The sequence below is a fragment of the Vombatus ursinus genome, unplaced genomic scaffold (assembly GCF_900497805.2).
Source record: "Vombatus ursinus unplaced genomic scaffold, bare-nosed wombat genome assembly UNPS02014935.1, whole genome shotgun sequence".
Lineage (NCBI taxonomy): Eukaryota > Metazoa > Chordata > Mammalia > Diprotodontia > Vombatidae > Vombatus > Vombatus ursinus.
The window spans coordinates 2,564,929-2,686,955 of NW_020954713.1; the positions used below are offsets into that span (position 1 = coordinate 2,564,929).

The 122,027-nt window shown below is 45.1% G+C and overlaps 3 protein-coding genes across 4 annotated transcripts; 2 read left to right on the forward strand and 1 right to left on the reverse strand.

Moving 5' to 3' along the window:
• Window positions 1-28,904: 28,904 nt before the first annotated feature.
• Window positions 28,905-36,080, forward strand: P2RX2 (purinergic receptor P2X 2). The gene is made up of 12 exons (XM_027844188.1): window positions 28,905-29,129; window positions 30,046-30,181; window positions 30,419-30,490; window positions 30,895-30,970; window positions 31,087-31,183; window positions 31,924-32,004; window positions 32,239-32,377; window positions 33,702-33,832; window positions 35,193-35,283; window positions 35,386-35,451; window positions 35,533-35,610; window positions 35,850-36,080. Exons 1-12 carry the CDS (start codon window positions 28,945-28,947, stop codon window positions 35,952-35,954), a joined length of 1,257 nt encoding a protein of 418 aa, XP_027699989.1. The 5' UTR covers window positions 28,905-28,944; the 3' UTR covers window positions 35,955-36,080.
• A 2,905-nt stretch (window positions 36,081-38,985) lies between these two features.
• POLE (DNA polymerase epsilon, catalytic subunit) lies at window positions 38,986-105,884 on the reverse strand. Of its 2 annotated transcripts, none has more exons than XM_027844177.1 (49): window positions 105,774-105,884; window positions 99,154-99,298; window positions 98,014-98,094; window positions 96,367-96,411; window positions 96,090-96,182; window positions 95,688-95,842; window positions 94,540-94,681; window positions 94,308-94,388; window positions 93,712-93,819; window positions 93,317-93,427; window positions 92,369-92,454; window positions 91,301-91,420; window positions 90,713-90,845; window positions 90,285-90,398; window positions 88,725-88,937; window positions 87,786-87,893; window positions 84,776-84,904; window positions 84,583-84,685; window positions 84,341-84,487; window positions 83,772-83,917; window positions 82,169-82,317; window positions 80,390-80,482; window positions 75,801-75,945; window positions 68,091-68,248; window positions 67,292-67,487; window positions 65,579-65,793; window positions 65,218-65,320; window positions 64,648-64,728; window positions 64,435-64,557; window positions 63,446-63,658; window positions 62,946-63,146; window positions 62,301-62,444; window positions 61,124-61,264; window positions 58,179-58,332; window positions 57,989-58,095; window positions 56,619-56,795; window positions 56,278-56,501; window positions 54,608-54,828; window positions 54,055-54,259; window positions 50,821-50,994; window positions 49,981-50,106; window positions 49,361-49,493; window positions 47,180-47,366; window positions 42,728-42,859; window positions 42,365-42,558; window positions 41,275-41,475; window positions 40,722-40,847; window positions 39,709-39,798; window positions 38,986-39,551 (listed from the first exon to the last, which is right to left on the reverse strand). In XM_027844177.1, exons 1-49 carry the CDS (start codon window positions 105,833-105,835, stop codon window positions 39,438-39,440), a joined length of 6,849 nt encoding a protein of 2,282 aa, XP_027699978.1. In that variant the 5' UTR covers window positions 105,836-105,884; the 3' UTR covers window positions 38,986-39,437. The 2 variants fall into 2 exon arrangements, with proteins under 2 accessions (XP_027699978.1, XP_027699976.1); XM_027844175.1 differs by having other exon boundaries at window positions 62,937-63,146.
• Window positions 105,885-106,219: 335 nt separating this feature from the next.
• On the forward strand, window positions 106,220-119,451 carry PXMP2 (peroxisomal membrane protein 2). The gene is made up of 5 exons (XM_027844172.1): window positions 106,220-106,359; window positions 111,074-111,190; window positions 114,429-114,591; window positions 116,358-116,477; window positions 119,051-119,451. Exons 1-5 carry the CDS (start codon window positions 106,220-106,222, stop codon window positions 119,117-119,119), a joined length of 609 nt encoding a protein of 202 aa, XP_027699973.1. The 3' UTR covers window positions 119,120-119,451.
• Window positions 119,452-122,027: the final 2,576 nt, after the last annotated feature.

Below are 122,027 nucleotides of genomic sequence, written 5' to 3' on the forward strand. Positions count from 1 at the left end.
GGAAAAGGGAAGGGAAGGGAAGGGAGGGGAAGGGAAAGGAAGGGAAAGGAGGAGAGGGGAAGGGAGGGGAAGGGAAAGAAAGGAAAGGAAAGGAAAGGAAGAAAGATAGTATGCTTCAGACTCCATCAGTTCTTTCTGTGGAGGTGAATATCATAACCCTTTGGGATTGTCTTGGATCATTGTATTGCTAAAAATAGTTAAGTCATTCACAATTATTCATCTTATAATATTGCTGTGTCTGTGTACAATGTTCTCCTGGTTCTGCTCACTTCACTTTGCATCAGTTTGTGTAAGTCTTACCAGTTTTTTCTGAAATCATCATGCTCATCATTTCTTACAAGCACAATAGTGATGTGTGTGTGTCTATGAATATATATGTGTGTTATACACAAATATATATATTTCCATTATAATTATATACCACAAGTTGTTTAGCCATTCTCCAGTTGATGGGCATCCCCTTAATTTCCAATTCTTTGCTACCACAAAAAGAGCTGCTATAAATATTTTTGCACAAACAGGTTCTTTTCCCTTTTTTTAAAAAAAATCTCTTTGGGATATAGACCTGGTAATGGTATTGCTGGGTCAAAGGGCATGCACAATTTTGTAGCCCTTTGAGCATAGTTCCAAATTGCTCTCCAGAATGGCTGAATCAGTTTACAACTCCATCAACAATGTATTGGTGTCTCAGTTTTCCCACATCCCTTCCAACATTTATCATTTTCCTTTTCTGTCATGTTGATCAGTCTGATAGGTGTAGGGTGGTACCTCAGAGCTGTTTTAATTTGCATTTCTCTACTCAATAGTGATTTAGAGAATTTTTTCATATGACTAGTGAAAGCTCTGATTTCTTCCCCTGAAAATTGCCTGTTCATGTCCTTGGACCATTTATCAATCGGGGAATGACTTGTATTTTTATAAATTTGACTCAGTTCTCTATACTTGAGAAAGAGATCTTTATCAGAGATCCTTGCTGTAAAAATTTCCCCCAGCTTTCTGCTTTCTTTCTAATATTGTTGTTATTTCTTAAAAATTATTTTGTTATTCTGAACGAGAAAACATCAAACATGAACATTAACATTTTCATCTACACAGAACAGAAAAAAGGATTGTTCATGAAATTATGAATTTCTATTACCTACACTCACTTTTTATATATTCAGCATGTTACTCTTCTTGTCACTTAATAGTATTTTATTTTTTCCAATTACAGGTGAAGATAGTTTTCACCATTCACTTTTATAAGATTTTGAGTTCTAAATATTTTTCTCCCTCCCTCCCCTGCCCTCTCCCCAAGATGGCAAGGAATCTGATATAGGCTATACATGTACAATCATATTAAACATATTTCCACATTTCGTCATGTTGTGAAAGAAGAATCAGAACAAAAGGGGAAAAACCATGAGAAAGAAAAAAAGAGAAAACAGTATACTTTGATCTGCATTCAGATCTGCATGGTTCCTTCTCTGGATGTGGATAGCATTTTCCATCATGAGTCTTTTAGAATTGTCTTAGATCATTGCATTGCTGAGAAGAACTAAGTCTACCAAATCAACATGTTACTTTCAAATCTGTCCTTTTTAATCTGTTTCTTTCTGAACCTCCTTCTGTTTTCTTCTGTGTATTTCTTTTAAAAATGCTACAATAACACTCTTCTCTTTCTTTTGTAACCAAGATGTATCACTGTGGAGCTCGAGATCTCCGTGTCCTCTTCACTCTCCCTTCCAATCAGGAGGGGGGTGTGGTTGAAATCCTCTCAGACCACTTTTATCCCTGCCTACAGGGCTGGCTCCTCTAGACCCTTCCTACCCTTCTCCTGGGCAAAGAAGTCAAAGAAGAGGCATAGCTTCCAGAATGTACTTTCCCTGTCCACCAGCAGTTACATTGATGATGGAAGTTAAAGGATCCTTTAGTCATAAGGGAAGTATGGAATTTATCCAGTTGTTAGTAAAAATGAAATAAATACCCACTCAGTCACCTCTCTAGGTAATTCCTTTGACCACCAAGCTAAGCATGGGGTCCTAGCTTATATTCTGGGAGACATTAAACCTCCTCAGAACTGCCTTCTTTACACACTCAGCCACGGGTTAAAGTTATATTTAAGCAAGACAAAGGAGAATGAATTTTTTATCTGAATGAGTTGAGCTTAGCAAAAATATGACTGCAACAGTAAAATAGACATAAAGAAGAGGTCCAAGTGTCCATCTGGATGCATGGGGTGGGATGAACAGGAAGAAGAAAGATGTCTCTCAGCTCCTTGGCTTCACAGTCCATGGAGAAAAGTCCACTCAGTGTAGGCTTTTATTCTACTCTCTTGGTTGCTATCCCTGTTGTCTGGTGGACAATGTCCCTGGCTGCTCCTTTGGGGCAGCCTTTATCTGTTTTGGCCAATTTTCTTGGACATTTCTTGATGTTACTTAATCAGCAGTTTCAATTTTTGCCTTGGTCTAAGAGGGAAGGGGAAAAAGAAAACTACATCTCCCAAGGTGCTTTGCCATCAATTTACAACATTTGTCAAAGCCCACTATCGGGTACCACTGCCTACCCAAGGCTTTAGCTGGTCATCCTAGTAATTAGCACCCTCCCTTTCTTGAAATTACTTTATATTACCCTGAATCTACTTGGTACATCCTTACTTGTGTATACATCTAACTTTCTCTGCATTCCCTCCAATAGAAAGTAAGCTTCTTGAGGGCAGGCACAGTGCCTGGACACAATAGAATTAATATGTATTTGTTTGATCAAATTGAATTGTGTGTAATTACACTAATGGCAGTAAATAGTAAGAGTGGGGCTGCTTCCTAGTGAAATGCTGGTGTCATAGGGCTCACTGGCATTCCTTATTTGATTTCCCATTAGAATGTCAAGCTCCTGGAAAGCAGAGACCATGCTTTTTCTTTTCTTTCTATCTCCTGTACTGTACTTAGTAAGTGCTTAATAAATGCTTATTGTTTTTTTTAATAAGCTCTATTTCCTTTCAAGAACCTGAAGAAGGGTGAACTTGTTACCAAGATATCTGGGTAGAAAAGTTAAGAACCCAAGTCTCTTTGCATAGGAGGGGATATGAAAAGGAATAGAAGAAAGGAAGGAAGGGAGAGAGGGAGGGAGGGAGGAAGGGAAAGAGGGAAGAAGGAAGGAAAGGAGAGAGAGAGGGAAGGAGGGAGAGAGGAAGGAAGGAAAGGAGAGAGAGAGAGGGAAGAAGGAAAGAAGAAAGGATGGAAGGAAGGGAGAGAGGGAGGAAGAAAGGAAAGAAGGAAGGGAGGGAGGGAGGGAAGGAGGAGAAAGGGAAGTGAAGGAAGAGAAGAGAGAAAGAAAGCATTATGTGCCAGGTACTGTGCTAAGCACTTTACAAATATTATCTCACTTGATCCTCACAACAACCCTGGGAAGTAGGTACTGTAATTATTTCCATTTTATAAGAAACTGAGGCACCCAGAGGTTAAGTGACTTGCCCAGGGTTACACAGCTAATAAGCGTCTGAGGCTGAATTTAAATCCAGGTCTTCCGACTCCAGACCCAGCAATCTAGAGGGGAGCTAGGCAGAAGAGTAAGTGCCGGCCGCATGCCTGCCAGATTCCTTCAGGTATTTAAAAAGGCTCTCCTATGGAAGAAGGGTTAGATTGTTTGCTCTGCTTGGTTGAAAAGAGCAGAGCCAGTAGAGATGGCTAGGAGTTGAGAAGAAGCCAATTTAGGCTTGGGAAGGTGAAGGGAAACTTCCTAACAATGGGAGCTGTCCCAAGGAGGAATGGGTTGCCTCACGAGGGAGTGGGTTCTAAGGAGACTTGGATGATGACTTTGGGGGTACGTTGTAGAGGAGATACCTTTTTTGGTACGGCTGCAATTTGAGGATTCTAATAGACTATCCAAGCCCTAGGGGTTAATGGGAGAAAGGTGGAAGAGTTCTAGCAGGAAGCTGACCCAGGACCCATATGGGCTCCTAGATTTAAAACTGGAGGAGAACTTAGAAGTCCTTTATTCCAATCCCCTCACTTTACAGGGGAGAAAACTGAGACCCAGAAAGATAAAGTGATTTGCCCAAGGCCATTTAGTAGCAAGTATCACAGCCAGAATTTGAACTCAAGTCCACTGTGCCTCTGAAGTCTCCAGGTCTATTCCTGAATCAGCGCTGTGGATGCTGGATGTTCATGGATATGCCTTGGTTTTTGGTGGTGAAGATGAGCCTCCTATTTTGGAAAAACAGAGCCCCCTCATCCCAGAGTGTCCTGGCTTTGGATGGACGCCTGCTCCATGGAGGAAGTAAAACCTCCAACCCAATACTGCTCTCCCTGTTGCCCCTTTGGCCTTGTCCATGACACGCTCCCACATGCTCTGGGATCATAGGGAAGTCCCGTCCTTTCACCTCCAATTCTGGTTTCTGTTTACTTGCTCCGGTTCTATTCTTCATCCTGGGGTTCGAGAGAAGAAACAGAGGCTTCAAACAGCAGAATCTCAAACTGCTTTAAGTGATTTTTAAATTCTTAGTAAGTTGTGATGACCCACCAGATGTAAACATTTTGTGAGCATTCCTGTCTTTGGGATACAACGGAAAACATCTTCATATGTGCTGAGGCAGCATTCACTTTGGCACTCTTCATGACTAGAGCAGACGTCTCCTTCCCTCTACAAAAACACATGGATTGGATTCTTCTCCCATAGAGGAACCCTGCTCCCTCCTCCTCTGTTCTTAAAATTCTCTCCCCACCCCACAGTCCCCAAAGACTAGAGAAAGTGGCAAGATGAAGGGTTGAGGTGAACCAATGGGTTGCCCTTCTTTCCAAGTAGCTCCCCTAAGCGAGATGTTTCAGACCTACCTTTCTCCAAGGTATACACTGCAGGAAAATTGTCTTTGGGACACAAAATGTCTGGGGACTAGTGCTGGTAGGAACGCAACAGTTGCTCTGGCACTCAGAGTGGTGATGGCAGAAATATCCATTAGGCTAAAGGAATAGGTAGGTTATGTGTTCACACACACCCCAACTTTGACTGTCCCAGTCAAGTCAGGACCCCCAAACAATTTAGGCCTAAGCAAGGAAAATGACTTAGCTGTTCAGTCCCTTGACCCAGCACTTCCACCACTAGTTATAAGTCTCATAAGATCAAAAAAGACCATAGAGAAGAATTGGCATAGATAAAAGAAAGCTGGGTCAGTAGCACAACACAGACAGTATTTGTGCCAAACATTCGTGCTGGGTTATTGCATTCTATAAGAGAATCAGGTCACATAAACAAACAGTTAAAAACCATCCATCAGCAAGTCAATCAATCAATCAGCAAGCTTTCATTAAGATCTGTTATTATGCACCAGGTACTGTGCTAAGCCATGGAGATAAATGTCAAAAGCACAGTCCGGGACCTCAAGGAGCTTATATTCCAAAGGCGAAGATAACATGAAAATAACTGTGTACATACAAGATAGAGAAATGGAAGGCGATCTCAGGAGGAAACCATGAGAGGTTTCCAGGTAAAGAATATCAAGCAATTATACATTACCAGTTGCTCTGCAGCACCAAAGTAGTGTTTCTTTTCTGCCAGACCTCGTGTCTCTGCACCGGGAAGATGAACCTCTCCCTTTCTACTCCGCCTCAAATTGTTCAGACATATACCCTCCCCATCTCCTCTTTCATAACATCAATCATGAGAAGGTGTCCCTTCTCTCCACCAAGGCAAGCCCTTCTATATTGATTCCATCCTCTCCCATCTTCTCCAAACAGATTGTCCCCACTATCACCCTCACTTTCTCCATAGTCTTCAATATCTCCGAATCTACTAGCTGTTTCCCTACTAGCTATAACCATGCCCAGGTATCCCTCATCCTAAAAATAAAACAAAAAAAAACCCAAACAAAAATCCTGACTTGATTCTTTTACCCCCAGTAACTCTATATCTCTGCTCCCTTTTGTGACTAACTTCCTTGAGAAGGCCATCTCCAAACCATCTCCTTTCCTCTCACTCTCTTCTTAACTCTCTGCAGTCTGACTTCTGACCTCCTCATTCAATCAGAACTTCTCTCTCCAAAATTGCAATGATTTCATAATTACAAATCAAATGTCCTTTTCTTAATCCTCATCCTTCTTGATTGCTCTGCTATCTTTGACACTGTTTCTTCACCCTCTTCTCCTGTATACTCTCTTTTCTCTAGGTTTTCACGACATGGCACTCTCCTGGTTCTCTTCCTCCCTATCTGACCCCTCCTCAGTCTCCGGCTGCATATTCATCCGTGTCACTTGAACCCACTGTTGGTGTCCCCCAAGGCTTTGTTCTGAGGCTCTCTTCTCTTCTCCATCCAAACTATCTTATTTGAAGATAATACCCAGATGTATATTCTAGCCTTAATCTTCCTTCAGCTCCACTCTTTCATCACCAGCTACCTTTGGGGTAAGTTGAATTGGACATCCCAGAAACATCTCAAACTTAACATATCAAAAATAGAATTCATTCTCTTTCCCTCCCCCCAAACCCCTCCATCTTCCCACCTTCTCTGTTCTGTCAAGGGCACCGCCATTCTCTCAGTCATCCAGGCTTGAAACTTAGAAGTCATCCTCAATCCCTGACTCACATCGGTCCCATGTATCCCATCTGTTGTCGTCTTGTCATTTCTGCCTTCCCAACATCTCTTCCATGTGTCCCCTTCTGTCCTCTCAGACAGCCACTACTCTGGCACAGTTGTCTGCATCCTCACTCAGACATCTTCTCTCCCCTGAATTATTACAGCAGCTTCCCATTGTTCTGCCTCATCCCTACTGCAATCCATCCACCCCGCTCAGCTGCCAAAGGGATCTTCTTAATGTGCAGGTCTGACAAGGTCACCTTCTCTATTCAATAAACTCCAGTGGGCCCCCACACCCCCTTACTTGAAAATACTCAAGCCAAGGACATCAGATGATGCTGGCATCATCAGAGAATAAGTGGGGGAGATTTGGTTCCTCCCCTTCTCCACTCCCCAACACAGATAATGAGGAAACATCTTATTCATATCAGATTTGTGACTTTGGCAGTAGGGAGTTGGGGGGGGAGGGGAAGAGGGAGAACTTTTTCATTGAAGATTCTCTGTAATTCCGGCCCTGGAGTCAAGAGGACCTGAGTTCAAATCCGGCCTCAGACCAAACACTTGACACTTACTAGCTGTGTGACCCTGGGCAAGTCACTTAACCCCAGTTCCCTCACCAAAAAGCAAAACAAACAAAAAACAATTTTCTGTAACTGATGGTGTTACATAGAGTGGGAGAAGGTAAATGCCAGGATGTGGCTGAAATGCTCTTCATAACTCTGAGGCCAGCCCCTCTACCCACTACCCCACTGCCTCACCTCCTTTGTCAGCAAATGGTCAACTCCCGAAGCAGCATCGGCTAGTGGGAGTATTCTCACCTGTCTCACTCAGTTGTCTTCAGGGGAAGGTACTTTCGTGGTTGGGAAGGGTCTGACACAGTGTGGTGGGCTGGCAAAGACACTGAGCTTGAAGTCAGGAGAGATTTGGGTTCAAATCCTGGCTTCTGAAACTTACACATTGTGATCCTGGGCCTATCACTTAACCTTGCTAAGCCCAACATCCTCATCTGTAAAATGGGGATTTTAAGACCTATAATGCTCAACTCACTGGGCCCTGTGAGAATCATATGAGTTTGTAAAGGGGTTTTGCAATCCTCAAGCACTCAATCAACATCATTCGTCATTATCAATGGGGGAGGACATCCATTGATGTAGGCAGGTCCCACCCATTGATGAATTTCTTCTATCAATGCAGAGAGGTTAGAGCTTTCACCACAAACTACTGCCTTAAGATGGTGGCCTGGGGCAGAGATGTCAATGGAAGGCATACCCCCAAGCACAACAGAACCAAATTAAAATGTAATTGGGAAGGGTAGCTAAGTGGAACAGTGGATAGAGTACCAGCCCTGGAATCAAAAGGACCTGAGCTCAGATCTGATCTTCAGACACTTACTAGCTGTGTGGCCCTGGACAAGTCACTTAACCCCAATTGCCTCCCCCCAAAAATGTAATTGGGAAATATTTAACAAAATAAATAAAACACAATAGAACATAGATAATGGTAATCTGTGTTCTCTAAGCACAGGGATCCTTAGTTTAATGGCCCTGGTTTCTATCTGAATTTGACACCACTGTTTTAGACACTGACAAGTTAAGTGATTTACATTGCCAGTATGGGTCAGAATCAGGATTTGAACTCAGGTCTCCCTGGCTCCAAAGCTAACTCTCTATCCACTATAGCCGTGCTGTCTCTCCATTATGAATAATCAATAACTCTTTTGCACATGTATTACCTATATTGGGTTGCTTACTGTCTCAGGGAGGGGGGAGGGGAGGGATAGAATTTTGGAACTCAAAACTTTTAAAAAAATGTTAAGAATTGTTTTAACATGTAATTTGGAGGAAATGAAATATTTAAAATAATCAATAACTTTTTTTAAAAAAAAGGAGAAAGCAATTAAAAATAAAATAAAGCAATTTAAAATTTAAAATTTTTAAAAAGCAATTAAAAAAACAGAAGAAGCAATCTGGGTTCCCCCTCCTTGTCCTCCACTTTGTTCTCTAGGTAACGGAGAGAGCAATAGAATGGGCTGATGCGGGAAGATGGCGCCCTCTCTCCTTCCCCTTCCCCCGCCAGCTGCGGTCCCTCCAACCGACCCAGGGACAAAGCCACGACTCGCCTTCCTCCACCTATTGCACTGCATGAAAAGCGTCCTCCTGCTGCAAAGCTTCTGCATTTTCTCATTGTGGATGCAACACTCGCTGAAGCATTCCAGGTGTACCCTGCACGTCTCCCCGATTTTCTGCAGAGACAAAGGAACGTGGATTCTGACTGGCTGGCACAGACCTTGATGTGGATGAGTGGATGCCAGTGAGCATCTTGAGGATGGAGCTAGGAAGAGATGGATGGAACTGTTCTATCACACAAGGACCAGTGCTGCTAAGATCAGATTGGCCCGTCATCCCAGTGAAGTCCATTCCTTGTTTCCCCAGCACTGCCTCTCTTCTCTATAAGTCATTTCCACTTTGGTACTCGCTGAGCTGTGGTGGTCCCAACATATTGGGGGGTGAGGGAGAGAGGGGGGGTTTGACCCATGTTAATATGGGTTTTCACCACATTTTGTTTCTTGGGGGGGGGGAGGGGAAGCTAGACAATTGGGTTAAGTGACTTGCCCAGGGTCAAATAGCTAGTGAATATCATGTGTCTCAGGCCGAATTTGAACTCAGGTCCTCCTAATTCCAGGGCCAGTGCTCTATCCACTGCACCACCTAGCTGCCCACCCCCCCATGTTAATATAGGGCTCAGTGTCTATAATGTCATCAGCATGCCTTGACTCAATTCCTCTGTTTCTATAATGATGTGATATTCTGACAGAGTAAATTTTTTTTCCCATAATTGTATAGTAAATCTGTGGGCCAGTCATTTTCCTGCACCAAAATCTTACTGAAATGTAAGCTTTCTCATTGTCCTTCTTTAGCTTGGCCCACAGAGACCAAGTCATAAAAATCTCCACAAGTATTTAACTTCTAACCAAAGGAGATTGGAACTAATGATGTGACCTGTTGTGTAGTCTCTCTTACTTGCTCTAATGCATATCATTATTTGGCCCCACTTAAAGTAACTTAATGTTCTCTTTACCTCATAAATTGGGGCTAACAGCATACCTAAATGGGGAATATGGCTTCTCCAGAAGCCAAATAATCCTACTGACTTTTGTACCTCTTTGATCTCTTGGGGGATTTAGAGCTAAAATTTTGTCCACTACTGGTTGAGGAATCAATATTCCCTTCAAAATCCATTTAACTGGTAATTGCCCTTTCTGTAGTTTCTGCGGGGCTAGTGACCATTTCATCTTGGGTAGTTAATGTTCTATAATTCCCCCCACTTCCTATTTATCATTTTCAAAATATTGAGAAGGGCTCCATTAATGGGTTCAGTCTTGGCATGAAATTTCTGTAGGCCACTGTAAATTCTCCATTTGCTTGCCTTTTAAAAAAATTAATTATTTTATTTTTAGTTTTCAACAATCACTTCCATAAGCTTTTGAGTTTTAAACTTTCTCGCCCTCCTTCCCCACCTCCCTCCCCAAGACGACATGCGATCTGATATAGGCTCTACATACACATTTCTGTTAAATACATTTTCACATTAGTCATGTTATAAAGAAGAATTAGAATCAATAGGAGGAACCACAAGAAAAAAGAAACAAAACAAAACCGAAGGGGGGAAAAAAAGAGCAAATAGTGTGCTTCAATATGCATTCAGACTCCATAGTTCTTTCTCTGGCTGAGGATAGCATTTTCTGTCATGAAACTTTTGGGGATGTCTTAGATCCTTGTATTGCTGAGAGAAGTCACTTGCCTTTTTTTCTGACTCAGAGGGGAATCATATGAATTAATTGTTTTCTGAATTATCCCTTCCTATTCCAAGTCCTTCAAGAATTCGTTAATCTCCTTATCTCTTCCTTCAATTCTCTACCAAGAGGTATTAACAACTTTGGGGCAGAGAGACAAGACTACCAGATCCCATCAGACTTTTTCTACCAATAATTAAATGCTAATTTTCAGATTCTGACATAGGGCAAAGTTTTTACTTCATCCATCCATGCCAATGATTGCTTCTGCCTGTAATGCTGACTACTCTACAGATCTCCTTGGACCACTCTGTGATCTTTAACTTTCTGTGTACTATGGTGCCACCTAGCTGCCCTATTTCCTAGCCCGGGGTTTTTAAGTCTCTGAAATCATTTATCCAAGACTGGTTCAGAGATTTGTTTTGTTTCTTTGGTTTTTTGCATTTTCTCTTACTGAGTCTAGTATTAAGGTCATTTATGAACCAGTATCTAATAGTTTAGATGGTTTTTTAGCTTCTCTACCATCTCTCCCCACACCTTCCCCTCCCCAAGTCTTTCAGCTTTCTTTTGTGGGTTGTTTTCCCTCATTAGACTGTAAGCTCCCTGAGGCAGCAAATGTCTATCTATTTCATACTTCTATCCCCAGTGCACAGCACAGTGCCTGGCTCATAGTGTTTCATAAATGTTTATTGACTATTGCTGAATAGTGCCCCATGGGCAGCTAGGTGGTGCGGTGGATAGAGTGACTGGCTGGGAGTCAGAAAGACTCATTTTCCTGAGTTCAAATCCAGTCTCAGACACTCACTAGCTGTACAACCTTGGCCAAATCACTTATTTCTGTTTGCCTCAGTTTCCTCATCTGTAAAATGAGCTGGAGAAGAAAATAGCAAACCACTCTAGTATCTTTGCCAAGAAAACCCCAAACGGGGTCACGACGAGTTGGACACAATTGAAATGACTGAACAATAGTGCCAGCATGTACTGGTCTCTACCTTTCTTATGCCAAATAACCAGTTCCAGAAAGAGGTGATTGTCCACCTGTCAGAACTTAACAAGGGGACCACCAAACCTCTATGAAAAGTTTAGATCTTTTCCCAGTAAAGCTAAGGTACTAGTTTCATCTCAATTGACCTATACTCGAGACCAAAAGAATAAAAAATTTCTACTGTTTCTTTGATTTGAGGGAGAGGTCAGGTTTTTTTTCTCTCTCACTATCTCCTAATTCTGACAGTGATTTGCCACTAATAGATCTCTGCCTTGGTTTAAACCATTGTTGTTTTTCATGATACTATTTGGGGTTTTCTTGGCAAAGACACTGGAGTACTTTGTCATTTCCTTCTCCAGCTCATTTTACAGATGAGGAAACTGAGGCAAACAGGGTTAAGTGACTTGCCCAGGGTCACACAACTAGTAAGTGTCTGAAGCCAGATTTGAACTCAGAAGAGGAGTCTTCCTGACTCCAGGCTCAGCCCTCTGTGTACTATGGTGCCACCTAGCTGCCCTATTTAAACCACAGCTCTCCTCTTATATGGCCTCATTCATTGTCGGACTTATCTTGTCCCTGGCCATAATTCCCAGGATTGCCTTGGTTCCTATTGTTTTGACCCTGAAAGGCATTATTACCCTCATTTGGTTTCCTATTCTACAGAGAAAGAACATATTTCATTTCTGAACTAGCACCCTCACTTGGTCTCAGAGCTGTCGTGGATGTGTTCCACAGTCTTGGGTCCCCCCCTCCAAGAAGGAAAAGAGTGCAGTTAGAGGGGCAGCTAGGTGGTATAGTAGATAGAGCACTGGCCCTGGAGTCAGGAGGACCTGAGTTCAAATCCAGCCTCAGACCAAACACTTGACACTTACTAGCTGTGTAAGTCTCTTACAATTCCTGGACAAGTCACTTAACCCCAACTGCCTAAAAATTAAAAAAAAAAAAAGAGTGCAGTTAGGTTACTGTTCCAAGATGCTCTAAACAACATTCTCCTCTTATTCTCAATGCCTTCTATTAGTCCTAGCCTTTCTCTATCCTGGGTCAAGTCCAAATATATCCATTTCACCAGAATTTCCCAAGGCTTCACTGTGTATTCATTAGTATGGGGAACAGGCTATCGCCTCCTCCAAACACAAAAAATCCAGTGTAGGAGAATCTTTTCCACTAATCCTCTACCTTCTATTACCATAGTTTTAATGGTTTGGACCAGTCCTTCATCTGTACTAATCATCTTTAAAAAATCACTGTGATCTAACCTAATGAACTCGGGACCTGATTGATAGACTCAGTAACCAGGTGTCATCTGGTTCTTCATTTTTTTTTCTTTCTTCTTCATTTTTTTAAACAAAGTCTTCACAGATTTGGCCCAGCTCAGTTCTATTAGAGACTCTAGATTCTGATCTAGTAATTATTTCCTCTTCATTCTTAAAAATACTTCAGGTTGATAAAGGACATGAGACCCACCATGGGTCATGCATATTCTAGTACCCCCCCCCCCAGGCAGTGCATCACTTGACCTACCATCAAATCACTACAATTTCTTTGCCTTTTCCTTGCTGTCCTGGCTTCCCATTGCCTGTAGGTTATTTGACATAATGCCTCTAATAAAAACCAAACCATCTGCTCTTTACTTTTAAAATTTCTTAGCTTATTTTCTATTTTCATAGGGAGAGATATACTTTTCCTATAAAATTTGGTCTATTCTTTTCTCATTTTTGAGGTAGGAAATCTTCAACACTTTGCAAGGGAGGATTTTTAAATTTTCGTTTTTGTAGTTTTGACTTTATCAGTTATAAGACCTCTGAATCCTTATCTTTGTCACCCTCGCTTCTTGGAGTACTCCCTCAGATCTGCCTTACACACTGCAGTTACTTACAAGGTTCTGCTTTATCTCTATTCTGCCCACGGACATGGGTTCACTAGGACATTTTCACTAAAAAAAAAAAAAAACAACAACTTTTTCTTAAGATTGAATGATTCTATTCTGAGTTCAAAATAAGGCTTCATTCATCCCCCTTATGAATATTCCTTAACAGGATCCCATCTCAAGGATGGAGAAGTACAGGTGTCATGATGACCCTGGTTAAGAGGAAAATAACAAAATCAATCTTAAGCCTACTTCTCTCTTTCCTTTCTGTCCTAACAGGCCTTTTTTGTTTTTTCTTTTGTTTTGTTTCGTCAGAATTCCATCCTCAACACCAAATGAAACTCACAGTGTGTGAGGAACTGGCTTACCATTCTATATGCTGAGTAGAGAGAAAATAACATTCAATCAGACTTGTACTCACCTGTGCCTGAAATCACTCTATTAATCATGCAATTATCTACTCCACAATACAAACATCAACCCCTCTAAGAACAACAAAATGGAAGACGAGGTATTTTCTCTGATCCCCAAGACTTCTCAGATCTCTCTAAAATAGAAATTATGAACCAAAGATAAAGCTACTTTAACTATCTTTATGGACCATCTGCAATCCAAAAGAAAATACACTGCACATATTTTTTAGACTTTTTCCAATGTATGGACCACTTTTGCTGATTTTTCTCATTTTTATTTTAAAATATTTTTTGTTATATGAGATGACTTTTTGGAAAGAGGAGAGCAGGTATACTAGGGGAAACATTGGTGAAATAAAAAACAACAACAAAAGCAAAAGATATCCATAATTTTTTAAAGAGTTTGTGGTATCATGGAGACTGAATTTTTTATAAATGGGAAACACCAGTGGGGACTCAGTGGTAAGCAGTAGAAGTATACTCACAGAGAGAATTTTTGTCATGGTTATGTGGTTGTGGCCATGGCTTGCCCCCTGACTCCTGAAGGATGCCAAATATGCATTGGTGGGGGCAGGGTGAGTGGGATGAGTGAGCCAGAAAGGGAGTGTGGGTGTCATATCACTGCCCATATAGGTGAGCCAGTACCATCACCTGGGATTCATGGAGGTGCCCTTTGCATTAACAGGGACCTACTGAAGAAATTTTCTACTTGGGAATCTTTGGCTATCTTAGAAAAATTTTTAAATTTTAAAAGCATTCTAAAAATTTTAAATATTTTTCCAAAAATTTAACATTTTTTAAAGATTTCAAAAACATTTAAAAATTTTAAACAGGTTTCCTGTGTGTTTTTCCTTTATAAGTCTGAATAGTTCTTGTTATATAAATTTGATCATTTGAATATTTAAATATTAATGTCTATTGATTTACTTGTACCTATTATTAAGTATGGGAACTTAAGTATGAGTAATGGTGATTTTGTATGTCTAGAGTACTGGTGCTTTGCAATAAAAGTAGACCCCCACAGAAACTTAGTTAAGGGAATACCAGTTGACCTGAGAAATAAAGATACTGAGGTCATTTTCTAAGATGGGAGCCTCAGGAGAAAGAGCAAAGGATATTTCCATTCCAATATATCCATTGTTCTTCCTGAGCATCCCGTTTTGGGAGCTGGACCCAGAGGAAGGAGAAGGAGGCTCCATCCAGGGCATTCCCCACCTCAATTATGAGTTTCAGGGAGAAATGGGGCAATTTTGGGATGGGAAGAAACCCATTAAAGGAGTTCAGGAACAGTAACATTCTCACCTTGTGAAATTTCATGGAACCTTGGGATAGGAGGAGGGAGGTCAATAGCAGCTTCAAGATGCCCACCTTTGTGAATGGACCCAGAAGCATCCCTGAAAGAAAATAAGTATTACAGCTCTTCTGTTAGGGGATAGGTCAGCTAATACATTCATTTCTCTCCCACTACTCAATATTGGATAAGTTTGTTTTTCAAATTTATATAAAAATTCCCTTTCATTTCCTAAAATCCTTTCCCATGCTTTGGTTATCTCCCACGAAATTCCTTCCAAGTCCTCAGAGCTTTCAGGACATAACTTTCCTCCATTCTGGATCATTTGCTGTGTCTTTGATTAAACCAGTTCCTGGTGGTCACCATCTTCTCATCTGGCCTCATTTTCTTACTTTTGTTTTCTGGGCTGAGAATGTAAGCTCCCTGAGGACAGAGACTTTTTTTTGTCTTTGTGTCTACAGTGCCTGGCACATGATAGACACTAAATAACAACAATAAGCATTTAAGTGCCAAGTTCTGTGCTAGGTCCTGCAGACACAAAATCCCAAAATGAAATATCCCCTGCCCTCCACAAATTTACATTCTATGGGGGAAGAGGGGAATCCTGTAAACAAAGAAGTCAATATAAATAACATGGAAAGAAAATCAGGAGGTGAGAAGGCAGGCTTAAAAACTGGGGCCACTTGAGCTGAGCTTTGAAGGAAGCCAGAGACTCTAAGAGCCAGATGGGAAGAGAGAGGATGTTCTGGTCATGGAAGACAGCGCGCAAAGACTTGGTGATGGGAGAGAGAGTGGAGTGTATGAAGACCAGAGGGTAGACCACTTTGGCTAGTGCATAGAGTGCATGAAGGAGAATAATATGTAATCTGCTCGAAAGAGTAGACTGGAGCCAGTCTATGAGGGGCTTCAAATACCAAGAAGAGGTCCTAGTTTATCCTAGAGGCATGAGGAAGCCACTGGAACTTTTTAAGCAGGAAAATGACATGATCAGAATGATCCATTAGGAATATTACTTTGGTTGTTGTGGGGGGATTGAATGAATTGAAGTGAGCTGAATTATTCCTCTATTTCAGGTTCTGTAAATCTCTACCCACCACCTTTGTTCACTACTGCTCATCCAAAGCAAATGTGTGCACACACAGAGGGACTCAGGATGAAAACAAGTCACAAAGCATTCTCTCAACTTGGAGGGTAAGGTGGAGGCAGATTCTAGGACATGGCAATGTTTCTTTCTTAATTTTTTTTGTTGCTTTCCAGAGCCTTCTGGGCCATATGAGCAACAAGACAGACCACTAGACATTTTCTCTGATTTCCATAACCTCTCAGACCTCTCTAAAACCAAAATTATGTGCCAAGTAGAAAGCAAGCAACTTCAGCTGTGTCCATGGTCCAGGATGCCCAGAATCCAAAAGAAGGCAGAAAAAGAAATCCTAATGTTTTTATTTATAAAGTTCTTTCTCTTGGCTAAAAAGTCTAGTTGCATAGGGATGCTCCAAAGTCACATGCTTGTTGCTTTAAACAGCAACAACAAATGCCAACTCAGTTTGGAAAGTTACAGACGCTGTTGGAGGAGTCAGATTCTGAAATTAAGAGCATTTGAAATGCCAGTTAGGTGGCATCATAGTGCATAGGGCACCAGGCCTGAAGTCAGGAAAACCTGAGCTCAAATCTGACCTCAGACACTTACTAGCTGGGTGACTCTGGGCAAGTTTGCCTCAGTTTCTTCATCTGTAAAATGAACTGAAGAAGGAAATGGCAAACCACTTCATTATTTTTGCCGAGAAAACCCCAAATAGAGGGCAGCTAGGTGATGCAGTGGATAGAGCACTGGCCCTGGAGTCAGGAGGACCTGAGTTCAAATCCAGCCTCAGACACATGATATTCACTAGCTGTGTGAACCTCTGGGCAAGTCACTTAACCCCAATTGCCTCACACTTCTCCCCCCCCCCAAAAAAAGAAAATCCTAAATAGTCACAAAGAGTCAGACACAATTGAAACAACTGAACAACACCAAAATGTCACCCATGGAATAGTCAATGTTGGAGGGCCTGTTGGATTCAGAAACTTAACTTACAACTACTATTATAATCTACCTGATGGCTAATGTCTCAACCTCATCAGAATGTAAAGCAAGGCTACTAATGAGGCATCTCACATTTTGCCTCTGCACAGACAGTTCAACCAACCACTCCTGAGACTGTCTGTTAGTAAAATGGGAAGGTTTGGGCTGGTTCCTCTCTTGTTGGTGACCATCTTGTCTAAAGACGCCGGCATCGTTGCCCCTTACCCACTCCTTTCCATACACCCATTTTATAGATGAGTTCATCTCATTCACAGTCACAGTTAGGATTGTTAATTGGGTACTTTCCTCCTTCGTGTCCTCAGACTTCTTCCTCTCTGTGACCTCCCCTTCACAAAGAAGAAGGAATGTGATCAAAGCTAGTGATCTGTAATTAAAGCCATCTGCTTCCACTCCACTGTCCCTCCTACCTCCCTCTCTGGCCCCATTCACTGGTTCTTACACTTCCTTATATTTGAATCCTCTCTTTACCATCCAGTTGAAATTTGTTTTGCTTCTGACCATTCCCTCCCCAACTCCATCCTTCCTCTGAAATCTGTTTCCTTTCCCTATTATCCTCACTTTTTTTTCTTTGTTGAGTTTAATGTATTACTGTTCCAGACTGTACAAACACACACACACACATGCAGGCGCACACACAAGAATATGTTCAATTCTCCTTTGTCTGTTTCAGATAAGGGTGAGGTTCATGTGATACCTGCTTCCCTTCCTAATCTTCAGCAAGCAAGCATTCTGGGAGGGAACTACCTAGGCAACCAATAAAACTGGAAGAACCATCAAAGCCATGAGACATCCAAGCAGTAACCAGAGCCAGCAGCAGCTGCAGCCAGACCCCAGAAGGAGCCATAGCAGCCAAATGACCTGTGCGACCTGGCAACAGACTGATCCATCAGCCAAGACATCACATCCCTCAAGGATCCAGCCCAGCAGAGGAAGGGGAGTGACTCATCCACTGCCTACGCCTTGTACCGAAGCAAACTTGGTGCAGCCTTTGCAGTACTCCTTCTGGAGTTCCCCAGGGAACAACCCTCCCAAAGATGTGGCGTTGCAGTCTTGAAACAAGAGCTCATAAACTCCCACTGATGTGTTTACCTTTAATAGTCTGCCAGAAGACACAATTAGCTCAAAGCAAAGGCATTTGTTGAGATGGTATCACAAGAACAGTAGCTACAAAATATCCATCCCCATAAACTTGGGACACACTTTCCCACAAATACATACAGTGTCAGTATGAAAAATGGACAACGTTAGAGTACTTTAGTAGAAAGGCACACACACATTACACACACACACACACACACACACACAACACATGTGATTGAGACAACCCATTTCCCTAGCACCGCAAGGACCTGAGGTGCTTTCTCTTCTCGATGTTCTCAAGGAGCTCCCTTGGATGCTGATATCTCTACTGGGCAGGTCACTCAGCTGGGTTACTTTGTACTGTTTTTCTCCTCTTCAAAACTCAACTAGTGGGGTGGCTAGGTGGCGCAGTGGATAGTGCACCGGCCCTGAAGTCAGGAGGACCTGAGTTCAGATTTGGCCTCAGACCAAACACTTGACACTTACTAGCTGTGTGACCCTGGGCAAGTCATTTAACCCCAATTGCCCCCCCCCAAAAAAAACTCAACTAGACTCCTCAGGGCTGGGCTCAGTTTTCTCTCAACTCTAAAAATGGAATTCTAAAGCCAGCCATCTCTTTATTTCCCACCCAGCTATACTGCTTTCAACTTTGCCATTATGCCCCCACTCCAGATACTTTCCCCCTCCTTCTCTTTTTACCTTTCTTTTGCATGTTGTCATTCCTCCATTAGATTATAAGCAACTTGAGGGCAGGAGCTTAGGACAGCGTCAGGCACATGGTAGGTGTTTAATAAATGTTTTTTGACCCACCAAATGACTGTGAGAATCTGCATGAGTCGCTCCACTGCTAGGTGTCATTACCAATGGAGTGGGGAGGAGAAAAAAAAATCCTTTCCCCATTTACTAGGTGTAGAAGAGGTACAAGGCAGAAGGTAAAAATCAATTCCTTCTCAAGAGCTGGGTTCATCCCTTGTAACTGACTGTTTTTTGTACTGCCAGAGAGAACACTTTTTAAGGGTCATCCAGTGACTAGCTAGCTGCTCTATAATTCCATCAAGCTGGATAAAGGAACTTCTTCCTTCCTTAAAAACATGAACATTTCTTCCTATTTCCTCTAAAGCCTTCACACTTCATAGTATCTATCTGTGTCCTTCCCTTTATATCCTATAATTTTATCAGTTGGGCTAAAAGAAATTCGGTTCACCAGGAGTTCGTCAATCAACCCTTCCTCTACGTTCACACATTGTTTCCTCTAGCTAGATTATAATGTCTTCAAGGGCAAGGACTGTTTCATTCTTGCCACAGTATCCACAGTGTCTAGGATAGCACCCGGTACATAGTGAGTAACTAATAACAAATGTTTGATTGGTACCTACACTCATGAAAAGGCGTTGAATAGTTACCTCCATAGTTTCATCTGTTATAGAACCCTGCATAACTTTAGCAAATGCATAGTCAATAAACTTGCTGGAGAAGAATCTTCAAAGCTGAATTTTCTTTTCTTTTTTTTTTTTAAGTGAGGAAATCAGGGTTAAGTGACTTGCCCAAGGTCACATAGCTAGTATGTGTCAAGTGTTTGGTCTGATGCCGGATTTGAACTCAGGTCCTCCTGACTTCAGGGCCGGTGCTCTATCCACTGTGCCATCTAGCTGCCCTTGAATTTTCTATTAAAGAGAAAATACTTTTTAAATGTAATGCCTGTTTCCAACCTTTCTAAAAAAAAAATCAAGATAGACTTCCAAATCATGTGACCTACAAGTTGAAGGATTAGTCCCCTTTTCCTGATACTTTAAACTCTCTAAACAGAGAGGAGGAGGAGGAGGAAGAGAAGAGTTATGTACCACATTGCACAGCTGAATCTACAAGACAAAAAAGAGAAGATGCCAAGAAGATAAAATACTTATGAAATAGCAGTGGAAAACTCAGATCCTCAAAACACTCATTCAGCACACCTCTCCCCAACCAGCCTCCAGCCAATGGGACACAAGCTAATCTCAGCCTTACACCTAGGACCCATTTTAGGATCCCCTCCTCTTGTTTCTGATTCAAAGACTCTACTGGAACCCCTGTCCCTGGAACCCCTGCCCAGTCAAATGTAGCAAGAGGGGACAGGTTCAAAATGTGCTGTCTTCTGATAGAAGCTCAGTCCTAGGTTAGAGATGCCAAAGGTTTCAGAGGCTGTGCCCAGTTTATTCTTTTTCCCTTTCTTCTACCCCACAAAAGGCAACAGATGCTTATTTAGATGGCAGGAAGAAAAGGAGGGGGATCAAGAGAGGAATTGGGGCAGGGAGCCAGTATACATCCATAGCTGTGTCAGGTCTGAAGGAAAAGAGACTGAAACCTTGTTGGAGTTATTCCTTTCCCCATTCCACCACAGCACTGAAGGCATGGACAGGGCCAGGGAACACTATATCCTTCAGCAAAAAGGTTGAGGCAGTCTGGCAGGCCAGCATTGGCAGTGTTCCCACCAGTAATGGCAGAGAAGCCAGAAAGTGAGTAACACGAGATATGAAAAAAAAATTCAAGCTAAAACACCAAAAATGTCGAGGGAAAAGTGCTCAATAAAAGCCCAGAGCACAAGTAAATAAAGCAACAGAGAAGAATCTAAAACCAGAAGCACAGATAAGTAGTGAATTTTCAAAAAAGATTATCAAGCTTTCTTAATAAATACTATAAGACAAAGGAAAGCAAGCCAATACCTGATAATACACAGAATCCTAGGGGCTCTCCAAAGAGAGAGAATATGGAACAACAACAAGGAACCCTAGAATTGTTTAAAGGAGAGATGAAATCAATAAAATAAGAAATTAGGGCAGCTGGGTGACACAGTGCATAGTGCTGGGCCTGGAGTGAGAAAGTCTCATATTCCTGAAATCAAATCTGGCCTCAGATACTTACTAGCTGGGTGACCCTGGGCAAGTCACTTAACCCTGTTTGCCTCAGGTCCTCATCTGTAAAATGAGCAGGTGAAGGAAATGGCAAACCACTCCAGTATCTTTGCCAAGAAAACCCCAAATGGGGTCACAAAGAGTCGGATATGACTGGAAATGATTGAACAACGAACAACAATAACAAAAGCAAGGAATTAGGGGTGAATATAGGTCAGAACCTAGATTTCCCAACACAGAATTTGAAAACTCAGTTAGGAGATAAGAAAAATGTGAATCTACAACAAAGAATTTCTTCAAAGACATGAAATGAATAAATTTAGGAAACAAAAATACAGAAATGGAGAAAAATCTGGAGTAAGAAAAAGCCAATTTGAAGAAGGAGGAAAGGAGAGAAGGAAGAAAGGAAAGAAGGAAGGAAGGAAGGAAGGAAGGAAGGAAGGAAGAAGGAAAGAAGGGAGGGAGGGAGGGAGGGAAGGAGGGAGGAAAGGAGAGGAGAGAAGAGGAAAAGTGAAGTAAACAAGATTCTTTAGTCTCTTTCTTGAGGCCAAACTGGGTGGCCATTAGAATTGTTCAATCTCTTTTCTTCTGTTTCTTTTTGTTTGTTTGTTTGTTTGTTTTTAGGCAATTGAGGTTAAGTGACTTGCCCAGGGTCACACAGCTAGTAAGTGTCAAGTGTTTGGTCTGAGGCTGGATTTGAACTCAGGTACTCCTGACTTCAGGGTCGGTGTTCTAACCACTGCACCACCTAGCTGCTCCTTTTCTTTTGTTTCTGACGTTCTTTCCATGAACTTTGCTGTAGTTGTGGTGTGTACTGTTTTCCTGGTTCTGCTTATCTTGCCCTGCATGAGTTCCTATAAGTCCTCCCACACTTCTTTGTAGTCTTTGTACCTACCATTTCTTACAGTTCAATAATATTCTATTACATTCATGTACCACAATTTGTTTAGCTGTTCACCAATCAATGGGCATTGATCTCAGAGCCTTTGAGTTTTGCGTCTTAGGTCTAACTCCTTCATAATAGCTGGCATTCATATCAGGCTTTAAGGTTTACAAAGCACTTTCCGTAAGTTATCTCATTTGGTCCTCACAACAACCCTGGGATGTAGGTGCTACTATTATCCCCATTTACAGATGAAGAAAATGAGACCAAAGGAAATTTCAGTGACTTGCCCAGGATATAAGGTCTTCCAGGACATCCAATCCAGTACTCTATATACCACACCATCTAATTGCCATGAAAGGCTTTGTCCTCTGAAAAAAGGAACTTCTCTGAGTAGATGGACGGGGAAGATATTTTGAACAGGTGCTCTTCCCAGACCCTTTAATGTCATGCTTTGTAAGTAGTTGCCAACAGGTATGAGTAGTTTGGAGGAGATTGGCATGCATGTGAATAAGCAGATCAGAAGCAAGGACCTGAAACCTTTGCTCTGGTTCCTGCTGGCATGAGAGGTGTATGCACCAGTTGAGAGACATGGACCATCTGACATAAGTGTATATGGTCACTACAGGGAGCAAGAGAGAATTGACCACCTTTAGAGGAGGAAAGAGAGAGATATGTGTGAGCCAGAAGGAGTTATTTCTTGAGAAAGCTGGATTTGTGTAGGTGTAACCTGCACCTATGATATGCTCCAACTTGTACCATGCTCTCTTATCTTTTCTGGAGTATTGTTCACTTTGGGGCTGGGTGGGGATGGGGAGGGAGATGATCATCTAGGGACACACAGAGAGAGGACTGGGAGGGGATTGCTGATGCCTGGCATGCCTTAACCCCTTTGTGCAGTTCCTAGGGATCATGCTCTTACAGTAGGCAAGAAGATGCCTACAAGAAGAAGATGCAGGAGGGGAAGGACATCTGGATCCTGGCACCCCGAAAGGGTTTTCTCCCTTGCTTTTCCTGGTCCTTGATAAAGACTTCAAGTCTGCCCACTTAGTGTACATAGACCAGAGCACAACTATAGCCAAACTGGAGTTCTCTGCCCATTGTTTGGGCAAGAGCAGTGGAATTTTTTTTAAGTAATATTTTATTTTCCCCCAATTACATGTAAAAACAGTTTTTATCATCCATTTTTTAAAAGTTTTGAGTTCCAAATTCTATCCCTCCCTCCCTTCCCTCCTCCCTCCCTGAGATGGTAAGCAATATGATACAGGTTTTACATGGGCAATCATGTAAAACATTTCTATATGAGTCACTTTGTGCAAGAAGATGAAGAAAGAAAAAAAGAAGAAGAAAGAAAGAAAAAGAAAGAATAAAGGAAGAAGGGAAAGAAGAAGGAAGGAAGGAGAAAGAGAGAGAGAGAGAGAGAGAGAGAGAGAGAGAGAGAACAGTATGCTTCAGTCTATATTCAGACATCAGTTCTTTCTCTGGAGGTGGATAGGACAGTCTTGGATCATTGTATTGCTGAGAATAGCTAAGCCACTCACAATTCTTCATCATACAATGTTGCTGTTACTGTATATAATGTCCTCCTGGTTCTATTCACTTCACTTTGTATCAATCTTTCCAGGTTTTTCTGAAATTATCCTACTTATCATTTCTCATAGCACAATAATATTCTATTATAATCATATACCACGATTTGTTGAGCCATTTCCCAATTGATGGGCATCTCCTCAATTTCCAATTTTTAGCCACCACAAAAAGAGCTGCTATAAATATTTTTTGTACAAATAAGTCCTTCTCCCCTTTTTATCTTTTTGGGGCACAGACTTAACAGTGATCAAAGGGTATGCACAGTTTTATAGCTCTTTGGGCATAGTTCCAAATTGGAGAGCAGTGGACTTTTGAGAATCAGACTCCTGCATCAACAGGTCCCACAACCCCTACTTGCAATGAATGGGACAGGCATCAGGAGAGCTTACATCAGACTGGGCACCACCGAAGGCCTTGGCCCAAGTTTTTATCTGTTGTGACTGAATCAGTGCCAGTCCTTCAAAAGTGACCTGACTAGAAGCAGAAACAGGGACCAGAATGAGAGAAGGCCCTGAGTGCCAGATACAATCAGTTAACTTGAATCCCCATGGAATGATGTACCAAAAGTAGAAACACCAACCTCACTCCATATTTCTGTTTAAATTCAGAAATCCAGACCTGGGGTCACACACACACACACACACACACACACACACACACACACACACATGTACGCACACAGGCATGCATCCTTCCTTTTTCCTCCCTCTCAATGATCTGTAAATACTTCAGGACTTTTTCCTAGCCTCCCAGGAGCAGGAAGGGTAGTCAGGAGGAGTTACAGGAGATGACCGGGCATAGGGTTCTATGTAGGGAGCACTAAGTTTTCCTTGCTTTTTCACTATGTCTAATAAACTATATGGCCACAGTCATATTATGTTGATTATTCCAGTCTTATGAATGTGAAGGGTTACAACTAAAGGAGGTCCAGAAATGAATGGGGGCTTTGGAACTACAGGTTTCCTACTTAAACAAAAATTTTGGAACCATAATTCTTTGTCATCCCTTATTGTAAAGTCAGAATCCAACCAACAGCAGTTTTTAACTTGCCTCTTCATTTGGAACCTCACTACACAATGATGTGAGTGTATTCTGGCACATTCATGTCACAGACTCTGGTGAGACCTCCAAGTTGTGTCACCTAGCCAGACAGGGTGGCCCATTCCCATAATCTTGACTACCTGTGAATCACTAGGAATTATGGGCCAAAGATGGTCAAGCATCCAAATGTCTCTCTCTTCCTTCCCCTCCCTCTCTTTCCCCCTTCCCTTCTTTCCCTTTCCATCCCACCCTTCCTCTCCCCTCTCCATCACTATCATTCCTTTTCACTCTCTGTCTCCCTCTCATCTGTCACTGTGGACAAAGCCCCAGTCTGATTCTCACAAGAACCACACCAGACTTTGAAAATCCTCCATACCAGTCATTGGGGCAGAATTTCTCCTAGGACCCACAGGATCATTTTGGCTTCTTTAATCAGACAGAAAACTCTCTGGGGGAAACTGTACTCAGGGGCACAGAATGATCACCCTCCCTCTCTGCCTCACGGTTGAGCAACTGTGACTTTCTCAAGCAGTACCCTTTGGAGAGTGAGAGGGGAGCTGGCTTATTGGGAGGGTTCAGAGGTCCCTGCAGTGATCAAGGTTGTCTGGCAGGAGCAGAGCAGGGATGGAGCTATATCATTCAAATCTCTCAGAAGAGATTTCCTAGAGTTCCAAGCTATTAATGAGGATTTAAGCTTTTGTTTGTTTGTTTTAAGGCAGTTGTAGTAATAGGAATGACACAGATATAATAGAACCCAAAAGGGGAGAACAAAGAGGGAGAGAAAGAAAGAAGAAGGAAAGAGACATGAAGAAAAAGGGAGGAGAGAAGGGGGGAAGGGAAAGGGAAAGGGAAAGGGAAAGGAAGAGGGATAGAATGGAAGCTCATTTTACAAGTATGGATTGTTTCATTCTTTGTCCTTGCTTCTCCAGTGCCTAGAACAGTTCCTGACACCTCCTTAATAAAGACTTGTTGATAGGGAGGAAGGAAGAAAAGGGAGGAGGGAGGAAAGGAAAGGGAGAGAGATCTGGAGAGGAGGGAAAGAAGTGGGGGGGAGGGGTAAAGAGAGAGAGGAGAGAGAGGTTATAATTCAATCAAGACTTGCAAGTCTGAGGAAATCCAAGAGATCTGGAGAGACCTTTATGAAATAATGCAAAACGTGAAAAAGCAAAACCAGAGGAATGGAGGAAGGGTGAATTATAAACAACAGAAAAGCAAATGAGAATGAAGAATTCTGATGGGGACTAGAAGGAGGCACAGAAATTGTGTCATGACACTTCATGCATTGAAAATGATTGATTTGACAGTTGTTCACAACAGGACTATTTGGAAGTGTTTTGCATGACTACAATATATCCAATTGCTTGCCCTCTCAATAAGGGAGGGAGGAAGGGAGAGAAGTTGGAACTCATAGTTTTAAAAACGAATGTTACATGCAACTGAAAAATAAGATATATAGGCAACAGGATATAGAAATCTATCCTGCCCTATAGGAAAATAGAAGGGGAAGGGGATAAGAGGAAGGGGGAGGTGATAAAAGGGAGGGCAGATTGGGGGATGGGGTATTCAGAATGCTCCCCATCTTGGGGTGGGGGAGAGGAGAGATGGGGAGAAAAATTGGAATTCAAAATCTTGTGGAAGTGAATGTTGAAAACTAAAAATAAATAAATTAATAAAAAATTAAAAAAAAAACCCTGGAGGGAAAGAAAGATACTGAAGAAAAGATTTCTTTCTTCCCTCTTGGAAAATGTCTATTTTTTGTTAACAGGAGGACTGAAGCCAGTATAGACAGATAATGAGCCATCAGAGAGATAGAAAGAGAACTGGGTGAATGAAATGCCATGGAAGGGAAGGGAAAGGTTTAAAGAAGTTAATATGTGAGGATTCTTGAGTCATGAGCGATTTAGGATAAAGCATTTTAATGGAAAGGATGGGAGTAGAAGCCATATTGCAAGAAGTCAAGGAATGAATGGGGTTTGAGAGAGTATATTTTTTTTTCTAAAAACCAAAGAAAAACCCTGAACTTTGAATTTGAATGAATAAAATTTTGTCATTCTGAATCCACAAAACTGATGAACCAAATAATCCAGTGGTTTTACTTCATCAGATAAATTAAATCATTTTAAAATACTCATTTTGGCTAAGTTAAAATAAAAAAATTTTTTTAATGATTTGAACATAAATAGATACCAAGGCAAATTTAGTTGTTTGTACAATGGTACGAAAGGTTTTAAATAAAATGTTTAATTTTTTTAAAGCAAGAGAGACCAAAAGGGAGAAGCAGAGAGGGGAGTATCAGGGAGAAAAGAAGAAAAAAAGAAAGGGGAGAGAAAGGGAAACTGAAAGAGAGAAAGAGATGGTTTGAGAAAGGGTAGAAAGTGGCAAAAGGTAGGGAAAGAAAAAGAATTTTAAAAAAAGGAAAGAAAGTCTCTCTTCTAGCTCTCCATTGCCTTGGGAATTTCATGAAATCTGCCACAGGGATTGAAAGTATTTTATCATCCTTGTCTTCCAATGGAAAGTAGGTATTCTGTGGGATGGCCTATTTTGTTAAACGGACCAGACCAGGACATTAGAGGCTTTGATACTCTTTATCCCATCTCCATGTCTTTGTACAGCCTGTTCCCTCATTCCTCCCACTCATTTCCTTGAATCCCTAGTTTCTTTCTAAGCTCAATTACCACCTTCTACATGAAGATTTTCTAGACCCCCCCACCTTCTGGTGTCTCCCTGCCAAAATTACTTTATGTCTATTTTGTATACACCTACATATGTACATGCTGTCTTCTGCAATAAAAAGTAAGCTCCCTGAGAGCAGGAATCATTTCATTTTTGCCTTAACACCCTAGCACCTAGTAGGTTCCTGGAATACAATAGGTGCTTCATAAATGCTTGCCTGCCTTCTTGATAATAGGATGATGGCCAAAATAATAAATGACCATAGTTATGTTTCAGTAGACTGGAAGCTCCATGAGGGCAGGGGTCATATCCCCAGCAATCTTACATATACTAGGTATTTTACTAATGCTGGGAAAATCGTGTAACTATGTTTTGGGGATAACAGCTTATCCCCACAATGGCCCTATAAAACTAGGTAATGCCGATCTTGTCTATTTTACAGACAAGCAAACAGAGGCATGTACTAGAACCCTGAACAGCAAGAGATACTAGGATCATAGACTTGTAGCTGAAAGGGACCTCAGAGGTTATCAAACACAACACCCTCTTTCTATAGAAGAGGAAACTGAGGCACAGAGAATAATTTGCTCGGACTCACACAGGGAGCAGGAGGCATGGTTGGGGTTCTGCCTCAGCCTGCCTGCCTCCAAATCCAATACTCTTTCCGTCCCAGAGCACTGCCTTCCGAGGTCTTCTGCGGCCCTCTTCATGCCCCACCTTCCTCTTCTCGCCAGCTTTTCTTTCTGCTCTCTTCCTTAGTTCCCCTTCTCTGTGCCCTGCTCTCCAAAACCCAGGGTGGAAGAAGCGTGGGGAGTGGGGATGCAACTCTGCGGGATTTTTCTTTCCCCACTTTAAACTCTAGAGCAGAGAATTCCAAGAAGGCTAAGGGGGGAACTCTTCCGACTGTGTGTCACCCCCTGCCCTCACGACTCAAGCCAGCAGTGTCTGCCACTCTCAGATGCAGGGCCTGGAGAGAGCTAGGTGGGAGCTAGCCAGTGAACGGTTTGTTCTCCAGGATGGCTTGTGTTTCCCATTCCCACCATCACGGAACGCCCCACGCCTTATTCCCGAATACATCTCACTCAGGTCTCCCTGGGGACCCGCAGGGGAATGGAAGAAGGTTCCCGTCTCTGACCTGCCATAGCCGTGGCGGTGGGGTGTTTTCCCGTGGCCAGAACGGGCACAGATGCCTTCTCTTGGGATCCCCTCTCCTAGGGCCAGCCCTCCAAAGGTCTCCGCAAAACGCTTCCAGAGGGTTTCAGGGAACACAGGATGGTCTCAATCCTAGGCACCTAAAGAGTAGAGGGGGAGAGAGAATGATCCCTGGGCACAAGCCCCCATCCTCCAGTCTCCCCCGATGCCAAAGGCGCCTTACCTGCTTTACTTAACACGGTATGCGTCGTCCTTGGGAGAGGCAGAGCAGCGGGGAAGCTGGCCGGTCAGGGAGGTATCCAACCTCGTAAATCCCCCAACTCCCAGCTGCCTGCTGAGGAGTGGGGCCAGGGGTGAGAGGCGGGGACGGACGAGGGAGGAGACCTGGAGGGGGGTGTAGGGGCGGTGGCTGACCGGGAGGGGGCGTGGCTGTCGCGGGCATCTCCGCTCCCCCATCACCGCCCCGAAGGGGTGGCCGGGGCACTTTGGGACCGGAGGGACCGGTCAGTGTGCTGGGAAGCGCAGAGGCGGCTTGGCAGGCAGCGAGCGGCCCATGCCACAGACGGCTCAAGGGGCCCAGGGACTGGAGGGTGTCTCCTGTGCTCCGGATCCGGCAGAGGGGGAGCAGGGGACCGGGGTCCCAGAACCCCACTTCCTCATGGATACCTCTGAACCAGCAGCCCCTGAGAAGGAGCGTTCGGCCCGGCACAAGGCCAAGACCTGTTGGAATGTCTTCTGGGGTTTCTGGGACTACGAGACGCCCAAGGTGATCGTGGTGAAGAACAGAAACTTGGGCTTCATCTACCGCACAGTGCAGCTACTCATCCTTCTCTACTTTGTCTGGTGCGGTTCGGCCCTGGGGGAAGGGCAAAGGGAAGGAGGAACAGATAGGAGGGGGCTGGAGGGGACGGATCTGGAGGGGCAAAAGAAGCTTGACGGGCTAGGGGTGCAGGAGAAGAAAGACATGGGGAGCAGGAAAAGGAGGACCCAGGGGGAGCACGAAGGGACAGAACTGGGGGGGGCAGGAAGGGACAGACCTGGGGGAGGGCAGGAGAGGATACACCTGAGGGCAGCAGGGAGAGGACAAATGGGACAACGGGGCAGCTGTTTGCTGGAGAAGATAGACATGGGGCGGGACAAGAAGGGAAGGACCTGGGGGAGCAATGGGGGGGGGGGCAAAAAGGGACACAAGGAGAAGGGGCAGATGTGGGACTGATTTGGGGTGGGGCAGGAAGGGACAGAGGAAGGGGAGCCAGAAGGGGATAGACCTGAGGGACAAGAAAGGGTAGGGATCTGGAAGGCAGCGGGAAAGAATAGACTTGGGGGCCAGGAGGAGGCAGAAGGAGGAGGAGGGTCAGAAGGCAGTAGAAGGCATAGCTGAGAGAGGAAGGAGACAGACCTAGAAGATGAGGGGGAGTGATAGGGTAGGATAGGGTAGGAAAGAGCAGGGTGGAAAACAGAGATGGAGCAGAGTTGATTGTGAAGGATGCTAGAGGCTGTTGGGAAAGAAGGGCTCAGGAAGCTGGCCAGACCCAATTTCCCCCCTTTTAGAGTAACAAAAATGAGAGAAATGATTCCAGAGTGGTAATGGGGCAGCCCTAGGGAAAAGTCCTTTATTGAGCCAGTTTCCCCCTAGGGGACTCCCAAAGGAGGGCTCTGGATGGGGGAAGGCATTCCCCCTGGAGAGCAGACCAAAGGGCAGCCCCAGGTGCCCCTGAGGGAGCCCTAAGCCGTCCTGGGTGCTCTCTCTACTTGATAGGTATGTATTCATCATTCAGAAAGGCTACCAGGACAGTGAGACTGGGCCTGAGAGCTCTGTCATCACGAAGGTCAAGGGCATCACCAAGTCCCAGAAGAAAGTATGGGATGTAGAAGAGTATGTGAAACCCCCTGAGGTGAGGACCTCTCTGAACCACAGACACCCCCTCTTCCCAGTGATATGGTATAATTCCTCAGGGTTGAAAATAATGGCTGTCCTGTCCCTTGGCCCCTACCAATCAACTCAGCTTCCTCTGTCCTGTCCTGTCCTGCCTAAGAGAGATGGGTCTAAATGGAGGGAAGGGCTCCTATTGCCAGTCCCCCCCCCATCCTACCCCACCCCATGACTTTTTCTTCTCCTCTTTGGAGATTAGGGGGGCAGTGTGTTTAGCATCATCACTCGGGCAGAAATAACTCCTTTCCAGACCCTAGGAGCCTGCCCAGAGGTGAGTTTTCTATTGCGCCAATCTTTCGATATAGGTGGGGTGGTGGTTGGAAATTAGGCAGTAACTGGAAGGGAGGGACTAAAGAAGGTGGAGGTGGGGAAAAAGGGATAGAAGGCATCATGAGGGATCCATAGGGGCCCTTGTCTTGTTTAGAGGGGGGAAGATTTGGAATCAGGAGACCTGGGTATAAATCCCTCCTGCTTAGTAACTGTATGACCTTGGGCAAAACCTTTCCTTCCTCTCTGAGCTTTTCTAATACATAAAGTAAGGTGTGAAATGATGGCCTAGGAGATGGTCTCTTCTAGCACTAGCTTTACACAAGTGTAGCCAGGAGGGGATGGTTAAAGGGATTTAGAAGTCAGTGGCTGGGGCTCAGCTGGTTTACCCTTCCTTTTGTCCTCCAGAGCATCCGCATTCGCAATGCCACCTGCTTCTCTGATGATGATTGCATAGCAGGGGAGATGGACATGCTGGGCAATGGTGAGTACATAGGAGCACAGGATGGCTGAGAGGCAGAATCCCTTGCTTCTGAAAGTAGGGACCCAGTTATCCTCACCCCCTTCACCCCAAGTTTTCATGCCTCTCCAATTCCTTAGGAGAGAAAACTGGCCGCTGTGTTCCCTATTACCGAGGGACCAAGAAGACATGTGAGGTGTCAGCCTGGTGCCCTGTGGAGGATGAAGCAGTCAACAGGTCCAGAGACACCGGCACCCATCATTGTCCCCCAGGATCTAAGTTCTCAGGCTGAAGGGAACCTTCTCTGCCTGCCTGCTTCCTACAGAAGCACCCTGGCCCTTGCCCTGCCCCTCCCCATCACATTCAGGAGTCACAGGAAGAGACCCCCTGGACTTCTAGCCCAACCCCCTCATTTTACAGATGAGAAAATTGATGGAAGTAACTTGCCCAATGTCACACAAGTGGTGTCAGAAGTGGGACTTGAACCCAAATCCTCTGTCCCCTCCCCTGGTTCACTTTCTATTCTGCCAACCTGCCTCTTGGCCAGATCAAGGCTATTCCTAAAGTTGACATGAAAAGTCAGAGGACCTGGATCCAGATCTTAGCTCTATTTGCAAAACCTTGGACAAGTAATTTTTCTAAGCCTCAGCTTCCTCATCTGTAAAATGAGGTAATTGAACAAAATGTTATGGAAGATCCTTTCCAGCTCTAAGTCCCACCATCTGAAGACCTGGCTTTTGGTTCTAGCCATGCCATCGGTGTGGGGTCTTGAGCAAATTATTCTCCTTTGCCTTGGTCTAGGGATGTGTGTGTGTGTGTGTGTGTGTGTGTGTGTGTGTGTGTGTGTGACATAGCTGTTTTGGGCAGGGGAGGTGAATCTGATCCCACAAACCCAACTCCCTGGTCAGGGATGCAGCACTCTGTTCCATATGAGGAGGGGGACCCTCACTCTTGATCTGTCTATCCTTTCTCTTCAGTGAGTTCCTGGGACAGATGGCCCCACAGTTCACCATCCTCATCAAGAACAGCATACATTACCCTAAATTCCAGTTTTCCAAGTAAGAGACAAATAAGCAGTTTGTCATGGGGCCCAAAGCAGGGGATGAGGTGGTAAGGGGGAAGGGGAGAGCTACAGGGAAGGCGGTCATCATACTTGGCTTGGAGATGAGATTGGGCTCTTCTGACTGAAGAAATATCTCTGCCCCAACCCCAACTTCTAGGGGAGGTGGGCCACTTGGGAGCAAGGGGAGAGAATTGTCCCAATTCCACCATGGTCCTCCTCTATCTCCCAGGGGGAACATCAGAGACTATGATGATGGCTACTTGAAACACTGCACCTTCAATGCTGACACCGACCTCTACTGTCCCATATTTAAATTGGGCTTCATTGTGGAACAGGCAGGAGAGAACTTCACAGAGCTGGCATACAAGGTTGGGGCTTGGGAGAGGGAGAAAGGAGAATATGAAGGGTGAGGGTGAGGGGATGGAACTGAGGAGTAGGGACTCAGGAGCAAAGTATGAGACTTGGGACTTGGGAGTAGTGTGGGGGCCAAGGGGACCCCATCATAAAAGTGGCAGTTTCAAAATCTGAGACTGGGGGCTCAGAAGTGGAGGGTGAGACTTGAGTTCAGGAGTGTTGTATATAGGGTAGGGATGACAGAACAGAAGTATGGAGGCTCAGGAATGAAGTGTAAGGCTGGGAGGCTCAGGAATGAAGTATAAGGCTGGGAGGCTGGAAACTCAGCAATACACTATGAGACCAGGGGCTCAGGAGTGAAGTGTTGGAATTGGGGAATGAAGCACAGTGATGGGGGCTCAGGACTGGAATATGGAGGCCAGGAGAAGAGCTCCTTCTCAGTAGCTTTTTCCTGGATTTCTGATCAGCTTGGTAAAGGGCACCAAACGCAGTCAAAGCCCCAGTGAAGGGAGAATGAGGAATAGGAGGATCCGTATCCCTGTGGGAGGGTCACCGAGTCTCTCCTGTCTCAGAATATGGGTTGGCTCCACCTGCCACCAGAGGCAGAGGAAAGAGAAATGTGAACTGTCTGGCAAACTTGGGTATACGTAACACCTGCTGAATTATTGACAGCTGGTGCTCATGGCTGGCCCGCCAGCTTCCATGTGGGCTGAGGAAGCCATGGAAAATTTTGAAGGTGGGCAGAGGGAGAGCTGGAGGAAGGTATGAGGGTGAGGGACTTTGGCTCTCAAGCTATGGGCCGACCCTCCAAGTGTGGTGCAGTGAAAAGAACGCTGGATTTGAGGTCAGAAGATCTGAGTTCGAATCCCAAATCTTCAGTTTACTACCTGCGTGACCCTGGGCAAGTTACTTCACTTCACTTCCTCAGCTGTAAAATGAGGAGGTTGGGCAAGTAACTTCTGAGATCCCAAATCTATGATTTCATGATACTTCCTTTCTCAGGGTTAACCTATATAATAAGGTCCGACCTAGCCCTGACTCTTTCAGTATATTGCCTCTTCTACCTTCAGGTCTGAATGGGTCATGGACACTACCTATCTCCTTTCTTATAAGCAACCCTCATTCCATTCCAATCATAGCAATATAGATTTAGAGAGAGAAGAGACCTCAGAGGTCTCTATTTCATAGAGAAGGAAACTGAAGCCCAGAGAGGTTATCTAACTTGTCCAGGGTCACACAGGGAATAAGGGTGAGCCAATGCTCTGACTCAAGGGGCAGGACCACCATGCCTCTCATATCCTTGTAATCCTAGCTCCTCTTCTCTTCTCTTCTCTGCAGGGTGGAGTCATTGGGGTCATTATCAACTGGAACTGTGACCTGGACCTGTCTGAGTCCAAATGCAATCCCAAATATTCCTTCCGGCGGCTTGACCCTAAGCACATCCAGGCTTCCTCGGGCTACAACTACAGGTATGCCCTGGAAGCTCCTGGGAGCGGCTCTCCTGGGACTCAGTGCCTCTCCAGCCTGCCCAGCCAGTACACAGTGGGCAGGGCTCATCACCAACACCAGCAGGCTAGGGCTGGCCTAAGAGCCAAGGCGAGAGGATTCCCAAGGCCTGGGACTCTTCCTTCTAGGCAAAGACAAAAGGGGACAAGTAGAAGACTACGGACCTCCCAAGAGGAAGGCTAGGGGAGAGTTTGTACCTAAACTTTAGTCAATACATTTGTCCATCTAATCCAACCCAACAAGCATTCAAGCAACCACGTCCCCGGCACCGTGCTAGATGCTAAGGACACCAAGACAAAACAAAACTCCCTCAGGGAGCTTACAGTCTACCAGGAGTGGGGCTATGATGTGTGAACATAAGTATACACATAATTTGAGGAGAGAACACTAATAATGAGGGGGTTCAGGGAAAGCTCCCTAAAGGTGCTACAGGAGCTGCTCTTGGGTTGAATGTAAGCTACTTGAGGGCAGGGTCTGCTTCAGTGTTTTTTTGTATCCGCTGGCCCAGCACAGTGCGGGGCACTCAGTAGGTTTTTAATAAATGCTTGCTGTTGTTGATCGCTGCATCTTTGGATTCGGTGTTTGTATCCTGAGCACCTAGGACAGTTAGTCAATAAACATTTATTAAGCACCTACTGTATGCCAAGCACTATATAAGCACCATGGATAAAAAAGAGGCAAAAGACAGTCCCTGCCCTCAATGAGCTTGCAATCTAATTGGGGAGACAACATGTATACAAATATATACAAACAAGCTATATACAGGATAAATAGGAAATAATTAAAAGAGGAGGGCTCTGGAATGAAAAGGGGTTCCTGGCACATAGTGGGCACTTAATATTAGTGCCTGTTGATTGATTGGCAAGCTAAGTCTTGAAGGAAACCAGAGATTCTAAGAGGTCGAGCTGCGGAGGGAGTGCATTCCAGGAGTGGAAGTGGAAGGAAGGGAGCACTTTGAAATAAGCCTGCAAAGGCAGGCTCTGGCTTTCAGTGAAAGGCATGAAAAGTCAAGCAAGGGTGTCTGGATATGGCCCCAAAATCACTAGGACAGAGGTGGGGAACCTGCCCTAGGGGATCACTGAAGATTCCTTCATAGGAGCGACCTCGCCAATACTTGGGCCAATACGGGTCGCCACGCTGTTTTGGTGGCTGGGTGGAGGATGGATTGGAGAGGGAAGCGACCAGAAGCCAGGAGTCCAATTTTCCACCCTCAGCCCAACGCGGGGGGACAGGCATGAGGACCTCTTAGGCACTGTCCAATGTCCCGTGGCAGTGTTAACTGTACAGGTGGCACGTTTCACCCCCGGCCCTGTTCCATTCTAGATTTGCCAAGTACTACAACCACAATGGCACAGACTCCCGTACTCTTATCAAGGCCTATGGGATCCGAATTGATGTTATTGTGCATGGACAGGTAGGGAGACAGCAGCCTTTGAGGGTTATGATACTGCCTAAGGGAAGGGTTCAAAGCAGTGGCTGTCAAGTGTAGAAGCCTAAAAATGTCTCTTCCCACCAGGCTGGGAAATTTAGCCTGATTCCCACCATCATTAATGTGGCCACAGCACTGACTTCCATTGGTGTGGTAAGTGTGTTCCCCTGGGGTCCTGGGGAGGGCATGGGGCTGGCAGAATGCTTACTCAGACCCCTACCTCTTACCCTCAAGGGCTCCTTCCTCTGCGACTGGATCTTACTGACCTTCATGAACAAGAATAAGGTCTACAGTCACAGAAAGTTTGACAAGGTACAACCCACTCCCCTTCCCTCTCCCTCCCTGGGCAGTGCCCCACAGACAGCTCTACAAGCCAGAGCCAGAGTTCCACTTCCCCTTGCTACAGATGGGCAAACTGAGGCTCAGGGAAGGACCCCAGGAAAATGACTTACAGAAGAGGGGCCAGTAGCCCAGAGCCCTAATCCCTACCACACAGAAATCTCTAGCTTGGGGATCAGCCTGTGCTCCATCTCTGCCCCTGGTCCAAGCAGATGGTGGATACCCAGGACCCGAGTGAAGGACAAGGGCCTTCCAGCCCACGGGCTTCTTCACAGGACTCCATACCCATGGAACCCAAAGGCTTGTCCCAGCTCTGAACCCCCAGCACCATCTCCACCTTTTCCTTGTGCTGCTTAGAGAGTGAGGCCCTGGCTGGGGCCACAGGGTCATTTGAAGTCAACAGCTCCGCCAAAAGACAAGGTCTCTGGGCTGATGCTGCTAGACCAAGGGGCAGCTCAGATCAACGGGCTTGGGTCTGGGCCCCCACTGTTGCCTGTCCTCCTGACAACCTAGTTTTTGGGGACCTGGCTAATAGAAACTTGGGGTACAGGAGAGATGGTTCTCTCCTCCAGTCCCCACCCTTGTAGTCGTTCCCTCATCCTTGCCCCATACCATCATCTCAGAACCTTACTCTGGACCCTCAGCAAGATTATACCCCTCTCTTCCCACCAGCTGAGACCTCAATTTCCCCCCTACTGGACACCTCACAATCCCCTCCCTCTTTCCCCATGAGCCTGCTGCCAGATGGCTTAGTGACAGATACCCCTTCCTCAGACCTGAACTCCCATTCCAGGGCGAGTGGAAGAGGGAGATTCCATATCATCCCTTCCAGCTTCATTACCCTGGCATATATACTCCATCCCTTCCTTAGAGGGGTCCCCACGAACCTCCTTATGCAAATGGGAACAAGTTGGCAGTGAGCTCCAATAAATTATATATGACCAGAGCCTGCTGGACCTTACCTGTTCTTGGGAGCATGGCATAAGCCAATCACTCACTTCCAGACCTGAAAGGCCCCTTTCTGATAGGGCTAGAGGGTCATCAGCAAAGGGTAAGAGGCAGCTTGAGAACACTCCCTTTCCCGGACACAGCTCATGAGGTAGGGGTGAAGGGGACAGCTTGGCTTTGGGACCAGTTTAGACCACACAGATCACTGAGCTGAGTTCCCACCCTCCGGAACAAAGGGCTGGAATGTGTAGACCGGCCACAGTGCCAACGTTCCATCACTCAATTTAACTGAGTGCTGTCTCCAAGTGGAATGGTTGCCTCAGAGGTTACAAAGGTGGCTTTAGACAGAGGCCGGGGGACTGCTTGTTGGGTATGCTGGAGGGAAGTGGGTTCAGGTCTGGATTAGATGCCCTAAATGCACTTCCAGGCCCCTTCCAAACCTTGAGATTCTGAGCCTGGCCCCTGTCGCTGCTTGGTGATGCTCCTGTTCTTCATTCTAACACACTGGGGCTATTTCAGACTGCTCTTCTTAAACCTGTCCTCCCCTCCCCCCAAGCGGGTAAGCTTGCCTCATACTCCATGGGAGAAGTCTGAGGTCAGTCTCCCTCTGCGGCAAGGAAAGTGAATGGTCATGGAGTTGGGGGATGGGGGACTAAGGGTCCCAGGTGGTGATCCTGCCTCTCTCAGCTGGTCAGCCCCTCACCCTCTTAGCCTAAATCAAAGTTAAGGGTGAAAGGAGAGAGGCATCAGTGCAATGACAAGGGAGAGGCGTGTAGGGAGCAGATGTGAGCTGGAAGGCCACTGCTGGGAAGGGAGAGAAGAGGAAGCCGACACTAACCTGATTAGGAGTAATGGAGTGACCCGAGTGTGTCTGTGGGTAATCAGATTGCTCAGCTCTTTCTGGCTGCTAATGAAGACCTCAACCTCTCTCAGCATCCTACATGGGTATTTCTCGGTCCTCCTCACCCATCGCCCCCAGGCTCTGCTCCCTATTCCCCCCGACTAGCAAGGGAGGCCCAGCTCGGAACACCACCAATCCCCAGGGACCTCGGGGCTTCAGTGCTCCACTTCTGCGTCAGAGTAATGGCATCAGTTGGGGAGCTGAGGCCATGAGAGGCAGGGAGGAAAGCACCCTGCTTTTCTAACAGGCACACCTGTGTCTCTTGTGGAAAGTGGGTTGCACTGAAGAGCTCTCAGTCACCGGCCGTGTCCAGGGTATCTGTGTTACAGCCCTAAAGACCTGAGAAACTGGCTTTTCCAGCTGGGCATCTGGCAGCAGCTCAGAGATGGAGAAAGCCAGTTCTGAGGGCTCTGATTTCTAATCCCCAAGCACCAGTGGTCACTAGGACTCTCCCCCACAGAGGCCTTCAAGTGGCCTCACTGACCCCGGCTCATGCCCATTTCTACAGAGGGAGCCAGGGCCGTTAAATGTCCTCTCTGGCACCTCCAGGGACAACCTCCCAGCCTTGTCACCTGAGCAGGCGATGCTCAGGGTCAGACCCAGTGTGCAGAATGGAAGCCTCCAGCACTCCCTGGCCCCCCAGGGCCCAGCACTTTCCCCGTCAGTCTGCCCTGGGATATCTGGCCACAGCTCTTCCAGGAAGCCCAGCTTGCCTCATTCTTTCCCTCCCCCCCATTGCCTCTGCCTTCTCTTTAATTTGATTTTGTCTTCACTCCAGAGCCTCTGCAAGCCAAGCTGACTCTGGCTTCATCTACCTGGGCAGCTCAAGTTTCCAACAGCACTGGGGAGCGGCCGTCGCTTTCTGGTGCTCTCTCAGGCCAACCTGGAGCCCCCCCAGGCTGGGTCTGGTTACCAAGAGCCCAGGCTTCCTAGGACAGACCCCTCATCCCCCCCAGAAGAGCCTTCTGCTGGGGGCCAGCTCCTTGGACACCCCCCTTTTCCAATCCCTACTCCCGAACTCTTCAGCTGACAAGGGGGACAGGGTCAGGCCTGTGGGTCTGGCTCATGCCCCCCAGGCACAGTTCAATAGTTAGTTTTCCTCAGGACACGTAGAATGCCAACAAGGGCAATATTCCTGGAATACTCCAGGCTTCCAACCCTCCCAAGATAATTGCTACAAATCCTGCTTTCCTTAAGTGTGGAGCCCTGGCCAATGCAGTAATGAAAACAAACTGGCTCGACACAATCATTTGCATGCTCGTGCTGGTGCCTGGCAGGGTAACGGGGCACTGTTCCGGGGAAGCGAGAGGTTTCCAGAGAAGCTGGTAGCCACTTCTGTCCTCCAGGACTGTGGCCTGGGCACCTGGCCCCCTGCCCAAGCTCTTCCAGGCAGGGAGCAGAACTCTGCCCACCAGCAGCAGACCCTTAGCAGGTCCCCTAAAGCATGGTCCCGAGAGACTCCCCTGCCACAGGCCCGGAGTAAGAGCTGTTCTGTACAGAATGACATTTATTCACACAGGAACCAATCCTCAAAGTCTTCACCTGATTCTCAGTCACAGAAGTAGCCATGACAATCCAGACATCTCCAGAGGCTCAGAACCCTCCTTCCTGGAAGGTTTCAGGCCTGGTTCTGCTCTTCACATGATGAATGCTCAGGAGGCGGGAAGAGCGAACCACTTCCTCACCCTTATCTCCTTGGACCACTTGTGGTCAGTCAGCTGCCACTTCAAGTGTTCTGGGGATTCTCCCAGAGCTACAAGGCTTTGCCCAGTGTCCTTTCTTCCCGTGGGTTTAGAAATGCTAACTTGTTGGTCACATGTAAGTGGCGTGTCTTCCACCCCCCCAGAGGAAGAGCTCAGTCACACTGGGTACAGTGGGACAGAGACCACGGCTAAAGTTCTAGCTCAGAGCACTGGGAGAGCCTGTGTCCCTTGTGCCCTCTGGCTGAGGGCTAGTTGGCAAGCTGGGGATTCATCTGTAGCAACCACTCGATCATTTCCGTCAGGTAGGTCATACCATAATGCCGGGCAATGTTCCTGAAGATGCCAATCTGTTCTACAAAGACCTACAAAGGCAGAAAGGAACTGCCATCAGGCTGGAGAGGGCCACGAGGGAGAGCAGAACTACTGAAAGTGAAGATGCCACAGACAGAACCTGAAAGGAAACCCTTCGATGGGCTGAGCTGAGACCACTCCCCCCAGGAAGGATGGGCCTGTTCTTACCTTGGTCTGAATGGTCAGGGCAAAGTCTCCGGCACAGCTGCAGTAGACGGGCATGTTGGCCTCCTTCACCCCTTTACACTTGAGGCAGATCTAAAACAAACAGGAAAGCTGAAGGAACCTCCCCAGCAGGCTGCAGGCTCCCCACTGAGCTGGGTGGGAGGGATGGGCTCCAAAGCCCCCAGTGCCAGACCCCACAGCCTCCTTCCCTCGGGCCTCAGCTCAAGAAGCTGTAATAGCTCCCGGATGCCTGAGGTCATGCTCACATGCCTAACCATCCAGGCCCTCCATGATCTGGTTTCTCTCTGTGGCCAACCTGACCTCCCACTGCTCCTCAACACACGTTGTGGGTATCTCAGGCAGATTCTCAAACCTTTCCTCTTCCACCTGCACGACTCTCCTTTCCCTGACCACTGTAGCCTCTGAATTTCCTCTTCCCTTCAGTGATAAGCTATCCCAAATAATGAAGTGTTTGATTACACAAGATGCTAACTTTGTACTGGGGCCTACAGATCTTAACTGCCCCCTGCATATATCGTGAGGGCCTGGAGAACAGGGGCAGTGTTCTCTCTTCCCTCTGTATCCCCCCTGGGGGTGGGCATAGGTGTCAATAAATACTTGCTGAATGACTGGAGGACTTTCTTAATGGGCTCACCTCATTTCCTCACAGCTGGGAAATGCAAGGCTACTCTCTTGACCAGTGCAAATAGGACTGAAAAGCAGTGACTCAGTCCCTGGGCCCTCCCCAGGAATTCCTTCCCTCTCTCTCAAGGGTTAACGAGTTTGGTTGCTACCACCCGGAAAGCCAGCCCCAGTCACCACGAGCCTGTGGTCCTCCAAGTGAAGGGACCTCTCTTCTGGGGGAGTTCCCCTCTTATCACCTGCTTCTCTCAAAAGGCCGTTGATGCTTGTTTAATGGACAGGGATGCTCTCCTTAGAGAAGACATTGCAGGCACAGTGCTGCAAGGCCCTGAATGGGATGTGCCCGGCCCAGTGCCCCACCTCCAGGCCCTTACCAAGTCCTGCAGGGTAAAGGCCATCAGCTTCTTCTGAAGGGCTTCTACCAGGGCCATCTCAATGTGGCCAGAGTCATATGCCGCCTGGCAGTTGGAGCAAAGCCACTGAGGCAAGATCGAGACATCCTAAGTGGGGAAGGAAAAGGCAATGAGATGAGCCCTCCGGCCAGGGCTTCTGGGGCTCCAGGAATTCAGACATGGTCTGTGCTTGTGCATCACGGTGGTGTGATGAGTCTGCACAGAGGCCAATGGCCAGAGAGCAGAGGCCAACAAGAGGTGGCCAGCCCCTCCTGATGGCCCCTCAGAGGAAGGAAGAACCCGGGTCCAGGGCTGGTCCACAGCGCTGCCGAGAACACTAGCAGGAGGGGTGGGGTGACTCAGAGATTCTAGGTTATCAGGTGCCAGGAAGGCAGGGTGTGATGCCAAGGTGTAGGAAGGGGAAAGGGGGCGAGGGCTGGGGCCGGGAGCTGAAAAACCTGGTCTGGAAGATCACATCCCAACGAGGAGGGGCCTCAGGGCTCACTGAAAGGCCAGAACGTTGGCTGATCCATACCTGAGACAGGAAGGGGTCTTTGCAGAGGTCCAGGTCCCGGCAGAAGTTGCAGTTCCGGCAGATGACTTCAGGCAGCACAAAGGAGCGGCAGGGGTCCCGGAACTGGGCCTCCTCGGAGAACTCGCCCACGTCCACAAGCCGCAGGAGATCGCGATTCAGCTTGTTCACTTGATTGGTGATGTTGGTGTCCAGAGACAGCACCTGCAGAGACAGCCCAGAGGAGCTGGCCAAGGATGCTGGAAAGGAGCTGAGCCGCTGCGTCCCAGGGCTACCTCTCTCTGAGCTGGATGGCATCACTATCTTATCTCTTCCACTGACTGCATAGGGATCTGGCTCCTCTCAACTGCCCTTAACACTGCTGCTGCTGTTGTAAAGTACACAAAGTTCCTGACTTACTAGTTTAAGATTTAGAATGTGTTTTGCCATAGAAATATTATTATAAAAAGGGTAGGCTTCAAGGTCAACCCACAAAAATCAATAAAATCCAATAGGTTTAGTGGGAAAATACACTAGGCTGAGGCTCAGGAGATCTGGATTCTAGTCCCAGCTCTGAAACCAAAGCCACATGCCCTCTTTGGGCCTCAGTTTCCTCATCTCTACAATGAGGGCATCAGGCTAGGTGACCTGTGAGACTCCTTCCAGCCCCAGCAGACTATCATTCTAAGTCTACAATAGCAGTAGTCCTATGGAATTTAACCTGTTTTATAGAACACTATTCTTAGATCCAATGTGGGATGCCACGAAATCTTCCTACTGAAGACTGGCCACAGAAATAGGAACATGCTTCTTCTATACCAGATGGTGGAAGCAAGGACTCTAGTAAGGTTGGAGTGGTGAGAAGTGGACGGGGATGAGAGCCCAAACATGAGACAGAGAGAGTGGCAAGGGTAGAGAGTTTTCCCTGGCCTCCCCCATGGCCCACAGCCACAGGCCCTGCGCTGCACAGGCAGCAGCTGGAAGGCAGCCCATGGGAGATGCTCTCCAACCTTCACCCTCTCGCTGAGCTCCAGCTGCGTCCCCACAGTCTGAGCCCTCTTGGCACCTGAGTGGACTCTGGCAGGATTTCTGGACGCCAGGGGTCCTTCCTTACCTTGCACACATATTTTATGAACTCTAGGGCTGGGTTGTTGAGGAGTAGATGGGAGCCAGGGAGGAGTGGGAACATGTCGGAGGGCTCTGTGGAGTTGCGGGAGCCCATCACTTTCTTTTGGATCTTCTGCGTGATGGTGAAGAAGTTCTGGGTAAGCTCATTGGCTACATAATCTTGGGAGAAGGTGATCATTCCTGGGAGAAAAGAAAGGCCTGGTAACTCTTCTTATACCCTGAAGGGGCTACCAGAAGAGTTTGGGGCTTGAATTAGAGATCACTAATTCCCACACATGCCACAGAGAACATGGAGCAAGGGACTAGGCCTCAGGCACAGCTGCAGGCCGTGGCAGGGCACCTCACTCACCAGGGAGAGCCCCAGCTAGCCCTTCAGCCTCCTGGGACAACTGGCTGTTCCCTCTCCTCTTGACGGGGGTGCACCCAGGGGCACTGCGTCTCAGCTCCTCTTTCATGCTGTGGTACACAGCCACGATATATGCTGGAGAGAAAGAAGGCAGTGACAGAACAGTAGTGACCATCAGGGATATGCTACTCAGCACTGAGGGACCTTGGACAAGTCACTTTCTCTGGGTCAGGTGTCTGGTTCCTCAACCACAAAAGGAAGGGGGAGAACTGGGTGATCCCTTACAGCTCTAAATCCTAAGGTGTTACTTAAGGCTTAAATAATTTTCCTTCTTTCAATGAACCAAAAGCCCTTCCTAGTTAAAATCCCTGGACTTCTGTGAATGTGTAGATGCTAGGGGACCAGTCTCTCCTAACCACCGGCCCTATTAAAAGTTAGAGAACCACCAACAGAGAAACAATATCCAGAAACAAACAATAAAAACAAACGTATCCAAAATTCAAAACTACAGGACAAATACACATAGGATCAATCTCAAAGGCAACTGTAGAAGCGCTTAAGAGGCAAACCTGGATATATGCTGGAACTAAAGGATATTTCAAGAGCCCCTCAGAAAAAAAAATTCCTGAAGGAGGTAATGAAGAGACTTAACAGAAAACACAAGTCACACAAAGTTCAAAAAAAAAAAAACAGGGAAAATCAGCAAAAAGCTTGCTTCACTGTGGGAAGCAAAGGATCAAGAGCAGGCATTCCCAAGGCTGCCAGGAGGGGAGGACTGGGTGGATGCTGGGAGGCCCTGAGCTCTGCCTAAGACAGACTCAGAAGGCTCAACTTTAGGACCACTGGCATGACACAGATCAATGACAAGCAGAAGACTCGGGAAATGTCTACTTGTGGAGAAAGGACAACAATTTCTTGGGATAAACAAAACCAAACCACAGTCTGCAACCTAAAAACTCACAGGGCCATGTCAACAAGGGGAGTTTGGCACCTCCGGACTCAGGATCCACCCCCTCACCCGTCTTGTTTTGGGTCCACCCAAGTTTGTGTTTTGGCTTCACCTAAATTTCATCGAATATTTATATTTACTGATATCCATCTCAATCAAGCTTGCTTTTAAGCTGCCCCCTCTGCAAAATTTCTTAATTGTACACTTGAGGGTCCCCTTGTCTAAATCCTATATAATATAAACCTTTCAGAGCCATACCCTTTGAGGGCGGGAAGGAACCACACCCTCTGTGGCTTGCTCTCCTGCACCAAACAACCTAATAGATTTCTTTCTAAAACTATTTCAGATTTTGGGGCATTTTTCTCAAAGTGATGATTTCAGATATCAAATTCAAATCAGCACCGAGACAGGAAAGAATACTACTGCATGATAATGAGAGAGCAACAATATTAACATGGCAGTAAGGTGGCTCAACGAATTGAGCACTGGCCTTGGAATCACAAAGACTCATCTTCCTGAGATCAAATCTGGCCTCAGACCCTGGCTGTGTGACCCTGGGCAAGTCACTTAACCCAGTTGGCCTCAGTTGCTCATCTGTAAAATGAACTGGAGAAGGAAATGGCAAACCACTCCAGTATCTTTGCTAAGAAAATTCAAAAGGGGTCAAAGAGTCAGTCATGACTGAAACGACTGAACAACAACAAATTTGGGTAATAGTGGACCATCCCAGCTCTGACATTCTGTGCTCTAAGGGCCCTCCTAGCTCTGACATTCTGGTCCTAAGGGTCCTGACATCCACTAAGATCCCATCAGTCATGGAACTCCATCTCATCACCATCCTTCATAGGGCCATGAACTCCAAACTTCCACTTAAGGAGAAAACTCAGCACAACGCTCATTTCTCACCTGCCTTTACTACTTGGGACTTCTCTGATTTGACCATGCCCTCTCTCTTCAACTTCCCCCATTGGACTAGAAGCTCCTTGAGGGCAGGGATTTGTCTTTCTTTTTTTTTGTATTTGTATCTCCAGCATTTAGCCCAGGGTCTGGCACACACTAGGTATTCAATAAATGTTTATTGACTATTAGTGACTGACATTCTAGATCTCAAAGTGCCCTCCAGTTCTCACTTCTACATAAGAAACTTCCAAATCTTTTAAGTGTTAAAACCTTCCTCTAACAGATAACCTAAGAAGAAACACAAATTATATGTGATCACTGAAAAAAATTTCCAACCTTACACTAATCAAAGAAATGCAAAGTAAAACAACTTGAGAGTACTACCTCACATCCATAAAGCAAAAATGACAAAAAATCAGAGCTATCAGGGTCAGAATTACAGGGAAAAGAAAGTACGCTCAAATGTGAGCATATTTTAGTGGAGTTGCAAATTGGTATAATTTAGCAACATTGAACAAGAAATATAAAACAATCATATCCTCTGACCTAATAATCTCACTGGAAACATATAACTAGTGTGTAATTAAAAAGAAAAATACACGTTGAAATAAACACAGGGAAACACAAAATAAACTAGTACAAATTAATATGATATGTTACAATTAAAGTGTCAAATATGGAAATATGCAAACATATGAATTAATGTAATGTGAAGGAATTTAGAATTACAATAGTACATATGCTAAAAATACATATTTACATGTATGAATGGATTATCAAAGAAATTATAAGTTGTGATTATTTGTAGTTTTTGAATTGTAAATAATTTTAAAAGTATGTTTGGTTTTTTATGAAAAGTTAAATTCATAATAAAATTATATTAAAAACAATTAGTAGTCCCAACCATGTGTGTATTGGGGCATATAAATGTCTGGTCATTATCCAGAACAGCAATAAAACAAAAACAAACCTCCCTCAGCAAATTCAACAGAAGGTCCTGTAGGACACCTATAAAAACTGTGACCTGGATCAATAGCCAGCCAAGGAGAATGAGGAGGTGGTGTCAAATAGACAGCAGAAGAACTAAGAGTAAGCACAAAAACTTAGAAAGGAAAAAAGTATCAAGGAGAAAGTGAGTGTCAAAGACAGCGTCTTTGGAAGACAGCGTCAAAGGCTTCAGACAGGTCAAGAAAGATGAGAATTGAGAAAAGGTCATTATACTTGGCAATGAAGATACTGTTAGTAACTTTAGATTTCAGTTGAATGAAATTGTGAGAATCCAGAGTGTAGAGAATTAAGAAGAGAATGAGAGGAAAAGAAATGTCGTGCCTTCTCAAAGATTTTAGTCACAAAGGGAAGAGAAATATAGAATTGCCTTGCAACAGTGAAGGCCCATCCAAGGTTATGTAGCATAAATTTGTAGTGGAACCAGCAAGCACAGTTTCATAGTTTTTTTTTTCACTTTTGCTCAGCAGCATATATACAGAAGCAAAGGTATGTGGATGGCAAGAGTGATCCAAGGTTGACACTTGGCAGTCCAAGATCATTGATATGAAAAGGCGTCAAGGAACTCAAGAAAAAAGGACAGTGAAGAGTGTGACTGGTTTATCAAGATTATTGATATAAAAAGAAGTCAAAGAACTCAAGAGAAAGGGATAGTAGAGAGTTCAACTGGTTTACCAAGGTTTACTATGGTGAAAGGAGGAAGGTACAGCTAATACATCAGTGATGGCCTGGGAGAGATCTGAGGGGTCAAGGGGCTGGAGATCACAGAGTAGACAAAGACCAGGGTTTACGGGTTTCAAGGCAGAGGGAGAAGTAGAATAACAATGGATGTGATAAGAGAATATCAGGGGCAGCTAGGTGGCGCAGTGGATAGAACACTGGCCTTGGATTCAGGAGGACCTGAGTTCAAATCCGGCCTCAGACACATAACACTTACTAGCTGTGACCCTGGGCAAGTCACTTAACCCCATTGCCTAGCCAAAAAAAAAGAAAGAGAGAGAAAATCATAGTCTGTGAACATGGAAAGTAGAGGTAGAGGGAGAACCTACAAGTAGCAATGGGCAGCAAGGAATATTCCAACTCCCCAACCTTGATCAGTGAGTCCAGCCAGTGCTGGAAAGGGTAGGCAGGGAGACTGAGGGCACTGAGTCTCGGGGAGAACCAGAAGACGGGAGTAAGAAAGGAAAAGACAGTATGACAGTTGTCTTCAAGTATACAAAGGGCTGCCCTTTGGAAGAGGTAGGAGACCTGGTATGTTGGGCCCAGAGGGCAGAACCAGGAGCAACAGGTAGAAGTTACAAAGAAGCACATTTATATATCTGATTCTTCACAAAGAGGTGCCCAAAATCGGATGCAGTGCCTAAAAATGTAATGGGTTCCCCGTCACTGGAGATCTGCAAGCCAAGGACGGAAAGGTAGTCAAGCATACTGTACTGGGATTACTTTGGGGTATGGGTGACACTGTGAAGGGCACATTTACCATCACAGTCTATGCCAGAGAATCTGGCTGGGACGCCCAGAGAAGAAGGAAGGGTCCTCACCAGGCAGGGTGTCAGGACAACCACGACAGGAGCTGAGGATGGCAACGGAGATTCACTCACCTGAGATAATCATGAGAAAGTAGCTCTGGCAAGAGGCCGCCCGGGGAAGAAACTGCACAACGTTCCAGCTGTTCTCCAGTAAGTCTTCCACATTGGATTCTTCTATCATCTCCTCCTCTGCTTCCTCCTCCTCCTCTTCCTCACTCTCCTGCTCCTCCTCTGCTTTCTGCTCTTTCTGGGTGCTTGGCTGAAGGATTTTACGCATTACCAATTAAATTCTTGCTTCTATTTTCAGTGTCTTCACTATAAATATGACTCAATCACCACCAGCAGAGTGCCTCATCTGGGGCCAAGATGCCTCCCCATGTCACTCCCCCTGTCTCTAGGGTAACATCTAAACTGATGGGCCTGCCATGCTAGCCATCTCCCCCTCAGCCATCTGGCACGGACCTGCCTCACTCAGTTGTCTTTTCTTCCTCTTCATCTGCTCTGCTCCAGCCAAACTGGCTTCCTCACTGGCTCCTGGACAGTAATACTGCACATCTCTCTCTGTGCTTGGGCAAAGGCTGTCTCTTTGGACACTAGCTTCAGAGAATCCCCTTTCTAGCACTGCTTCCTAGAATTCTTGGCTTTCTTCAAGAATTAGCTCAGGTGCTTTTTCTTACGTGAAGAGTTCTCTGCCCTCCCCCAATTGTTAGACCTCACTCACTCTCCAAATCATCTGGTTTTTACTTCTATGTGTGCATGATGTATACCTTGTGTAAGACTGTGTCTCCGGAGCCCAGCCCCGCTCTGGCACACGGTGAGGACTTAATAAACATTTGCTGAGTTGAATCGAACATGTTCTCATCTTTACCAAGGCACCAGGGTGTCTCAAGAGGGAGCTTCCGACTATCTAATATACATACAACTCAATTCACAATCTTTCTGAGCCTCTGTTTTCTCACTTGTAAAATGGGGATAATACTTTTAATACCTGTAGAAGCATATTTTAAAAATCTCCTCTACAGTTTCCCTAGAAATAGTAAGGAATAATATTTCCGTAGCCTAAAAACCTTTCTAAACTCTTCTCTTTAGGAAAGTGGGTAGAACAAAAGCTAAAGCCTTTCTTAGGGAAAAGGATTAAGGATGTTGACCACACTTAACTCCTGTCTAGAGGAATCCACTGATTCCTTGAGAGTAGTGGTTTAGGAGGAATGGGAGAGCAGCTTGGTTACACAGTAATTCTGGAATACTAACCCAACCTGTACTTACATTTATTTTGTTCTTTCCCTTGTTCAAGATTTCTGTAAATGCTACCTGAATTTACCTTGGGATAGTGAGTCATGTTGGAGGGCGTGGGAGACTATGCCACACTGACCATCTCTCCAAGCTAGAAATGCTTGGATTATTATTAATGTGCAATTAAATAAAATCATTTCTGGCAGACTTGAGCCTATCAGTGCAGAGTATCATATTAGTATTGATATTTTTTTCTTTGACATACTTAATAGGATTGCTGTGAGAATCAAATAAGATAATGCACATATGCAGAGCACTTTAGACACACCAAGTTCTATATAAATGTCAGATTATTAACGGGTGACAGGAGATGGGGAGAGACACATGGCAGGAGCAGTGAACAGTGTGGGCAAAGGCCTAAACAGGCAGAAAAGTGCACGTGGCAAACAGGCCAGTTTGGCTAGAGCACAGAGGACTGGGCAGAGCAACATGAGAGAAGGCTGAAGAGATAGGGCAGCACCAGATTCTAAGGGTCTTTGAATGTCTAACAAAGGAATGTGAACTTGAATTGGGAGACAGGAGGGAGACACTAAACGATTTCTAGGCTGGTGAAGGATTTGAATAAATCCACACTCAGAGAACAGGTTAAAAAGTGGAGGGGGGAAAACCTGTTAAGTGTCACTAAAAGAATAAAGGTGGTTGCTATTGAGGGCCTGTAATGGGTTAGCAACAGTGGGAACAGAAAGGAGAGGGCAGATGGGAGAGATACAAGGGACAGGATTTGATAAATGATTTGATACAAGAGATAAGACATAGGAGAGAGTCAAAGACAACACTAAAGATTTGAACTCGAGTGACTGGGTAGATGGTGGGCCTAAGGACAGAGATAGTAAGGTCAGATAAAGTGCGTGTTTAGAGAAAAATCAAACAAGCGTGGCTTTGGATGCACCGAGTTTGATAGGTCCACCTCCAGCAACTTCCCCACCTCAAACAACACCCTAAGCCCAAGCTACTACTGACCTCTCCATAGTGGACATGGGTTGGAACTTTTCCTTTGATTCCCCCATAGTTAGCAGGATCCATCCAGAGAAGAAATTCCCAGCACCGGGAGAAGGAGATTGTCAAGGAATGGAAGATCTCTTTGGAATGGATGCTGAAAATGCAGTAACACAGGGATGATCAAGGAACCATAAACCACATTTTTGCTCAGACTCCCTAGGGAGCCACAGCCAGCTCAGCTGGTCTATGTCACGGGGGGGCCCTTAGCAAGGCTGGGACATTGTGCCCCGCTACACGGCACGATCCACCAGAGGCCTTGCATCTTTACCATAACATGGTATAGGACATCATAAATACATGGCATAGCAGGTGGAATCTTCTGTCATTATAAATGTATATTTACAAAAAATATTTAAGGGTCCCTCACAACAAATGGTCCTGAGTATGTTTGCCCTAGACAGTTGCCCATCCCCAGTCTAGCATGAGAGCCACCAGTCTGTAAAACCGCCTCTTCTTTTGAAATAAGCCACTTGTCCAAGGAGAGCCAATGCTCTGAATGTAGCCCATGTTGCAGTCCTAGGGTCCTCTGTGACCATATCCCCAGGGACCACCTTGGTGATGAGGTTGCCCCCAACTGTCACCTGTTGGTGATGTAGTCTATGTAGGCAATGGCATCCTCAATGCGACGCTTCTTGGTACAAAGGATGATGCGATTGAAGTTGGCATAAATGACTGAGGAACCCAGACGTTTGAACTCAGCTACAAGCCTGAAGTGGAGAAGAGGAGACACTGTGATTGAAGGAAGAGTTGCAGCAGCAGGGGCTTCACGGAAATCCTTTCTGCTGGGGCAGTGGGCTCTATCAACCGTACAGGCATGTCTGTGGAAGGAGGATTATGCTCGCTCTGCTTGGCCAAGGAGGAGAGCAGTGAATACAAACTGTGAAGATGCCAGGAAAAACTTCTGAATAATGAGAGCTGTAAATCAATCAATCAATCAATTAATCAATGAATAACGAGAGCTGTCCAAAAGTGAAATGGGTTACCTTGCACTTTCACGTAATATGGAACAGAACATGTCACAGATGGCAGAATTTTGTCATTAAAAGTATACATTTGTAAAAAATGTCCTATTAAAATACCCATCCCTGTGGCCCCAGAATCACCTCTGAATAAGAAGGCTCTTCTTAGATAAGAGGCCACCTGTCTGTAAGCCAGCCCCCCCCCCCCCCAGCCCTGGGGTGCTCTGTCACCACATCATGGTGCAAGGCTGTCACTGGAGAGTAGTGGGCAGAGGCCACATGACTATGTCAAGGGTGGGACTGAACAGCCACTGATCCCCTTCCAACACTGGAGCACTCATCAGTAAGGTCCAGCTGGGGACAGCACCACGGCCACAGCAGACAGCCTTCCGACAGAGGAGCTTCAGAAAGACCACACTCCCCTGATCCAGGGGGCCCCTCACAGCCTCCAAGGCTACTCACTGCAGGAAGAGCTTCTTCATCATGCTGAGGAGAGTGCGGTGCAGAGCCGGGTCGTAGAGGAGGGAGGATGGGGACCGCAGCCAGCGGTAAAAGTGCATCACCTGGTTGTCGGCATAGACGTTATGGTACTGAGTGATCTCCTTCACCCAGCCCACCACCATGCTCTTCAAGATCCTGTCAAAGAGACCCCGAGAGAAGAAGAACTCCTGATCACGCGTGCATTCCCGCATGTCCGCATGGACGTCTCACCACCTCAAACTCTGCAAGTAAAAACACACCCATCCTTTCCCTGGTACTTCACTCCCTCGTCCAAAGCCAACAAGCTCTGCCAACGCCGGTCACTCAGGAATGGCCGAACGGAAGTCTGCGCTGTGCGAAGCACGAACCTCAGAGCCACCTTTGACTACTCCGTGTTTTTGAGTTGAAGCAATCAGAGTCCCAAAATCTGAGTCAAGGATGGCCATGCCACTTGCTATGTGATCTTGGGCCACTGAGTTCACCTCTCTAAGTCTCGATTTATTTCCTCCTATTTCAAACAGGAATCATACCCAGGTTACAGTACTAGAGGACTTCAGAATGGAAAGGGACCCTAAGAGGTCACCCAGTCAACCCACTCCTGGACTCTCCTCTGCTAAACACCACACACCTGGGGCCGTCCAACAGCCTAACCAGAGTCACTGTGAAGTACAGCAATACATATTTACACCTCCACACACATCGTCGTCATCCTTCACAACCCACACAAAGTCATGTTACTCCTTCCTTTTATAACACACCTCACTTCTCTCCCTTCCTTTCCACTCCCACTGCCACCACCCTCGATGGCATCCTCCTCACCTCAAGTCTTAATTGTCCTCCCTGCTTCCAGTCTCTCCTCTTCCTGCCCATCTTGTATAGACCTGCTTTGACACCACAGGCTTCTGAAAGCAAAACTCTGATCCTATCAACCACTCCGCAATGAATCCATTACCTGCAGCATCAGATCTAACCTCCTTGGCCTGGCATTCAAACACCCTTGATATCTGTCCCTAGACACCATTCCGCAGCCTCACCTCCTGCTGTCCTCTGTGAATACCAGCCAAATTCATCTTTGAACATGGAAGCACGTTTCTGCCTGTGGCTTTGCTGGGGATATTCTCCCAGCTAAAAGGACGTCCTGTAGGCCCTCTGCTCTTCTGCATTCTATCCATCCTTCAAAGCTCCATATAACTGCTGCTTCCTCACTGACGTCTCCCTCGCCTCCCAGAAGAGAGTTTATTCTCTGTCTGAACAACCACAAGCACCCACAGTGTCTACGCCAACATCTTTCAAATTGGGATAAACCACCCATCTAATTTCCTGTCTGTGTCTGTTGTTAACACTTGTAGTCACTTAACCAGAGTTGGCTTTTCATTGGCCCAGAAAGAATCACTGAACACACCCAACGATGTAAGATACATATCCAAGTGACAATCAGTCTATCACAATAAAAACTCGGGTGGTGTCTATTTACACTCTTAATTTCTTCTTTTAAAAAAAAAAAACCTTGAAAAGAAACTGGTATATTTAATGCCAGTTATGGGTAATTAAGTGGAACTAGGAAGTTTGAAAAGACAAAAAAAGACAAGAGAGTTAATACCTAAGACTCTACCAACAAAATGTTCATGAATTGAGTTTGAATACCAAATCCCTAACAGAAGATATGCAAATATGACTGCAGTATCTAACTGGAGTACCATGAAAATGATCCTAAATTCACAGTGAAATCACAGTATATGAATTCAAAATTTAAGTTACCAAATTTCTATAAAAAGTTTCATGGTTCCTACAAAATCACAAAGGCACTGAACCACAAGAAAATTTAAAAACAAAATACCCTAGAATATAAATGAAGTTTCACCAGCTTCAAAACTCAGCTTTGAGAGAGTACAAAGAATTCTGAGGCTGGAATCAAAAAAAGTTGGCTTTGAACTTTGCTCTTGACAATTGTGTGCCCTTGAGCCAGGCACTTACCCTCAATGTCTCAGTTCCTTCTCTTGTGAAATGGGAACATTATTCCCTGTATTATCTTATTGTGAGGATTGAATAATATAACATACAAAAAAGAGCTTTGAGGTGCAGGTAGGTGGCACAGTGGATGGAGCACAGGCCCTGGAGTCAGGAGGACCCGAGTTCAAATCTGGCCTCAGACACTTACTAGTTGTGTGACCATGGCCAAGTTACTTAACCCCAAATGCTTCCAAAAAAAAGAAAAGAGAGAGAGAGAGAGAGAGAGAGAGAGAGAGAGAAAGCTTTGAAAACCCTAGAGCTACTGTTATTATCATCCCTATCACTCTCCAAACACTGACTTACATAAGGAAAAGGAAAAATGAAAATTATTGCAAAACATCTCACAAAACGAACCGTAAAATTCAATGTAGTTCTCAGTGACACAACACTGATAGCAAACAATCTTTCAGTAAAATGATAGACTACTATAATATCTGAAATAAAATTTATCTGAAAATATAAGATTTTAAAAAATCAATCTTATATTTGGTGTCATTAGTTATTATTTAGAAAAAATGTCACCAAAAGACTGCACCAAAAAGTTCCACCAAAATTCCACGTAAAGTGAAAGCTTCCACCCCTGCAAACAGGCTGAGGACCTCCGGTCCCTTTCAGTTATTACACTCTATAGCCTTGTACCTTGTGTAATTCAATCTCGTGGCTAGTTTCTAAGCTCCTTTAGGGCAGACCAGGAGACAGTCCAGTGCCAGAGTTGACAAGCCAAGCTGTGGCCGGATTTGAAGCTGGCAGGACCCAGAAGCTTCTTGGTCGATAAAACAGGCTGCAGCCACCACACCCATGCCCAGGCCAGCCGTGATGCCTGCTGCTTCCTGATCGAATAGCTCCGAGCACATCTCTCCCACTGATCACTGCCACTGCCACCAGGATTATGACTGGCAGCTTGATTTTTGTTGACACTTGGGTATCTTTGTCTGGGCCTGTCCTCTAAGCGACTTTTGAATGTTGTGACTTGGGGTTAACTTGTACAGCTTTTGAGAACTGAAGTGCTTGTGTGATGCTGGCTAAGTCACTCGGTTTCCTCTTGGATTAAAAAGACTATCTCCTGACTCGGGCAGAGATGCAATGAGCCCCACCTAGGTTAACAGTTGGCTGCTCCATGGGCCTCGAGGTGCGGGGCGCTAAGAGGAAGGTGAAACACCCAGTGGGGGAGGAGACTGAGTGTGTCTCCGGGGTTACTGCTCATACCTGAATGTATTAGAGCAGAGGGCGGTCTCATCATAGCTGGCTGGGATGTTGGCTGCCTGGTTCCCCGTGACCATTTCCTCCAGAGAGGCTTGCTGGATGACATCGAAGCTGATGCCCATGCTAGAGGCTCCTTCCATGTCATTAACATGGTGGGACTGCAAGATAGTATTTACTGCCAAGTTCTGGATGTCCAACTCCAAACATACTGTTGACAAGAAAACCCACAGCTCATGTCCTCAACCAAATCACCACAGGTGCTATTTGGAACCACCAATTAGCGCTCCCATACGGATCAGCTCTTTCCTGGAGTTCCCTCTGCTGACCATGCTGTGAAGACTCATAGCTCAGTAACAGCAGAAGTCATGGCACACAAGGGAATTGCTGCCATTTGGCCCCAACACAGCCAGGCTTCCATGAAAGAGACCCTGAGATACTGAGTAACACTATGGGGTGAACCCCTTAGAACAAACAGCAACATTTTTCTTGGTCCTCTGCAGACCAAGCCCATCACTAAGGGGCCCTGCTCCTCTCAAATGGGTGCACGCACACTCACCCGTCGAGTAACATCCAGGATTATTTATTTCCACTGAAGCTTGGTCATCAAATTCCATGACAAGGCGATTGTCATCTGCTTCTTTCCCACCTAGGTCAGGGCGGGATGTAGGAGAAAACCAGAGCAGGTGATTATGGTGTCGGAGGTGGCGAGAGAAGAAGAGATCTGAACCAAAGGTGGAGATGTCTTCTGGGAGATTCCCAACAGGAATGTGAAAATATCTGTCCAGAGAGATATAAAAAAGCTCACATTCACCAATCATCAAGGATTTATGAAGTGCCTACTATGTGCCAGGCAAGGCTGAAACAAAGTCAGAAATGAAACAGTCCTTGCCTCAAGAAGCTTTCATTCCTTTGGGGGTGGGGGGTGGGGAGTGGTATATACAACACAAACACAAGGTAAATCAAGGCAGGGGTGGACCAGCAGCTGGAGAGATCAGGAAAAGGCTCCCATAGACAGCATCAGTCACTCAAGCACAGCTTGGAAGGAACTGGGGATCAGAAGTGGCAGAGGTGATAGAGGTGGGAATGGAAGGCTGAGTGTAGAGTGAGAACACAAGGTGGCCAGTCTGGCTGAACCTGAGCACTGGGGAGGGCATAACAGAACAAGGCTGGAAAGGTCAACTGGGGCCATGTTGTACAGAGCTCTCAAAGCCGAGAAGTGGAGCTTCTCTTTAATCCCAAAGAGGGGGCCATAGGAATTTACTGAGAAACAGAGCCATATGTTTCAACCTGTACTTTAGGAAAATCCGTTCAGCAGTAATGTGGAATGTGGATTGGAGAGGGAAGAATGACACTGAGAGACCAAGCAGGGGACAGGGTTTGAACCATGTGGTGGCTGTGGATGGAGAAGGGATGGATGGGAGAGAAACTGTGGAGACAGAAACAAAATCTGGCCAGTGATTGGTCACGTGCGGAGAGGGAGCAGGAGTCAAGGTTGATGCTGTGATTGTGAACTTGGGTGACTGACAGGTCACTTGCCTAGGGAAATTTGGAAGGCAGCTTGAGTTTAGAGAGAAAAAATAATGTGTTCAATTTTGGGTATTTTTCGGACATGACATAGAAATGTCTATGGGACACTGTTCCAAATGGTCATTTGAAGATACTGGATACCTAGAGCTTAGGAGAGAGACCGGGGCTGGCTATAGAGATCTGGGAGTCATCCGCATTGAGATGATGACTAAAGCCATGAGAGCTGACAAGATCACCGAGTGAAAGGGGATAAAGAGAGAAGAGAATACTGCAAAGGGCAAAGCCTGCGGGTACATCCAGTGGAGGGCTAATCTGAATGATCACCTAGCAAAGGAGACTGAGAAGTGATCACTGCAGAAAGAGAGGAACCAAGAGAGAGTCAAGTTAAAACAATATTTGTAAGTGTCTGGACTGTAGCAGGCATTGACGCTCCTCCCCCTGCCCCTTCACATCACAAAAAGCCAGAGTGTCCAGGAGGAGGACGGGATCAAGAGCATCCCCTGCTGCACGTATTCGAGAAGGAAGAAGATTGAGAAAAGACAGCAGTTTTGTAAAGGAGAAAATGCTCAAGGGACCACAGCGCGTGCTGACTCAGAGGGGCAAGGGAGGGTGACACTGTCTCAGCGACTCCTCATCTCGTCCTCTCTGTACCACAGGCACTCTCTCCTCTCTGAGGCAAGACGGCGCTCTCCCACTCACCTACTCATCTCAAAAGCCTGAGACAGGCAAGTGTCCAGGTTGAGATAGTGCCGGATCATGCGCCGGGCTGCGTGACGCTGCCAGTCCAAGGCCCCGTAGCTAATGTCATCAGTCACACAGACTGGCACCAAGGGGAACTCCTCAAAGACAGGCATTGCAGCGGCCAGCCTCCTCAGCTCCCAGTTGGACTGTACAGCAATGAGAGTGGGGCCCCGGCGTTCCTCCTGTGAGAAAGGTGGTAAGGGAGACAAAAGACAGGTCCCACGTGTGCACGTACAGTTTGGTGGGACAGAGGCTGAGGGGACAGTCCAAAGGCGGCGATATTCCCGACAAGCTCTTACCTTGTAGCCAAGCAACAGTCGTTGGATGGCTCTATAGATAGTCTTTGGGTCAGTCTCGGCTCGCACTTCAAAAATGTGCTTGTCTGGCGGGAGGAGCTCAGGTCCCACCTTCTCCAACAGCAGGCGGTGCTCCGACGAGTACATGGAATTCAGGTTCGGCATCTGGTTACTGCGCACCTATCCCAATCACACCCCATCCTTGAGTCATACTTGTCTGTCATAGGTACAGAAAGGCTGAAGGTATGGAAGCCACTGATACATTAGGAGGATGCGGCAGGAGGCTAGCGGGACCCTGTTCGGGTCATTCAGACAGAGGCTTGATTTTCAAATAGGGTCAGGCTACCTTGAGAAATACTCCCAGGAAGGGTTATCCTTCAGACCTGGGGAGCCAAATGACCCAAGGATGGTGGCAATGCATGACTAAGAACTAACACATATATAGGAACACCCTAAAAGCCTCCCTTCTCCCTTACACACTGTAAAATTGGCAAAGATGACCAAAACATGGCAAGCCAATGTTGGGAGGATTGTGGGAAGACAGGCACAATTCACTGTGAACTACGAGTTGGTAAATCATGTTGGAAAGCAATTTGAAATTATGCAAAAAAGTGAAAAAAAGTCCTCATACTTTGCCTAAAAGATTCCACTACTGGGCTTATACCCCAAGGAAGCCACTAATGAGAAGACAGTTCCAACATACCCCAAAATATTTATAGCATCACCTTTCGTGATAGCAAAGAACTGGAAACAAAGTAGACGCCCATCAACCGGGGAACAGCTAACGGCTAACCAAATTGGGGTACATGAACATAATGGAGTGTTATGGTGTTATAATAAATGACACATGATGAATACAGAGAAGCATGGAAAGATCTACATGAACTGATGCAAAGTGAAGCGGGTAAAGCCAAGAAAACAATATACTCAATGACTAGCGATGTAAATGTCATAATAACCACAAACACAAAAATCAAAAGTAAATGTTAAAAAATTATAATGATCAAGCATGACTAAAAGTGGACACTTCCAATCTACCACTTTTCAGAAGTAGGAGGCCCACAGGTGTTAAAGATTTCACGTTTTTAGTCTTTTCAATGTATACATCAGTTGTGCCAATTTTTTTCCACTTATTTTTCTTTTTTTGTAGTAAAAATATGGGATGGTTCTTTGTGGGGAGGGGGGATACTGGGGAAAACTATGATGATGTAAAAATCAAAAGACATCAAGGAAAACTTACTAAAAAAAAACAACAAAAAAACCTCCCCTCCCAGGGAAGCATTTTTCTTCCTCACCACTCTGGAGCCAAACGTGATCCAGCCTAACAATTTATTATGGTCTCCTTCAGGATGTTCAGAGTGCCAATCACTTACCGTATCTAAGACAAACACAGAGGCTTTGCGCTGGGAGGGGATGAAGAGCCCAAAAAGGGCCTTGCTGCCCTGAGAGTGGTGATAAAGAAAGGTGTGCCGGATGCTTCCTGCAGAACAAGAGATCATCAAGCCCAGAGCTCCACAAGTAGACCACAGCAGGGCTGGGTAAGGGAGCCAGTAAAGGTCATACCTGGTTCAAGGTAGCTGAACTGCGCCAAGGAACGCATTTCCAAGTACTCTAGAGGAAAGGTCTCAGCCTCTCGGCCTGTGAGGTGCTGTACCAGCTGCCTATTGACCATGCACACGCAACCTAACTGGATGAGAGCCCGCAGCAACAACGGCACCTGGAAAGGAGTAGAGAGATGCAGACAGCATGGCAGTAAGGAAGGGCTATGGAGACAGCTCAGTCCTCCTTCATGTGACTGAGTCATATGCCTTGGCGTGAGATGTTTGGGCTCTTGTTTGGGCTCAATAGAAGGAAAAACTCCCTAACAATTGGGGCTTCCCTAAAGCAGAAGGGCCTGCCTCAGGAGGCTGCAAGTTCCCCTTCATTCCAAGCCTTCCAATGAGAGACAGATGACCTCTCAAGGGGGAAGTTGCACAGGTCAGCTAATCAGCTACAGGTTGGACCAGCGGGCCCCCCCCCTCGAATGCTGAGATTTTAGAATTTGTGCTCAAAGAGGCTCCTGACCCTTCCTTCACTCCTGCGATCAATCTATCCCTGCTTCTAATCAATTATTACCCCAGATTTGCTGTTGTTGTTCAGTCGTTTCAACTGACTGACTTTTCATGATCCCTTTTGGGTTTGTTTTGTTTCTATTTTTTTTTGTAAAGATACTAGAGTGGGTTGCCATTTCCTTCTCTAGCTCATTTTACAGATGAGGAAACTGAGGTAAACAGGGTTAAGTGACTTGCTCAGGGTCACAAAATTAGTGAATGTCTGAGACCAAATTTGAACTCAGGGCTTCCTGACCCCAGGACCGGTGCTCTATCCACTGTGCCACCTACATACTGTCAAGATATTAGGAGACACTCTGTTTTCCAGAGCTAAGGCCCAGCAAGCAAGCTGTGCCCTGAGCTTGGCATAACAACAATCCTTTGCTCTCGGCCTCTGGCCGATCTCAGCCACAGCAAAATCCCAGAATTGTTTCACATAATTACTGCATTGCTTTGACCAGTAGCAGGCATTCTCTGAGCTCGGACAAACACTGGACAAGATTGGACAAGTTCTGGTCATGAAACCCTGCTAGGACTCAAACTTGTCTCATTGATGCTGTTACCCCTCACTGTCAGGGCTTACAGCTCACTAAGCAGCCATAGGTATAAGTATTGAGATCTGCCCACACTAAAGTAGGTTGGTTCTCCCACTGGGGGGAGCCTGGCACACGTGTCTAATTCCCCTCCTTGCCTGCAAGCCGTTTCCCTTCTATAGAAAATAAACTTCTGTCTTCGTCTCTGCACAGCTCTTCTTGCCTGCTCTGTCTCTTTGGCTCTGGCTTCCGCCAAGCCACCAAACCAAAAGGTTCAGCCCAGTTGACCCTAGATAGCTAGCCTCAAAACCTCCATTCTTCTTTGTCCCCCATTTGGTCCTATAAATTCGAGCTCAGAGTGATGGTCCTTACTCTTCTCCCTTCCATCGCTGTACCCACTCTCCCTCTGAGTAAGCCTTCAGACATCCATGTTTAGACCACTGCAACAGCCTCCCAGGTGGAATCTCTGCTGGCTCTCTTCCCACCCCAATCTATGTTACATCCAGAAGCCACATGAAACTTTCTAAAATACTGTGTACACCACACTATTCTTAAGCTCAAAAACACTTTTAAATGAGTCCCTAAGACTTCATGTTCAAAACCCCGAGCTTGACAGAGCCCAAGAGACAGTAATCGTTTGGGGACATCTACTCTGGCATGCTGAACTTTTTTTTTTTTAATTAAAAAAGGTCCATTACTTTTTAGTTACCTTTCATGTACCTGTGAGAAAAATGAGGAATTCTAAGCCCTACAAGTGCCAAGTAAGTGACAGAGAGAGCAGGGAGACTTACTTGGGCCTCTGTGATCAGGGAAGGCATCATGGAAGTGGTGGGATCTGAGCTGACCCCTGAAGGGTATACCAAGGTAGAAAGGAGGGGAGTGGGCAGTGCAGACGAAGAGGACGGTTTGTGCAGTTAAGAGAACACGAGAACAGTGAGCAAACAAGCCTGGAGAGATCACAGTGTGCAGAGCAAATCAGCTCTGGAACATAAGGAAAGAGAATGGTGGGGTAGGGGGAAGAGTCTTCAGGAAGCCTAAAGCTAATCCCATCACTGACACTGTAGAAAACACATGGCTCTCCTCTTTCAGAATGGCCCTGGGCAGAATTTCAAGCCACAAGAAAGACAGTCATTCCTTTGTAGGTGAATATGTTTTTTGGACTAAGAATGGGAATTCTCATTGATCCTCTTCCCATCCACAAGATTTGGTTCTGAATAACAGCTCGAGTTATACATAGCTTACTTTACAAAGTGCTTTCCTCCCAACAAGCTTGTGAAGTAGGTGGTGCATTTACATTAACCCCCATCTTAAAGCTAAAGAAACTGAGCTTCAGAGGTAAAAGTGATTTGCACATCATTGTGCAGTATGTGGGCAAGGCTGGGACTCAGTTCGGGACTCCTGGATTTTTTTGCCAAACCTTCTTGGCTGTTGCCAAAATTCAAACCCACCCTTGACAAATACCATTGAGGATGTTTAAAAAAAACCAAACCATTATCACCTTTGAAGTTAGTTCTGAAATTCAAACTCCAACAATGTTTCAAAAGACTACATTATTGGAATAAGCATATATACTCCCAAGGGGCTACCTTGAAGAGAACAGCACTCATTCACATGTATAAATTCTATTATGTTTGTTTAAATAAATTACTCACACTACCTTATATCTAGTCAGACCCTATTTGCCGAATCTCTACAAATACACATTAGGCTACCTGAGAGCAAGTACTATATCTTACACTTTTTTTAGAGCCCCACAACACCTAATGCAGGACCCTGGACATAGCTGACATTTGCAGAATGAATGAATGATCTAGAATGGTAAATACAACTCCCACCCCAGATCTCGATGCATTCCAAAGTTAGAATTGCGCAGAGGGACAGTTACCTGGGTCTCATACACGCCCTCAATGTCCGGTGCAGACAAGTCAGCATTGATCTCATTAATATGCTCCTGGTACATGTCCTCTGGCACCGAATACTCATACAGATTATAGACCACGTTGGAACGAGGGAGGACTCTGTTCACCTGATGAAAGAATTGTGGTTTTTCCAGAACGGTCCCCAGACTGCCTGACTCCTGACTCTCACCAGCATGCTAGAATTCAACGAGGTCAAGCTCCTCATGGTTCCTCTTCACCTATTCCCGGAGGCTCATTCCTTCTTTTCAACCTCCTCCCCATCATTCTGACAGCCAGGATGATCTCCTCGTGCCTTCCCTTCCCTTCTCTCTCCATGCCACGCTCATGCTAGTTTCCCTTCCAAAGGTCTTTCTTGATCCTCTTTTGTTTATCAGAGTCCTGCCCCTTTAAGGCCCACCACTCTATCTGTCTTGACTTCCCTCATCCCATCATGTGTCTGATGAAGTAAAAGAACACATCAGCTGGAGAACTCAAGAACAGACACTATCCTGAATGGCCAAGAAGTATAATTCAAATATCAAGTGATTCTATAGCACTTCAAGGCTTATAAATTACTTTTGTCATAACCACCTTATAAAGAGAAGTGGTAGGAGCATTCTCTCTATTTTACACGTGTGGAAACTGAGGCTTAGGGAGAGTAAAGGACTTCCCCACATTCATGTTGTTAGGAGCTGAGACTGACACCCATCCCACGCTCCACCCACCAGAGCAGTATTGTCAAACTCAAAAACAGGGGCCAGTAAACCACAGATAAAGATCTCTGTGGGCCACACAGTGATTTATTTTTAAAATGTAACATTATCTACATTTTACGGTGTTTTTATTTAGTTAGATAATTCTCAATTAAATTTTAAATTGGTTTGGACTACACTCAGGAGTGTTTGAGCCCCACATTTCAGACCTCCACTCGATGCTAAGTCAGGCCTAGACATCATCAGACGTTTATCCTTTCCCACCCTGACAGCGTAGCATAGGAGAGGGGCCAGCTCAGGACTGGAACAGGACAGGCTTTCTTACAGAATCAGAGTGAAGAAAACCAAGAAAGGAAGACCAAGCAGATTACCAAAATGGGTAAGCCTGCTAAGCTCACTACCCCCTCCAATGCCACATGATGCCCATGCTATGAGAAGTCGCCTCTGGTACCTTACGGAAAGAAGGCCCATCTTCCTCCTTAGGCACACGCTGGTTCACATAAAACACACGTGGGATATTCAGCTTGATACAGTGCAGATCACTGCCAATGACAGCCCAAAGTCTGAAAAGGCCAGGTTGGTTGGTCTCACTGATCTGCAAGGAAAGAACAAAACCGTCCTGACCAGGGACATGGTTCGTTTTGCCCAAATCCTGAAGACGGCGCCACTGCCAAAGAACAGCTCCAGAATACCGCCCAGAGGACCATGGTGTCTGGTCTTCCCTCCAGCCTGGTGTGAAGGTCAGCTCACACCACTGGGATTTGCCCTCTCTCCCCTAGCCCACACCTAAGAATGACCCAAGACCTTGTTACAAGTTATTGTCACTCTCTGGGGAGATCAAAGCGCTGCGTGAATTCAGCTAAACCTAAGATCTAATTCCCGCCTTTCTCCTCCTTCCTCCACCCAGATGCACACTGTAGGTGACAGTTAGCTCCTGAGTCTCCTTATCTATCCCAGGGCCCCATTTCTCTGAAGCTTAAACCTCAAATGGCTGTGAAAAAGAGCAGATTCTTGAATTTACTGCATTCCCTGATACCCCAAAAGTGTGATTTGCTTCCCTCCCTCCATTTGGATAACATCTCCACACCTGCACAACCTGCCACGGCAAGTCCAGGATGCTGCGGGCCGTTTTCCGCAGGAAGTGCCCAAGGCCCGTGGCTGGCCCATCTCGGATGACCCCTGAGCCCAGCACACCCTCCCTGGTCTCCACACGCCGTCTCTTCCTGCGCTCTTGGCGCTGACGGGCCTGCAGCTCCCACTTCTTCTTATGGAATGTGAGCCACACAAGCCATTCTTCCTGGAAAGAAAGTGAGAAAGGGTCAGTGTAAGCAGGAAGGGAAACAGGGACAACACCCTTAACTTCTGGACATCTTGGAGGAGCGTCTCCCTTCGGACATGCTCTAAGGTCAGACAATTCCCCACAACCACCCTAGAAGCTCTACTAAGGTGCCGAAGAGGCTTCCAGATCAGGGGTCAGAGGATACAGCAGGTCCCTTTGGGGAGGTCTGAGTCACAGGAGGAGTTTAGGCCTCCAACAACCAGGGTTGTGCGCTGCCCCTCTTCATCCAGGGCCACTCAACCCCCTCACTGCTTTACCTTGGTTGTACCAAGAGATGGCGGCTGCCCCAAAATTTCTCTCCAGGATTGGGTCAACTCCAAATTCTGGGACTCTTCTTGGCTCTCTACAGGGACTCGCTTCCTTTTGGTGGCAATCGGGACTGCTGACTGCAATGGTTTGGTGAGACCAAGGTCCTCCATGTCCAGAATCCCGTGTCCCTGGCTACCTTCTGAATGCTGATTGACAGCAACCTAGAAGCAAGAAGCCAAACAGTCTAGGACAATGGTAGAGGATGTGAGTCACTGGTAGTGGGAACTCATTCCTCATGCAACCAAGCATCTGACATCTGGTCATTTCTTATGTAAGTACCACTCCCTCACCATATTAGTTACGGACTATCAGAGTGTGTTTTCAAGATGACGATGTCATAACTGACAGATCACATGATGTGTCTGAGCTAGTGATCAGGTGGAACGGAAAGAAGAGATGCTGAGGAAAAAGCAGGCTGTTCAGAAAACAAGGAAGCAGAATAAATACTATTTTATTTCCCACTGAAAGAGAAGTCAGAAATGCTTATGTCTAATGACTAGAGTGAGATTAAACAGAGAATACTTGAGAGTAGGAAGCATTTACTGAAGGAAATTTTTCAGAGAAAGAAAAAGCATCCAAGGAAATGAGATTTGCAAAAGGGTTGCTGGGAGGAATCCAGAAAGTGCTGAAATATCAGATCATGGTTAAGTGGCTAAAGAGAGAACAACAGTTTTAACTTATAAGAAAGAGGTGATGCTTTTCAGTCTAGCAAGAAAGGAGTGTTCCCTGTGGCTGGGGTGACGAATGAGCTGGCCAGGCTGGAAGGGAAACATTGAGGCAACCACAAAAGCATCATCCTTGAGATAAGTCATGTCAAGCAGGTTTAAATACCAATGCCGTATACCTGCATTGCTGTGAACTCTGTCTCTCGCATCCTAGAGACAGACAGTCCCTTGACAATGCACCCCTTCTCTGTCCTCACCAGGGTCCTTCTTACCTGTCTCTTGCCCTCATGGATAAATAGCTCACTGATCTTCTTCTGCTTATATATATCATGCTTCTCCATCAGCTTCTTGTGTAGCCAGTCAGGGTGTCGGACGCGTGGCACTGGGTTCTTTACCTAAAGAAAGCAAGCATCGCAATCAGGGAAAGGTACCTGTCTAGTTCTTGGGCCAGACTGGGCCCTCCTCACTGTAGTTCTCAGTCTCACCTGCTGCAGGGCTGCAGGGATGGTGATGATCTTCTGGATGGCACTCCCAAGTCTTTCAATGTAGTAATCCCAGTCCAGGATCTATATATGAATGTGGTTCAGAAAAACACAATCAGAGCACCAAGGACCATGGGAAACAGAAAGCGCATGTTGGAGAACAGGTAGAAATTGAACTTGATGTCCTCTGCTCTTGTCTTTTCTACATCAACGCCACAATTATAGAGTTCTGTGACTGTAGAAACTCATTGGGCTTCACAAAAAGGAAGGCCAAGGAGGCAGCATGATCCAGGGGAAGGAGTGCTGGCTTTGGTTACTGAGCAGCTAATGGTTCAAATCTTATCTCTGCTTCATCCTACCTGTGTGACCACAAGCACATCACTTGACCTCTCTGAGCCTCAGTTTCCTCATCTGTAAAATGAGAGGCCTGGACTAGATGACCCACACGGTCCCTTCCAATTCTAAATCTACATCAGGTGTCATCCAAGGAGAACACCTGAGGAATCCTGGATATTCTCATCTGTCAGACTTCCCCTCCTAAGATGTTGGGCATAGAAAAGTTTTATCACTTACTGTCCGAATGTCAAAGTCTTGTAGGGAAGAGCTCTTGAGCCATTTCCGGAGGAAGTGTTTCCTTACTGTGGGTTCTGCTTGGAAAATTGCAAGTGGGATGGCCCTAGGTGACACAGCAATGTCCGTGTTATTTGCCGAAGAGACCCAGCACCATCTCTACCCAATTATCCAGGCCAAAATGTGCTCCCTGACAAATCCCACTGCTTGGCCTGTAAAATGGTTGTAATCCAATCAGAGCTATCCCAGAGAGACTCAGTTAACGCTTAATCTTGCTTGACCGTAATGCACACATCTGTCCTTGAACTTCTGGCTCAAGTTTTCTCCCTGCACCATCACCGTCTGGGGTTCTTGTAATAATTACCTCTCTGTGACTGGAGACCCTTCCGGTTTGCGGGAAATGATGAAGCGACAGCTCAGCCCAGCATCCTTCACCATCTGGTCCCCCAAGAACTCCGCCAGCCTCTTAGCCGTACTAATGGACGTGGACTTTTGTTCTCCATAGTCTTCCAGTTTCCGAGACATGGAGCGGTTTTCAGAGATCAGTTCGAACAGCTCTGAGTCAGGCATGTTGGCTGCCTGGGGAAGACAGTCCACAAACCAGTTCTAGGGATATGCTAACAAGCACTGAAACCCTTAGATCATCCCTCATGTGGAATTCTCCATTTCACCACCTCTACAGCCTGAATAGATTTACAGCAGAATATCATGGAAAATAGAATGGACTGGAGGTTAGGAAAATGGGGGTTCTACTTCTGGAAATGCCACAAATGCCTTTTGACCTTTCACCTATCATTGAACCTTTTACTGTTACTGTCCAGTCGTTTCAGCTGTGCCTGACTCTTCCTGCCCCCATTTGGGGTTTTCTTGGAAAAGATACTGGAGTAGTTTGCCATTTTCTTTTCCAGTTCATTTTGCAGATGAGGAAACTGAGGCAAACAGGGTTAGGTGACTTGCCCAGGGTCACACAGCTAGTAATTATCTGAGTCTGGATTTGAACTCAGGTCTTCTTAACTCCAGGCCCAGTGCTCTATCCACTGTGCCACCTAGCTGCCCCATTTAACCTGACTTTCTGCATTTGTTATAAAGGGGAGGGATAGGAATTAAGAATAAATGATCTTGAAGGTCCTTTACAACTCTACTATTCTATGATTCTCTGAATTAGCTGAGGGATATTTTAGAAAAGCATTAGTGAGGAACTTCCTTTTGTCAGAATTCGCTAAGCCTGAGGGTTTATTTGCCTCCTGAGGCCGAGGGGGTATGGCTCTTCTTGGTTCCTTGTGCCTGCCTCCCTTGGAGACCTACATGACAATGCTAAGCAGGACAGTGTCAGGGAGTGACTGCTAGAACCAGACTCTGAAGACCTGGGTTTGACGCTTTCAGCTCTGTGACCTCAGCCAAGCCCATTCATCTCTCACAGCTTTAACACGAGGACAATTCTTGTACTACCTATGGCCCAGACTCATAGCGAGGATCAAATGAGATCCATCAACAAGCATTCAGTGTCCGCTACTCACTGGGCTAGGCATTGAGATTACAAAGATAAGGACAAAACTGCTCTGCCCTCAAAGAGCTTACATTCTCTGGGGGAAACAGCATGTAATATATACAAAATAAATAAAAGATAATTTCTGGTGGGTCATTAGCAGCTTGAGGGAGCAGGAAAGGCCACACATAGGAGATGATGTTTGAGCTGAACTTCCAAAGATATTAAGAAAATTGTAAAAAAGAAAAGATGCTAGAAAGGTGCCAACAAACCCGACTCCTATGTGAGCAGGCAGCCCTGCAGCCTTTGGGTGAAGACATGCAGTGAGGGGAAACCTCCACCCCTCATGGCAGTCTGCTCCACTTCTGGGCAGCTAAGCATTAGGGAGATTGTCTTTATAACTTGAACCTTCTTCTCTGTAACAATGTTCCTAGCTCTGCCCCTGTGTCTAATCCCTCTTTGACACGGGATGCCCTTCAAATATGGGAAGACAGTCATCCTGACCTGTGAATAAAGTATATTCACTGCATATGCACAATGTGCTGTGACTGCCACAAGTAAAAATAATGCACCCCTGGGGGCAATACTTACCCTGCTGTAGAGCACGTCTAGCCAATAATCTGCTACTTTGGCAACAGACGCATACACCTCCTCCAAAGTGCTGCCCTTAAGGAATGCTTCAAACACTGATGACTGGAAGATCTTAATCAGCTGAAGTTCTCCACGCCTTTTGACCTCGAAGCCCTTTAGCTCAGCCAAGGAGCCATCTTCATTGAACACAGCATATCTGCAACAGTTAGCGGACGTGTCCTTTAACCTTCTCTTTCGTTTGCAGGTGGGTTGCCGTGCCCCTCCATGGCCTGCTGCTGCTCTTGAGCCAAGAGCTTTTCTATTCCCGTAGGAGCACTGTCACAGGCACACAGACAGTTTAAAGTACCATAACCATTGATAGTCCTGCTATCCACATCTCATTCTGGCACGGAGGAGACACTGGGTTCTCAAAGGCTATAAGCTCTAGCAGATCCGATGAAGCTAGAAGGGCCTGGTGTTGGCTATTATCAGGAGACTAGCTCTGTTAAGCTCAAAGAGGCTCATTTCTGGGTTGGCTGCATGGAAACGGATATTTTGGAAACAGCAGCTCTCAAAGCCCATCTGCCAACTGGGTTAGTGACAGAAAGGAAACTCAAAACCAGTAGCAAAAACCCCTCAAAGAAATTATTCTTCCCGTTCAAAGTCTGGCCATCGATTCGTTAGGAATTAGCAGAACTTCCTACTCTTTGTCCTGTCAGCTGATGCAAATGCCAGATCCTCAACCTTCAGCCAGCCAGTCTACACACACTAAACCCAATTCTACAGGCAATATTCTCTGACTAGGGAGACTGACACCTACCTTTTCTTCAGTTTCTTCCCCTCCTCTTTGGAAGCTGGAAGAATCATAGCGAGGTACGGGCCATCCACTTCAAAGAAGATGCTGTTCTCTGAGCGGGTGATGTATGTGAGGGAAGTGGGCTCAGTGAGCTCCTGATACTGGTCATTTGTGAAGCCTTCCTGCAGACCAAAAGACAAAAATTCTCTTCCATTCTACAGAGCTAGGGTCCCCAGAGCTCTAGGAATTGCCCAAGTGGAAAGGGAAAAACAAACAATGACTTATTGGAACAAATCAGACAAGGCCACCACATCTCTAAGCCTTTCCCTTCCCTTCGTCAATCTGGTTCAGGCTAGTTAGCAACAATCAGAGCAAATAAATAAAGGATGCACCCTAAGCTCTATGCTTGTACTGGAAGGCTCTGGGAACCAGCAAATCAACACTCCTGAACTCAGGGTAGGGTTTTCACTTCCACAATCTTCAAGTAGCCTCTGCGTCAGCTCCCTTTGTAATCTGTATCATCACCAAGGCTGCTCAATCTTTCTGTGAGAAAGATGAACTTTTCATTTCTCAGAAGCTGTGAGGTAAAGAAGGTGAGGTTTATGTTTATATGTTAATACCAAAGACTGTACAAACAAGAGGGTATCTGGGCTGCTGGATACACTGCCCTGTCCCTAGAGAATGCAGGCTAACTGTGGAGAGGAGAGCCCAGCAGAGAAATGACTCTGGAGGCAGCCACCTGGAGAACTCCAAGATAAGGGGTCTAGGTCCAGCAGGAAAAATGTATTTGCCAATGGGAAAAACAACACGCTCAAAATCAGAAAAACAGTAACAGAGAAGGATGAGTTGTTATTCTGCATCAGTTTAAGAGATGTTATTGCAGTTCTAAGGGTGGCTTTGTTAAAAGGTTTAATCAGGAACTAGACACCTTTCTAATACCTCCAAGGTTAGGTCTCTACAATACAACTTCATTTTTTTGTTAGAAATAAAACAGAATTTGTCAAATTCAAAATTGAAATAAAAATACATTCCAATTCTAAATATACAGGGAGTCTCTGCTTTTCAACACAGTTTCTAAGAAACCCTATTGTAAAGAGTATCACATAATCCCACAGGAAATAATTGCTTGTATTTCTGAGGAAAGAACTAGGCAACAAATAAATCCTCAGTGATATATCACTAGAACAAAGATGTGACATTTATAAACTTTTAAACATTTTAAGGAGAAAAAGGATACTCCATGAGGACTGCACACTGGTTACACAAAGCTCCTTAATAGTATTAGGCATACATACAGCCCATTAACAGAGGTCCACGTCATCTAGCCACATCACCATATTCAAATACTTGCAGTAATCTACCAAACTCCAGGTCACTCTACTTCCTTTCTCAAGGAGTCTGATGTCCAGATCGTAATCCAACTACTCACAGTCCTACTATACCCTGGAGTCTCTTACCCCTTGTCCTCTGGCCTCTCATGCCAAGCTAACCCCCCACTCTGTGCTACTTCTACAATCTATCTTCTCCCATTCTTATTAATGGGGCAGCCCTAAGATCATGTCTCTGGAAGCCCCCCAATTTCTCACAGGGTAGGGGTCTACTGAGAAATTGGGAGGCTTCCAAAGACATGATCTTAAGGCTGGGGCCTCAGCACTCCATCATTATGACTGTGCTACTGAGAGCCACTAGAGGAAGTCACGACCATGCTGACTCAGTCCACCACAGATTTAATCTTAACTCGGCTCTCATCACTGCAGGACAATGTTCCATTATTCCCCAACTCCTGGTCATGCTCCCTCCAGGGACCATTACAAATCTTCTGTCTTAAGTCTTCTATGCCATCTCTCTCCAGTACATCTCAGTAGAGGACCTCAATTTAGAAAACCAAGACATCTGTCTTTGGGTTCTTCTCCCCCACTGCACTCCTCCAAGGCCCACAACAGCACCCTCCGTCATTCTTCATTCTGGTCTTGGAGGAAGAAGTGACTTCTCCTGCCAAGATCAATCCCTCTACTGATGCCCTTGATTCTGAACCTTCCTTTCTCCTCCAGGAGGATGTCCCTTTGATCTATCCCTCCCTTTCCTCCTCAGTCTTTTCTTACCTACTGCTCTTTTCTCACTGCCTACAGGTCTCCTAATCCTCAAGAAAACTGGATATAATCATGCTATCCCTTCACAATGTTATCATTAATCCTTTCACACTCAAAATCTTACAAAAAGGCATCATTTCTAAAAGATACAGAGAATTGAGTCAAATTTATAAGAATATAAGTCATTCTCCAAATGATAAATGGTCAAAGAATATGAACAGGCAGTTTTCAGAAATAATCAAAGCTATCTATAGTCATATGAAAAAATGCTCTGAATCACTACCAATGAGAGAAATACAAATTAAAACAACTCATGAGGTACCACTTCACACACTCACATTGGCTAATATAAAAGAAAAGGAAAATGACAAATGTTGGAGGGGATGTGGGGAAATTGGGACACTAATGCAGAGTTGTGAACTGATCCAGCCATTCTAGAGAACAACTTCAAACTATGCCCAGAGGGCAACCAAACTGTGCATACCCTTTGACCTAGCAGTACCACTACCAAGTCTGTATCACAAAGAAATTAAAGAAAAAGAGAAAGGACCTATGTGCACAAAAATATTTATAGCAGCTCTTTTTGTTGTGGCAAAGAACTGGAAATTAAGGGGATGCCCATCAATTGGGGAACAGCTGAACAAGTTATGGTATATGAATGTGACGGAATACTATTGTGCTATAAGAAATGATGAGCAACTAAATCACTATTGATTAGAGAAATGCAAATTAAAACAAACTCTGAGGTACCACATCACACCTATCAGATTGGCTAACATGACAAAACGGAAAAATGATAAATGTTGGAGAAGATGTGGGAAAACTGGAACACTAATGCGCCTTGTTGGTGGAGTTGTGAACTGATCCAACGATTCTGGAGCACAATTTGGAACTATGCTCAAAGGGCTATAAAAATACATATATCAACTTATTTTATATTATATTATTTATATTATGTATATTTATATTATTATACATTTTCTATTATGAAATATAAAAAATATAAAAAATATAAAACTATGCATACCATTTGACCCAGAAATACCACTTCTAGGTCTGTATCCTAAAGAGATCATAAAAAAGGGAAAAGAACCCACATATACAAAAATATTTAGCAGCTCTTTTTGTGGTGGCAAAGAATTGGAAATTAAGAAGATGGCCACCAACTGGGGAATGGCTGAACACGTTGTGGTATATCAATGTAATAGAACACTATTGTTCCATAAGAAATGGTGAGCAGGTGAACTTCAGAAAAACCTGGAATGACTTGCATGAACTGATGCAGAGTGAAGTGAGCAGAACCAGAACACTGTGCACAGTAACAGCAACACTGTGCAATGACTGACTTTGTTAGACTTAGCTCTTCTGAGCAATGCAATGATCTAAGACAATTCCATGAGTCCTTTGTCCTCACCCAGAGAAAGAACTATGGAGTCTGAATGCAGATTGAAGCATACCATTTTCTCTTTTTTTGTTGTTTTTTTGTTTTTTCTTTCTCATGTTTTTTCCCTTTTGTTCTGATTCTTCTTTCACAACATGACTAACGTGGAAATATGTTTAATATGATTGTACATGTATAGTCTATACCAAATTGCATACCGTTTTGGTGAAGGGGGAGTGGAGGGAGAGGGAGAAAACTTAGAACTCAAAATCTTATAAAAGTGAATGCTGAAAACTACTAACAAATTAATTAATTGATTTTAAAAAAAGAAAAATAAAATGACAAGCAGGATGGCTTCAGAAAAACCTAGTAAGACTTACATGAACTGATGCAAAGTGAAATAGGCAGAACGAGAGAACAATCTACATAGTAACAGCAACATTGTACAATGATCAAACTGTGAAATGACTTAAGCATTCTGATCAATACAATGATTGATCCAAGACAATTCTGAGACTTAGGATGAAAAATGCGATTGACCTCTAGAAAAAGAACTGATGGAGTATGAATGCAGATTGAAGCATAACTTTTTCATTTTTGTTTTTCTTGTTTTTTGGCAACATGGCTAATATGGAAATATGTTTTGCATGATTTTGCATGTATAACTGATATCACATTTCTTACCTTCTTGGGTGGGAGGAAGAGAATTCAGGAACTCAAAAAAAAATTTTTTAATTAATGTTCAAAATAAATAAATAATAAATTAGGAAAAAGAAATCTTACAAAAAAATTGTTCTTATTCCTTTCACCTCCTCATTCTCCACTCCTCAATTTTTTGCAACCTGTCTTTCAACTCCAACAGTCTACTGAGACTATTCTGTTCCAAGTTATCAATAAATAGGTAAATGCTAAATTCGATGACTTTTCTAAGTCTCCACCTTAATTTGACCTCTATACCTTTTAACACTATCACCCCCCAACCTGTGTTTCAATAATACTACCACTTACCTATATCACTACTGATCCTTAGCCTCCTTTCCTGGAGACAATCAATCATCCTTCTCCTATTTCCTAAGTATGGGTGTCCCCAAAGGTTTTATGTCCTGGGCCCTCATCCCTTCTCTCTATATGCTCTTTCCCTTGATGTATACTGGGGAGATTATTTTGGCAACTTCCATGCCCGTGGTTCAATTAGCATCTCTTTATAGATGACTCCCAAACCTATATATCCAGTACTAATTACTCTCCTGAACTCTAGTCCCACTCCAGTCAACTGGACTAGCCAGAGACTAGACTAGAACTCTCACTCAGACATCCCCACCAAGACGTTCCCTTCGGACCCTAAGACTCTGCGTGTTCATAACGTCGTCTTCCTCTTGAAACCTGCCCTTCTTCCACGTTTCCCTATTTCTCTCAAGCGCAACACCGGCATTCCACTTACCCTATGTCACCTTTGACTCTTCCTTTCCCTCAATTCTCATAACTAATCAGTTGCCAAATCTTACTGATTTTACTTCTACGACATCACTTAAAGCTATTTTCTTCTCCCCACTCACACATGGCCACTACCTTAGTTCAGGTGCTTGTTAAACTATAGCCTCAGCATTGGTCTCCCTGCATCCAATCTTTATCCCCTGCAAACTACCTTTACAAAGTTGTCAAAATAATCTCCCCAACATACAGATCTGACACTAGCTCAAAAATTACCATTGGCTCCCTATTGCCTCCAGGACAAAGTATAACTTCATATGGCATTTAAAGTCCTCCAAAATCAGGCTCCAATTTATCTTTTCTAGATGTATTTCACAGGCCTCCCCTTCATGCACTAAACTTTTCAGTCTAATTAACAATAACTGTAGTTAACATTTGCGTAGAGCTTAAAAGTTTGCAAAGTGCTTTACCAAACAAGGAAGCAAGCAAGCAGCTATTACACATCTACTGTAGGCATGGTGATATGTGTTGGGAGACAAAAATGAAACAGTCCTTGTCCTCAGGAAGCTTATATTCTAATAGGGAAACAACAAGTACATTGATTAGATATACAAAATATACACAAAATAAGTACAAAATCATTTTGAAGGGAAGGACACTAGCATCTGGGAGGATCAGGAAAGGTTTCATGTAAAAGATGGCACTTAGACTGACTTTTGAAGGAAACAAAGCAGAGGTGAATTCCAGGCATGGAAAACAACCAGTACAAACATACAGAGTTGAGAAATGGAGTGACATGTGTGAAGAACATCAAGAAAGCCTGTTTGGTTTCACTGCAGAGCACAGGAATGGAACAATGTACATAACAAGGTTCAAAAGATAGTTTAGGACAAGGTCACAAAGTACTTTAAAAAACAAATATACAGAAGGGCAGCTAGGTGGCCTTGGAGTCAGGAGGACCTGAATTCAAATCTGGCCTCAAACATTTGACACTTACTAGCTGTGTGACCCTGGGCAAGTCACTTAACCCCAATTGCCTCACCAAAAAAAAAAAAAAAGTTTGCTGATATCTAGGGGCAGGTAGGTGGCATAGCGGATAGAGCACTAGACTTGGAGTCAGGAGGACCTAAGTTCAAATGTGGCCTCAGACACATAACACTTACTAGCTGTGTGACCGTGGGCAAGTCACTTAACCCCATTGCCTAACCAAAACAAAACAAAACAAAAAACAACAAACAAACCACAAAAACAAAACAAAACCAAAAAAACCCCAAAAATACATTATCTTCATTTGAATTTACTATTATTGCCCCCATCTTAGAGATGAGGAAACAGATGCTCAGGATCATATAACTAGTAAGTACTGAAAATAGGATGTGATTCTTCTGATTCTGAGTCCAATACTCTACCCATCACACCTTCTTTCTCCCTGCAGCAAAAATTTCAAAATCATTCCACTGACCTACAGTTAAAAGATTTTTGAGATTATTTCTGCTTCCCCCTTTTGCCACTAGATGTCATGATTGTTTATTATTAAGTTGTCAAAGATGCCAAAACTTTTCAAAGCTGTGAAAAAAGAAATGGAGGCTGATGTGGAGTCGTGTCAAATGAACATGAGGTACAAAACTTGGCTTTGATTTCTCTGAAAGCAACTAAACAGTAAGAGAAAATTATTTCCAATTTATTTTTCTTTCTCTCATCTTTCATCTTTTACCTCCATATGTCTCTAGCTTTCTCTGTTATACCAGTCAGTAACAATGCTGATGTCTTCTGGACTTCAATAACCCAATAAAGAATACATTTTTCAAAAAACTTCATAACAGCTGCAGATACAATCTCTGGCTTTGCCTATAAGCAACCAGGACCTGCTGAGTAGTAGGATGATTTGGGCAATGCCAGCAGTGGGCATTAGATGGAAATTAGAACCAGTGAGTGGCATAACCAGAGTATAAACATAGGTAATAAAGGGAAATCCCAGAGAGATGATCAGCCCCAGGAGCTTCAGTAATGGGCAGTAAGGCAGTAGGTAATGATGAAGCAAGTGGTCAGAACCCAACAGGGAATCAGTGCAGAGATAGGCAATGGGAAGCAGGACATCATGCTGGGAACCACGGAAAAGTATGAAGTACAAGGTTTGCATTACTCACAATCGACAATGCAAGAAACCAGTAGCTCAAACTAAGATGTGAATGAGACCAGTGACAGAGCTGACTTGACACTGAGCTATATTACCCATGGGCCCAAGGGTTACTTATAACTCTGCTGTTCTAATACCTAGGAAGAAGCTGAGCTGGCAGGTTAAATGTGGAGAGATGTGGAGTACAAACAATGAGGTTAGTTATTACATTGAATGAATCTAGCCATGACTTTTCCTTCTCCTACTCAGCTTGGAGAATCCTACCTGGTATCATAGAGGATCCCCATCCTTGGCTTTACCCAGGAACAGGATGAAGGAACATTATACCTGTACAAGTATTAATGTCAAAGTATTTTCTGGGTACCGGATAGAAAATACAATTTCAATAAAATCGATATGGAAAAACAAAGAAATGGTCTGCTCTTAGGTAATGCCTGACAGATGCACTAATTATAATAATCAAGCTAAGCCCCAGGGAAAAGAAAATTTACCTCCTCAATGGAAAAAGGGAGATGGGAGACTGTGGGTATAGAACGCCGCATATGTTGTCCAATGTGGCTAAAGGGGTGGTGGTTTTGCCGAATGGTTTTAAAAATCTTTGTGACAAAGGTCTACTGGGTAGAACGTACACTTGGAAATGAACGTGACATAAAACCAAAAGGCATCAATAAACCTTAAGAAATAAAGAAACTCACCTTCACCATGATGTTTAACATAGCTCCAGGGTAGGAGATGGTCACCTTGGGCTTCTTTGCATTGGTTGACTTGATGACAAAATTTTCTGGGAAGCTGTTTGGTAGGACACACCAGATTCCATCTGTGTCAAGCTCTAGAGGTCTCCTGTAAAGGAAGAGAGATGCAAAGACACGTGGACAACGCTATAGGGCACCCCTGAAAGTTTGGAGGCCATCCTGATGTCCTGTCATGTACCTAGCCAGGTGCAGGCATATCAGCGTCTATGCCTGATCAAAAAGGGATCGGCCAAACTTTGTAAGATGGATGGCGGATGTCTGTCTTCTGCTTCCTATTTTGTAGCAATCCCTGGTTTCTATATCCTTAGGTATCTTACTATGGACACTGATATTCCATTCTGTCTTGTGTATCTTAGAATCACTGAGTTGGCAAAGGCCTTAGTGACCTTCCAGTCCAACGTCCACCCATAAATACCTAATATGGTATCAAGGGATTATGAGATGAAGACAATAGGGAAAGAGGGAGCTCACTTTGAATGGTCTTGAATTGTTCAGTGAAGAGGTAAGGAGAGGGGAGGAAGGGGAGAAAGGACAGGGGTCTTGAAGAGGAAAGAGAAGGTTTGGAATAACTTGTGTGTAGTGAGACAGAGAATCATTTAGGGAGGAAAAAAGGGACTGCCTTGCTTCACTGAGGACCTGGCTGAAGTTGGACAGCATGAATTTGTAATGTACCTGGTCCCTACTATTCCTTCAAACCCTATAGTTCCTCTCCCTTTCCCAAACTCGAAAAATGTGTCTATATTTGCTACCTACATCTCCTCCCCACTCTTTCCTCAAATATTGGCAAAATGGCTTTCAACTGCATCACACAAATGAAACTATTTTCTTTGAAGTTACCTTAATTGCAATTAAGATTTCTCAATCACAAAACTTTTCTCAGTCCTCATCCTACTCAACCTATCTGCTGCATGTGACACTGTTGGACATCCTCTCCTTTGTCTGCCTCAGTTTTTTCAACTGTAAAATGGGACAATAATAGCACCCACCTCACAGGATTATTGTGAGGTAACATTTGCAAAGTGCTTCGTACAGTGCCTGCTACATATTAGACACCTAAGAAATGCTTGTTCCATTCTCTCTTCCTCCTCAGTACTCTCTCCACTCTGGGTTTTCATGACATTCCTCTCTCCTGCTTTGCCCCGTAACTGTCTGACCATTCCTTCTCAGATTCCTTTCCTAGCTCATCACTGACATCATAGCCCCTAACCATAAGTGTTCCCTGAGGTTCTGTCCTGGGCCCTCTTTTCACCCTCTAGACCAGACCTGCACAATCTGGGGCCCACCAAAGAATTTCGGGCGGCCTGGGAAAAACGTAGAGGATGTTTTCTTCTACATTCCTAGGATCCTCTGGTGGGCCCCAGGTTGTGCAGGCCTGCTCCAGAGCCTCTATCTTAGTTACCTCATTAAGTCCCATGGGTTTAACCATCACCTCTATGCAGATGATGACTCCCAGATCTAAATCTCCAGCCCCAATCACTTCCCTGAGCTCCTGTTCTGGATCACCAAATGCCTGTTGTGCATTTCACCCTGGATGAAACATCTGACATCTGAAACTCAACATGTCTAAAACTGAACTCTTTCTCCTTCCCCATAAACTCTTCCATCTTCTCAACCTTCCTCTTTCTGTCAAAGGTACCACCATCTTTCTGGTGCCTGCTGTCTGCAGCCTTGGAATCATCTTGGCCTCTTAGCTCATCATCCACAGAGCCAATTGGTTGCCAAATCTTGCACAACAGCTCTCACCCAGATTATTCCAATTGATCTCCCTACTTCGGTTCTCTCACCACCCCAACTTCATCCTCCACATGACTACCAAAACACTTTTCCATAAATGCAGATCTGACCACGTGACCCCCACTCAACAATTCCTACTGCCTCTGGGAATCAAATGTAAACTCCTCTGTTTAGCTTGTAAAGCCCCACATACTTTGCTCTAATCCATCTTTCCAGCCTCCCTGGACATTTCGCCCCCCCCCCCACTCTGCAAAATAGTCAAGCTGACCTTTCCTCTGTTCCTTACTCATGACACTCCATGTCTCTTTCGCACTGACTGTGCCCGAGGCCTGAAATACACTTCCTCCTCCCCCCTCCTTCTTTAAGATGATTCTCTGTTATCATCTTCTGCATGAAGCCTTTCCCGAACTCCCAACTGCTAGAGCAAACTATCTTCTCTTTAACTACTTTGTACATATTTGTATTTATTAACTTTATATTCATGCTGTATACACAGCACAAATACAAAGTCAATAAATACAAATGAAAACTCATTCTTTGTAAAGCCAACTGGTGGTGCAGTAAATAGATAACTAAGCCTTAGTCAGGAAGACCTGAGTTCAAATCCAGCCTACTAGCTAGAAAAACTGTGCCTCAGTTTCTTCATCTGTAAAATGGTGGCAAATAAGTGTACCAACCTCCTAGGTTTGTTGTGAGGACCAAATGAGATAATAATTGTGAAGTGCCTGGTACACAGTAGGTGCTATATAAATGCTTATTCTCTTACCTTCGGCCTACTAGAGATTGTTTCATTCTTTCTACTTGTATCCCTAGTGCCTAGCACAGTGCTTGGCACATAATACTTGATAGATTAGTCATCCATTAGTCATCCAACTCTTCCTGAAGACCTCCAAGGAGGGAAACTCACCACTTTCCAATTGATTCCGTTTTTGGACAGTTTCAATTCCCCTCACATCTAGCCTAAATTGTCTTCTTTGCAACTTACATCCATTGTTCCTGGTTCTGCCCTCTGGGGCCAAACAGAACACGTCTAAGTCTTCCTCGACACAACAGGCCTCCAAGTACCAGAACACAGTTATCATATCGCCCCAAGTCTTTTCTTCTGCAGGCTGAACATGCCCAGATCTTTCAACCAATCCTCATATGACACAGACTCCAGGCCCCTGACGATCCTGGCTACTCTCCTTTGGACCTTCTCCCACTTATCAAGGTCCTTCTTAAACTGTGACACCCCAGACTGAACACAATGTTCCAGATGAAGTGTGGTGAGGGCAGAGGACAGACTTTCACTTTTATACCTCTGGAAACTATAACCCTCTTACCTTAACCCAGCCCCAGATTATACTGGCTTTTTGGCAGTCATATCACACTGCCAAAAACTTACAATTCAGAAGTGCTGTCAAACCATATCTCCCCATCTCGTCCTGAAGCGTAGGGGTGTAAGACTTGACATTTATCCTAATGAATTTCATTTCTATCATATTAGGCTTAATGTTCTAACCAGGGGTGCAGAACCTGTGCTCTCGAGGCCACATGTGGCCCTCTAGGTCCTCAAGTATGACCCTTTGAGGTCAAACTTCACAAAAAAAATCCTCTTATTAAGGAGATTTGTTTTGTGAAGTTTGGATTCAGTCAAAAGGCTGCACCCGAGGACCTAGAGAGCCACATGTGGCCTCGAGGCCACAGGTTCCCCACTCTTGTATTTAACCTGTCAAGTTCTTTTATATCTTAACACTTTCATCCACTGCTCTCCCTCCCAGCTCTGTGTCACCCACAAAGAGGATAAATGTGCTGTCTGTGCCTTTATCTAAATCACTGATAAAAATGTTAAACAGCACAGGCCCAAACACAGACTCCTGGAGCATAACTGTATTATCATCTAATTATCCATGGTGGGCATTTAATAAATGTCTGCTGCATAAACAAAAGAATGGAGAGATATGTTCACCAACATATACCAGGATAAGCAATCATCTTAACTAAGAAACGGCTAAGTGAATAAGTGAATGTGATAAGGACCCCAGGGCTGGATTAAGGTAAACTCCAGGAGACAATATTGTGGTCTAAATGTCCCCAAAGCTAACTTAATCTCAGGTGGCATTAATAGAAGTCTAGTTTCCAGATCCAAGGTGGTTAATAGTCCCACTGTATTCTGCTCTGGGGTCAGGCCACAACTGGAACATCATATTCTGATGTAGGTGTCACATTCAATGAAGACAGTTCCAAAGTGGATGAATCCAGAAGGACAACCAGGAGGACAGGGGAAGAAAGGCCAGAAAGGTGCCTGAGAACTATACTAATAAATGGGAATGTTAGTCAACAGAAAAAACTTGGGGTCAGGGAAAGGACCTGCAAGTTATCTTCGAATGTTGGAAAAGCTATCACGCACAGGAGCGATGAGGCTTGTTCTGTGTGCTTCCAAAAGACCAAACCAAGACTATTGGACTTAAGTTACAGGGGTTTAGGCTTAACATAAAGGGCTTCCTTATAGAGGAGAACTCACTGATGGCACTAGAACTGACTGTGCTACTTGTTGGGGATCTTGTAGGAGGGATTTTGCATCAGGTTTGGGAGGTGACAATTCCTGACCTTTCAGGGCCCCTTCAACTCTGAGACTCGTATGAATCTCAGGACGATTCTGATTCTTTGTAATGAGCCTCACAATGTTAAAGCATGTATTAGGTCCCGATTCTATTTGTCACACTAAGACATTCTGGTTGCCTACCTTCCCACTTCTTCCTAAATTTTTCCTCACGTTCCCCAGTAGCTGATCCATGGAATCCACATTCCACACTTACCCAATCTGCTCAATCAGCTCCCGGGCCTGCGTGATGATATTGGCTCCTGTGAAGCAGACGATTCCTGCCATCTCCATGGAATACCATCGAGCCCTGCAAAGGTGACAACCGAGCAGGTATATCAGGTAGTGAGGTCACTGGGCAGGAAGACTATCTGTGCTGGAGGGCTGACCCCAAGAGTAGTCAGAGGAGGTAAAAAGAATCTGGGGAGAAAAACCCAAACAACTCATCTCCCAGCTGTAGGCAGAAAAGGCAAGACTCATGATTCTAGAGAATGACCACTCCTCTCATTAGATTCACGACTGCCTCTCTGGGGGCAGGAGAATAAAGTGGCAAATCTCTGAGGCAGAGAAAGGAGCAGATTCTTTGAGGTCTCTATGCAGAGACATGCTCTCCAGAAAAGAGACACCCTCTTCTTCCTGCTTTTCCATGGGTGTCGATATGTCCCAAACTATCATCACCTTTGCTCCTCCCCCCTACCCCCACCCCCGGTTATTCCTTTCAACCTCTCTATTTCTGTTGATGACACCACATCCTGCCAGTCATCCAAGGTCAAAACTCCAGTCATCGCCCTGTAGTTTCTGTATTTCTGGCACCCACCCCATTTATTATGTCCCACCATACCAGGGCCCTTCTTCCTCATTGGTGACTCCCTCCCCAGGACTACCATTTTAGGAATGACCCCAACCACACTTCACCTCACTCATGCCTGGACTTTCTCCAGAACCCTCCTTCTCTTCTGCTGCTGCACTGCTCCTCTGTACCCTCCCTACCCCCCTGGAGTCTCCCTTCCGTACAGCCTTCCCCCATCAGAATGGGAGCTTCCTAAGGAGAGAGACTGCTTCCTGTACTGCTATCCTCAGTACACAGCACACTTACCACATAATCACTTGATAAAGCCTCTATTTAACTATCTTTGCAATTACTACAGTTGAGGGGAGTGGGTCTCGGTTGGCACTTGTGACCTCATACTCCAATATTACAATCGGTAAATTTTCCTTTTCTCTAATAATTCTCCCTAATAATACGCTGTCCCAGCCATCCCTACCAAATTATTCTTACTGAAGTGCAGCTCCAATCGTGGAAGGCGACATGGTAGCGTGGTCACTCTAGATCTGGAGTCACTACAGTCAAGCTCCAATCCCAGCTCTGCCACTTACCACTCCAGTTGGGAAGGTTACAACCTCTCCAGGGCCCACTTTCCTTGCCTGTTAAATGAAGGAGCTGCAATAGGAGCTGTTCTGTCAGGTCCTTTTGAGTCCTATCCTGTGATATCTGCCTCACCAGGCTGCGGGGAGGCTCCAATGAGGTGATGCATGCCAGCACCAGACAAGCCTTCAGGTGCTCTGTGTAGGTTGTTATTATCCTATGTCACCTCTTGTTCAGAAATCTTCGCTGGCTCCCAAAGCCCTCCACCTCCTCACTTCAATCTGTCCTTTCAGCTTCATTTCTTACCGCTTTACTACACTCCCAGACTCCAGTCAAACTAGGCCGCCTGTCATCTCCCAAAGAGGTCCTGAGCTCTTCCTAGACACAACTGGCTCATCCTGGAATGTTCTCCTCCTCCCCATTTCTGCCTATTGGAATCCAGGCTCCGCTTCAGTTCCACCTTCTGCAGGAAGCCTTCCCTCATCTCCCCAAGCCAGATGTCCTTCTTTTCCCTGAGCTCTTTCAGCACTTGGACCTCACAGATGTCATCAGCTGAAAATCAGGGGAAAGGGAAGAGATATGGAGCCCGTTAACGAGGAGAAGGGAGCTCCCTGAGCTGCACCCACGTACCCTTTGCGCATCACATAGCCATAGAAAGAGTTGAGGATACACTTGTGAGCCAGCTGCAAGGAGTCATACAAGATCTCCATGTTCCTACATCGCTTGACTTCAGCAGCGTCTCCCATCTCAGTGGCAGCAGATAGTTTTTTCTTCCATACCTGAGTCAAGCACAGAGAAAAGTCACCCCTAACAGGCCTTTCCCTTTAAGCTCAATGGATTCATAAGTCACAAGACAGTCGCTGAAAAGGGGAAAATGAAAGGAAAATGCTTCAGTCTCATTTCTACATCTTGTGAAATTAAGTAATACTGAATTTGTCCAGAAAACTGACTTCGGTGAAGTCCCAAACCTGGTAATTAATAGGAAAAGTTGTATCTGCAGGCACCTGACATATTGTCCTAAAGTTTTGATCTGAAAGTCACTCCCTGTCCTGGGTTCTGGGGAAAGTATTTTCCCACTAAGAGACTTTTTGAAGGCTTTTTTCAAAAATAAAGGTATCATTACACCTTGTTCATCCAGTTTCCTAGCCCAAATTTTACTAAAAGCAAACCAGAAACAAATGAGGGAGCTGCTGCTAAAAGGCAGACACCAAAGTCCATTAATACAGAGCAAAATTCTAGATGTTCATAAGACACCACTAAGTCATCAAGAAAAGATGAAGCCCTGTCCCAAATTCCCATGTTCCTCTGCAGTAATGGGCTTCAGTATCTGCCTTTAGCTCTGCTGTTACCCCTGTGCTTCAAGGAGGGGGAGGCGTTCCACTTAGGTGAACTTTCCAGTTCACTGAAGCTGAGCAAGTCAAGCCCTCCAATCTTTCAGAAATATGCTGTCTACTTCCTTGCCTTGAATGGAGGAAGAAAACAACACATTTTAGACAGATTCCTATCAAAAATGCTTACAATGAACATAGTTTTACTGCCTGAAGGGCTCAGCTTTAGAAAATCTGCTTAATGAAGTGAACACGTCACTCCTGGAGAATCCTCATTAAATTAGGAATCCCTGGGAACTATCCTAGATCCTTCTTGCTCACTGTGTTAAACACATAAAAAGTAGAAGCACTCAACCCTAAGACCCCTACATTAGCACCTCAGGATAATAGTAATAACAATAATGATGACATCATGATGATGATAGCTAACATTTAATCAGCATCCACTTTGTGCCAGGCACTGTGCTAAGAGCTTTACAAATATTATCACATTTGATCCTCACAACAATCCTGGGAGGTGAATCCCCACAATTACAGATGAGGAAACTGAGGCAAATAGAGGATACACGAATGAAATTCTCTGTCTCTAAAGATAAGAGATCAGAAACATTCAGCCCCAAAAGCCTCCACTGCAGGAAGCCCTCACTGAGACAGGTTCATATCACACCCCTGATTGGCTCTTCACTTCTCAAAGCCCAAGGAACTGAAGGTCACTGTCCACCTGTGTGTGGCCATGGAGAAGAGGTTCAGGGTGGGGCCATCAAGACTGAGGGAGCCCAATCGGTGAGGCAAACCAGCCCAAAGGTTCTCAGGTCAGAAGGGGGAGATTTCAGAAATAGGACCCCACTGGGGCCTCTCCCAACACACTCCCTCCAGGGCCTCCAAGCAGGCCGTAGCCTCCGTACCTTATGCAGTCCTTTGAACTCATACCGTCGGTCTCGGAAAGCTCGGACTGTGTCTACGTAGAAGGAGTTCTCCCGCTGGCAGATGGTGGTGAGGCGCTCCTCCACTTTTGTGATATGGATCTTCTTGTAAGCTTTCCGGCAGTAATCTATATCACAATGAAGACACAGGACGACCAGCTGAGAGAGAGAATTCATGCTTCCTCAGCGGGTCGCAGAATCCTATAGTGACAAAGGATTATCAAGGCCATCTAACCCACCCTGTATCTGAATGGGATTCTCCCAAAAGATTAAACAACTGGGGTGAAGGATGACTGTCCAGATTTCAGTACTTGAGAGAGACCCTAGCAGGGCACAAATGGGGCAGAGAGGCCAAGGCCCATCACTGCCACTGAGAGAAAGCCTAGTCTTATAGCAATACCAGTTGTACAGGCATCCACTTAGGGTAACTGAAGGAAGAAGGTAGGATGCACCTTGACAGGTGCAGTTTAATTAGGAGACTTTGTAACACATTAAGAGTGTTTCTAATGTAGGAACCCTGATGTTAGGAAGACCACTAACAAACTACTCGCCTGCCAGTCGTTTCTTCTCATATTTAGCCTGCTCTTCTCGGGACAGCTCGTGAAATGCCCGGGCTGGTTTGTCTGGGAACAATGGAGGAAACTTCTCTGACTCCAGCTGCTGCTGAATACGATGATACTCACTGCGGCTGGCTGGCACTAGCAAGAGGATGAAGGTAAAAAAGGTCAGAGGATCCAAATCCTTGACAAGGCAGCTGTCTGTCCGATGAAGAGAACGATGACCAAACACTTACTGAACTCTCCCCTCCACTGCCAGGTCATCTTTCGTTGACAGTTAGCACCTGGTTTGTTAAAGTCACAGGCAGCACATGTGGCCTCATTCACTATAGCAGAAGGCTAGACATTCAAAAGAGAGACAGACAGACAGAATGAAAGCTTTGATTAAACAAACTCCCAGCGGTTCAAATAAGAGAAGCTTGTCCTCACCTGCAACCTGTTAGTAAGGATAATATTGGGGTACATGGCACCCACATCCAAGTGGTATATGAGAGGACACTCAATTCGATTGGGTACATCCTTAAGAGAGGTCAGTTTGTTCTTAATTTCATCACACACCTACAGAAGGAGGAAAAAGAAACAGAAATTGAAAACCAAAGCAGAAAGATGGCTGTCTAGGGGCTATTCCTTTGAGGAGCCAAAACTCAGGTACAAGTTACGCTCCCATGATCCTTGGCTAAACACAATTCAAAAAACATTTATTTAACACCAACTATACATGTATGCAAAGGCCAGTGGTCAGTACCAGCATCACAGACAGACATGACAGCCTGTGTGGACAAAGAGCATGCAGTCTAATGGGAGGGACGGATGAGTACGCCAATAACTGATCCTTGTGAAAATGTGGCAAACGTAAAGAAAAGCCATAAGCAGAGTGTGATGCAGAAAGGAAAATGGATTACATGAAATTAAAAAGATTTTATACAAACAAAACTAATACAGCCAAAATTAGAAGGGAAACAGGAAACTGGGAAAAAATTTTACAGCAAATTTCTCTGATAGAAAGGTCTCATTTCTCAAATATATAGGAAATAGAGCCAAACTTATAAAAATACAAGCGATTCTCCAATTGACAAATGGTCAAAGGATACAAACAGACAATTTTCAGAAGAAATCAAAGCTATCAATAATCACATGAAAAAATGCTCTAAATCACTATTGATTAAAGAAAAGCAAATTAAAACAACTCTGAGATACCACCTCACACCTATCAGATTGGCTAACATGACAGAAGAGAAAAATGCCAAATGCTAGAGAGGATATGGAAAAATTGGGATACTAATGCATTGCTGGTGGAGTTGCAAACTCCACCTATACCCAAAGGGCTATAAAACTGTGCATACCATTTGATCCCACAACACTACTACTAGATTTGTATCCCAAAGAGATCAAAGGAAAGAGAAAAGGTATTATTTGTACAGAAATATTTATAGCAGCTTTTTGTGGTGGCAAAAAATTAGAAATTGAGGGGATGCCCATCAATTGAGGAATGGCTGAACAAGCTGTAGTGTACGATTGTGATGGAATACTATTGTACTATAAGCAATAATGAGCAGGATGGTTTCAGAAAAACCTGGGAAGATTTATATGAACTGATGCAGAGTGAAGTGAGCAGAACCAGAATAATATACACAGTAATAGCAATATTGTGAGAATAATCAAGTATGAAAGACTTAGCTACTCTGATCAAGACAATGATCCAAGATAATTCCAAAGGACTCATGATGAAAAATGCTATCTACCTCCAGGGAGAGAACTGATGAACTCTGAATACAGATTGAAGCTACTTTTTTTGCTTTATTTTTTGTTTTCTTTTGCAACATGGCTAATTATTTTGCATCACTTTACATGTATAATCAATATATTGCTTCACTTCTCAATGGCAGAAGGGAAGGAGAGCTTTGGAATTTAAAATTTTTAAAGTAAATGTTTAAATTTTTTTTACAGGTAATTGATAAACATTTAATGAAATAAATAAAAATGTGTTTTAAAAATGAGAAAGAAAATAAATTAAAAACAAAAAGCAGAGTGTGATGGGAAATTTGAGGAGGCAGAGATCCCTTTCAGCTCAGGAGAGGGCTTGTTGTCAGGGAAGGCTTTGGGGAAAAAGTAGCAACTTAGAAGGGAGAAGATTCAACAAAGAGAAATGGAGACACGGGGGACTGCACTATGAACAACGGCACAGAGTCAGAGAAGGCAAGATAGAAATAAGGGAAGGAGAGTAGTCCTGTTTAGGAGAATAGTACCAGATGAGGACGGAAAGGTCGGTTGGAACCAGACTCAGAAGGGCCCTAAAAGGCAAATCCAGGAGTTTATACTTTTTCTTTAAGTATAAGCAATGAGAACCTACTGAAGCCTTGATGTGAACGATGATATATACAATGCTAAAGGGCCTGTGGGAAAACAGGCGTACTAATGCACTGCTGATGAAGCTAGGAACTGGCCCAAATGTTCTGGAAAATAATCTGGAATTATACTTTAAAAGGTAACTAAACTATACATACCCTTTGACCTAGAAATACTACTACTAGGTGTATATCCCAAGAACATTAAAGAGAAGAAAAAAGTCCCATATACATACAAATATTTATAGCAGCACTTTTTATATAGTAAAAAAGGATTGGATCCCCATCAATTGGGGAATGGCTGAACAAATTACAGAATAAGGACTTAGTGTCAGAGTATTATTACACTATAAAAAATGAGAGAAACTTGGGTAGATTTGTATGAACTGATGCAGAGCAAAGGAAACAAAACCAAGAGAATCTACAAAATGACCAAAATAATGTAAAGAAAAATAACAATGAAAGACTTGAAAACTCTGATCGACACAGTATCCAATCCCAACCTCCAGCCTGGTGAGACACGACTCTTCCACCTTTCAGCCAAGAAGCGATGGACCACAGAGAGGGACGTGTACATTTTCAGATGTGGCCAATGGGATTAATTTTGCTTGACTTGCTACTTGTTATAAGACAAAGGTTGGGGAAGCCACTGGAACACAATAGATGGGGGTGCGGAAAAAGGAGTGAAAATCAATAAAACATATTGTTTTAAATTGTACAGAAAGAAGACTGCTTCTGCAGTGTAAAGGATGGATTAAAGAGGGATAGGCAAGAAGCAGAAAGACCAATTAGGACGCCATTAAATAGTCAGCTAAGAACATTATTTGGCTGGACTTTATTCAAAAAAGAAATAATGGAGGCTAAAAAGGAGGATCCCACCCAACTTCAAACTTCCCCAAATTTCCATTGGAAAACAGTGTCTATAAGTTTCATAAAAGAAGGACAGAGCAAGTCTAAAGTGGGAAGACAAATGCAGGGATCCAGAGTACAATGAACATCCGGACATACATGAGGAGCTGATGGCCAAAGTACACTACTTCAGAAGTTTCTCAAGCCTCCCCACCTTATCCCCCCAGAGGACCCAGGGCTGTTACCTCTTGGAAGTTGGTAACCTGCTCAATGGGCACATTTTCTTCTTCTTCAATAGCATGGCGCATGGTCTTCTCTACGCGCTGCAGCAAGAAGTCAAAGGCTGCAGGATTCTAGCAGAGGAGACGAGGTGATATGATACAGGAAGAAATATTACTGCACTGAACCTCAGCCCCTACGTCAATATGCACCCTGAATCTGCATGATCCAGCTTTTTAAGACCAACTCACGTTACTTGCAGTCTTTGGGGCTATCTCTACTAATACAAGGTCAAATGAATTAGCCTAAACTTTGTACCATAGGCTCCATGCTCACAACATAATCTGCAGGAGCTCTGATCCAGCTTTTTAAAACCAATTCATGTTATTTGTAGTCTTTGGGGCTATCTCTACTGACACAAGGTCAAATGAATTAGCCTAAACTTTGTACCCCTGGCTCCAAGCACACAACATAATTTGGAAGAGTTCTTTAACAATTCCACATAGCAATTAGAAAATATGACCTAATGTGTATGGCGTGCCAAAGCTCTCCTCGTGTTACAGTCATCCTGTGACTAGGGGAGACTGTAAATGTCTTGACAGCAGGGACTATTATTGTCTTTCATTGTATCCCCGATAAGTAGCACAGTGCCTGGCACATGGCAGGCACTAAATGCTTGCGGACTTGACAACCCACACTTCATCCGGAATCCCCCGCCGACCCCCAAAGAGACACCAACAAGGAAGGATGCTGCAGCATAATGGTCTTGACAAATGCTACCCTAGGCACTGTGTGATAACATCAGCAAGGGTCCTAGAATGCGAGGGGACAACAGAGATGATGAGGGAAGAACTACTATCTACTTCAGCCTATTTTGGTTCTTGCCACCCACAAGGCAGGGACATGGATATCCAGACCCCCAAAGCAGCCAAGAGGAAAGCAAAGAGAGCAGGAAAGAGTTGCACCATTTTAAATCGGCAGGGAATGTCACTGCGGAAGACGCCTGATTCCAGTGCCTCCACGTGGCCGCCAACGTATGTCTCTGAGTCCAATACGTGGCCATCTTCAGTCAGTTTGTTGAACTCCTGCTCTTGCTTGTTAGGAAAAACGATGTTGGCATGGAAAGCCTGGACCATCAGCAAGGCCTCACACAAGGTCCCTGAACCCTTCCGAAGGACCTGCAGGGGGAAAACCAAAAGCCTTGAGAATGGCAACATTCCCCAAACCACCAGACCTGCTTCCAATCCAGCCTCTGCAGCCACCATTAATAGGAGAATTCACTGCAGAGACAGAGCCTGCCTTCCCCATCACCACAAGCAACAACTGCATGACTGACTGCCACCAACAGGCAGATGTACACAAAAACCCTATGAGGAACAGTACCCCTTAGACCAGTGGTATCAAAATAGAAACCAGAGGCCACTGAACTTATGTTCCTTATGAAGGAAACTTTAGTGGGCCACATAATGACTTAGAAAACTACATATTATCTCTGTTCTTTTATACTTTTATTTATTTTGTTAAATATTTCCCAATTACATTTTAAACTGGTTCAGGTCACACTTGGGAGTGTTTGGGCCACAGGAGGTCCATGGGCCACATGTCTGGCACCTCTGCCCCAGATCACTGGTCTTGCTTCCAGCCCAGGCCTGAAGGCCTTTATCCCTGAGGAGGCAGCTCCTATGGAGAAGCAGCCAGCTGTCCTCACCAACTGCCAACCAGCTGGTACTCACAGGTAGGCAAGCCTGCCTGGCTGAAGCAGCCAGACCACCAGAGGGAGAGGCAGGAGGCAGCACATGCCAGGGAAGACCAACCACCACCACACCTTGACCACCATCTCCCCTCAGACTTTGATGGAGGCAGCCCACCACCCTGAAATCAAGAGCCTTGGGAACAGCAATGCTTCTGGCTTAATGCCTTCAACTATCCTCCTGGGAAGCAGCCCCTGTGGATATGCAACATGGCAGCTGCCTCTGTGGGTGCCACAGCCACAGCTACCGAAGACCCAGATAAGAAAGTTCTTGTCACTCAAGTCTTCTACACTGTTCAAAGGGTTCAACATCAGAAACCGATATGATTTTATCATCGTAAATGATTATTAAAGAAGCATTACGTTCTGCTTTGCTGCTACACTCTAGGGACCATAGGTCTCTTCCACCTGACTTACAGATGAAACCTTCCAGATGGGCTGTCTCCCCCACTAGAATGTGAGCTCCTGGAGAGCGGGCTGGACCTCTCACTTGTCCATGGGCATCCCCAGGGCTCAGCACAGAGCTATGCACACAAGGGCTCTGTTCACTGATTCATTCCTGTCATTACAGTCTCCAGTTTCGCTTTTCATTTGTTAAGATTCCTACTGCCCTAGATCAGAGATGACGTTCACCAGGAAGATGGAGCGACAGCCACCTTCCCAAAGAACTGCCATCACATCACCGCAGCTGGCTCCATCTTGTCCGGTATAGATGCCGCACCGGATGCCACTAATACAGATACCCCACCCCAAACAGGGCAAAGGTTGCACTGACCTCATCTGGTTCCATGGGGATAATGGTGCACAGAGCAAAGATGAAGGGATGAACATACTTCATATACATGTAGTAGGTAGCCACAGCATCTGATACCGAATATGTGGCTAGTGTCTGAGAAGAGAAGTAAAAAAACCAGAACTGAAAAAACACAGATTAAGTGTGGCTATATCCAGCAGCAGACTCAAAGAAAATCCAAACTACTGGTGAACACCCAGCAATATAGGAGAGGGCGATATGGACCTAACCTTCTGGCCACTTGAGGTAAGTGGGAGGACTGGGAACAGTAAATGTTTATGTAGGAAAAGCAGCCCTACAGAGTGGCATGGCTCCCTTCTTCTAAGCAGTGCGCTCACTGTCCATCTCCCTCAGAGACCCAGGACACTTGATACCCACTGGCCTACAAAAGCCACGGGATTCCATGGTACCTGAGGCTCCTCGGTGGCCATTCGACACATGTCCTCAGGGTCCAACTCCACAGGATCATACCCGAGCTTGGCTTTGGCCGCAGCTTTAAGGTTGTGGCTGCCCACTGGAAGGTAACTGTCCCTCTTTACCCATCTGGAAATGAAAAGAATGAAGACAAATGATCCTGGCACTGGCCCTGGTCCTGAATGCCAGGAAGAGCTAACAAGGGCAGACAACATGTGGGCAGACACCCAAAAGTGCCGACTCCCTATAAGAACTGCATGCAGTGAAAAGAACAATGGGTTTAGAATCAAAGGACCTGGGTTCAAATCCTGCCTTTGCCATTTATTATCTGTGTAACCTTGGTAAAGCACTTCATTCACCTCTGCAGGCTTTACTGTCCTCAGTAAAATGAGACCAGTTGGACTGGAGGCCTCTCAGGTAGGTGCCTTCTAGGCCCCCCTGCCACGGTCTTGTGGCTGGCAGGATAACTCCCTTCACTGATCTGGTCCCTTCTGACCAAGAACCCCACAATCTAGTAGTGTGAGCACAGCACCAGAAGTCCCTTGGTGTGACATTCCTGGGGCAGAAGCCACCGCAGCACCCACCTGAGACAGTCCATGTGGATGCACTGAGAGGACTTGTATTCCCCTTGACTGTCCTTTTGGAATCCAATCTCCTGATGCATACTCAGGCCATGAACTGCTGCTCTGGCTTCAACAAACGGCCTAGGGCAAGATGGAAAGGGGTGAGACAAGGCAAATGGGGAGGGATGACAGCAGAGAATGCTCCTCCTCACATATCTCCTCCTCCTTCACTCACAATACCAAAGGCAGAATGCAAAGAATGGGAAGGATACTGAGACAGGAGACCTAGAGTTAGGTCCCTGCTCTTCCACTTATAAGCTGGGGGATCTTCAGCAGGCCATTTAACCCCTCTGAAGCACAGTTTGTTCACCCATCAAATGGAGATGATCTGCACTCTACCTCCCGTGGAGGGTTAGACATGAAACTGCTATAAAACCATAAAATGTTAAATAACCATGAACTATTATTATATTAGGCAGCTAGGTGGCACAGTGGACAGTGCATTAGGCCTGAAGTCATGAAGACTCATCTTCTTGAGTTCAAATCCAGCCTCAGACACTTACTAGCTGTGTGACCCTGGGCAAGTCACTTAACCCTGTCTGCCTCAGTTTCCTCATCTGTAAAATGAGCTGAAGAAGGAAATGGAAAACCACTCCAGTATCCTTGCCAAGAAAACCCCAAATGGGGTCACGGAGAGTCAGACATGACTGAAAATGACTGAGCAAAAAATATTACATTATTACTAACTACTTTACTAAAAGGTCAATTCTGTGAACAAGGTAAAGGCTGGATACTATCATTCTTCATCTTACAAAAAATGAAAAAACTCATGCATCCAGAATGATGGGACTCCCCTAGAGTATGAACTGCAAAAACTGCAGCAATGTACTGTCTTTTCTTCACTCTACCACAGGTTTCTTGGGTAGAGATAGAGTCCTAGAAGTGAGTCAAGGCTGGCTATCTCTCCCCAGAATGGAATATACTTATTCCTGAGCAGCCCAACCATCCTGTCAGTAGAGCCCCTCTTTAACTCAATTCTTAGTTCCTCACAATTGTTAGTGAAGCTTCCACATGAGCTTCCACATTTACCAGTCAAAAAAGTCACCATTGTAGGTCACCATGATGGTAGGTTTGGTTTCCTGGACGTGTTCAAACCACCTCTGGATTAAATGAGCCTGAAATCAGTAAAAGAGTACAACAGTCAACAACTTTGTCTATTTTGAGAAAACATATTTGCTACATTTTTACTGACCTAGACACTCCCTTGTAGAAAGAACCTCAAAGAACGTGGTCTCTCTCCTACCTCTATCCACAAGGTACTCAGATCCAACCAGGCACTAGAGGATCCAGAAGATCAGATTTTCCCATCAAACTTCCTACCAATGCTTTCTATTGTCCTGTCTGGTTGGACACTGAACACTACTGTCATCTTTTCAAGAAGGAAATGAGAGCCCCCATTCCACTCTGATCCTCCTGACCAGTCACTCCTTCCCAATAGTCACAGGCTAGGACCTTCAACCAATCCTAATTCCTAGACAAGGGCCATTGCCACTCACATCACGAAATGAACAAAGAATCATCAGTTATCAATGGTAATGGAAGATCACTAGGACTTAACATTTGTGTAATCACTGTGCCTTCTAGCCCACCAAGCCTGCTGCACATACCCTCTCCAGACCCCCAATGCCCTCTGACCTACCAATGTACCCTAATCAGCCCTAATCACTCATTCTATATGTTGTCTCCCCCTCCTTGAAAACAGGAACTATCTTGCTTTTCTATTTTTGTATCCTCACTGCTTAGTACATAATTAAGTACTTAATAAATGCTTTTTCATTTATTCATTCCTAGAAAAATCTAACACCAATCTCTCCCATGATGGGTTGATAACTTTACTTTCAGCTAAGTTCAATGAGGTACCCATGGCAAAAGAAGTAGTATCAGTATCTTTTTCTCATATCACACAGTTCTTGGGCATGGGGAGCTCCCTAGGACTGAGAGAGAGCTAAGAATTTCTCTTAAGAAGAACGTGCTTACCTCATCAGGTTCATTGAAGACACAAAAGGGTCCCTCATATTCTGGCTTAGGGGTGAACTCAAAATCTTCAATGTCCTCGGAGACAATCTCCCTGTTGGTGATCAGGTATCCCTAATGAAGTTGGTCAGAAATCTATAGTTAAAAACAGTGCTAGAAAAAACACAAATAAAAACCAACTCACTGCCCAAAAATGTGGCCGGCCATAACTCTAACAGTAACTCCATGACATCCTACCCTCCCAAAGAAGAGACATTAAGATTCAAGCCCTAAGACTAGAGGTGTCCCCTAACCTTCCCACAATGGTTAGGAAGTTGTAACCAATACGACTAGAGGGGATGAATGATTTTTCAGCTTGTATTCTGATTTAGATTTCAAAAGCTGAATGAGGCACTCACCTGCCCATCTACCATGTAAGAGATCATCATAATCTGGTCAGTCTCTGCATCTGGGAACTTGAGAGGCAGTTTGGTTGTTTCAATGTCAAATGCCAAAACCACGGGGTCCTGAAAGTGACAAAAGGTACAGGACTCAGTGGCAATCCAGCTGACCTTCTTTATGATCCTAACACTGTCATTTCTGAGAGAAGGGAAACCCAAGGCTTTCCTTTCTTGGCCCCAATGCATCTAAATCCATAATGCTCCTGCTGGACCTTGTCCTCTCATACACAGCTCAGTGGTGGATTTTTGTCCCCAAAGTCCAATCCAAGGGTATTAGAGATGGCTGATATGGGCTCCCTAGCTCATCTCACAGGTTTAAATCATCACAGGCCAAAAAGCTGATGACACTTAAAAGCTCCTAAGTCGTTTCTGTAAAACGAAATGGTTTCAGGTCAGATCCCGATGGAAAAGTGAACAAGATTGATTAGCTCTCCTTTGCCCCCTTGTGGCAACATCCCATCAACTCTCAATCTCATCCCTCTGGGTAAAGGGCATGAGATCCTATGGAAAGAGCTTGTCACAACCTCAGCTAAGAAAGTACAAGTATTGCTTACAGGTCGTTCAACAAGGTCATCTCGGCGGGTGATTTCAACGGGAAGGGAACTGCCCCGGTACCGCACATTATACCAATGAGCCTACAAAAGGGACCAAAGGACATAGACGTTGCGTTAAGTAAGGAGTTCTCTACTTCAGGAAACGCTTCTGTCCATGTGCTCAGCTTCACCTCAGCACTTCCTTGACATCAAGGCCTTCCCAAAGAAAACACTATTCAAGCCTGGCACTCACCACGTGGATCTTCAGGTCAATGGACAAACGAATATGGTAGGGAACATCATACTCTCGCATGTCAACTACATTGTCCAACTGGTCAGCTATCTTCTTAGAGGATCCCTCTTCGTCAGTAGTTACACTGCCCCCCATCAAAGCACTCCACAGAAAAGGGAAAATAGTTATTAATTCCTCTATTCCCAGCTGTAGACTTGTAGAGATGAAGACAGAAAAGTCAGTACTAAGTTAATATGAAAATCAAAATTGATTGAGTTCATTGGGATGGTCTTCAGGAATATGTAGGACACACAACCTTGAATAACAGTTCACAAATACTTGAAGATCTGTGCCAATAAAGGGTCAAGTCTGAGTTCCTGTGGAGAGGGGGTTTGCTCCCCCAGCTATACCCTATCAACTACCATTCACCTTGCTCCCTCTCTTCTTCATCAGAATTGTAAACTACTGACACTAGGATTTCAAAATCACTGCTTGTCTTTATATACTTTCATACGCTAAACAAAAGGTTTAGTAATTGACCAATGATTATAGCATTCTGAAAGGCCAGCTTCAGAGCAAGTGGAAAGTCATAGGAGGCTTCAACATTTCAGGCTTGACTGCCTTCTGCCTAAGGTGGAGTGTTTCTTCTACTACTACTACTACTACTACTTCTACTACTACTACTACTTCTACTACTACTACTACTACTACTGCTACTACTACTTCTTAAACCAACATGACCTTCTCCTACCTCTGCTTTTTCCTTACTATTCTTTCCCCTGAACCTTTTATTTTCAGTTTTTACATATCAGGTTTTCCATAGTTAATATTTTCTGAACATCTAAAAATGATTAAAAATGATAAAATATACTTGGGACTCAAAATCAACTTCTGAGTTGATTGGAACCAATCCACAAATACTCCCTTTAGTAAAAGAAGACACAGATATACTTTACTCCCTAAGCCAAGATAAAAAAAAAAAAATACTGCTCCATTAAGCATATCAAGTGTATTGGCACTTGGTCTGATTTCTCAAGGATATTTCAACAAAATGGAGCCTGGCATCATGCTGAACCTGTGACCTCATAAGACCACATACCTACTTCATTAGGATCAGGAAAATGGAATGGACATCACTTGTTCTGTTTGGGAAGATGTAGCTTACTTACCTAGACAACATAGCTGTATAGGTATCACTGGTATTATCCCGCTCTCGATTCTTCTTCACGGCTGGGGAAATCTCCTTCCTCACTTTTACAAGGTCATCCACAGTGTTGAAAGAGAGTTTAATGTAATTTCGCTTCAAACCTACCAAGTGATTTGCCTATGAAATGAAAATAAATCATGTTAACGAATTCAAGAAAAGAGATGTTACTAATGACTGGGAAGTAAGGAGACCGAGAGTGGCTATAATACAACAAAGACAAATGGAAACTAGCTCAGGGAACCTGGAGCTCTGGAGCACCACACCAGGGTCCTTCGATGATTCCCCCAGGCCACAAAGCAGCAAATTAACTCATTGCCTAAGCCTTTTCCAGTCTCTGCTTCACAAATGTGCAGACAACACTTACCAAGTCCAGATCCTCTTTGGGGACAGTCTCCAATTTGGCAATTTTCCCCTGAAACTTCTTAGAGAGAAAAGATGACACTTCTCGCTCACAACCCTACAATGAATCAGAATTTTAGCTCTTCCCAAGATTAGAATCTAATGCATCTCCTGACTTTCCACTCTAAAAACCTGCTTCTTTCTAGATTCCAAAGCAGATTCCAAAGGTATTGCAAATCTTTCCAGATTACAAAGTAATGCATAGATCATGTGGCCTGATTCAACGAAATACACATATTTACCTTCCTTGTTGCTATGTAGAAATATGGCTTATAAGCCAGCGCCACCTGGAAAAGAACAAGAGTCATCACAACTCATCTAAGCATGAATTAAAAAAAGGAAGAAAAGGAGGCAAGGCGCTCTCTTGAGCATTCCTTGGGAGCAACAAGGGATGCCCTACTCTTTCTACTCTAATATTTTGGTCACAGTAAGGACAACACAAGGCCTCCAAACAGAAGTTAACATATGAAATGGAAGAAGTCTTTATTCAGCATCTACTGTGTACCAGGCGCTATACTAAGCACTTTGCAAGCATCTCATTTGATGGTAGAAAAGTTCAAGAACAAATAACCAGGAAACTTTCTTTTCATTTACTTATAGCAGAGTCTGAAAGTCAATCACCATCACATGAGGTAGGTATCCCTCAGTCTGCTACTAGACTAGTTACCACATTTATTTGTATCTTCCTGAGTTCCGAAGTAATCCAAAGGTACATTTGAATATTTCCTTATCAATCACTAAAATTGCAACATCTTTCTCATTAAAAAATTAGCTCTGAGCCCCTAGTCCAGGTTATTAAATATTATTTAGTATACTGGAGAAACCATTTTTCCTATAAGCAGTTGCTTATCTCACTATATATCAAAGCTCCTAATCTCCTAGGCTTAAAAAACATCAGTTGTTTGCTATACAATTTTATAACAATATAACCAGTGGTCAAAGGGCAAATACTTATTTATGATGTTTTTAGTTGTGAGAAAGACGACAGTCAGAGTCATCTCCTACCCATCACTGTTATTCTTTACTTCTCCTCACTTCTGGAACACAGTCTTACTATTAAAAGATCAACACTGCAGACAAGTTTCTTAAAAATCCTCTTGTTTATTTGCAATATAAAGATTAAGCTCAATCCCCTCACAGAATAAGTTCTTTCCTTCTGTCTTCTCACAATCTTGCTCCAGCCCTGTCAGGGAGAGTTGCTTCACAGAGGGTGATTAAACCTCAATCAATATGCAAACAGCAATTAAACTCTCCACCTCCTCAGAGATCCCTCACACTCAAAGTATCCTCCACTGACTTCCATGAGGAATTGCAAACTGTTACGATTAAGACTTCAATATAACCTCTACAGTAGAGGCTATTAGAGTTGGTGTTACCAATTTAAACAACAATAAAACCAATTAAATGACGCTATAACTAGTTCAGCTTTTTACATGACTTTCAACATAAGGCTTGCCAGTGCTTTTCTAAGGGTCTTATCAAATATAAAGAGCAAAGAAGAGCTGAAAGAGACTTCAGAAACCATCTACTCCAATCCGCTTATTTACAGATGAGGAAACTGAGTCCCAAAGAGGGTAAGGGATTTGCCCAAGTAATTTGGATACGTAAAGAAATGCCAGTTGAGGATGAGGGGATCTGAGGGGTTATCTCTTTTCAATCTGCTATAGGCAGAAACCCCTCCTACATCACAGAATTTCAGAGTCAGAAGGCACCCCTCAGATGTCTAGTCCAGCTTCTAACTAAAAAGCAATCTCTGACAAGTGGTCACCTGGCCTCTGCCTCAAGACCCCCAGTGAAGGAGAACCCACTAACTCCCCAGGCAGCCTCTAGGCTCCTCTTGGCTCAGACGAAACTCTATCAAATCACTCTAGGGTGCTTAGATCACTTACCTTAAATCGGCTGCCATCATCTTGGATGAAGTAGTAATCCACGGCACTGACCAAGCGCTTATCTTCATCTAAAATCTCAGTCTAAAAAGAGAAGGCTGCATAAGTATCAAAGTCCTCTTGACAAATCAGAGCCCTACCTATAGAATATTAATAGCTCCTTTTTATCAAAAATGCTATCCTTTCCAACCCTCAGGTTATATTATATATTCCAGAAATAAATTACTTTGACCCATTGTCCTTCTAAGCTACCAGCCTTATTTACAAGAGTCTCATCAAGCCACCCTCCGACCTTGGAGTCTTGGAGTTTCCCCTCACCCTCCCAATAGCCCCAAGACTCATTCTCTTTCACTTCTCATTTTCATATACAGCCTCTCTGCTGCTTTCCCACAAAGATTACTCTTTGAGCCTTCACAACATTTTTTTAAAAAGTGAAAGCTGGAAAGATTCAGAAACAATTATTTCTGCCTTTTCAATGATCCCACATATAGCCCCTACAAAACAGAGCCTCCCACTACCTGTCTCTGTAACCAGGACGAGAAATACTAGGTAGCAATGACAGTCAACATTTATATAGCCTTACTAGGTTTACAATAACTTTTTATGGAGGCAGTCAAGTGGCTCTGTGGATAGAGTGCTAGGGCCAGAGTCAGGAAGACCTGAGTTCAAATCCAGCCTCAGACACTTACTAACTGTGTGACCCTGGGCAAGTCACCTAACTTTTCTTTGCCTTAATTCATTGGAGAAGGAAATGGCAAACCACTCCAATATCTTAACCCCATGGGTAATATGGACCATAGGTTCACAAAGAGTCGGATACAACTGAGCACAAACTTTTTATACATTATTTCGTGTAATCTTCATCATAAGAATTAGTTATTATTATTACTATTTCATGAGAAAACCGGGTGCCAGAGAAATTAAGCTCATGACCACATAGCTAGTAAGCATGGCGGCAGGACCAGAAACATAAAGGCTACATTTCCCCTTCACTTGCCCAGGGATAATGACTGATCACTCCCTTCAAATACAAAGTTAACACCCTTTCCACTTTCCACTAGATCATGCTACCTTCCCCAACAGCACAGAGTGGATGCCCCTGGGCTAGAAGATGTGATGAAATGAGAAAACCAAGCAACCTACTGGGTGCATGTTGATTAGCCAGCCGGTCTTCTCCTCAGGCTCCTGTAGTCTTTCAAAACCAAATCTTGCATCCATCCTGTCTGTCCATTGACTTCGCTCCAAGCGCTTGAGGGCAGAGAGTGAAGAGGAGGAAGAGCCATCATCCCTGTGTAAAAACATGGAAAATCCATCCTCTATGTTTCAAGATGACATCAACACGCTAGACCTAGACAGAGCAACAATCCTGTTTTATGTGATTTAAATTTCCTTGGTTACAGGATACATAATATGGAGCATTTACTTTGGCTGTGAAACCTGATTCCTCTTTCCACTTCCCCATGACTAATCAATCATCAGTTACTATTAATTTTTCCTTTGTCATGTCCCTTGGACTAATGTCATGCTACTGTTACCATTCTGAACCACTTCACATCTGGATTACAGTAGCCTCTTAACATGGAAGAACCGTACTGGGATGACTTGGACTAAGGAAGAGACTGATGATAGATACTAAGCGGCTACTGTAAAAGTCCAAGAAAAAGGTAATAAGAGCCTCAAATCAACAAATATTTATTAAGTATAAAAGAAAGACCTGGTCCTCTAGGAGTTTATAATGTATTATGGTAATGGTGTGTCATGTGTAAAAAGTGCAGAGGGAAGTAATATAAATAAGGCCAGAAAGATGGAGGGAGCCATGGTGTAATGAGATTTCAATGTCCAACAAAGAAGTTTACATTTGATCCTGTAGGTAACAGGAGAGCCACTGGAGTTGACTGAGTGAGGAGTTGAAACAAAAATCAGAAAACCACCTTGGAAGCTGTGTGGAAGGTGGATTAGAAGGAGGAGACTTAAGCAGGGCGACCAATTTAGAATCTATTGCAACAGTTAAGGCAAAAGATGATGACAGCCTGTGCTGGGGTGGTCTAGGCTGGGAGCAGAGAGAAGAGGACCTATTCCAGAGATTTTGTGGAGAGAGCAACTGATTAGTTACGTAGAATGAATGAGAGTAAGGAGTCAAGGACGATCTGGAGAGTGTGAGACTTGATGACTGGAGGAATGGTGGTGGTCTCAACAATAAAAGAGAAGTTTTGCAGAGGGCTGGCTTAGAGGGAAGGTAGAAGACAATGGGTCCTGCCTGTTCTGTCTTAGACAGCTTGAGTTTCCACATCAATTGCTATCTAGCCTTGCCTCTCCCACTCTAAACTTCAGCAGCTGATTATTTAAATAAAATATCACTTTTAGACTGGGAGGGATGTGGGGGAAAGAATTCAGGAAAAGCTTCCTGAAAAAGGTAACACCAGAGTTAAGCATATAGCCAAAGCATGGAGAGGAGAAAGGAAAAGGTTAGGGCAGGTAATCAGCTGAACTGACCTAGATGAGGACCGGGAGAGGGGAGGGAATACCTCCAACATGCCTCACCCCGCTGTCATAAGCCAGGGCCCTCAACTCTACCAACTTCTACCTCGACCACTAGAAAGACCAGGGACTTGCCATCTGCTCTCTAGCAATAGCTCATCCCTGTTCTTCCTCTTGCACAAGGACTGATAATCAAATCAACATTACCACTGCCACCATGAAGACAGTACTGGTGTGACAAACTACTGTCCTATAGATTCAGTCTGAATCCCTGTGATTCTGAGTTGTAGGCTGATGTCAATTGTGGAGAGTCCAAAATAAGGTGCCGTTAGCAGGACCAGAAAGGATAGACACAAGAGATAGTTCAGAGGAAGATTCCACAGGATCTTGCAATGGGGAGTCAGGGGCAGGGAGGGAGGCAAGGCTCACCAATGACTTCAAAGTTTGCCACTTGATTAACTGGGAGGGTGGTGGTGCCATCAATAGATATAGGGAAGTTGGGATGAGTGGAGGAATTAAATTCTGCAAGTGCCCACTTTGGGCAACTGTGCTAAGTCAATATCAATCAATCAATCAATCATCAAGTATTTATTAAACTCTTACTATATACCAGGCATTATGCTAGGTGCTGTGGATATAAGAATAATGGAATAATGAGTTTATATTCTAATGGGAAGGAAAACAAGTACACATAAAAATATACACAAGAAAAGCAATTTAGAACCATGCCTAAAAGTTACTAAACTGTGCCTACCCTTTGAATTCATATTACTACTAAGCCTATACCACAAATGATCAAATAAAGAAGAAAAAGTCCTATATGTACAAAAATATTTATCATAGTTCTGTTCGTGGTGGCAAAAAAAAAAAAGGAAATTAAATGGATGCTGATCAATTGGGAAAGGGCTGAACAAAGTATGGTGTAAAAATGTAATAAAATAATACTGTTCTGTATGAACTGAAGAATGAGATGGTTTCATAGAAACCTGAGAAGACACTTGAGTAAAGTGAGCAAACCAGGAAAATAATTTATTTCTATAACATCACTATTGTAAAAATAGCAATTCTGAAAGATTTAAGAATTATGATCAATGCAGTGATTGATCATGATGACTGAGGACCAACGAGGAAGAATGCTACCTACCTCCTGACAGGAAGGTGATGGACTGATATACAAAAGCAGACACATTTTTGGACATAGCTGATAGGGGAATGTTGCTTGACTGATTTGCTATTACTCTTCTTTTCCCAGTGGAGGGCAGAGGGGTAAGAGAGTTGGGAGAGAGATAAAATAAATTCTTAATAATTGAAAATAAAATTTAATTTAAAAATATATATAGCATAAAAAGCTAATAAATACAAATGTATACAAAATATTTAAACACGAGGTAGTTTGGGAAGGAGGACACTAGTTGGGGTGCAGGTGAGGGATCAGAAAAGACTTCACTCAGAAGATGGTCTGAGCTACAAGTCAAAGAGAGGGACTCCATGAGACAGAGGCAAGCAGGAAGTCCATTCAACGTGGGTATATGGTCATTCAAAGGCACAGAGCGCCATCAATGAGAAACCAGAAGACAGCTGGTTTGCCTGGACATCAGAGGGCAGGAGGGATCGTGGCCAATGAGGCAAGGAAGACAGTTGGAGGAAGGCTGTGAAGAGCTTTAACAACTAAACAGTTAATATTTTATCTCATGGCAATAGGAAGCCATTGGAGTAGGTTGAATAAGGTAGTCATATGTTCAGACACACAATTAAGGAAAATGAATTTGGCAGCAGGACACAGGATGAACAGGAGTAATGAGAGACTTGAGACAAGGAAACCACTGTAATGACCCTGTGAGGAGTGATGAGGGAATCCAGGTGCTAGATGTTTGAGTGGAGAGAAGGGGTAAGATTGGAGAGATGATATGACAGAAGAAAGGGCAAGATTTGGCAACTGTCTGGACATATGGGATGAGGAAGACGCAGGAATCCAGGACAATGGCAAGATTGGGAACCTGAAACACTGGAGGGATGATGGTGCCTCTGACAGAAACAGGCAAATTTGGAAGAGGAAAGGGTTTAGGAGGGGAAAAAAATGAGTTCTACTTGAGATGAACTGATAACGAGTTGAGTTTGAGATGTCGCCACGACATCTAGTTTGAAATGTCCGGTGGTAATTGGTGATTTTTAGGAAATATAGGGGCTAGATGTATAGATCTGGAAGTTACCTACATAGAGATGATAGTTAAATCCATGGGAACTGATGAGGTTACCAAGAGAAAGAATATAGAGGAAGAAGAGGGCCTAGGACAGAACTCTGGGGAACACCCGCAGTGGATAAGCCAGCAAAGAAGGTTAAGAAGGTTTGATCAGACAAGTGTCACAAAAGCTCGGAGAGGAGAAAGTACCCAGGAAGAGAAAGTATTCATTCAATAAACATTTATAAAGCTCCCATTATGTGCCAGGCTCTGTGCCAAGCACTGAGGATACAAAGATAAAAGACAGTCCTTGTTCTTAAAAAAGTCTTCCTTTAGGAAGCATTTTAGCTGGGACTGGAAGGACGCCAGGGAGCCCAGGAGGCAGAGGTGAGGAGGGAGAGCACAGCTAAGGATATTTGATCTTAGAGGCAATAGGGAGCCAATGGAGTTTGCTGAAGGTGGGAACGGGGAAAAGTGACACTATTTGTGCTTTAGGAAGTTCACTTTGACAGATGAGTGGAACTAAGCAGCTAAGTGGAACAGCTGATAGAGTGCTGGGCCTGGAGTCAGAAGAACTGAGTTCAAATCTAGCTAACCTTAGACATTTACTAGCTTTGTGACTTTGGGAAAGTCAGTTAACCTCCATTTGCCTCAGTTTTCTCACCTATAAAATGGGTATAATAATAACACCTACCTTTCAGGACCAAATGAGGTAATATTTGTAAAATGCTTGGCACGTTGAATGTCACATAGTAGGTACTCTATAAATATCAGTATTATTATTACTATTATTAGGATGGACCAAAGTGGAGGAGAGACCATCGGCAGGAAGGCCAACAATCAGAGCAGTACAATAGTTCAGGCTTGAGGTGATGAGGACCTCCATCAGGGTGGTAGCAGTGTCAAAGGACAGAAGGGAGATATGTTAAAAAGGTAAAACTAAGCAGCCTTGGCAAAAGATTGGATTAAGGGGAGGGTGGAGGGATAGTAAGGTTGATGAGAGAATGTGTGAAGAATAAAAGATGACACATAGGTTGCTGGTCTGGATGCGTAGGAAAATGGTGGTAACCTCAACAGTAACAGGGAAGTTAGGAAAAGGGAAGGGTTTGGGGGAAAAAGGTAACAAGTTCAGTTTTGGACGTGTTGAGTTTAAGATATCCATGGGACATCCAGTCTGAGATAGCTGATAGGCAGCTGAAGATGGTCCACAAATTAGTTAGGGCTGGATAAGTAGACTTGAGAATCATCAGCATAGAGATGATGATTGAATCCATGAATCCATGGGAGCTAAAATCACAAAATGCAAAAACATGGAGAAGAGGGCGCAGACAGCCTTGGGGGACATCCCTGGTGAGCATGACTTGGAAGGAGTAATCAGGTAGGAGAAACAAAAGAGAATAGTTTCACAAAAACCCAGAGAGAAGAGAGCATTAAAAAGAAGCAGTTAATCGACAATGCCAAAGGCTACAGAGATGTCAAGAAGAATTAGGATTCAGAAAAAGCCATTTGGCAATTAAGAGATTTTGGTGGAATGATGAGATCAGTAGCCAGACAGTAGAGAGTTAAGAAGACAGTAAAAGGAAAGGAAGTAGAGGTACTCATTACACATAGCATTCTCAAGGAGTTTAGCCACAAAAAGGATGAGAGATCTGGGACAATACCTAGCCAGGATGGATGGATCAAGTGAGTGTGGAAGAAGGTGGAGGAGACATGCTTATGTTTGTAGGCAGTCAGAAAGCAGCCAACAGACAAGGAAAGATTGAAGATTAAGTCAGAGTGAGAATGATAGAAGGAGCAATTTTCAGTAGAAGGATAGAACGGGATCACTTGTGAAAGGAGAGGGGCTTGCCTTGGCAAAAAGGACCATCTTTGTCTCACACAAGGAGATAGCAGAGGAAGGCATTTGGGCGATGTGAGATGAAGAGGAAAGGAAAAGAGGAAACTCTTAGGGAACGGCTTCAATTTTTTTTCCAGTGAAACATAAGTAAATATAAATAAAATATAAGTAAATGTAAATAAAAGTAAAAATAAAATAAAAGGCAACGTTTTCAGCTGAGAGGGGAGGGGGGAAGGGAAGTCATGAAAAGGTTTGGAAGAACCTCGATGGTGAGTGGGATAGTGAGTTAATTAGGGACGTGTAAAAGGATTGTTTTGCAGCAATTTAGGCCCAAATTTGTGGTGGATACAGTCCGTACTGGCTTCATGATTTTTCCCAGTACTTTATTCAGTACAGTCAAATGAAACAGGTCGGTAGAAAAGGATTAGGAAAGACCTCAAAAGATTATTAGCAACTTCAGAGACAGCTGTTCCCAGTTAAGGGATGAGGCTGAAAGCCAGACTGAAGAGGATTTAGAGGAGAGTGAAAGTGGCAGCAGAGTTCAGTTTCTACACGTTTGGTAGGAGCCCCAAGCAGGAATGTCTAGCACGCAGTGGAGATGACAATGGTCAATACTGGATGCGTAAATTCGAGCCTCACGGGTGCAGAGATATTGATGATATGGGAACAAATGAAGTAACAAAGGAAAAGGCCATATAAAGAGGGGGATGCGGGAGGACAGAGCCCAGGCGAACAGTGGCTTTTAGGGGGTGGTAGGGAAAAGCAGCAGCGAAGGAAGCGGGAAAATCACCAGAGAGCCAGGGCAGCTGTGTCAAGTGAGGGATGAGAATGGGGAATGAGGGAGTGGTCGGCGGTGTCGGGCAGAGAGCGAGGGGCAACAGAGACCACTGGATATGGAAAGCATTCTGAGGGCACGGAGGATCCTGGGGGCTGGACGCAGTGGGCTCGGATGAGTCCGAGGGCTCCGGGGATCCCAAGATCCAGGGTCTCGGCGGGGGGTGGCTCCTGGGACTTAGCATTTGGAGCTCGGGGTGCACAGACGGCCAAGGAGGAGCGCGGAAGCCCGCGAGGCTGGGGGTGGGGGGCGGCCCTCAGGGGCCTGGAAGGGATCCCGGCGATGAGACGGGGGCGCTCAAGGAAGAGCTGGGAACTGGGGCCTGGGGGAAGACTTGGGGGAGGGGAAGCCACGGAATCTCGGGAAGGGGAGGACAGGGTCGGGGCCAGGCGCGCCTCAGAGGCTTTGGGGCTGGCGGGGTCGCAGCTCTCACCGACTGTTCTCGGCCTCCTCCCCAGGCTCGGCGCGCCTCCACCCGCGCTCCCGGGACACCATCTCGGTTCAGCCTCCACCACTCTCCCTCCGCAGCTCTCCTCAGCGCCGTCCTGCCTTCCCGGGAGAAATTTCGCGCGTTCCGCCCAACTCTCGCGAGAGCGAGGCCCAGCTCCACCCTCCCCCGCCCCGCTGGAAGATCGTCCAATCCGGAGGCAGGACTCGCCACACCCCACGGAGCTCCAATGGCTGCGCTGCCCGCCCGCGAGAGGAGGGAAAGGCTTAGGGAACCGGGAAAAACTCCGGGCTTCGGGCGCCCAGCTGTCCGAAGCTCCCCCGAGCGCCGCGCCGCGCTGCGTCGGAGGGCTAGAAATGTAAGGTTGTCCCCTCCCTTTGCCCTAGAGCCGAGGTCGCGCCCTGGCTAGGTCGTGAGCTGGCTTTCAGCCGATGGCTCCGGTGGTGTCCACGCTGCGGGCCGGGTCTGGGGCCGGGTCCGGGTCCGGGGCCAGGTCGCTCCCCGAGCGGGTGCTGAGGCAGTATCTGCTGCTGCTGCGTCTCTACCCGGTGCTCACCAAGGCGGCCACCAGGTCCAGCCGGGGCGCAATCGGGAGGAAAGGATCGGGGAAAAGAGATCTGGGGAAAACCGGGGTGGGGGTGGGGGATCTGGGGAAAGAGATCTGGGAAGAGTTGGGGGGGGAGATCTGGAGAGAGCCATGAGGGTGGGGGTAAGGGGGTCAGGTGAACTAGATCTGGAAAGTGCTACTTAGGGAAGAAGATCAGAGGAAAGGGATCTGGAAAGAGCCACGGGGGGCGGGAGAGGGATTTTGGAAGAACCATTGGGGGAGAGGATCCAGGAAGCGCAATCAAGGCAAAGGGTTCTAGGGGAAAGAGTCAAAGGAGAGAGCTCTAAGAAAAGGGATCAGAGGAAGAAAAAAAATCCAGAGTGATCTAGGGGAAAGGATCAGAGAAGAATGATCTGGGGAAAAGATCAGGAGAGAGTGATCTGGCGAACAGATCAGGGGAGAGCGATCTAGGAAAAGAGATCAGAGGAGAGTGCTCTAGGGAAAGATCAGGAGAGGGTGATCTGAGGAAAAGACCAAAGTGGAGCGATCTAGGGAAGGAGATCAGAGAAATGATATGGAGAAAGGATCAGAGAACGATCTAGAAAGGGGATCAAAGGAGAGTGATCAGGGGAAAACTCAGAGGAGCACGATCTAGGGAAAGGGATTGGAGGAGAGGATGAGAGAAAGGATTGAAGAAGACCTATCTAAGGGGAATGAAGAGAGGTGAGAGATTTTGGAAGGAGAATCAGAGAAGAAATCTGGGGAGAGAGTTCAGAAGGGGACCAACGAAGGGCAGTGGCGGGGGAAGGATGAGGAGTGGATTAAGAGAGAACAAAACGGGGAAAAGTGGAGGTCTGAGGAGAGGGGAATCAAGGAAAGGGATGGGGGAAAGGATTCAGGAGACAGTGATGCAAAGTAAAGGGATGGGAGAGTCAATCAGGAAAGAAGCATCTGGGGGAAGAAATGGGGCGAGAGAACAGGGGTGAAAGCTCGGGGAAGGGGAACAGGGGTCAGTGCTGAGAGAAACGGCTGGGACAGAACATCAGGGCAAAGAGACTAGGGCGTCTTGGGAGAGGGACCGAGAGATTAGGGATGATGGAGGAGGGGACTGAGAGATGGGGGGTGAAGGAGGGGAACAGGGAAGAAGGATGGAGGAACGAGAATAGAGGGATGGAATGAAGGAAGTGCGTGGGAGCGCGGGAAAGGTAGTGGAGTGGGAGATTGGGTCGGAGGAGCTAGGGGAGAACGAGGGTGAGGAGGGGAAGCGGGTTAGCGAGGAAGGGGGACTGAAGCTGGAGAGCGGGGACGGGGGAGGAGATTGGGCACAGGGTGATGAGGGAGGAGAGCGAGCGAGGGGGCACTGGGCAGAGGAACTGGCAAAAGGGGAAGGGGAAAGGCAGTGCAGGAGCGGAGAAGAGGGAGGGGAGTCGGGGAGACAATTGGGGACTTGGTGTTGTATGAGGATATCTGGGAAGGAGAATTGGGCTGGGGGAGGAGAGATGGGGAGCGGGGAGGGGGGAAGAGATTGGGAGAGGGGGAATGGAGGAGGAGACCTGGGAAGGGGAATAGGGGAATGGGGATGGCCTGGGGAATCAGAAGAGAGGGAGAGGGAAGATTGGGTTGAGGGAGTTGAGGGGGAAAGCGGGGATGGGGGAGGGGACTGCGAGAGGGGTGAGGGAGGAGCAAACCATGGATACAAGATAGGGGAATTGGGATGGACCGGTGAAGAAGGAGAGAGTGATCGGAGGAGCTGAGACGGGAGGGTGGAGTGGGGTGGTCGGGCGACAGTGGAGGATGCTGCGGGGGCAGAGGAGGGGACTCTGGGGATGGGATCTCGGGAATGGTGCTGGAAAAGGGGATGGAGGAGCCGCGCTGGGGAGAGGGAGTGGGGCAGTGAGCATGGGAGAGGGGATGGAGCGAGAAGGGTGGAAATAGGTCTGAAGGTGCAAGTGGAACCTGAGGTGACAGAGGAGACTGGAAAAGAAGCGTCCGAGTTTTGGGGAAGGAGGGAGGGGCTGGAGGAGGGGGCTGGAGAGAAGAGAGGTAGAGGGGGAGACTGGGAAAGGAGGGATGGAAAAGGAGACAGAAGTATGGGGGAGGAAGGAGTGAGTGCAGGGGAAGGGAACGGGGGGGCGGGTTCCGAAGAATTGGGATGGAGGGGAGGATCAGGGGAGAGAGATCCGGAGGACGGGGATGGAGAAAGGGACCTTGGGAGCGGAGATGGAGGAGGGGACTGGGGGAACACGAATGGAGGAGGGGGTCGGGGAAACGGGGATGGAGGAGGGGACAGGGGAAAAGAGATCGGGGGAGGAAGGGTGGAAGAGAGAATCGGAAAGGGACCTAGGAAAAGCGGAATTGGAGAGGAGAGAGGGTCAGAGAATTCGGAAAAGGGATCAGGAGTGTAGGATCTGGGGGATGGCAATGGAGAAACGGGTGCCGTGATGAGAAAGAGGACCAGGTGCGGGGGGGAAAAGCGACAGGGGCGTGGGGCCTGGATCTGTGACCAAAGCAGGAGGGAGGGTACTAATCTGCACGGGTTTAGTGGGGACAGGGGGTAGGGGGTGGGGCCGAGGTTGGGGGAGGGGAGGGGGGACGAGGACGGGGTGGCGGTGGGGAGAGAGTGCTAAAGGATGAGGTTGGGAAACCTTTCTCTATAAGGTCCCAATTAAGCTGGGGCACGCGCCTCTGTTTCTCTGGTTACCGCCCAGTGACCGGGAAACCCCTTCTGTCATAGGCGGAAGCGTCAGAGCAAGGCTCCGCCTTGGGCCCCCGCCCCACAGTCGACCTCCCTAGAACGCTCCCCCGCGCCCGCCCCCCCCCTACTGCTCCCTGAGAGGCACTGGAGGGGCCAGGCCTGTGGACCGCGGCACACAGGGGATTTCTGGGTTGGTTTGGGGGTTGCTGTAAATAGAACGTGGTCCTCTAGACTTGCAGCTGCATATATCCTTGATTAAGGGCAGATTGAGGGCGCTGGAGCAGGAGCCAGAAAGCATTTTCCCCCCGCCTCGTGCCCTCTCTCTTTGGCTCCCTTTTGATTTTGGAGGTACGGGAAGCTGAGATACAGGGGACCAAGGCGAAGGCACAGCTGCGTGTCCCTGCTGGCTTCCCTTTGGCCCTCAATCCCCCGGCCCTCTTCACTCCCATGTTCCCACAGCTGTGCAGCAGGAGGCTAGGGTCTTTCTGTTTGGGTTTGCTGGGTTTTCAGGAAGAGGGTACTTTTCGTCTTCTCCCATAGACTATAGAGGCAGCCTTTTTGCAAAGCATGTCCGTGCTCTCTGTCTTCTCTCTGCAACCACCAGGCAAGGCTCTGATTTCCAAACCCAGCAAGCACCTTCCTGGTTTAAGTCCCAGTGCTCAGTTGGCATTCACTTCAATGCAGGAGCCAGACCAGTTCCTGTCTTATCACATCTTTCTCTAAGATGTATCTTGCATCTGTCATCTTTCTCCACTGACCCCTCAACCAGCCTAGTCCAGGCCCTCATCAGCTCCCTCCTAGACTGTTAGAATAGCCTCCCAGCCTTGGCTTTCCTGCCCCAATCTCTCCTCTATCCAGTCTGTCAGATGTACAGCTGTCCAAATGATATTTCTACAGAACACATCTGACTTGTGGGGCAGCCTGGCATAGTGGATAGACTGATGGTGTGGCTACAGAGTGAGGAAGACCAGCTTTTACACATAATGTACACTGGCTGTATGACCCTGGACAAATAAGTCATTTAACCTCTCAGGGGTCCAGGCAGCTCTCCAAAACCAAGCTGGGAAACAGGAACTGATCCACATTGCTAGAAGGGCTCTCCTGAGAGGTTTCCTACATCACTGAAATCACAGATCTGTTCATAAAGAGGGAGAAAGAAATACAATACTCCTTTTGCTCGAGAAGCTTCCATGGTTTTCTATCCCTCTATGATAAAATATAAGTTTTGGGGGGATGTAGAGACAGGGAAGAGGGAAACTCCACCTTTTCTCTTAGTGTTTTCATCCGTCACCTTCTGGCTTATATTTGGACCTGACTTACCTCTCAAACCCACCCAGTTATAGCGAAGAAAGGAAACGTCATTTCCCTAGGGTAGCTGGATTTGCAGTTGAATTTGAAACTTATACCCATCTTCCTTCCTGGTCCCTGGAGAACCTTTCCCATAAGAACTGACTTTGTGAATTTAATGAAATCCAATCAGATGGGGAATGGGGTGCAGAGGCGGGGCTAAGGGCTGAGAGTTAAAAGCTTTGGTTTTATCCTGTGCTAGAGAAAAGATATAGACACTCTTAGAAGCTTTCCAATTCTTAGAAACCTGACCTGTTGAATTGTCCTTTCCCTTGGTCAGACCTTGGTCTGGAGTACTGTGGTTGGCTCTGGGTGCCATATTTTAGAAAGGACATTGACTAGCTGGAGCCCATCGATCTAGGTGGTCAAGATGGGAAGGATACTCAAAATTATAAGAAGATGGGTTGAAGGAACAAGGGAGGTCTTTGCCTGAAGACCTCCAATGGGAAGCAACCCATTCCACTTTGGGATAGAATTGGGAAAATGTTTGGAAAATTTTTTCTTACCTCAAGCTTATATTTGCCACCCCACATCCCCCCCTCCACAATTTCTACCCATTGGTCTTCATTCTCCATTGGAGTCAGGCAGAACAAATCCATTCTTCTTTTATGTGATAGCCCTTCAGGTATCAAGTCTTTCCTCCTCCCCCACCCACCAAGATAAGCATCCTTCTAACTATGTGTCCTCTGCCTACAGTGGGATTCTGTCAGCTTTTGGGAACTTCCTGTCCCAGATTATTGAGAGAGTCCGGAAAAAGGGAAGATGGTTTCAAAATCTGGACCTCACAGGGCCTCTCAGATATGCTATTTTTGGGTGAGTAAGGGTCACCAAAGCATGATGTCTGATGTTAAGACCCTAAGACCCTTAAGGATCAGCATAGGTTGGGCTTATGGAAGGAAGAACATGGAACTGGTTCCAAGGTAGCCAATTAACTCTTAATGGTTCTTCTAGGTTCCAAACTTCCAGAAAAGAGGCCCAAAAGAAAATTGGGAAATGCCAGGGCTGTAGCATTTATCCTTACCCCTGTCTTCACATAAAACCTGTTTTTTTTTATTTGGGGACTCATATATTTGTTGTGTGAAGAAGAACCAAATCAGTAAATGTATGTCAATCTTGAAACCCCATAATAACCACAAGTTCATAGATTTAACACTAGAAGGGACCTCAGAGGTCAATTAATCCAATTCTTTCATTTTACAGACAAGAAAACAAAAGCAGAAGTTTAATGATTTGCCCAGGGTCACATAGCTAGTAAGTGAGGCAGAGATTTGAACTCAGCTCTTCTTGACTCCAAGCCCCTGTCCTCCCCCACCCTTCCCACCCCAATCCCCCAAGCTGCCTATTGGCTACTCACCTGTAATTCAGCTCTAGAAGTTCCTCAGGGGGATGAGAGGTAAAGTACTTTGACCAGGGTTATACAACCAGTATGTGTTAGAGGCAGGACTTCTGACTCCGTAGTCATGGAAATTTTTAAATTTGGAAAGAAACAAAAAGTGTAATTAATACAGAGAAAAGCCCAGGGAATATAACTTGAGAGGCTGTGGAGTAGACTTGTTGGACTAGGAGCCAGGAAATTCCATATTCAAAACTTGCCTCAGAGCCTTAATAGCTGTGTGCCCATGATCCAGATAATTCATCTTCTGAATCTCAGTTCCCTCATCTGTAAGATAGGAATAGTAACGTCGGCACTACCCACTCAATGGGATGTATGTTGTGAGGAAAGGGCTTTTCAAACCTTAAGGCCCTTTAGACATAAACCATAATTTGATAGAGCTACCATTTCTATGGAAAAGAATGGGAGCATCTGCTCTGCTCATCTGAAATCCTCCAGGGTCTGTGTAAAGACAGCCGCAAGAAGAGCAGCTACAAAAGTCCTGACTTCAAGTCCTGCCTAAGACACCTACTGGCTGTGTGAACTTGGGCTGGTCTCTTGACCTCTCAGTGTCTGTCCTGGGCAATTCTCCAAGACCATAAGTGGAAGAATCATTACCAGTCTTCATAGATTCAGGGAGTTTCTTTACCAGGGATTCCCTACAGTAGGGAAATCCCAAGTCTAGACCAAATAAGAGTAGTAGTAGTAGCAGCAGTGGTAGTAGAAGTAGTAGTGGTGGTGGTGATGGTAGTGGTGGTAGTAGTAGTAGTAGTAGTAGTAGTAGTAGTAGTAGTAGTAGTAGTGGTGGTGGTGGTTGTGATGATGGTAGTGGTGGTAGTGGTAGTAGCAGTAGCAGCAGTAGTAGTAGTATTAGTAGTAGTAGTAGTAGTAGTAGTAGTAGTGGTGGTGGTGGTGGTAATAGTAGTAGTGGCAGCAGCAGCAGCTTCAGCCTGGGAAACAGGTCAGAGAGTTGGACCGGAATTAGAAGAGGGCAGAGAGCCAAGTCAAAGGCAGAGAGCTGGCTGAGGAAGTGCATGTCAAAGAGCCTTTCTCAGGAGGGCTGCCTTCCCAGAAGCTGGTGGCTGTAGGCAGGAGAGGTATTGGGATCTGGAGGAGCAGCTCCCAGAAGCCTCCGGGTCAAGTAAGAGCATGGGTGGCCGAGGCCTGGCCTAGTCTTTCCTGATCCCAATGTGGAAGATAGGGCTCAACCTGAAGTGGCCTGTTCCTGGTTCCCTTGTTTGCTACAAAGCAGTACCCAAGCTTAGGACTAGCGACATTTGGATCAAAAACAAGTCTTTGGGGACCTAAGAAGTCTGCAGATGTGATTTTTAAAAACAATGCTCATTCTTGCAATCCATTTGTCCCTGTTTAGGGACATGCAGGCAAGATGACCTGCATCACTATTCCATTTTTTACTTTTACAGAGGAGGAAACTGAGGCACATGGAGGCTAAGTGACTTACCCCAGTAAATTACAGGGAATTAGTAAAAGAGTCAAGAGTCAAATACTTGTTCTCTGACTCATGAATCATGAATAACAGCTGACATTTATAGTGTTTAAGATCTACATACACATAGGTACGTGGGATCCTAGACCTGGAACTAGACGGGGTGTCAGAGGTCACCTAGTATACCTCTCCATCATTCTACAGGTGAGGAAACTGAGAGCCAGGGAGGTAAAAAAAGTAACAGTCAGGATTTGAATTTTACCATGACCCTGTGAGGTAGGTACTTTAGGCATTATTATTCTCATTTCACAAATGAGAAAGCAGAAATTGAGAGAGTTGAAGCAATTTGCTCATAGTTGTGCATCTAGTGAATGTCAGAAGCAAAATTTAAACTCAGGTTTTCCTAACTACAAGTCAAGCATTACAGGTACTTGAGGCAACTTCCAGAAGCTTTCAGCATTTAGGGCCTAAATAAGCAGCAACAGAGACACAACCCTAGCGAGCCTCAGTTCCAGTTACTCCAAATCAGGGTTTCTCATCCCTTTACATTCTTTTTTTTTTTTTTGGTGAGGCAATCAGAGTTAAGTGACTTGCCCAGAGTCACACAGCTAGTGAATGTTATATGTCTGAGGCCAGTGCCCTATGCACTGCACAACCTAGCTACACCCATCCCTTTACATTCTTAAAAATTATTGGGGACCCTTTCCAAGAAGCATTTATTATTTATTAACATTTTCTGTATTAGAAATAAAAATGTCCTGGTATTCTTATGAAAATAGTTCTGACCTCATGGACCCACTGAAAGGGTCTCAGGGACCTCTTCAATATTAATCTTATTGTGTGTATCCTAGACCCCTTTGGCAATCCTGGTGAGGCCTGTGGACCTCTTCTCTGAACAATGGTGTTAATTTCACAAGATAAAATACTTAGAATAATAAAGAAAACTAATTATATTCAAATACAGTTATCTAACTATTAATTTTTAAGGTTCACCAACCCCAGGTTAAGAACGCCCGCCCTAAAGTGCCTGGTTGGTGCAGAATTGTCTCACTGGGGCTGGGGTGTCCAGCTGTAGGAGGCGGAAGCAGGGGAGGACGTTGCTGCTGCCCAAAGTGGCTACCAAGTCCCTCACTGCTCAGTAGGCAGGAAGGATCTGTGTTGTCATGGTGCAGGCTGAGTCAGGTCAGCACCATGGACAGAAGTCACAGCTAGTGGTTGGGGGGGGCGGTCAGCTTCTTCTTCTCAGGGCCTCTCAGTCACTTCCTCTACTTGTACCTGGACCACTGGATCCCTGCTACTCTACCCTTTTCAGGAGTCAGGAGGCTCCTGTTGGACCGGCTCGTCTTTGCACCAGCCTTCCTGTTGCTGTTCTTCTTCTGCATGAACTTTCTTGAGGTTGGTCTCTGCCACGTGACTCATTTCCACTCACCAACTTCCAGAAGACCGTGTTGATTCAGTTCAGCCTAACATGCATGTATTAAGCACCAACTATAGCAAGGCACTTTGTTCGATGCAGTGGGTCAGAGATGCAGAAACAAAAACACAGGTCTGGCCATGTCAGTCCCCTACTCGCTAAACTACAATGACTCCATATTGCCTCAAGGATCAAATATGCAGTCTCTGTTTGCCATTTAAATGCTTCACAACCTGGTCCTAACCTGCTTTTACTCTACTCCCCTCCACAAACTCAATGGTCCAGGCATGTTGGCCTAATTGCTATTACTTACACAGGATGCTTCCTCTCCTGGCCCTGTGCCTTTATCCCCCAAGATTGGAATACATTCCCTCCTCAACTCTGCCTCTTGGAATCCCTGGCTCTGGGCAACTGTCTGAAAAGAGAAGGTTCAAAGTAAATGTCCCATCTGTAAAAACTTAAAAGAAGGTGCAAAGCTGCTTTTGTAGTAGGCCTTTCCTCGAATAAGAGTTGAATATATCATTGACATCACAGGTCCAGGCCAAATCCCTTCATAGGGACATTTTGTCTTCCCCATTAGAGGATAAACTCTAAATTCCTCAAGGGCAGAGACCTTTTCTTTGTTTTTCTTTGTATGGAGATACAAAGCCCTCAGTATAGTGCCTGACACACATTAGGTACGTAGTAAATGCTTGCTGATTGATTGATTCCTTCCCTCTACATTGAGCTGGGATGTAGGGGAGACATGCAGTGCTCATGGATGAGGACAATACAAAGCAAGGTGCCACAGGAGCTGGGGGGAGAGAACAGTCAGTGGGGGACTGTTTCATCAAAGAGGAAGAAACACTAACAAAAGCTTGAGCAAGAAAATAAAAACCTACATGTTAGATTAAGTCTTTGCTGCCCATAGAACCTAGTCCCATAGGCACTCTCCGTGTCTCCTATCCATGCTAACCTGAAATATACCCAGTCTGAGGTGCATTTCTGGATACATATCCTGCCACCTGGAGGTGTCCGCCATGCCTGGAAAGCATGTCCTCCTCACCTTCCCCTCTCGGAATCTTTAGCTTCCTTCAAGGCTCACTTTGGGAGCTACCTTCTCAGGAAAGGAGGCCTTTCCTGATTCCCCTAATTCAGAAAAATGGAAATTTAGGGCCTGAACGGGCCTCAGGGGCCATGAAGCCCAATTGCCTTATTTTGCAGAAGAAAGAATTGAGTTGTTGGTATTCCTCATTATCTTGCATTCATTTCTCTGTGATACTGTTGCATCTGCTCAGTAGAATATAAGCTCTTCGAGGGCAGTTTTGTTTTTGTCTTTGCATTCCCAGCACCCAGCTCAGCTCCTAGCACTTATAGTTGGCACTTGGTAAATGCTTTTTGAATGCTGACTGTCACACATTGTGGCCTTTGACTTCACCACTAGTGGCACTGGCCTCACAAGGCCACTTCTGTTCAGCCTAGTTTTGCTGGGAAACAGCACTCCAGTTGTTGTTACCAAAGCGAGCTATCCTCAGTGCTTAAATTCCCAAACTGGAGGATCAGGGAGAATGGAAGAACTTGGGTGGTCTGCACACTTCTTGTGCATTTGATCACCGATCCCAAGTAAGTCACCAATCCCAGAAGGGTCTGTCTACAAACCCAGGATGGCAAAGAATGTGGAAGACTTGAGGTGTCAGAGACCCAGGGCAGGCATGTTGATAAATTGTATCTGATGGTCAAACTTGAGCACTTTTCCTCATTTTTCTAGGGAAAAGACATGGCAGCCTTCTCTGCAAAAGTGAAAACAGGTTACTGGCCTGCTCTACAAATGAACTGGAAAGTATGGACCCCAATTCAGTTTATTAACATTAACTATATTCCTCTGCAGGTAAGAAACCATTCCAGAGTTGTATGGCTGTAGTTGAATTTCACTTTCACTCATTCTATCCAGAGCTATTTCTAACAAGATTATTATGACAAATCCCTGTCATCATCATCATCATCATCATGATTTTAACCTATCTGAAAATAATGAAATCAATAATATGTTTTTAGGGGATATCTTTACTTTCATTGTTCACCCTCAGATTCCACCTTTCCCTCTATCCTTCTAGCTTGGACTTCCACAATCAAAAGTACTTGGCTTCAGTTCATTGTGACAATTGATGCCTTCACAAAATCTCAGAGTTGGGAGAGAGTTCAAAGGCTATACACTCTTCCCCCTACTGAAAAGGAATCTCCTATGCCGTATCCCACAAAAGAGGTCATCCTGCTTCCCAAGGCAACCCATTCCATTTTTGGAAAGCTCTAAGCCTGAGTCTTGAAGGAAGCTAAAGATTCTGAGAGATGGAGGTGAGGTGGAAGACCTCTCAAGCAGTAGGGACAGAAGCAGCCTCTCTTCTACCCATTGCTCCTAGTTCTAATTCCCTCTGGGACCAAGCAAGGTTTTCTTCCACATGGTAGCCCTCCAATAATTAAAGAGTTGTCCTCTTCCGGCCCCTCCAAGTCTTTTCTCCAGGGTAAACCTCCCAAGCTCCTTTAATCAATACTCAGAAGATATGGCTCTCAATGTTCTTAATTATTTACATCCTAGGCCACCTCCTCTGGATACTATGCAGCTTGACAGCATTCTCTTTAAAATGTTCCCAGAACTGAACACTAGAGATATGCTGTGTAGCCTTCCGAGTTCTGAAGATTAGATCTTAAGACGGCTCAAAATAACTTTAGCCTTTTTGATTGCCGTGCAGCGCTATTCACTAAAGATTAGCTCATTGTTCACCAGCGCTGCCTTGTCCTGTACCTAGGAAGTTGATCATTCAAACCTGAGTGTAGATCTTTACAACCTTTTAAAATCTCAGTTTAGATTAGGTCTATCATTTTAACCTACTGAGATCTTTTTTGGACCCTGGCTCTATAATCCAACATGTTAGCTATGCCTCCTAGCTTCATTTCATCAGAAAATGTGATAAACATGCCTTTGAGTCAGTAAAAAGATATTTTTAGAAACACAGGGCCAAGAACAATCCCCAAAGGCACTTCACTAGAGACTTCCTTCCAAAACAATATTAAGCCATTATCACCCATTGGATCCAGCCATTCACCTGGTTCCAAATCCCTCCAACTCAACTTTGCTCCGTCTTGTTCACAGGGATAGCATGCTATACTTTGTCAAATGCTTTGCTGAAATCTATATTTACAGCATTCCTCTGATCTATAATAGGAAGAGTAACAGAAATGAACATAGTCTGGTATGACCACTTATTCTTGAGGAAGCCATATTGGATCTTAATAGTCACTACTTCACTTTCTGAATCTTCACCAACCATCTCTTTAATAATACATGTTAGCATTTTACCAAGAATTGAAAAAAACCCTCCAGCCTATAGTTTACAAATTCTATGCTTCTCTCTCCACCTTGTTTTTAAAAATCAGAATATTTACTCAAACACAATGAGCCAAATTGGCTAGAGTATAGTGGGTCACATTCTGTTTTGGCATGAAAGTAAGATGCGTTATGATGTGCTAATCAGAATGGGTCATCGGGTTGTGCTTAGCATGGGCTTTGAGTCATGATGTGGAGGGCTGAATGAGCTGCAGCATGGGGGTCAGATCAAGTTGTGCATTTGGGTTAGGTCACAGTCAGTGTAGACTGTGGTGTGGTTGTCAATATTGGATTATGACACGAAGGTCAGTATAGCACATAGCAATAATGATGATGATGAGAGCTACCATTTATATAGCACTTTAAGGGTTTACAAACTATTTTGACAAGTATTACCTCTTTTGATACTCAGAACAATCCTGGGAGATAAGTGCCCTTTTGGTCCCCATTTTATAGATGAGGAAATGGAGGCAAGCAAAGGCCAAGTGACTTGTCCAGAGTCACACAATAAATAAGTATCTGAGGCAAGATTTGAAGTAGGTCTTCCTGACTCCAGGTCCAGCACTCTGTGTGCTATGGCGCCCTCTAGCTACCGCATTCATTCAGTCAAGTTGACCTATAGATCTTTGGCTAGGAAGGGCTGTTAGCTATGGTAGTCAGTGTGAGCTCTGGTGCGGTTGCCAATATAGGGGGTAGCAAGATGGTCAGGACAGCACATAGCCATCATGATGACCTGTAGCTTTTGGGCCAACATCAGCTCTGATCTGGTCGGGTCATGGTAAGGGATTCAGCGTTGGCTGTGGCTTGGAAGTCTGTTTGGGTTCTGGTATGGTGATCTGTATAAGCTGTTGTCTGGTAATCAGAATGTGGTGTGTGCTGTGCTGGTTGTCATGGTAGCTTGGAAATTTATGGCATTAAGCAGCTTCTCAGAACAGCCACGTTTGCCCTGAACGAAGGGCTAGCCACGGCTGTTTCCCTGCTTAAAGGTGGATGTGATGAACAGCAAAGATGTCCTTATGTGAGAATGGTCTCCTACCCCCCTCACCCCCCTCAACTGACTCTGCCTCTTCCTTTGCCAGTTCCGGGTGCTGTTTGCCAACATGGTGGCTCTCTTCTGGTACACCTATTTGGCCTCTCTTGGGAAGTGAAGATGGCCCGGGGAGCACAGCAGGTTCACCACAGTCCCTCGGCCTGCAGGGCCTGGGGACAGGCTATGTATGGCTCATCCTGACAGGGTTTGCACTGAATCACCCTCCAAAGGCTTCATTAAAGTATCAATGACTATATGTGATTCCACATGATCCAGAAGTATGGGAATGACAATAAAAATTGGCTAACATGGAACCTTGTGTCCAAGATAGGCAACAGGTCTTTTAGAATGGGTGCTATCCTTTCACTGGAAATTTTAGCACTTAAAGAATCATCAGTGTTCAGAAGTAAATTTGGGATAAATCAAAATTAAAATAAGCTACAATGTCAAGTCTTCATTCATGGCGTTTTTATTTCTTGAACCAATCATTTTGGCCACTGCCAATGTGGCAGTGGCCTCGATGGACTATGTCCAAAAGTAAGTCCCTCCTTTCGCCCATTCGTTCATCACGAATTTATTAAAGGCCTGTTACAGGCCAGGCAACACACTTAGTCTAGGAAGATCAAGGCAAAAAGAAAGCAGTCCCTCCTTTCAAAGAGCTTATATCTTGCTGGAAGAAAACACCACATACTCAGATAAGTTGATGCAAAATATATAAAAAATAATTTTTAGGGAGAGGGTCAAGAAAGGCCTCCTCTAGGAGGTAGTGCTCATAGTGAGCTTTGGAGGAGGCTAAGGATTCTAAAGGGAAGCTAAGCGGCTCAGTGGATAGAGCACTGGGCCTGGAGTCAGGAAGACTCATCTTCCTAAATTCAAATCTGGCCTCAGACGCTTACTAGCTTGTGTGAAACTGGGCGAGTCACTTAACCCTGTTTGCCTCAGTTTTGTCGTTGTAAAATGAACTGGAGAAGGAAATGGGAGACCACTCCATTATTCTTGGGGATACAGGGTCACAAAGAGTGGAGGCTGACTGAAATGACTGAACAACAATTCCAATCTTGCTGCTCTCTCTCTCTCTCTCTCACATGCACGCGCGCGTGCACACACACACACACACACACAGAGTCTCTTTTGGTAGGAGAGCTCACACGGACAAAGTCTCGGGTCCTTGAAATATGTATCTGGTAGCAACCTGATGAAGTACAGAAATAAATCATACAAATTCTAAGAGTCAGAGATAAGGAGAAAGAGCATTCCCTATATTGGAGATGGCCTAGGCAAAGGTACAGGAAATGGAATGTGATACAAACTAGCTGGTATGAAGAGTGTGTGAATATGAAATCAATCTGGAAAGATTGTAAAGGGTTTGAAATGTATTCCTCTCTTTGTTTGTGGCTTTAAGCAAGTTTTATGGTTGCCAAATAATCATTTCTGTATACAGTACTTTCTCAGCCAGTCCCCAGATTTGAACCCTCTCTTGTAGCAAAGAAAGTGCGGTAAAACCAACAGATATAAGGACTATGTCTGAGAATGTATGCAGCATTCTGCACTCATAGTACCCCACCTTTCTGCTGAGATGAGGAAGAGATGATTCCTTTTCTGTTCTCAGGACCAAGATTGGCCATTACAGTCACTCAGAGCCTGATTGCTTTTTTGGTGTTTATTTGGTGTATTCCTTTTGTCTATGTATCCCCGGTGCCTAGCACAGTGTCTTAATGAATACTTGTTGAACTACAATGGTGGAAGAGCTGCCTTTAGGGACTTATATCCTTCATAGACCATCCAGGATCAGAGAACTGATGGGTGGAGGACACCATCAACCCAGGTTCTTCAGTCCTGTCCACACGGAGGAAGAAAGGACTTCCCTTCAAAAAGCCTCACCTGCGTGCTTTTCGAGGTTCACACTGGCCAAATCTCAGACTTGGAAGAAGCCTCATAGGGTATATAATATAGTTCTGCGCATACTTGATCCAGAATCCTCTCTACAATGTCCTTGATAATTGGTCATCTAGCCTTTGTTTTCAGACCCCAGTGAGGGGGGAGCCTACTGCCTCCAGGAGCATCCCATTACATCTTCAGACAACACTCATCATGAGGAAAGTTTTCTTTTCGTGGACCTGAATCTGCCTCTCTTACACCTTCTGCCCATTTTTCCTTGCTCTGCCCTGGGGGTCTCTAAAACATAGGCATTTTCCTGAAATTGTCACAGAGTGTAGGATTAAGTGAGGATAATAATACACATTTATGTAGTACTTTCCTCCACTGATACCTTTCATCATCATGAGGAGGTGACTCTAAGTCCTTGAAGACCATCCCAGCTCTGGAAGGTTCATTCAAGGTAGGAAAGTTTTGAATATCAACCTGGTGATGGACTATATGTCTGTTCTCTGAGGACCACCTTAGCTTAGTTCAGAGGAATTCGTCAGCACATTGGCTATAGAGGGATGATTTTTTTTTTTGACATAGGAACTCTTGAAAGATGACCTAGTAATAATAATAACTAGCATTTATATATGTTTGCAAAATTCAGTACTTGTGTTACCTCATTTGATCTTCATATTAAGGGGTAGAGGAAGCTTCAGTCTATAGCAATAGAGCAAGGACCTAAGCAAATGAAATCATATATCCTTGAGATAGTGAACTACACAACACTTTAAAAAAATAATTTATTTGTTTGTTTTTCGTTTTCAACATTCACTTCCACAAGATTTTGAGTTTTTAATTTTCTCCCCTTTCTTCTCCTCCCCCCTCCCCAAGATGGTGTGTAATCTGATATAGGCTCTACTTATATATTCATATTAAGCATATTTTCACATTAGTCATGATGTAAAGAAGAATTAGAACTAATGGGAGGAACCACGAGAAAGAAGAAACATGGGGGCAGCTAGGTGGCACAGTGAATAGAGCTCTGGCCTTGGAGTCAGGAGGACCCAAGTTCAAATCCAGCCTCAGACACTTAATACTTACTAGCTGTGTGACCCCGGGCAAGTCATTTAACCCAGATTGCCTCACCAAAAAGCAAAAAA

Excerpts from the sequence above, each read along its gene's own strand:
- P2RX2 (XM_027844188.1), top strand. The coding sequence starts at position 28,945 with ATGGATACCTCTGAACCAGCAGCCCCTGAGAAGGAGCGTTCGGCCCGG. Across the intron at positions 29,130-30,045 it reads ATCCTTCTCTACTTTGTCTG|GTATGTATTCATCATTCAGA; the intron begins GTGCGGTTCGGC and ends TCTACTTGATAG. Across the intron at positions 35,611-35,849 it reads GTCACAGAAAGTTTGACAAG|ATGGTGGATACCCAGGACCC; the intron begins GTACAACCCACT and ends TGGTCCAAGCAG.
- POLE (XM_027844175.1), bottom strand. The coding sequence starts at position 105,835 with ATGGTGTCCCGGGAGCGCGGGTGGAGGCGCGCCGAGCCTGGGGAGGAG. Across the intron at positions 98,095-99,153 it reads GGCTAATCAACATGCACCCA|ACTGAGATTTTAGATGAAGA; the intron begins GTAGGTTGCTTG and ends TTCTCTTTTTAG. Across the intron at positions 84,488-84,582 it reads GCAGTGGAGGGGAGAGTTCA|TGCCAGCCAGCCGCAGTGAG; the intron begins GTAAGTGTTTGG and ends TCCTCTTGCTAG.
- PXMP2 (XM_027844172.1), top strand. The coding sequence starts at position 106,220 with ATGGCTCCGGTGGTGTCCACGCTGCGGGCCGGGTCTGGGGCCGGGTCC. Across the intron at positions 106,360-111,073 it reads CTCACCAAGGCGGCCACCAG|TGGGATTCTGTCAGCTTTTG; the intron begins GTCCAGCCGGGG and ends CTCTGCCTACAG. Across the intron at positions 111,191-114,428 it reads CTCAGATATGCTATTTTTGG|CTTCTTCTTCTCAGGGCCTC; the intron begins GTGAGTAAGGGT and ends GGGGGCGGTCAG.